This window comes from Pygocentrus nattereri, chromosome 3 (genome assembly GCF_015220715.1).
Source record: "Pygocentrus nattereri isolate fPygNat1 chromosome 3, fPygNat1.pri, whole genome shotgun sequence".
Classification (NCBI taxonomy): domain Eukaryota; kingdom Metazoa; phylum Chordata; class Actinopteri; order Characiformes; family Serrasalmidae; genus Pygocentrus; species Pygocentrus nattereri.
Window position 1 is genome coordinate 39,832,112 of NC_051213.1, and position 128,792 is coordinate 39,960,903.

General features: G+C 40.1%; 2 protein-coding genes across 6 annotated transcripts; one reads left to right on the forward strand and one right to left on the reverse strand.

The window, feature by feature from the left end:
* The first annotated feature begins 20,513 nt into the window (after positions 1 to 20,513).
* uba5 (ubiquitin-like modifier activating enzyme 5) lies at positions 20,514 to 28,483 on the forward strand. 2 transcript variants are annotated; one of them, XM_017683405.2, is made up of 12 exons: positions 20,514 to 20,790; positions 20,945 to 20,990; positions 21,073 to 21,162; positions 21,617 to 21,726; positions 21,918 to 22,004; positions 22,288 to 22,372; positions 24,000 to 24,104; positions 24,654 to 24,781; positions 26,699 to 26,834; positions 27,030 to 27,108; positions 27,596 to 27,702; positions 28,124 to 28,483. In XM_017683405.2, the coding sequence occupies exons 1-12, from the start codon at positions 20,639 to 20,641 to the stop codon at positions 28,199 to 28,201; spliced, it is 1,203 nt and encodes a 400-aa protein (XP_017538894.1). In that variant the 5' UTR covers positions 20,514 to 20,638; the 3' UTR covers positions 28,202 to 28,483. The 2 variants fall into 2 exon arrangements, with proteins under 2 accessions (XP_017538894.1, XP_017538895.1); XM_017683406.2 differs by having other exon boundaries at positions 20,694 to 20,790; positions 21,073 to 21,157.
* Positions 28,484 to 33,976: 5,493 nt separating this feature from the next.
* Positions 33,977 to 120,528, reverse strand: nphp3 (nephronophthisis 3). 4 transcript variants are annotated; one of them, XM_017683399.2, is made up of 28 exons: positions 120,146 to 120,528; positions 117,898 to 118,281; positions 102,915 to 103,040; positions 101,188 to 101,338; positions 91,164 to 91,316; positions 90,638 to 90,771; positions 87,368 to 87,528; positions 86,483 to 86,660; positions 85,366 to 85,440; positions 82,691 to 82,846; positions 79,851 to 79,954; positions 75,438 to 75,552; positions 65,603 to 65,746; positions 63,955 to 64,052; positions 62,679 to 62,781; positions 61,467 to 61,549; positions 61,013 to 61,151; positions 59,917 to 60,081; positions 56,241 to 56,335; positions 55,058 to 55,180; positions 53,058 to 53,247; positions 47,927 to 48,168; positions 47,763 to 47,838; positions 46,705 to 46,832; positions 41,749 to 41,989; positions 38,838 to 38,963; positions 37,476 to 37,591; positions 33,977 to 37,354 (listed from the first exon to the last, which is right to left on the reverse strand). In XM_017683399.2, the coding sequence occupies exons 2-28, from the start codon at positions 118,219 to 118,221 to the stop codon at positions 37,186 to 37,188; spliced, it is 3,915 nt and encodes a 1,304-aa protein (XP_017538888.1). In that variant the 5' UTR covers positions 118,222 to 118,281; positions 120,146 to 120,528; the 3' UTR covers positions 33,977 to 37,185. The 4 variants fall into 4 exon arrangements, with proteins under 4 accessions (XP_017538888.1, XP_037392924.1, XP_037392922.1 ...); XM_037537027.1 differs by lacking the exon at positions 91,164 to 91,316; XM_037537025.1 differs by lacking the exon at positions 85,366 to 85,440.
* Positions 120,529 to 128,792: the final 8,264 nt, after the last annotated feature.

The window sequence follows — 128,792 nt, forward strand, 5'->3', positions numbered from 1 at the left end:
GAAAAGCCAGTGTATCTCCCAATGCACAGACAGAGATAACCTGCCAGCCCTTTCATACAGTACACACAGTCTTAAAATATACAGTAAATAACATTTCACATGAACATTTTAAACTTTTAGACTCTAACCACCTCCGATTTTTACCTCTGGAACCAGAGTTGCTGAAAAAGTGTGTAGTCACTGCTTAGTTAATCAAGCAATCCAGTACTTCTGCTCATCCTTAATCATAATCTTCACACTCAAGTTTTATATAAACTAGACATTTTTATTATCATGTAAAACTGTCATAGGTTCAAAGAACAGAAAGAGTGCAGTTGTTTACCCTCAGAGTAAGTTTTATGTGTTGTTTGGACTGGACTACTCTTGCCTGATTGGTTTAACACAATGAGCAGAATATATATTACAGCATTAGGTAATCAAGAAACAAGAAAAGAAACAAAAAAAGGAAAAGTTTCAGGAAAACCAGTTCCAGAGAAATAACCATAAGGATGGTTATTCAAACTACATGCATGCAATCTCATCGCAATTTGTTGAAATGTATGATTTTAAGTAAGTCACGTGAATTGTGTGGATTTAAGGAGTTTAAGAAACAAGAGGAGGGAAAGGGGGCCTGCTGTCAAGAGATTTCTGAAGAATTTTTGAAGGCCCATTTCACCCTTAAATATAGGTATAGTTGTGACATTTACAGTTTGTGTTCACTCTTCTATTTATAGGTGTAAGTTTACACGTTAATCCATGGCAATCAGGCCAAAACGGTAAAGAGTCTTCCGATGACCCCTTACAATGTTACACTTTAACAATACAGGTACCAACAGACAAACAAGAGAGAAACCGTTACTTCTGTGATGAAGCTTTATTCTAGACTGTTAGAAATAAAGGTTCTTTCCTTGCAGGAACATTTTACAACACGTTACAACAGTGGTTTTAAGGTCCAACTGTGAACCTTTAATAAGTTTCTCCTAAGTAAAAAGTACATATTTGTACCTTTTCATAACCTAATTTTTAAAACAGGACAAGAAAAGGCCTGAATACAAGACAGAGTGTGTAGAGTTAATACTACTACTAGAAAATATAATTTAGATGGATTATGGTACAGTGATGTTCCACAACTAAAGGTAGTGGGATGTACCTTTGACAAGAGGGGTACTGCCCTAGTCACCATTTCATACCTTTTTTCTAAGGGTGTATTAAGGAACAGAATAATAAAGCAAGCAATTCTTGCCTTCGTTCGACCTTCAAACTCATCAAGTTTTGTACTGCAGCTACAAAGCTAATGGATGAAATGGAATCTTAAAACCCACCAATCAGCTTTGAGCATGCCTATTTCATCACACACCTATTACAAACTACACCAAATTTTTAGGTGGAGTCAAATATACTTGCTTTTATGGTTTCTAACACAGCCCAACATGCTGTTGCCTATCAAACCAAACATGTTTGATAGGCAAGTAAGGGATCTGTGTGCAAATTTGACTTTTTGACAAGCTTTAATCAAGAGATGTTCTACTAAGGCACTTCCCTAGATAAAAGGTGAAGGGATGCAATGATGACCAAAGTATGTGGATACACCTCATAATTATTGTGTTCAGCCGCACCCTTTGCTAACAGGTGTATAAAATCAAACATAGCCATGTAATCTCGATAGACAAGTCTTGGCAGTAAAGGAGGAGGAAAAATGGCCCAGGGATGATCCTCATGGTTTGGCCCTAGCCCCCCAGTTCTTATGGATTTGATGTGGAATTTCCCCATGCCAAACCCATCAAACCTCATCATGTCTTTATGGTTTGATGGGCTCTGTGTGGCAGAATTCCAGTAGCCTGCACTTTGCACTAATAATGCCCATAGTTTGGAATAGAATGTCCCACAAGCTCATAAGGTGTGATAGCACGTACTTTTGGCCATATAGTATCTCTCCTTATGCTGATACAATTTTTAATATATCATATTGCTACTTTAATATTTATTATTACTGTAAAAATGACTTAATGATTTAAATTTGGCACCTGGAGTAGCATTTAAGTAATTTAAGTTATTTTTACCATTTTATACAGTATCTCACAAAAGTGAGTACACTTCTGCAAATATTTAATTTCATGGGACAACACTATAGAAATGAAACTTAGATATAATAAAGTAGTCAGTGTACAGCTTGTATAGCAATATTGTATAGCAGATGTACTGTCTGGAAATAACTTGACACACAGCCATTAATGTGTAAATAGCTGGCAACACAAGTGAATACACCTCACAGTTGTACACCTCCAAATTGTGCCCAATTGTGTCGTTGTCCCTCCCTGATGTCATGTGACTCTTTAGAGTTACAAGGTTCCAGGTGTGAACGGGGAGCAGTACTGTTTAATTTGGTGTTTTGGGTACAATTCGCTCACACTGGCCACTGGATAGTCAACATGGCTCCACAAGGCGAAGAACTCTCTGAAGATGTGAGAAATAGAATTGCTGCTCTCCACAAAGATGGCCTAGCCCATAAGAAGATAGCTAACACCCTGAAACTGAGCTATAGCATGGTAGCATGGGAGGAGTGGAAGAGGACCTGTGCAGCTCTGGTGAATTACATGCCCAAGAGGGTTAAGGCAGTGCTAGGCAATAATGGTGGTCACACAGAATATTGACACTTTGAGCACAATTTGGACATGTTCACTCACTGTGAGGTGTACTTGTGTTGCCAGCTATTTACACATTAATGGCTGTGTGTTGAGTTATTTTCAGAGGACAGTAAATATATATATTGCTATACAAGCTGTACCCTGACTACTTTAAGTTATATCCAAGTTTCATTTCTATAGTGTTGTCCCATCCATCCATTTTCTAAGCCGCTTCTCCGTCAGGGTCACGGGGGGTGCTGGAGCCTATCCCAGCAGTCTTTGGGCGAAAGGCAGGATACACCCTGGACAGGTCGCCGGTCCATCGCAGGGCAGACAGACAGACACAAACAGCCACTCACACCTAGGGGCAATTTAGCACATCCAATTGGCCTGACTGCATGTCTTTGGACTGTGGGAGGAAACCGACGCAGACACAGGGAGAACATGCAAACTCCACACAGAGAAGACCCTGGTCGCCTGGCCGGGGAATCAAACCCAGGCCCTCCTTGCTGTGAGGCGACAGCACTACCCACCACGCCACCGTGTTGTCCCATGAAGGGTGTAGTGACTTTTGTGAGATACTGTATATGCCGTATTGAGGCCCAATGCACCTATAAGAGCCCTTTTGGCATTCAGGAGATAAGTGAAAGTAACTCAGAAATTGTCAAAAGCTCTCCATATGTTAGGATTACTGGTCAGGGGCCGTAAACAAAGACATTTTTGTAAAATGTAAATGTTGCAGTAAAACAGTTTTAATGACCAAAAAGTAATACCACCAATTTGTTTCACATTAATGAATATAAATAGCACACGGCTCAAAGAAAATAGAGACTGACACGTGCACAGCAACAATCCCTCTACAAAGCAGCAGTCAATAACACAAGCATTTACAAATGCTAGACAACATGAAAATGATTTAAGAAGATGGAAATAAATAAGTGATGCCATTTCCTACTACATCATGAAGAATATGGCTCCCACAGCTACAGTGGAATACAGTGGTTTTAAACACCTGGTTATAACCCTTGGCAGAAGATGCACTGTGCCATTGCGGAAATATTTTTTCCAAACTGTGGTGCCCAACATGCATAAAACATGCTATAAAAAGGTAGCTGCTGAACTGAAATCCATTCAGAACTTCCAGCCACATCTGATCTCTGGTTAAGTAGGACAATAATAATTGAGCCTTACTTTGCACTACATTTCTACTTTTCACAAGGCACTGATTATTTAAAATAATACCCCGATTTCAGAAAGTTAGAATGCTGTACAAAATATCAATACATATAAATAAAAACAGAATGCAAAGATTAGCTCATAGACCCATATATTGCTCACAATATAACATAGAACAAACATATCAGATGTTTGAAGTGAGACATTTTACCATTTCATGAAAAAACATTAACCCATTCAGAACTTGATGGCAGCAATGCATCTCAAAAAGTTGGGACAGGGCCATGTCTACGATTGTGTATCATACCATCTTCTTTTAACAACAGTCTGCAAACATCTGGGAAATGAGAAGACCAATTGCTGGATTTTTGGGAGAGGAATGTTGTCCAATTCTTGTCTGATGTATGATTCTAGCTGCACAACAGTCTTCTTTACCAGATTTTTTGTTTCATGGCGTGCCAAACATTTTCTATTGGTGAAAGGTCTGGACTGCAGACAGACCAGTTCAGCAGCTGAACTCTTCTCCAAAGCCATGTTGTCTGGAAGGGAGCATATTTTGTTCTACAACCTCTACATACTGTTAAGCATTGATTATGCCTTTCCAGATGTGTAAGGTGGCCACACCATAGGCATTATTGTAACCCCATACCATCAGAGATGCAGATGATATTATGTACTTTAGATCGTGGGATATCCAAAGTCTTCATAAATTTATGTTGAACATTTTTCTGAAATTGTTCCACAATTTGTTGCAGTTTTTTGCAGATCGGTACCTCTGCCCATCTTAGCTTCTGAGAAACTCTGCCTCTCTGAAATGCTCTTTTTATACCCAGTCAAGCTAGTTGCAAATTGCACCTCCAGCTGTTTTTATTAGTAACACTTCCCAGCCTTTTGTTGCCCTGTCCGAATTTTTTTAGATGCGTTGCTGCCATCAAATTTTAAATGAGTTAATGTCTTTCATGAAATGGTGAAATGTCTCACTTTCAACATCTGAAATATATTCTTTGTTCTATTGTGAATAAAACATGGGCCTATAAGATTTGAAAATCATTGCATTCTGTTTCATTTACCTTTATTTACATTTGGGGTTGTATTTATTTACAATCATTCATTTTGTATGTGCAAATTATTTATTTCCTACTCTCTTAGGGAACTTGCTTTTTGCATTAACACAAAAATTTGACCCTTTTCATAAAATGTTGTTTCATAAAATGTTTCATAAAATTTCAATTGTCTGAAATATTCAACAAATAACCATAAATAGTTCATCCATCTCTGTGCATTTTCTTCAATTAGTTTAAAATTACAAAAATGTACACTTTTTCGTTAGAAAAAATATCTGAGGGAAACTCTGAGGGAAAAAAAACAAGAAATAGTTAATTCAGAGAGCAATAAAATGTGAATGTGAATGTAACATTTAAAATGTAAAATGTTATCTCCCAATTATTCAAAAGTGAGATTTGGAATTCCGCAGGGGTCTATTTTAGGACCATTATTATTTACACTATACATGTTACCGTTAGGCACAGTTATAAGTAACCATGGCGTAAACTTTCATTGTTATGCAGACGATACTCAACTGTACATATCAGCCTGATGACAAATACAGGTTAAAGAAAATGGAGGACTGTGTAAAAGACGTGAAAGGCTGGATGTCACGCAACTTCCTCCTATTAAACAGTGACAAAACAGAGGTTCTCCTTCTGGGTCCAAAATTAGCAAGAAGTAAATTACCATATTTAATCTTAAATCTCGCCAACTTTCCAGCCACACCTGGCTCAGCAGCAAAAAATCTTGGCATTATAATAGATTCAGATTCATCATTCGATCAACACATAGGCAGCATCACTAGGACAGCTTTTCTACATCTTCGCAACATTGCCAAGACAAGAAATGCCCTATCCCTGCGTGATGCAGAAACACTAGTACATGCTTTTATTACTTCTAGGCTAGACTACTGTAATGCACTACTGTCAGGATGCACGAGCAGGAAAACTCCAACTAGTCCAAAACGCCGCAGCCAGGGTCCTCACTAAAACTAGAAAATTTGAGCATATTAGTCCAGTGCTATCATCACTTCATTGGCTGCCTATTAAATTCCGTATTGATTATAAAATCCTTTTATTGACTTATAAAGCCCTACATGGTCTTCTTCCCAAGTACTTACAAGACCTTGTTTCTCATTATGAGCCATCACGACCACTCAGATCACAGAGTGCTGGCTTATTAATAGTCCCCAGAATTCAGAAGGTTTCAGCTGGGGGAATAGCTTTTTCTTATAAAGCCCCCAAACTCTGGAATGATCTTCCAGAAAATGTTCGGGACTCAGACACAGTCTCAATCTTTAAGACTAGGCTGAAAACTCACTTGTTCAGTTTAGCTTTTGGTAGGTAATGTTCCCCCCTAGATAAAGGCAGCAGATCCAGGGGTCCATGGACACAGGGAATTATAGTAAACTGAGACACTGGTGCTGTCGTCCCGCTGCTCGCACGCAGTCACTCAAGTTGTGGACGGTGGAGCACAGGGATGCCAACTGTTTCAGAGTGCTGCTGTGTCTGTGTGTCCTTCTGGTTCTCTCCTTTTAGCTAAGCTGTCATAGTCAGATCTGCTGGAGTCATTAGCCACACTCTGTAAATCTTTACATCCCCTGTTTATGTACAAACGGATAGAATAAAACTAATTCCATCTACCTGCTTTCTTTCCGAGTATACAATCACCCATATGTCCGGCTGGACACTGAAGGACGACCGACTGCCGAGCCCTCCTGCTACCCACTTCAGACCAGCTACCCACGCCCCAGCTGCCACCACCTGCCTGGACCTGCCCACCCTACACTGATGTTCATAGACTGCTAGATATTCCTAATATCAATATTACTGCTATTAATATTAGTAGTATAATCACTTGTAGGTAGTTTGACCAGAGGAGGATAGGTCCTGGTGAGCCTGGTTCCTCCCAAGGTTTCTTCCTCAGTTCTGAGGGAGTTTTTCCTTGCCACTGTTGCCCCTGGCTTGCCCACCGTTTTTGTTGGGGTTGTTTTTGTGTGTGTGTCTGGTTAGTCAAGTGGCCTATTTGAAGTTTAAGTGCCTTGCACTGATAGTCCTGCTGGCCTTCCTGCGTTTCAGCTGTTCAGCTGTGAATACTTTCTCTCTCTGCTGTGTTTTCTTGGAGTTCTGGACAGGGTAGAAGGGCGCGCTCATACATATTACATCACGTAGCGGCCCAATGTACACCCTAGGTAAGGGGTGGGCGCCAACCCGTGTATTTCAGTTTTGTGTTGGGGAAGACTAGTGTAAAAAAAATTTTTTTTTTAAAAAACTGTAAAAAATTACAGTTTTTTTTGTTTTTTCACTAGGTGAGGAATTGACTCAACGAGCTAGGGTAGGTTTTTTTTTGTCCGTTTGTTTTATTTCTTTCCTTTGTAACCATATGTTACTGGCCCCTTTTTCCCTAGGCTCACCCATGGGGTCATAACACCCCCTCGACTCCATAGAAGACATATGCTAGCTCAAGGGTCGGCAACCTGTATCTCTTTTACTGGCCGGTTGCAGTTCCACATCAGACTTAGATTTCTAGGTAAAAATAAAATAATCCTCCTTTGCAGTAAAATAAAGCTCTGCTGATCGTTCAAACACAGTTTTAACAATAAATGACATAGCCTATAACTGCTAGTTCAACGAGCTAATAACTAATGAAAAGGAAAAGAGAAAGATTTAAGATGAACATTGATAGTTTGGAGACAAATAGACTTATTTGCTTTTATGAGCACTCCAGTTGGTTTCCTGATACATTTAATCTGCAAGGAGAAACTGTCAAACACTAAAAAAATGTTTGTTTGAATTTTCCCATTACACCCTAAATGGTGCACCAGTTACATTCTGGTTTCAGGCATAATTTAGTCATCATCATCATCATCATCATCATCGTTGTTCACCGCTTAATCCAGATAGGGTCGCGGTAGCAGTTGGGAGCGCACAGAATCCCAGATAACCCTGTCCCCTGCAACTTCCTCCAGCTCATTCCCAGGGACCCCAAGCCGCTCCCAGGCCAACTTGGAGATGTAAATCCTCCAGCGGGTCTTAGGACGACCCCGTAGGCCATGCCTGGTACACCCCCACTGGGAGGCGTCCAGTGGGCATCTGAATCAGATGCCCAAACCACCTCAGCTGGCTCCTCTCAATGCAGAGGAGTAGTGGCTCTACTCCGAGCTCCTCCCGGATGGCCGAGCTCCTCACCCCATCAAGTCACAGTGTGTAGCCCGCCACACTGCGAAGAAAGCTCATTTCCGCCACTTGTAGTTGCGATCTCATTCTTTCAGTCATTACCCACAGCTCATGACCATAGGTGAGGGTCGGGATGTAGACCGACCAATAAACAGAGAGCTTTGCCTTATGGCTTAGCTCCCTCTTCACCACTGCAGTCCAGTACAGTGACCGCATTACTGCTGCCGCCTGTCCCAGCCTGTGGCCGATCTCATGATCCCTCTTCCCATCACTCGTGAACAAGACCCCGAGATACTTAAACTCCTCCACCTATAAAGTGAAACAGGAAAATTCAAACGAGAAGCTGACTTCAGCCTTGTAAAATGTAGAACATTGAGAGACATTTTACAAACAAACTGTCCGTCTTCTTCTTTCGGCTGCTCCCTTTAGGGGTTGCCACAGCAGATCATCTGCCTCCATCTTGCCCTATCCATTGCCTCCTCTACTTTTACACCAACCATCTCCATGTCCACCTTCATTACATCCATAAACCTTCTCTGAGGTCTACCTCTTCTCCTTCTGCCCCGGAGCTCCATCTCCAACATTCTTTGACCAATATATCCACTATTCCTCCTCAACACATGTCCAAACCATCTCAACCTGGCCTCTCTGGCTTTATCTCAAAACTGCACCACTTCACTGTCCCTCTGATCTGCCCATTTCTAATCTTGTCCATCCTTGTCACTCCCAACTCAGCATCTTCATCTCCGCCACCTCCAGCTCAGCCTCCTGTCTTTTAGACAAAGTCACAGTCTCCAAACCATGCATCATAGCAGGACGCACTACTGTCTTGTCTTCCCTTTCACTCTCGCTGCTATCCTTCTGTCACACATCAGTCCTGACACCCGTCTCCACCCACTCCATCCTGCCTGCACCCTCTTCTTCACCTCTTTTCTGCACTGTCCATTGCTCTAGATGGTTGACCCAAGATATTTGAAGTCATCCACCTTTACGACCTCTACTCCTTGCATCTTCACCTTTCCACCTGCCTCCCTCTCATTCACACACATGTATTCCGTCTTGTCTCTACTGACCTCTCCTCTCCAGTGCAAACCTCCACCTCTCCAGATTCTCTTCCACCTGCTCTCTACTCTCACCACAGCCTACAATGTCATCTGCAAATATCATGGTCCATGGAGCCTCCTGCCTGACCTCATCTGTCAACCTGTCCATCACCATTGCAAACAAGAAGGGGCTCAAAGCTGATCCCTGATGTAACCCTACCTTCACCTGCACACCACTGTCGCACTATCCTCATACATGTCCTGCACCACCCTAACATACTTTTCAGCTACACCTGACTTACTCATACAGTACCACAGTTCCTGTCTTGGCACCCTATCATATGCCTTCTCTAGATCCACAAGACACAATGTAGCTCCTTTTGACCTTCTCTGTACTTCTCTACCAACACTCTCAATGCAAAAATTGCATCTGTGGTACTCTTTCCAGGCATGAAACCAAACTGCTGCTCACTGATCTGAACCTCTCGCCTTAGCCTTGCTTCAACAACTCTTTCCCATACCCTTCATGGTGTGGCTCATCAACTTTATACCTCTGTAGTTACTGCAGCTCTGCACATCACGCTTGTTCTTAAAAATGGGGACCAGTACACTGCCAGTACACTCATCAGGCATCCTCTCACTCTCCAGGATTTTGTTAAACAACCTGGTTAAAAAGTCCACAGCCTTCTCTCCTAAACATCTCCATACAGGTATGCCACAGGTATGCCATCTGGACCAACTGCCTTTCCATTCTTCATCCTTTTTAAAGCTGCCCTCACTTCCACCTTACTAATTCTCTGCACTTCCTGATCACTATCTCTCCCCCCATTGTCCTCCTCTCTCTTTCGTTTTCCTCATTCATTAGTTCTTCAAAGTACTCCTTCCATGAAGTGGTAGATGGTACTCAACACTCGCCGTTCACTCACTAGTACATTTCCCTCTCTATCCTTTATCAGCTTAACCTGCTGATAAAGCTCTATCCAGCTCTATCTCTCTGTTTAGCCAAACGATACAAGTCCTTTACTCCTTCTTTACTGTCCAGCCTCTCATACAGCTCATCATAGGCCTGAGCCTTTGCCTTTGCCACCATTCTTTTTGCTTTGCGACTAGGTTCACAGTACTCCTGCCTACTTCCTTCATCTCGCTGGTTATCACACTTTTTCTTAGCTGCTTTCTTCTTCTGAATACTCTCCTGGACTTGCTCATTCCACCACTAACTTTCCTTGTCTTCTTTCCTCTGACCAGATGAAACACCCAACACATTCTTGCCAGTTTCTCTCACCACCTTAGCTGTAGTTTCCCAGTCCTCAGGTAGCTCCACACTGCCCAAAATGCATGTTGCAATTTTTCCCTGAACTGCCTGCAACCATCCTCCTCCTTCAGCTTTCACCATCTAATCTTTGGCTCTGTCTTCAGTCTCTTCCTCTTCTTTATTTCTATTCTCATTGTACAGACAACCACCCTATGCTGCCTTGCTACACTTTCCCCTGGTACCACTTTACAATCTCCAAACTCCTTTAGGTGGCATCTCCTGCTAAGGATGTAATCCACTTGTGTGCACCTCCCTCCACTCTTGTATGTCACCCTGTGTTCTTCCCTCTTCCGAAAATATGTGTTCACCACAGCCATTTCCATTCTCTTTGCAAAATCTACAACCATCTGACCTTCCGCATTTCTGTCTTTCACACCATACATACCCAGCACCTCTTCATCCCCTCTGTCCCTTCACCAATATGTCCATTGAAGTCTGCACCAATCACCAATCTCTCCTCTCTAGGGACACCATCTACCACTTCATCCATCTTACTCCAAAATTCCTCTTTCTCCTCTAACTGACAACCAACCTGTGGTGCATATGAACTGACCACATTCAAAATTACACCGTCAACCTCCAACTTCAGGCTCATGATCCTGTCTGACACATGATCCTTTACATCCAGAACACTTTTCACAAGCTGTTCCTTTAGGATTATCCCTACTCCATTTCTCTTCCTCTCTACACCATGATAGAACAGTTTGAATCCACCTCCAATGTACCTGGCCTTGCTTCCTTTCCATCTGGTCTCCTGGACACACAGAAAGGACACACCTTCCTTCTCTCCATCATGTCTGCAAGCTCTCTGCCTTTACCAGTCATTGTCCCTATGTTCAGAGTCCCTACTCTAACCTCCACACTCCTGCCTTTCCTTCTCTCTCGCTGCCTTCTAACCCGCCTTCCTCCTCTCCTCTTTGATGGTCTTCGACCTACAGTAGTCCAATTTCCACCGGCACCCTGCTGGTCAACAACACCGGAGGCGGTCGTTGTTAACCCGGGCCTTGACCGATCCGGTATGGCAATCATATTTGTGATCCGCATGATAGTTTTGGCACAAGTTTTACGCCGGATGCCCTTCCTGACGCAACCCTCACCATTTATCCGGGCTTGGGACCGGCACCAGAAGTACACCAAATACACCCCTAATGGCTGGTTTACAAACAAATTGTTCTACTGTTGTGGAAAAGTTTCCAGCTGGTGATACAAGGAAAGTTGAGCTAAAGCCTGAAGCAGAGCAAAGTAAGTCTGCGTATTCTTTGTTTTATATTTTTACTACACTAGGACACAACCAAGATGGCGCCACGTACGGCTGCCCTGGCGTTCGGGTGCTCTTTGTTTTGTTTGTTTTTGTGCGTTATTCGTGTGTCTTCGTGCTCCTACAGCCGCGAGGAGCTACTAAACATCAGAACAACAACCCCCACAGACATTTCACCAGTTTTTCTAGTGCCTGCTGCATTATTAGTGCACTTTTTAAACAAAAAAGTGAGACATCGCCGAAGAGGGAAGCGAGCTGGTGCACTCGTGCGCCTTCGCACACGCCCCTACCTGGGATTTTCCTCTCCAACGTCCGCTCACTCTCCAATAAAATGGACGAGATAGCGCTGCTGATGAGAAGAAACAGCGACTTTTCCTCCTCTAGTGTGTTGTGCTTCACCGAGACGTGGTTGAACACACAGACCCCGGACTGTGCGCTCCATCTTGAGGGATTCCAGCTCCTCCGTGTGGACAGACAACGGGAACTTGCCGGAGGTAAAACGAAAGGTGGAGGAGTCTGTTTCTACATCAACAACGCCTGGTGCTCCGATGTGACAGTGATTTCCCAACACTGCTCTCCTTCTCTGGAATACATTTTCATTAACTGTAAGCCGTTCTACGCCCCACGTGAGTTTTCTTCATTTATTCTGGCCGCTATTTACATTCCACCGAGCGCCGATGTGCACGAAGCTGAGCGTGCTCTGGCGGACCAGATTATGGACGTGGAGCGGTCTTTACCGGACTCCCTTGTTATAATCCTCGGAGATTTTAACAAATCAAAACTTAATCATGAACTACCGAGATACAAACAGTTTGTCACATGCCCGACCAGGGAGGGGAACACGTTGGATCACTGTTACACTACAGTGAGTGGTGCTTACCGTGCTGTGCCCCGTGCAGCTTTAGGACTCTCAGATCATGTCATGGTTCACCTGATCCCTGCGTACAGACAGAGACTAAAGCTCTCTAAACCTGTTGTGAGGACATATAAAAAGTGGACCAGTGAAGCTGTGGAGGAGCTACGCACGTGTTTGGACACCACAGACTGGGACATGTTCAAGGATTCTACAGTCAGTTTAGATGAATACACAGATACCGTGATGTCATATATACATTTCTGTGAAGACAGCATCATCCCATCACGCTCCAGAATCACTTTCAATAATGATAAACCCTGGTTCACTCCAAAACTCAGACAGCTTCGCCAGCAGAAAGAGGTTGCTTTCAGAGAGGGAGACAGAGTCAGCTACAGAGGTGCAAAGTATGAATTTAGCAGGGAGGTGTTAAAGGCTAAATCCAAGTACAATGCTCGTCTGAAGCAGCGGTTCTATGCTAACGACTCTGCCACTGTATGGAGGGGGCTGAAAGAGATCACCAACTATAGGCCCAGAGCACCTCATTGTTCAGAAGATTTCAAACTGGCTAACGACCTTAACGACTTCTATTCACGTTTTGAAGTCATGGACTCACACCACCCATCCTCCACCCCCCACACCACAATACACTCAACCACTTTGGATTGCCCATCTGCCCCCTCTGCCCTCTCAGTCCAGGAGGAGGATGTGAACAGGCTGTTTAAGAGGCTAAATCCACACAAGGCCTCGGGCCCTGACTCTGTGTCCTCTGCCACCTTGAGACACTGTGCTGATGAGCTGGCCCCAGTCTTCACGGGAATCTTCAACTCTTCCCTGGAGTCATGCCATGTCCCAGCCTGTTTCAAGTCCTCCATCATCGTCCCTGTCCCCAAGAAACCACGCGCCACAGGACTTAATGACTACAGGCCTGTGGCCCTGACGGATCCTGTATGTGGACTTCAGCTCTGCATTCAATACTATCCTTCCCACTCTGCTCCAGGACAAGCTCTCTCTGCTCCATGTGCCCGACTCCACCTGCAGGTGGATCACAGACTTCCTCACAGACCGCAGTCAGCGAGTACGGCTGGGGAAGATTGTCTCGGACACGCGGACTTTAAGCACAGGATCTCCTCAGGGCTGTGTACTTTCCCCCCTGCTCTTCTCCCTGTACACCAACTGCTGCACCTCCATCCATGACTCTGTCAAACTGATTAAGTTTGCGGACGACACCACCCTCATTGGACTCATCTCAGACGGTGATGAGTCTGCCTACAGGAAGGAGGTGGACCGGCTGGTGACCTGGTGCAGCAACAGCAACTTGGTGCTCAATGCCCAGAAGACAGTGGAGATGACTGTGGACTTCAGGAAAGCCACAAGCCCCCTGCCCCCCCTTATCCTTACCGACACCCCCATCATCACTGTGGACTGTTACCGGTTCCTTGGCACCACCATCACCCAGGACCTCAAGTGGGACCTGAACATCAGCTCCCTCATCAAGAAGGCTCAGCAGAGGATGTACTTTCTGCGGCAGCTGAGGAAAACCAAACTGCCGGCCCAGCTGATGGTACAGTTCTACACGGCCATCATCGAGTCCATCCTCAGCTCCTCCATCACAGTGTGGTATACTGGGGCCACTGCCAGGGACAGACAAAGGCTGCAGCGCATTGTGCGCTCCGCTGAGAAGGTGATAGGCTGCAGCCTCCCATCTCTCCAAGACCTGTACATCTCCAGGACTGTGGGGAGAGCGGATCGTATTATAACAGACCCTTCTCACCCCGCACACAGACTATTTGATCCACTCCCCTCGGGCAGGAGGCTTCGGACCATTCGGACCAGAACCTCCCGCCACAGGAACAGTTTCTTCCCTCTCTGCCATTGGACTCAAGAACAATATATAATCACGTCACTTACCACTTTACTTGAATTGCACTACTCCACCTGCACTGTTGTATATAGTACTGTTGTACATGCCTTTTGTATTTTTATTTTTATTCATTCTATCTATATAGTTGCATAGAGTATTTATTTATGTGGACTTAATTTTGCATGCCTAGTACTACTTGTTTTTATGTTGCACCTTCATGCCGAAGCAAATTCCTAGTCTGTGAATCCTGTTCATTGACAATGGCAGTAAAACTTCGTCTGATTCTGATTCTGATTAGCATGTACTGAGACACATGTACAGTCAAAATGGTAAAACGGACTCAAAATGTTGTGGCTCCCAAAGTGGTTTGATTTTTTGCTGAAAGGACCAAATTAACCAACATTTGGCTTGCCGATACTTACACTAGCATGTTGCGTTCCGTCAACATTATGTTATGTAATATTTGAAAATTTTGAAAATTTTTTGATTTGTGAATCGATGCAGAATCGTGCACATCCGCATTGCGGTGCATCTAAAAGTCTTCATTTGCCCCGTCTCCTATTACCCACTAAAAATATTTGGCATATTATGAACTGAAAAATACGACAAAGGATGCCATGAGTTAAGCAAGAACAAGAAAATAATATCCCTTTCAAAACTATAGTAATTGCAGTTCCCAAAAGCTTACAGAGTGTTTTTAAAAGAAGTGGTGATGGAAGCACAGCGGTAAACATGCATCAAATTCAAAATGGGCACTTTCAAAAAACAATAAAATTTGTCAATTTCAACATTTCATATGTTGTCTTTGCAGTATTTTAATTTAAATGTTTCCAAAAATGTCCCAACTTTTTTGGAAATGGGGTTGTACCAGTATGCCTCATAGCTTTTCAGGTTGTTTATAATACTTTCATATGTGATTTGCCATTTCTTTATGTCATCCTCCCATCCTAGTAGAATAATGTAAAACAAAATAACTTTATCTGAACATTGTGCTCAAACACTTTTGTTGTTAGCGAGCCTACGATTTAGTGCATCTGTTTACGGATTGCTAAAAAGTTTTGCACATATTTTGCACAGGGCATGATGGGGCTTAGGATTATTGAGAATTAGTGCGTATGTAGACACCCTATTCAAGTTTTATGATTATTGGTAAATGGTAAGCCAATAAAAAGCTTGGTAATTGGCAAATGGCAGGTTTTGCATATTACGTAAATACTCAAAGAACAGGCAGAGAAGGCGGAGACAATAAATGCAAAAAAATTATATCTAAAAACTCTGATTTAGGAGTAAAAAGGCCAAATGGCCTCACACTCAACTACAGTGCCCCCTTAGGCTGACTGAGCTCATGCCACATGACTGAGTAGCAAAAGGGATTAATACCTGCTGACCAAGTTACATGTCTGTATTTCTTAAAAATCTGATCTGGGCAATTCATTTTAGTTCAGAATGAGAATAATAAGTAAAATCCTTACATGTCCAAGCATGTCGTGCATATATACTAATAACAACAAATAATAATATCAAGCTACAAGCTACAGTAACAGCAAATGAAAGCTAAAATAACAGTAGCCTACAAAAGCTTGATTTTTTTTAATGGAAAAAAGTGTAAGAACAAGGCTATTTACAGAAACATTACAGCAATGATTAATTGTAGTTAAATCATACAAAATTTATTATTTTCCCTATGAGTAGGAAACACTAACATCAGCTGGCAGCATTTGAACTGAGAAAAGCTAACCTAATGAAATGTAGTGTAAATAATTGAAAATAATTTGAGCCGCAAATTATGGATAGTGCTCTTACTTGGATTTGACTGCAGTAACACTTTAGTCTGCTTCAGTCGTGGGCTGGAGGTTAGGGATCTGGCCCTGTGACCGGAAGGTTGCTGGTTCGATCCCCAGGGCCGACATTCCATGACTGAGGTGTCCTTGAGCAAGACACCTAACCCCCGACTGCCCACCGCTCTGGGCAGTGTGTGTGTGTTCACTAGTGTGTATGTGGTGTTTCATTTCATGGATGGGTTAAATGCGGAGGTGGAATTTCCCCGGTTGTGGGATCAAAAAAGTATCACTTGATGTCTTAAAATATTCTCTGTCCGGTGTTTGGAGTATTCTGCTCTGGTGAAAAGATCTTCCAAATGTGCATCCAACTCAGTTTTCTGTACCTGGCCTAGTTTTCTTCTGTAAACTAGAAGAGTAAAAAGAAATCTGTTAAAACATATGCATCTGCCTGTGTTGCTAATGACTGTGAAAAATTGTTGCTCTTCACTGAAACAAGCACTGGTGGAAATGATTCTAGGCCTGTCACAATTACTACAAATTGGACTGATCACAATTGTCTGACATTATTGTTATTATTGGGGACTATCACAATTATTTAAACTGACTGCAATGCTTTTCTACAGCTGTTAGATTTCGGTCATATTATGCTGCAACAAGCAAAATGTGAATTGGGTGTATTGGGTGGGGGCAAAAAAAAGCAGGGGGCAAAAAAAGCAGTAAATGAGATACAACAATGGACTTCTCAAAACAAAAAAGTTCCAACTTCTAACCAGATGCTCTAACACGTTTAGAGGGCAACAATGAAGAGCATTTGTTTATGTAGCTAATTCTAACATTTTTAGCATGTAAACTAGCAGAATAAGTAGAGTTATTATTTTGCTTATATTAACGCTCAGAAAAAAAATAATGTAGCTTTTCTTAACTATAAAAAAGAATTATGTGCAATGTAATTTGTGTGATTGTGAGTAAATGAGTATAATTTTGAGTATAATTTTGAAAAGACAATCCATTAGCTACTAAGTAAACATGTCTAGGAAGCAAGATGGCAAATCTTGCATCTTTTGGCCATCTTCCTGTAGCACATCTTTGGCTCCAATTAGGAATCCATCTAGTGCATTTAGAATCAGACACTGGTCACCTGTTAAACCATTAGGATCATTTACATTGTGACATCAACCCATTAAAAAGACAAAATACATTACAAAACCATCAGGAACCAACAGAAATACTTTCTATGGGTTTTGCCAGCAGGGATGGCAGAGCATTTTGCCAGGAAATGCACTTCAACATACTTGGAACTGATGTGTATTACCTATATAAATGTTATGTTAACAGGTACTCGTATATACACGTGTGTGTGTGTGTGTGTGTGTGTGTGTGTGTGTGTGTGTGTATAAATACTGTATTGCTTCAATAGCATTTACACCATCCATTTTAGCACATATAATGCAGTCTCTAAAAATACAATTGCAATTCAAGTTACTCAAAGCCACTTTTACACAAGACAGTTATTCAAAGCCATTTTTAAAACATGATTCCTCTAATTCCACCTGGTTCACTCCCTAAGTTTATTGGCTCCTCCTTAAAGGGGATGTTACTGTTACATCATTTCCCCAGCTGATGAGGTAGTCTTAGCCATAGGTGCTCAGCTCACTGAAACAAAGGGGCTACATAAAGTAATTCTTAATATCAATATCAGTCTGAATATATATGTCTGAATTTGAGGCCTGGCAGAGACCTTAAAAACGTGTAAATGTGTTTTTTGGTCATATTATTACAACTAAATTTTATGTGTTAGTGTTCAAAATTTTATTACTGTGTTAAGTATTAAGTTAAGTGATACTTTTTTGATCCCACAACTGGGGAAATTCCACCTCTGCATTTAACCCATCCGTGAAGTGAAACACCACATACACACTAGTGAACACACACACTAGGGGGCAGTGAGCACACACTTGCCGTGGGCAGCCCTATCCTGTGTCTGCACAAACGGTTAGAAACTGACTCCATGAGGATGGTATGAGGGCCTGGCGTCCACAGATGGGGGATTTGCTCACCGCCCTGGGTTCCTCCTAATGCAGGACAATGCTAGACCTCATGTGGCTGGAGTGTGTCAGCAGTTCCTGCAAGATGAAGGCATTGAAGCTATGGACTGGCCGGCCCGTTCCCCAGACCTGAATCCGATTGAGCACATTTGGGACATCATGTCTCGCTCCATCCACCAACGCCACGTTGCACCACAGACTGTCCAGGAGTTGGCGGATGCTTTAGTCCAGGTCTGGGAGGAGATCCCTCAGGAGACCATCTGCCACCTCATCAGGAGCATGCCCAGGCATTGTAGGGAGGTCATACAGGCACGTGGAGGCCACACACAATACTGAGCCTCACTTTGATTTGTTTTAAGGACATTACATCAAAGTTGGATCAGCCTGTAGTGTGTTTTTCCATTTTAATTTTGTGTGTGACTCCAAATCCAGGCCGCCATTGGTTAATAAATTTGATTTCCATTGATTTTTGTGTGATTTTGTTGTCAGCACATTCAACTTTGTACAGAACAAAGTATTCAATATTTCATTCATTCAGATCTAGGATGTGTTATTTGAGTGTTCCCTTTATTTTTTTGAGCAGTGTAGTTTTGGGCAGCAGGACGCTAGCAGTACCACTTCACCACTAAATGAGACTGAGCGCTGACTGATTGGCGAGCAGAGCAGCTCATTGACTGTTTGTGCTCAATGCCATCATTGATGTACCTGATGCCCCCTGTTAAATTTTAATAACTCTTTAAGGTATCCACTGATATAAGATGTACTTTTTGTGGCCTGTACCCAGAAACTCTGATCTATTTTGGCTTTGTGATCAAACTCGAAGACTAGTAAACTAGAATAGTAAAATATTTATAACTTTAACTATGAATAAATTCTATTATAATTTTCATTTTATTTGGACAATGTTTTATTTGGGTTTACAAATTACCAAAATAATTTTAAAAATTTATATTTCTTATGTAATTTACTTATTTTACTGGAAAAGTATTATATTTATTAATTTAAGGTGCAAAAGTGTACACCCCTTTTTTCTCATTATAATAAAGATGTAAAATACTATATGAAAACCATAATTTTCCTGGAATCTGAAAGTTATGAAGTTATGAAATCTGGAACTTGTGCTCTGATTTTGGCGTATTATGTGAATAGTCCTTCTTATAATTATATTATATTTTTGTGCCTTTGAATTAAATGATTGATTCATTTTCTCATTTACTGATTCATTATTTTTATGTTTATTTCTCCTCTCTCTCCCTTGGCTGTACCTTGTTTCTCCAAGTAAAATAAAATAAATTATATTAAAAAATCTTCAATAACTTGAGCTCAGAAGTTCTTAAAAATATAACTGGAGTGTGAAAATGTTACTTATTCATTATTTTTATGTTTATTTCTCATCTCTCTCCCTTGGCTGTGCCTTGTTTCTCAAAAAAAAAAAAAAGTCGAGTTCAAAAGTTCTTAAAAATATAACTGCAGTATGAAAATGTTTTGTGTTGTTCTGTGTTCAGGAAATTAATGTATTATTTTATATTAAAAAATACTATGAACAATTGCCCTGCGATGGACTGGCGATCTGTCCAGGGTGTATCCTGCCCTCTGCCCGATGACTGCTGGGATAGGCTCAGAGATACCAATCTCCCAGGGTCGGCGTGAGAACCATAAATATATATTAAACGTATGTATACATTTATATTTACGGTCAGAAATATTTCAGAGATCCACAAACGGGATTGAACACGTGCTGCGTGATGTATTGTATATGTTGTTTTGTATTTGTTTGTGGATTTCGTTTTTTCTTTTCTGAATCAAATACTCGTTTTATTTTTGTGGATCTTGTGTTGTTTATTTTTTAAAATATGAAACAAACATCACCCCGTATAAAACGATTGTATTTGTGCTGTAGATATCGCAATTACCATATAGACTCTCCTATTTCTTTCCTATCACCAAATAAATCATAGTGGGTAAGTTTCACTGCAATTAACCATTTCACATCCGACCACCGTCAGGGTCGCGGGGTGGGGGTGCTGGAGCCTATCCCAGCAGTCCCACAAGCGGCTTAGAAAATGGATGGATGGACATCAGACCACTCTGAACGACTTTTTATATCTGTTATAAGCCGTTTACATATTTTTCTTATTACTATTTTAATTATTGGCTTTGGATTAAATATATCATAACATAATTCTTGTAAATATCTAAGGTCTTCATACTTAATTATTTTATGTGTGCTATGTAATCTAATAGTAAACCATTACATTTGATTTTTAAGATAAAAAATATGGCTGAAGAAGATCCGTTTAGTTAATGCTAAAGGTACAAACAACCGAGATCGTGGTTTCTACTCGGACAAATTACTGTGCAACACTATGTGCTATCTTATTGCAGATTGGTAGACGTGTACATTCAGTCCAGAAAAAAATCTGTTTGCCATTCAGCTTATATTGCTGTCATTTTCAGTGGAGTATCAGCTTTCGGCAGCAATGGCCACAGCTGAAGAACTAAAACGTCGTGTTCGTGAGTTAGAAAACGAGCTTATAAAGTGCAAGCAAAGACGAAGCAGCGAGGAGCAAGTGCATGCAAGAGCGAAGATTGAAAAAATGAGCGCTGAGGTGGTGGACTCAAACCCATACAGGTAGGACTATTTTAAACACGAAACCTTACTTTCACGATAATCAGCCAGGGACAGGTTGTCATTTTTTTCTTTGTTGTCTCATATGGTGACGCTACATGATAAATTTGCTAGCTTGCTGATTTATGTGCTGTTTAACGTTAAATTTACTTTGCAGTCGACTGATGGCTTTGAAGCGAATGGGCATAGTGGACAATTATGAGGTGTGTTTGTAATTTCATTGTATATAAACGTAGGTGAAACGTTGAAAGCGTGAGGGTCACTGTGTTTTGTGTCCGACTGTAGAAAATCCGATCTTTTGCCGTGGCTGTGGTGGGAGTGGGAGGAGTGGGCAGCGTTACTGCAGAAATGCTCACAAGGTGTGGCATTGGTAAGGTAATGTAGCTTTTTTCTATCCACTTCATTCTGTGCACGCCGTTCTACTGTGGGAGGTATTGGACTTTCCTCAATTCCGTCTACCTCACTATCGTAACATTGGACACTTATCTGTACCATTACGTTTAATCGCCAGTCAAAAGTCCTTAAAACATCAGATCTGTTAGTATTTAATTTGTCTTTTTGCTTATGTGCACTCTACTGCCCCTTTTAACTTTTTCATTCTTCCAGTCAGACACAAGTTACAGTTGTGTCTTCCCAGCAAAAAGCAGTTTCCAGTGTCACTGACGTTAAATATGAGTCATTATGTTATACTCCTGTTTTTTTCACTTGGTTTAATTTGGCTTTCTCCTTCATAGAGTCCTGCTCAATAATGAGGCTTGGCTGTACTCTGCAGTTTTGACTGGATTTGCCCTCTTTCTTTTCTGCTGTGTCTGTGATTTATCTTCTGTAGTTACTGCTGTTCGACTATGACAAAGTGGAGCTGGCTAACATGAACCGCCTCTTCTTCCAGCCACACCAGGCAGGACTTAGCAAAGTGGAAGCAGCAGAAAATACTCTGAGGTGAACGAGATGCACAACAACCACACACACTGTTAAATCTGTTTGTTTAAAACAAGATAATTTTTGTGTCCTTTTACATTTAATAATTGTCATAATTATTTAATATGTTTAATATATTTGACTGGCTTGGAGAAAATTCTGTTTTACACAAAATTTTGCTAATCACCTGACTACTCAGATTTAACCTGCAGGAACATCAATCCAGATGTTGTATTTGAGACTCACAATTACAACATCACCACCATGGACAGCTTCACACATTTCATGGACCGCATCAGGTGTGTTCCTTTATAAGTATCTGTGTAAGTGGTTACCAACCCTCCTTCTTGAGATCTACTTTGCTGCAGAGTTTAGTCCGAGCCTAATACAAGCCACCTCTTCCTTACCCAACATTAATGCATGTGACCCAGCCAATCAAGGACTTCTTAAGATGTTAATTGGCTGGAGCAATTGTGACAGATTCTGGTGGGAACAACACTTTGCAGGAAGGTTGATCTTGGTGACTACTGATCTTTTTCTTTCTTCCCTATGTTCACATTTGCCCTTCATTTGTGATTTCAGTAATGGTGGACTGGAGGAAGGAAAGCCTGTGGACTTGGTGTTAAGTTGTGTTGACAATTTCGAGGCACGAATGGCAATTAATACAGTGGGTATTTTATCATAATACACTACACTGTTGTAATGCATGTAACACTGACAGTTAACATATTGGCACTTTAAGCTCAGTTCTGGTCTGTTTACAGTAGAGATACACACAAGCAACTAAGTCCAAATTTTTGATGAACGCAACCATGTGGAGTGTTTGATCCAGTTTCACATTAACAGCCTTTTTGACTCTATGCCCGATCATGTTTTTGAATCTTGAGTTATATTTGTTATAATGGTAGATGACAGCAAACTGGATGTTCCATATCTTGCAGTGTAGCAATGATGAAAAATTCTGCCACCATCAGCAACAGCAGCCAGCGAACATTCTTTCAGGTGGAATAAGCTGCATGTTGATTTTTCTGGAAACCTAGATACTGAGTGCTCACAGCTGAAGTCCAAGGCCCAATCCCATTTCACCCCTTGCCCCTAACACTTAGCCCTCTGTTTTGCACATTCATGTCTAGGGGTAGGGTTGTCCCGATTGTTGTCGAGATGAAGGGGTAGGGTGAAGTGTTAGGGCTATTTGGCCCTTCAAACTGAGATTTTTCAGAGGCCACACTACAAACAGAGGGTTACAAGAAAATTCACCAGAATGCCCTGTGAATCATTGGCATGATGACTGCACAAGCAACCAAAGAGACACATAAATGTAAGTATTTCTTTGTTACAAAGCCATTGTAATAGCGTTTTATGGCATTCCTTCATAATACAACATAAAAATCGCTAGTAATATGCTGATGTCTTGGTCGCTACCTGGCGAATTTTCCTGTTCCACCTTAAATGGTGCAGCAGTTACACTCTGGTAACTGAGGTTGCCTCACCATTTAAGATGGAATAGGAAATCAATTATGAAGTTCAGCTTCATATCACAGAAGAATCTTTGGTGGTGATAATAAATAATTGCCCCCCTCTTTGAAGGCATGTGATGCCATATAATGTATTTAAGCAGTGAGGAGCTGAACTTTCCCTTCTTCTGCTGTCACTGCAGACTGGCAGGGTCACCTACAGAGCAGCGCTAGTAGCTGTTAATGAAGTGATGTCGTTTTTTTGTTTGTGCTGGTTGTATTCGGTGACTCGTTTGATTGATTGATGCGTAAAACTGAAGTTGTGAGTGAATTGCGAGCACCCATGCTTTCCAGTCTCCTTTGGATAAATGGCAAATGTCAGTGTGATATATACCATTTGTTGTTATAGTATGGAGCTGCAGCAGGAAAACACATCCTGATTATTTTTCCAGGTTATTTTAAATATGTTTCACCTGTCCTGTCATGTGACACACAAGTGAGATCACCACAGCTGGAGGTGGCATATTGGAAATGGCCAGAAAACCTTGTCTCGTCTGTTTATGTAAAAGTTGCTGAAGAAAACTTGATGATGTATCCAGTTCTTGAAGATTTCAACCACTATGCCCTCAGTTTCAAGGGGTAGGGTTACACTCGAAAACAAGGGGTAGGGGTAAAAATAAAAAATGGGGTTGGGCCCAAATGTATGACACAACGTGAACTTTAGATGTACTGGAAAATGAAATACTACATGGTACCTTCACTTCCCCGAGAAGCTATTTATTTATTTATTTATTTATTTATGTATGTATGTCTGTGTGTGTGTTTTATTCTGTGTCCTAGGCGTGTAATGAACTGGGTCAGGTCTGGATGGAATCTGGAGTCAGTGAAAATGCTGTGTCTGGACATATACAACTCATCATTCCAGGGGAAACGGCTTGCTTTGCTGTATGTTCACCTCACACCTAAAGCAGATGTTCAAGTACTCTGCGTATTTTAGCATTTTGGCTCACCTGTCTCACATAATATTCTTGAAAAGTAGTTGAATCAAATGTATCAACAGAATGTAAAGCTTCCAGGAGTGGCCCAATTAACTGTCATTGGTGTGTAATTACAAACTCGATATTTTTTTTTAGATACCATTTAAGTCAGGTTTACCTTCCTTACCTGTAATAATTCATTGTCCTCTAAAGAATATCTTGTGTTTCAGATATTCTCAATAATAAAAATATTAAACGTAATCAGTTAATCTACATTTAAAAAAAACTACAAAAACATTTTGTCATCATAATTGAACAAGGGCAATTGCCATTTTTCAAGTTGTGTAGAAAAACAAAGCAGGAAAATCCTAAAATGGGCAGTTTCAGGGTTGAGGAACCTGTGCTTTAAGGAAACCACCGTGTTATGACCCGACTGTGGAAGGGAGTAATTAATTTATGATCTGCCCACTGCTGGTGAGATTAACAGTTTGCACATTCAGCCCTTTTTCTGTCGTAGTGTGCCCCTCCCCTTGTAGTAGCAGCCAGCATTGATGAGAAAACTCTCAAGAAGGATGGAGTTTGTGCAGCCAGTCTACCCACTACCATGGGTGTCGTTGCTGGGATCCTCGTGCAAAATGTCTTGAAGTAAGAGCCAGTCTCAACTCTGACAGTTCAAGTGAACAGTTGGTCGCGTCCAAATGAATAATATGGCCAGAACCTGAAGGGCAATTTATGTGAAATCACACAAGGTCTCCCAATTGACTATTAGATTTGCATAATAATGTCAGGAAATATTGCCATTGCCATTTACACAGGCTGTAAATCTTTGGCCTGTATCTTCATCACTTTCTAAGATGTAGAAGTCTTAATAGGTTGTAGTCTTCATGCTTGCTTAAAATAATGCTGAAAATGTACAGTTATTTCTTTTCAACTAGTGATTAATAGAGTGTTCAGAAATTATTATTTGAATATGCTTTTATCTACCAAAACAGAAGATATAGATATGCATATTTGTCATTTTATGGCATGCAGAAAATCTGGGGGAAAATTATGTGCATTGGAGCAAATTTGGCCCTCTAAATCTCCACAATGAAGCACATCAGATGTCTCAAACATTGGAGTTTATTACTCATACTACAGTACATTTTATGACTTTAAGGTTTCTGATTTATGAATCCTATTACTTATTTTTACCCCTACCCCTTGTTTCTGAGTGTAACCCTCCCCCTTGAAACTGAGTTACTTTTACAGAAACAGACGGCAGAGGAGGTTAAAGTTCAGCTTCTCACTGCTTAATATTTAGGGCATCATATGCCTTCAAAGGGGGGCATGACAATTATTTATTCCCACCAAGAATTCTTCAGTGATATGAAGCTGAACGTAGCTTTTTAATCGCCAGCTTCATGATCGATTTCCCGTTCCACCTGGTGAGGCAACCTCAGGTACCAGAACGTAACTGCTGCACCATTTAAGGTAGAATGGGAAATTTCGACCGAGACATGAGCGTATTACTAGTGATTTTTATGCGTGTTATGAAGGAAATGGCCATAGAACGTTATTACAATGGTTCACTTATAATACAATGGCTTTTTAACCGAGAAATACCTACATTTATGTGTCTCTTTGGTCGCGTGTGCAGCCATCATGCCGATGATTTGCATAGCATTCTGGGAATTTTCTCATAACACTCCGTTTCAAGTGTCTCTGAAAAATCTCCATTTGAAGGGCCTAATAGCACTAACACTTCACCCTACCCCTCCATCTCAACAACAATCGGAACAACCCTAACCATAGACGTGAACACGTGTTAAACTTGGTGCAGATCTCCATACATGGGTCAGATATCAGTTTTTCTTAGTCATTCCATTTAAACTGCATTTTGGCATTCTAGTTAATAATATTTAAATATTAAATTTATGCTATAAAATTTATTTGTGCCATCAGGTCATAAAATTAATTAAAATCAATCAAATTAATGGACTCCTGAGTTTCCTCATTTTTATGGATTTTATGGAAACAAGTGTAAGCCATCAAATCCTGCAACAAAAAAGCAAATGGTCATTATCTATTAAATATATTGCTAAAATATCACTTTAAAAAATGGTGTCAGTATTATGGTATACCATATAGCACTATGCTAAATGTTTGGCATGGGAAGTTCATTTTATGTCACGGATAGATCATGGAATTCTGCTGTTAAAAAAAAAAAATCCTGCATGGCAGGCCATGAAGCTGGTCAGCAAATAAAAATATGATAGTCACTGCATAAAATATCTTCCCAGCTCAAGAAACCCCTGTTCACCTCATTGTGAACCTCTGCTTTCAGCGCTAAGCAACATTTCACACCTTGATGTTTCACTATTTATAAACTTCTCAACGCTTTAGTGGAAAATTTGTTCCTTTTCTTCACCCCAATTGCTGGCTCATTGAATTAGAACAGGATAAGCCACAAGAGAGTTAACTGTGGGCTCCAAAAACTTCCTTTGTCTTTAGTGTTTTGTTTCTGTGGTAAGGGCTTTTTTGAACAAGGAGTTATTTTAATGTACTAATTGAATATTGTAGGTATCTACTTGGATTTGGATCGGTCAGCTATTACCTAGGCTACAATGCCATGCAGGACTTCTTCCCTACCATGGCCATGAAAGCTAACCCACAGTGTGATGACCAACACTGCAGGAGGCAACAGGAAGAGTACAAGGTTGCATCTCACTTGTTCTGTCTTTTTAAAATTATTAGCATGATTGTATTAAGTAACATATTGACAAAACATAAAGTAGCAAAACATGAAAATGTAGTTAGGGATATTTTAGCATGTCTGCCCTCTTCCATTATAATATAAAATGTTAACATGTTTCTAACCAAGTTGCAATGCCAATGTTGTTCTTTCAAACAGTCAAAAGTAACAGAGCACCCAAAACAGGAAGCGGTGGAGGAGGAAGTAGTAGTAGTAGTACACGAAGAGAATGAATGGGGTGAGTATGTCAGTCTGGCACACTTTTTTTGCCAACATGTTCCTGTCTGCTTTTTACTTGGTATTTGACCCTTTAGCTGGGTTTGTGGTCAGAACAAACAGGCATGGTTTTGCCATTTGTTAAGCTCATGTAATGAGAACAAAAAATAGGCAGCTGTAGTGATGGTTAAGGTAATTTTTAAAAAAATAAATAATCAGGTCATAGTTTTGACTGCCCCTATGCTAAACACTTAAATTGCTTCAAAACAATTCTGACAACACCATTGCATACAGGTTGTTTCTATTTTAGACTGTTGGACCTGAAGGAAGAAACTTTTAAAACATAAGACTTTCAAGGCGTTTTTGTTTATTTTAAAGGAAAAAAAATGCTTTGTGTAATGGAGACAAATAAATGTTATTACATACAAAATGTGGCCTACAGAAGAAACAAATATTATTACTGTATAAATGCGGTTTTTGTCTAACCTGCTCCTGCTGTACTCTGATAGGCATAGAAGTGGTGTCTGAGGTGACTGAGGCAGAGCTTCAGGCTGCATCAGGACCAGAACCAGATTTACCAGAGGGTATAACCGTAGCATACACCATACCTGAGAAGGTACACGACAACATTAAATTGCTTTAACCAGGGTTGCCTGGTTTGTTTTAATGTGAGACTCTGAATTTTGGGTTTTTTCTTAAACACCTCCTGCACGCTCAGAACACCCGATAGTCATCAAACAGAAGTAATTGTGTATTTAAAAAAAATTCTTTTTTGTTATACATTACTTAAAGACATGGTTATGATTTTTTGAGTTGTTTTGATTTCTCTGATAAGCAGTTTAGGCTCACCCATGTTGTAAAAACTAGAAGCAGGGATTTAAATTAATATTTGACCTGTAGGTGAAAATACATGCATAATTGAATGCATAATTCACTCCAGTAAGTTGGCAACCATGCTGTAGCCTAAAGCCACATTAAAAAAAAAAAGAATATATAACATTAATATATTCTGTTCACTTCCTTTTTAATTCCACCAGGAAGAGACCTCAGGACAGACAGTAGAGGAGACTGACCAGAGTCTAGAGGACCTGATGGCTCAGATGAGGAAGATGTAGAGGACAAATCTACCTTTACTCTGGGCTTCTATACACACATACATAATTATATTATAATATGTATTATTAGGGTCTATACAATACATGAACATCGTTTCTTGGATAGATGAGTTTCCTTACCATCATAAGGAATAAATGTAAAAAAAAAAACAAACATCCGGTCTCACACATTTCTACTGAAACTAACAGCAAGCACTAAATTTCAAATTTTTATTTTGTTTTGAACTGGAGTCTGGCTTGGTGTTCTTAATATTAAAACACTGTAAATGAATGTGTATTAATGAGACGTTTCATTGTTTTCTCTTTAGTCAGGATACTCTATAATCGTGACTGTATATAAGGCAAATTATCACCAAGGACTTGCATGGATTTGTTTTTTCACCACATCTTATAAACTGAGTATCAGCACTGTTTGCAACTGTATTTGCAGAAAGATCTCTGAATACTTTGCTGTTCATTCATGTTAAATAAGGTATTTACTGCTCAAGATACACTCAGGTCTTTTTTCTCATATATACATATTTAATATTCATTTGTTAATACTTGCACATGCCTGTACATGCCTGATATTTTATTTGTACCTTTATTTGCAACATGTATTTTATTAGCTGGGCTTTACCTTTATAAGTTCTGTAGAGCAACACTTTCTTTCAGTGTCAGGAAGGCCGTTAAGTGAGGTTCTAAAGATTGATGTACACCATAAGCTACTTCTGGGTAATTGTGTTACAACTTGTGGGTGCGCTCTCTCTCTCGCTCTCTCTCGCTCTCTCTCTCTCTCTCTCGCTCTCTCTCTCTCTCGCTCTCTCGCTCTCTCTCGCTCTCACTCTCTCTCTCTCTCTATCTATATATATATATATATATATATGTGTGTGTGTGTGTGTGTGTGTGTGTGTGTGTGTGTGTGTGTGTGTGTGTGTGTGTAAATAACACACACAGCTCAAAAAAATAAAGGGAACACTTAAACAACACAATATAACTCCAAGTAAATCAAACTGTCCATTTAGAAACACTGATTGTTTCACATACTGTTGTGCAAATGGAATAGACAACAGGTGGAAATTATTGGCAATTGGCAAGACACACTCAATAAAGGAGTAACCACTCCTTTATTGAGTGTGTATAAGGTGGGGACCACAGACCACTTCTCAGTACCTATGCTTTCTGGCTGATGTTTTGGTCACTTTTGAATGTTGGTGGTGCTTTCACACTCGTAGCATGAGACGGACTCTACAACCCACACAAGTGGCTCAGTGCAGCTCGTTCAGGATGATACATCAATGCGAGCTGTGGCAAGAAGGTTTGCTGTATCTGTCAGCGTGGTGTCCAGAAGCTGGAGGCGCTACCAGCAGACGTGGAGGAGGCCGTAGGAGGGCAACAACCCAGCAGCAGGACCGCTAGCTCCGCCTTTGTGCAAGGAGGAACAGGAGGAGCACTGTCAGAGCCCTGCAAAATGACCTCCAGCAGGCCACAAATGTGCATGTGTCTGCACAAATGGTTAGAAACCAACTCCGTGAGGATGGTATGAGGGCCCGGCGTCCACAGATGGGGGTTGTGCTCACAGCCCAACACCATGCAGGACGCTTGGCATTTGCCTGAGAACACCAGGATTGGCAAATTCGCCACTGGTGCCCTGTGCTCTTCACAGATGAAAGCAGGTTCACACTGAGCACGTGACAAGAGTCTGGAGACGCCGTGGAGAGCGATCTGCTGCCTGCAACATCTTTCAGCATGACCAGTTTGGCAGTGGGTCAGTAATGGTGTGGGGTGGCCGCACAGCCCTCCATGTGCTCGCCAGAGGTAGCCTGACTGCCATCAGGTACCGAGATGAGATCCTCAGACCCCTTGTGAGACCATATGCTGGTGCGGTTGGCCCTGGATTCCTCCTAATGCAGGACAATGCTAGACCTCATGTGGCTGGAGTGTGTGAGCAGCATTGAACCTGTGTGACTAGTCCGCCCGTTCCCCAGACCTGAATCCGATTGAGCACATCTGGGACATCATGTCTTGCTCCATCCACTTGGATGCTTTAGTCCAGGTCTGGGAGGAGATCCCTCAGGAGACCATCCGCCACCTCATCAGGATCATGCCCAGGCGTTGTAGGGAGGTCATACAGGAACGTGGAGGCCACACACAATACTGAGCCTCATTTTGACTTGTTTTAAGGACATTACATCAAAGTTGGATCAGCCTGTAGGGTGTTTTTCCATTTTAATTTTGTGTGTGACTCCAAAACCAATCCAAATGCTTCTTTACCATAAAAGCCCTTCATACGCTTCTGTGCCCCTTTCAAATTTTCTCTTGCCAATTCAGACACTGAAGTCAACAGTTCTTTTAAACAAAATATAAAGTGCAAAAGATTGCCCTTGCCTTCTGTCCCAGAAGTTTCTCTTTGGCCATCTTGAGGGACCCTCTGACTTCATACCCAAACACCAACTTGAATGTAGTAAAACCTGTCATTCACTGAATCTCTTACAGCAAACATAAGAAAAGGCATGGCACAATCCCAAACTACAGGAGAATAAATACAATATGCCACAGACTTCAAAGTCTGAAGATACCTTTCTATCGATCCCTGTGACTGTGGATGATACAATCTGAGTAATGCCAAGTTCATGTATCGCTTGTTGAAACTCTCCAGATTTAAATTAGTATGATCTGCTCTATATGATTGAAGTTCCTTAGGCAAAATAAACCAGAAAAAAAACTGGAGCAAAGCATCAACAGCTGTTCAAGCTTTAATGTTAGGCAATGGGACAGCTTCAGGAAAACGAGTTGTAATATCCATTTATTGTAAGCAAGAATTAATTTTCCTTCTTAGTTTTAGGAAGTGGTCCAACACAATCAAACAATAGTGGGGCCAATGGAATTTTCTGATTGAGCTTTTGGCTTTCCAAGCGTAACAAGATGGACAAGAAGCCACAACATCTTTATGTATGTAAAAAAACATAAGAATCTTGGCTTGGGTTTGAGCACTTTAGCTTGCTCTAATTATAACTTTACTAATGCTACTGCTTCTTCTCTGTCCTTTTGGATTAATGCTAATTCCCTCTTTTCTTACCAAATCTCTTTCTTTTCGACTCTCCTCCTCCTGCAACTCTTCTTTACAGAGATTTTGTGGCAGAACAGATTCTGCCTCCATATCTGGAACTTCAAGGCAAAGTAACACAAAAGTAACAAAAACTCCTCTGGGTCAAATTCAGCCATTATTACTCTGCTAACCAAATATCTAAGACAGTAATACACTTCGCAAACGCAATATCTTACAATAGGTTGCATCAAAACCAATAGCTCAAAGACCAATCAATGTATTGTGGAAAGCTGCTAGCTAATCACAAATTCACCCTTTTAAATGACACAGCCTGGAAAAGGATGGCATGCCCACTCCAGGTAAAGGGAAAGGACTTGCCCCAGGTGGAGGAGTTTAAGAGATCTTATTCACAAGTGCTGAAGAGGGGTCGTGAGATCGGCCACAGTTTGGGACAAGCAGCAGCAGTAATGCGGTCACTGTACGGTATGATGTATGATGTATGTTGATGCTGTAGTGGTTAAGAGGGACTGAGCCATAAGGCAAAGCTCTCTGTATACGGGTTGGTCTACATCCTGACCCTCACCTATGGTCATGAGCTGTGTGTAATGACCGAAAGAATGAGGTGGCACATACATGTGACAGAAATGAGCTTTCTACGCAGGGTGCCAGGGTGCCACTCTACTTGACAGGGAGCTTGGTTAGCAGATTAGAGCCGCTACTCCTCTGCACTGAGAGGACCCCATTGAGGTGGTTCAGTCATCTGATCCGGATGCCCCCTGGACGCCTCCTGGTGGGGGTGTCCCAGACATGGATTATATCTCCAAGTTGGCCTGGGAGCGGCTTGGAGCGGGTCCCCAGGAATGAGCTGGAGGAAGTTGCGGGGGACAGAGTCATCTGCTTCTCTGCTCTCCCGACTGTTACTGCAACCCAATCTGGACTAAGCAGTTAATGACGATGATGATGCCACCATTTAATGCCACCATTTCCACAAAACCAGGCCTTAGACTTAGAGACGGGCTGCAGGTGAGTTGGCCTTTAGTGGGGGTTTGCAACTAGATCTAGCCACATACTCTTACTTAGGCTTGTGTTTCATGCTAAGCTGCAACATGGAGGGACACACACAGTGTGTCTTTGTTACAGTCAGGACTAGAATACTAGACAACTTGGCATTTCTTTTGGCTTTAGTGGTTATTGAGCTCATAACATGTTGGGGGGGCTCATCCGAGATCCTGAGTGTGTTAGTAATTTGTTAGCATTGTCAGACATCCCAACTTGCAAAAATTAATTTCAGGGAGACACTTCTCCCAACATGTAGTGCTGGTCGACCAGCTCACAAAAAGGGAAACAAGAGCGCGAGAGAGAGAGAGAGAGAGACACCACTGTGAGTCCACCATTCTTCATTCCAAAAAACCCACCGTTTCCTGCCTTTGTTCTCCCCTGCCCGGCTGATCCCCATCACAATTAATAAAAGCATACATAAGATGTTTGGCGCCCCCGTGAGGTGTCAACATGAAAGTTAGTATCTACCCCTAGCTTTAACTTATCCTCACAAGTTCCTAGACACTTGACAAGCAATATAAGTAATAAGCACATAAGTTTCTGACAGAATGAACTATTCCGACTAGGTATGTTCATTAAAATTTTCCAAAACATCTCAAACATTGTGATGCAGTCATGATTGGATATAAAGGAGCAACAAGCATAGGCCAAGTCCTTTATAAGCAAGCATGGCAAAAATGCATCAGTAAAAACATCCAACAATTTAAAAATGTTTCTCATGCACGGATTCCAGGTTATGTCACCTCTACTTCATCAAAAGATTCAGGAAATCCAGAGAAATCTATGTCAGGAAAGGGCAAGACCAACCCCTGAATGCCCCTGACCTTCAAGCCCTCAGATGATACTGTAATTAAAAATTGACATTCTTCTGTGAAAGATATCACCGCATGGGCTGAGGAACACTTTGACAACCCATTGTAAGGAAACACTGATCCCCTGCAGTTCATGGAGAAAGTGGGAGTAGAGGATGCCATGCTATACTTTCTGCATCGGGCCCATTCTTATGTGGACAAGGGTGGTTGCACTGAAAGAGTAATGTTCTTTGATTTTGACAGAAGAGAAGAGGGAAGAGGAGAGATGAGGACTGAATCCAAATCTCATGTTAAATCATAGGTTTTATCTTATGCACATTTGGACACCTTACTTATATTGCACTTTCTGTAGCCACTATTGCGCATTTTGCACATCTGGACACTACACGCTAGACACTTTTTTCTGCACATATTTATTCAGTACTGTCATTATATGCAATTACCTGTACATATCTGCCCATATTTATTCAGTATTGTCATTATATGCCGTTACCTGTGCCTCCTTGTACAATCATTATTGCACTGCCACTTTCATCTCAGGTATTATTCCAGATTTTCCTATTTTTCTATTTGTATACATGCCTGTAGATAGGATTTTTTAATATTTATTCTTCCTGTTATATTGTTTACACCTTTATTACTGTCCTATGTTGTGTGACTGCTACTGGCTGCTAAATTTCCTTCAGGATCAATAACGTATCTATCTATCTATCTATCTATGTAGTCTTTAGCTTTATTGGAAAGTGTTGCAGGCATCAATTTCAGAATATTCAGAACATATATTGTCAAAACAATTAATTTGATAAGGTACAACATGTAAGGTAAAACATTAGATATCTTGTCTTTGTACTGTTTGCTTTCAAATACTGGTCAAAGTAGATTTATAAATAAATGCTTTCTGTTTTTATTTGTGTTTTACCTACTGCATTTTCAAATTGGCACTGTGGTTAAAGTATGTTTTAAGGTAGGTTTTCCATAACTGAAACAACAAAATATACAAAATGCAACACAGTTGTAAAATTAATGTGAATAACAGGTTAGTGTTTTGTTCATGACCACAACAAACAACTATGGCACTATTCTAAAAGATGGAGATGTTATGTTAAACATAACATGGCAAAAACATAACACACAAAAAAAAACACAACATAAATAAAAACTACACACTGGTAGGTAGTTAAATTTCATAGAATGTGTTCATTATAGGGGACTTCACAGCGGTGGTGATAGGAACCAGATGTCTTGAGAGTTTAATGCCCTTTAAAGATACCAAGGTATTTTATGAAATGGTTATGAAAATTTACCTGATCCTAGAGACATTATTATTATTTCAAGAGAAACGTTTTGTAAAATGTATTTATTTAAATGTATTCATGGTGAAGAGGTACAAGAAGGGTGTTGTGAGGCAAAATAGTACTCAAGGAAAATGTATGTTCTCAGATTCAGCACTATTTCACTATTATCATCATTGGATATACAACTCAGAAGACACATGTAAGTGTCTTTTTTAACTTTAGTAAATAAACTTTGTTTATTTAGTTTTGTAAACATCACAACCTGGTTCATAGAGAAACGTTTTGTAAAATGTACTCACAATGTTCTGTGCATATGCACCATTTTCTAATAGCACAGCCTGAATGGCTTTGTTTACATCTCAGAAAGTTGAATTAAGGTAATTTTGTGAAAAAAATGGTAGACCACTGTGAACCTAGCAATGATACTGATGTGTGTACAAACAGCAAGACAGCACCACTACGCTGTTATTTTTTATCAAATAATTAACTAATGTTTAATCATGGCTTAGATAAATCCCAAAAAATGATAACTAAAAAGAAAAATATATATATATTCACTGTGTATCACTATCATACAGGGCTATTTGGAGGACTGAAGTTGAGAAAAACACTGAAAATGATGATGCTAACTTCTAATTTTGCTAGTAGGAATATGAGATTTTACATTATGTTAACAGCAAGCACACTGACTTTGGACAAAGCTTGTAACAGACCTTCATGTTTTTTTACTTTCCAGTCTTAAAGTGAATCATTTAGTAAATATTTCAACTTCTGCCAGGTCAAGCTCAGATTTTTCACCAATTAATTTTACAGAAGCAAATCTTAACTTAGAAATCTTATCTTACGGTATCTTAACTTTCAAAATCTGGTATGTTTAATGTCTTTTACTTTATAAAGACTAAGTTTGTGACTGCAAACATTTTTACATGGGTTGGTTCTTAGAGGAAGTCATTCACCTGCACTCTCTGTTTGTCAACTAATTTGGAGTGACAAGTCTTTTAAACATAGTAGTCATGTCCACTCCATGAGCCGTGCTTCAAACATGAAGGAGTGATTTGTACTGAGCGTAGTACTGCCAGAGATGACTGTGTTGACATGTCCACCCTTGTGAGCAATGTTTGTCATATTTATCAATGTAACACATTCTCAGGGTCCTGATATATATATATATATATATATATATATAATTATAAAACAGACGGTTCTGGTCCTAACATCTGATTGGTTGAGCCGCATTGTAAGCCGCTGTAAAATCCAAGTCTAAAAAGGTAACTTGAATGCTTTAAATATTCATGTTTCAGACAGAAGTTGTATCAAACCCACGCTGAATCCCAAACGGCTCCATACTACCTACAGAGTATGTTAGCTATAAAAGTTTGTAAAGTCTAGCCTCTACAGCTAAACAGTGCATCATTTGTCAAGTTAGGATGTGGCCCAAATGACTATTACTTGGCTGAGGATCCAGGATTCAAACTCCTATGTAGTGCACTACGTATTAAGCAGATTCAGCCCCAGTACAAGGAGAGGGAGGCCAATGGATTGGAGCTATATAAGACTTGCAGTGGTTATTTAGTGTCTTATAACGTGAAATTTTTTGCATTAAACAGTGCGTTGTTATTATATGTTCATTGTTATATGACAAAAAAGTTAAAAAGTTGACTGCATTATACAGCAGTGAACTACCAAACATTATACTCCTCAATCAGCAGTCCACGGTATCATGATACCATGGTACCACGATACCACATTCTAAAGGAACTACATTTCTTGGTAGAATACTTGTTTATGTCGATTATTTTAAATAACTTTTTTATAGATATTCCAACTAGGATTTGTATTACTGAAAAGTAGAAGTGTTTAGGAACCACAACAACTCAGCCAAGAAGTGGCAGACCACGTAAAATTACAAAGCAGGGTCACTAAGGGTTCAGCACATAATGCATAAATTTCCTCAACATTATGCTAAGTAAATAATTAAATAATAAATAGAGTTTCAATCCTCCTCTGGCATAACATCAGCACAAAAACTGTGCCAGAAGCTTCATGAGCTTTAGGGGTTTTCATGGCTGAACAGCTGCATGCAAGCCTTACATCACTAAGCACAATGCCAAGCATCAAATGAAGTGCATGTTCAGAATCAGTAGACCAATAGAAAGTGCAGGTGAATGACCTCTTTTACGACCCACCCAAAAGGCACAAAAGACTCCACAGAATACCGTCCCATGTCTAAGCACCACACTACCGTGTTATTGTCAAGGCTACGCTTAAAAATATTTAACCACGCAAATACTGCCTGATCTGCAAGCAGTTATGTGGTCAGAAAAAGATCTTAAAATATTTGTTCAAATCTGACAGGACCCAAGTACTCGTATCGAGTTAGACAAGTACAGATGTCATTTTTAATATATCTCTTGGGTTCAAATTTCACATTTGGGTTCTCACAGCCCACTCCCACAGACCACACTTACATTTTTTTCCTTACTTTGTGTTCCCTCCTTTCATATTTTGGGCTCATTTCAGGTTTGGACTCTCTGGCTGTATTTGGGTTTGGAGTAACCCAAATACAGTAACTCTAGTCTGAATCTGACCAATGATAAATGGTGTAGAGGATGACTAACAAAATGTGCATGACAAGAGATTGACTACTTTTTATATAAGCTTCAAGGAAGATGGTATATTCTATATGGTAGAATTTCACGCAGATTAATGAACAAACCAAGGTTGGTTTTTCTTGATCACTGCAACTCAGTGGTCACCTGGACTGTACAAAGCAGTTTTATGTACCAGAGATCATCTAGAGGTGTGAGGTAGGAGTGCGGGGCTTCGTAGGCTGAAGGTGTCACCACTGGACGAGAGACGGGAGAGGGCTTTCCCACAAACTAGAGATGGCTCTGCCTCCTTTATTTCCATGGCTCGTTTGTACAGCTCAGCAGCCTTCTCAAAATCCCCTTCCTCATAACTTCAGGAGAGGCACATGAAGTGAAGAAAGACAGAGAGAAAGAAAACTAGATTGAGCAACTACTCATTAATGCTCACTTTTACTGAAGGTAATTAGTAAGATCAGACGAGATGAGGCAAACCTGAGTACTGCGAGATTTTTGAGTGTCTCTCCTACTCGAGGGTGCAGTCGGCCAAGGCTGTCTTCATATACTCTGAGAGCTCGCTCATATAATGGTAAAGCCTCGCTGTGCTTCTTCTGCAATATACAGTAATACAAAAGAAACATGAACACACAGACATCAGGTTAACATTAAAATGTTAATTTCAGTGTTTCTCAACCTAATCTGCTTCATCTCTACCACATTACCACAATCATTTCAATGTATTTCCTTGTACCCATAACTTGATAACAGAAACCACTGGACAGCTGTTACCCAATAACATGATAACAGAAGCCACTGGCCAGTTGCTAAATTTTGTGAGTAAACATTTGAAATCCATAACTTCAGAATTATTGGCATTCTTCATGAAAACGAGCTGAACAAACTACACATGTTGCAATAAGTGTTACTTGGGCTTACAAAAATGGGTAAGCTGCATATTTTTTATTTTCATCCTGTGTTTTGGAACAAAAAAGTTTTCTTCATTAATATTTAGCATCTCCTGGCAAGAACAGCAGCACTGTGCCACTTTCTGTAAAACTTACTAAGGTTGGAGAACACTTGCTGAGGGATCTCATCTATGCAGAACATTTCATGTTTCTTAATATTCTTGAGTCTTCACTTGCACTGCCCTCTTTTATACACACCACGGTTTTTCAGTTAGGTTCAAATCTGGAGAGGGCCACTGCAAAACTTTCTGTTTTGGGTTAATATTTTAATGATGGCCAAGTACCCTTGGCCAAGTTCCAGCCTTCTGGCAGAGACAAATTTTGGGCTAAAACTTGATATTAAATGGAATTCACTGTGGGATTTATTATGCTGATTTTCACAAAAGCCCCTAAGACCATTAGTAGCAAAACATCCCCAAATGCATCAATGATCCTGCACCCAATATGATCAGGTTCTTTTCACTGGTTGCAGTTTTTTTTTTTGTCAAATGTGATTGTCATTGTTTTTTTGTCAAGAACCACAGTTTTTTTTCTATGGAAACACAATTGCATTTGTAATTCCAACAACATTTTGCAAAGTTTTTTTTCTACGTTCCCGTATTTTGTGGATTCAGAGACTTCACTTGTGGGATTGTTACAAAAGGTTTCTGCTCTTGAAATTTCAAAAGCTTAACCTTTCACTGTACTGTGCAGAAAATATCATCTTTGGGTTCCTCTTTGCTTCTCTTACCTCCTTGTATGATTCCCTGGCAATTTTTTTTGCAATTTTGTCCCATTTTTCGAGTCTTTATGCTCCTAGTGATTGTGCATATAAATACTAATGAACTAAAGAATCTTTATTTTTCATGAGTGTGAACAGAGAAATGTTGGCTGATGTTGTTTCATGTCTTACCAGCTGGCAGTACAGCACAGCTAGGTTAACCAGCGCTGTAGCCACACTGGGGTGTTTGGGCCCAAAGCTCTTCTCTCTGATCTCTAGAGCCAGCTCATATAGAGGTACTGCCTTCTCCAGCTTCCCCTACAAAACACACAAACAAAATACTATATTTATATATATATATATCCTTATGAAGGACAAAACAGTAAACACACAAACCCACGCACACATAAGTTATACTGCACTGAAATAACAGAAACATGCAGTGTCACAAGAAAAATACTGCATCTCCCCCTTATTTAATATTTCTGATGCAGAGTAATAAACAAAAAAGAAAAAAAAAGATATCAGGTAATCTAGGTTTCACAAATCCACCAATAGAGGGAGCTACAACACAATTATAACATTTTCTCAGCCACTCTGAAGGAGTATGCTACATTTGGTCTCAAATGGAAAGTAGAATGCTAAATCTTGTGTCAATTATGAAAAAAAATGTCTTCCTATGTCTCTTGATATGAAAAAAAAAGTTTCAAACGACATCCAATTTAACACATATTCACGATGGTGAAGGACTTCGTATGGTGCGAGCGGAACCACCTGCAGCTCAATGTGACAAAGGAACTGGTGGTGGACCTGAGGAGGGACAAGGCACCCTTGACCCCTGTGTCCATCAGGGGGGTCAGTTTGGACACTGTGGAGGATTACAAATATCTGGGTGTGTATATTGACAATAAACTGGATTGGGCTAAGAACACTGACAGGAAGGGCCAAGATCGTCTCTATTTTCTGAGGTGCCTGAGGTCTTTCAACATCTGCCGGACTGTGCCCAGGATCTTCTATGAGTCTGTGGTGCCGTGTCGGAGAGGCGGACGCTGTCTAAGCTGCAGGCCATTATGAACAATGGCTCCCCCCACTATACGACACAATGATGAGACACAGGAGCACATTCATTGCAAGACTCATTGTACCGAAATGCACCACAGAGCACCATAGGAAGTCATTCTTACCTGTGGCCATCAAACTCTAAACTGTTCATATGTGAAATAATAATAATTGTGTGCAAAAACTCAATAATTGGTACAATAATTTGAACTGCTTTATACTAGATGATTCATATTTATTATTACAGTCACCACCACTGTACTATATTCATAAGTACTTAAATATTTTGTACTTATTGCAGTTTTCCTCTTTATCTTTGTTGTAAATTATTAAAGTGTTTATTCTTTTACATAAATGGTTGCAACCGCAATTTCCCTCTGGGATCAATAAAGGATTCTGATTCTGATTACCAAAAGATCACTCACCCATCCAAATAATTGAATGCAATCAAATGTGTTCCAATCACTTTCATGGCCACATGTGTATAAAACTAAGCACCTAGGCATGCAGACTACTTCTAGGAACATTTGCGAGTCGCTCTCAGGAGCTCAGTGAATTCCAGCATGGTACTGTGATAGGATGCCACATGTGCAAGAAATCCAGTCATGAAAATTCCTCACTACTAAATATTCCACAGTCAACTGTCAGTGGTATTATAACAAAGTGGAAGGGATTGGGAACGACAGCAACTCAGCCACAAAGTGCTGGCCATGTAAAATGACAGAGTAGGGTATATGCTGAGGCACATAGTGCGCAGAGGTCGCCAACTTTTCACAAACTCAATCGCTTTGGTGGAGGGGGATGATGATGTGGGGTTGTTTTTCAGGTGTTGGGCTCATCCCCTTAGTTCCAGTAAAAGGAACTCTTAATTTCATTCTCCCAACTTTGTGGGAACAGTTTGGGGATGGTCCCTTCCTGTTCCAACATGACTGTGCACCAGTGCACAAAACAAGGTCCATAAAGACATGGATGACCAAGTTTGGTGTGGAAGAACTTGACTGGCCTGCACAAAGTCCTGACCTCAACCCAACAGAACACCTTTGAGATGAATTAGAGCAGAGACTGCGAGCCACGTCTATATGACATTTTCTAAGTGCACAGTTTTCTTTTCATTTACTAAGTATAATATTTTACTTTTTATTTCCCCCCAATATCTTAAATGTAACAAATAATTAGTAAGGGTGCATTAAAATGTGCAGTGTACTCACTCACTCTCACTCAAAAGTGAGAGTACTCACTTAGAAAATCAATAACACATAAATACTTATAATAAACTCAAAGTGTGCCAGGAAACACTCCCCACATTTCTATCAGCCTAGACTGCTGACACAAGTAGGTTGAGTCCATGTATTCGTGTTGTGCTATTGGCACAAAATTCTAACCCTACTATCTGTGTGCAAAAATTGAGATTCATCAGACTAGGCTGTTCTTCCAGTCTTCAACTGTTAAATTTTAGTGAGCAGCCTCAGCTCTCTGTTCTCAGATGCCAGAAGTGAAACTGCTGTTATTAGCCTCAAGGTTTGACATGTTGTGTAAATTGTACACAATTGTACAGAATGGTTATCTGCATTAACATAGCCTTTCTGTCAGCTTGAACCAGTCTAGCTATTCTCTGTTGACCTCTCAACAAGGTGTTTCTATCCACCTGCTGATGTTTTTTTCTGTGCTGACCATTCTGAGTAAACTCTAGATATTAGTGTGAAGTGTGAAAATCCCAGGGGATCAGTAGTTTTAGAAATACTGAAACCAGCCCATCTGGTACCAAAAGTCAGGCCACAGGTAAGAGCACATTTTTTTTCTATTCTGATGGTTGACATTACCTGAAGCTGCTGGCCCATATCTGCTTGACTTTATTGACTTAAAATTGTGTGAATGAATAGGTGTACAGGTGTTCCTCATAAAGTGCTTGGTGAGTGTCTAACTATAACTAGTTAGATCATCTTTGACCAAAGTGATCTCTTATTGGCCATATGAAAAAACATATGAAAAAACACTTCTGCTGTAACACGATTTTGTTGTAAAAGAGAACATCACTACGTCTTACCCTGCGTTTGTAGAGCATAGCAAGATGTTTGAGGGTGTAGGCCAGTGAGGGGTGGTCAGGAGCAAGTGCTCGTTTGCGGATGTCCAGCGCTCTTTCATACAGCTTCTCAGCACTCTCGTAATCTCTCCTCTCGCAGTGCAGGGCGGCCAGGTTGTTCAGAGACTGAGCACAGTCTGGGTGATCTGTGCCCAGCACACGTTGCCGCATCTCCAGAGAGCGCATCAAAAACACCTTTGCTGCACTGAACAATCCGCAAACCACAACATAACATAGTCACACTATAATATAATTCAGGTATTCAAGCTTGCAGTTACATGGTTTAATTTGACAAAGCAATGGTTTAGCCACAATGACATTCACAAAACTTCCCCTTTAGCCCAAATTCAGTCAATTAACCATCTCATAATTGGTGCCTGGAGGTTGCTTCTTCAGTTTTGTACTGGAGCAACAAGGGTAATGTGGGGTTGGATGACATATTTATGACACATTCACATAATTTCTTTAGCTAAACAAATGAGACAATTCCATGGAAAGTCTGTGCATGCACTATTATGAGACTATTACTACTAGACTCAAAATGTATGTCTGGGTTTGAGTCCCAGAAACTGACTGGAAAGTTACTCCAAAGTCTGAGGGCTCTACCCCCTGATGTCAACCAATCAACATTTATTAGGACATGTTAATGATTTACAATGTAGCCAAATCCATACAGAAATCAGGGATTGAAGAAATAGGAGTGGAATAAAAGGCTGTAAAATCGTAAAAGTGTATTGTCCCAGTTCAGTTATAACTCTTGCCACCGAAGGCTAATCCAATCACTGCAACAAGTCTGAAAAATTGCATTATATACACTGAGTATTTTTGTGATGTTCAATGGTATATGGCCAGCAAAAGCTTCTGACAAAAAGCCATCATGTCATACAATATACAGTGTATAACAATATACAGTGTAAAACACTTTTAGAGACTTCAAGATATGGGTTGAAATATGGGGTGAAATAGGCTTCCAGAATCTGAAGGAATTTGAAGTTGATGTCTCCTGTCTCGGTCTCTGCTCCTCTTTCTTTGCCTACCCTGTTTCCTGTGCCTATTCCGTCCTCTGTTCCTCGTGCCCCGAGTCCTGTCCCTGCTCTTTTCACCCCGGCTCCTGTCCCTGTTTAGTTCTGTCCCTGGTTTTGGTCCCTTGTGTCTGTGTCTGGTTTTTTTTTTTTTTTTGGTGCGCTTCGTTCTGCGTGCCTTGGAATGGTGGTGGTGGGGGGTACTGTCATGATTGGCCCCTCCCAGCCCTCCATGTGCTTTTGTTTTGTTTTGGTCTTGTCCATTTCTTTGTTTTGATTTTTTCCCTGTCCTGCCCCCTTGTTTCTTGACTCCACCCTTGATTGTTCTCACCTGTGTTGTCCACCTGTGTATTGTTAACCCTCGTTGTTTCCCCGCATTTAAGCCCTGTGTTTTCCCCTGTCAGTTTGCTGGTCTTTGTATTGTTTGGATTGTGCTGTTTGGTTATCCTATTTTATTCTCTGGTGGTGTATTGTTTTGTTTGGTATTATTTATTCCGGCCTCCATTGAGTTTTCAGTCTGTGTTTCCTTACATTAGGTCTGGCCCCCGATATCACCGTGTTGGCTCTTTAACCCTGGACTGTCTTGACCCTGAATATGGATTTGCCCAGAATAAATCTCGCTTTTCTTCGCATATGCGTCCGCCTCATCATCACCCCCTGGGGTTACACCAACCGTCTGCTAGCTGCCTTGAGATGCTACATAGGTTCCAGCTTATTGAGACCGTGTCTGTGCCCCGAATAAAACAAAACTTCAAAAATCCTTGAAAAGTTTGTTCTACTACTTTGATCAATTTTTTACCAGTTAAACTTGTTTGCAGTGACAGCACCTTTGGTCTAAAGCTAGGGCTGCTTAAGATAAAATCTCATACATGAAAGGCCATTGTTGTAAATGAAATTATTACTGATTATTATTTTGATGCTTTGTGCCTCACAGAAACGTGGATTAGAGCTGATGAATACTCTAAATGAAGCCACCCCTACAGGCTACAATTACATGCACATAGCTCTTGACTAAGTGTCAGAGTATAACAACCATTTTGTCGCGATTGGCCCCTCCCAGTCTTCCATGTGATTTTCTTTACCTCTGGTCTTGTCCATGTCCTTCCTTGTTTTGATTCTTCCCTGTTCTGCACCCTTGTTTCTAGATTGCGCCCTTGATTGTTTTCACCTGTGTCTTGTTAACCCTCATTGTTCTTGTATTTAAGCCCTGTGTTTTCCTTTGTTAGTTGCTGGTCTTGCTTGTATGGTGTTGTTTCTTTGGCCTCTGTTGTGTGTCTAGTCTGTGTTCCTTTTCGTAATGTCTGTCCCTCAATCTCTCTGTGTTGGCTCTTTGACCCTGGACTTAAGTATGTTTCACTGAAAATATAAAGGGGCCCACTCATTACTGCAGCCACATTCTTGACTTAATTTTGACCTTTGGTGTTAAACATGGATCATTTCGCCATTCTCCCCCAGAGCACAGCAGTCTCGGATCATTATCTAATGTCATATGAAATTCACTTTAGTCGTAATGTACATTTATGCAATGTGTTAAGTGGACTATAACTTCCTTCACAGCTGGTAGCTTTATCAGAAACCTCCTACAATTATTAGCTGTCCATCTAATCTTACCGAATTAGACATTATGATCAGTGCTTGGAGGATAGTTTTCATTCTACTCCTTTAAAAAGAAAAAAAAAAAAAACGCTTGCAGATGTCAGACAACTAGAGCAAAAATGGCGCCTGACTAAACTAAAAGTATTCCAGTCTGCCTGGAAGGAGAGCCTAACAGTTTGAGGACGGCCCCTTCCTGTTCCAACATGACTGTGCAGCAGCGCACAAAAGATATAAACATAAAGACATGGATGAGCGAGTTTGGTGTGGAAGAACTTGACTGGCCTGCACACGGTCCCTGACCTCAACCCGACAGAACATGTTGGGGATGAATTAGAGCGGAGAGTGCGAGCCAGGCCTTCTTGTCCAACATCAGTGTCTCACCTCACAAATGGTCAAGAATTCCCATAAACACACTCCTAAACCTTGTGGAAAGCCTTCCCAGAGGAGTTGAAGCTGTTATAGCTATAAAGGGTAGGCTGACATCATATTAAACCCTATGGATTAAGAATGGGACGTCACTCAAGCTCATATACATGTGAAGGCAGATGAGCAAATACTTTTGGCAATATAGTGTATGTAGGGCAGATGGTCGGTTTAGTCAATCTGTCCGCTATTTGGCCATGGCCCTGGTTTTTTAGCGACTGACTGACCTACGCTGATCTAAAAGGCTATATGCTAGGCTACAACAAATGAAAGCAGAACCAAAGTCAAACTACTGTCCAAACTCAAAAGACCAGGCTTGCCCTCAAAAGTAGACCAACTGTCCACAAAGCACACTTTTTCATGAACACCACCTGGAGAACTGTAGCCAGTGTAGCCAGCCACATTGAACAGGAATCCTATGACTGCGAGCATATTGCATTCAAAGTGAACAAAGTCAAAACTTGTTGAAAGACATGTCTTGCAAACATATATGTTAATTATCTATTATTGTCATCATATCTTCATCAAAATATATCGTTTAATGTTTAATTCATCAACATTAAATTGTAAGTTGCTCTGGATAAGAGCTCTGCCAAATGCTGCAAATGTAATTTTGCATTTTAGAGATAAACATTGAGCTGTTGCTCTGATAAACTGTTGTAACTTGAATTGTTAAAATGTCTTACCACAGCACATATTTAATATTTTGATAGCCTGATGGATAAATTTTGGCCATAAAGGGATGCACTTAGTCAGCAACAATATGACACTAAAATAGAAAACATTCTCCACACCATTACATCACCGACCTGTTGAGACAAGGCAGGTTGGGTCCATAGATTCAGGGTGCTTATACCAATTTTTGATCCTACCATCTACATATCACAGTAGAAACTGAAATTCATTACACCAGACAATGTTCAGTAAGCCTGTGCACACTGTAGCCTCAGATTCTGATACTTGAATGCCTGGAGTAGAAACAAAAAAAAATTGGATACTGTTGCATATAAAAACGCACAAAAGTGTAACTTAGGCGTGCTATTTGCACAATGCTATATTAAATAAATGCAAGCTGTAATAAGGGCAAAGCATGGACACACTAAATGCAGAAACAACAGATTTTGATATGGTTATTAAGGCATTGTCTGTCTAATTGACTGCTTTTTGCTGCTGCTGAAAAAAAAATGTAATTACTTTTTTGACTGGTATCTGAATAAATGAAAATAAATATGCTCTCTTTGGCACTCCACCACAAATCAAGTTGTTCTCGAAGATGTGCATGTGATGGAAGTGGAAGCAGGTTTAGAATGTGTGGTATAAATGTAGCTAAAGTAGGCTTGTACCTCTAGTGCTTTACACAACAATCATGTCTCTGTTGACATTTGAGGCAAAAGGAAAGTAGTGTACATGTTAGTGCAACCATTTTTATTTTTTGGCCAAACCATTGCTTTAATAAAAACAAGAGGCTACATAATGAATGTGAACTCGGCTACATAATCAATGTGAACTGTGAGGATAGGTCAGGCTCAAGCTATGAGCCACATCTGGATGCCCTTGGAGTACAACAGAATGTCAGATACGTGTCATTTTATGAAATCTGCTACATTTTACATGTACAGTACTGTGCAGAAGTCAGCATCCTGCAGATTGCTGATTTTGAAAAAATGAATAAATTGTATTTAATTGCTGTTTTTACTGGCATCTGAAAATAGAAAATTAATGTGCTCTCGGACACCACAAACCGGTTGTTCTGGAAAATGTACATTCACGATGGAAGTGGAAGCAGGTTTAGAATATGAAACAGGTTTAGGAAGGGAATACCCTCCCAAACTGGTGTCTGTGTAGGGAAGCAGTAAGTGAATAAGAGGCAAATACTGACTCAATGTTGTTTTGGAGGTAGTAGAGCACTCCCAGCTCATTGAGGGTTTTGGCACAATCAGCTGAGTCTTTCCCAAGAGTCAGCTCTTCCAACTGCAGTGCCCGGCGACGCAGCAGTGTGAAACCATACTGTAAAAATACACACATACAAAGAATTGCAAAGAATAAAATACAAATACTTAGAATTCTCTTTAACTAAAACAGGAATCACAAACTCATACAAGTAAAATCCTAATAACTGTAGTAATTTTAAGTATTTTTACTGTTCAACACTGGAACAGCTGATGCAATTAAAAACTTGGCACTCCATTTTTAACTGTTACGAATCTTTATGTAGTTTTGTGTAATGTGATGTTTTGTGTTGCATTTTTGGGCCTGAAAAACAACATTTTATTCCAATATATATGTTATATATTGTTGCTGTCCAAAGAAAACCATGCATCTCCATAATTTAAAGAAACCAACTCTCCTTGATTGTGTGTGAAAATTTCATGATGATTAGACAAATAGAATTACTTTATAATCACTTGGAATAAAATCCTTTTTACATTAACTCATATTAAAAGCTAATGCCATTTTTGCCCTCTCTGTAAATTGACTATTTTGGAGATACTGTATTTGTTTTCCTTTGAACAGCGACAATATATATAACTATATAACTATATAATCCATGCAGGGCATTTGCATTATTTTCAAACACTGAAATGGACAGGACGGTGAATAACACTAGGGCTTCAACGTTTAGTCCACAAAGTTGGCCACATGTATGGCCACACACCAAAGCACAAGTTTAATTCTGACTATCTGGTGCTATGATGAAACCAGTGCAGATGATAAAAAATGTCTGAGAAAGTAAACCTGAGTGACCAGTGTTGGAGTGACAGAAAGACAAAATCAAACCTGACAAACAAGTCACCGCAGACTTGTTTCCAGCTGCTAAAATGACACCCATTTAGAGGATATCTGAGAGCTTTTTTGGACAAGAGATTATAATTAAAGGTTCAAAAACAACATAATGATGCTTCTGTAATTCAAATAAACTTGCTCTTCTTTTCTCACCATGTGCCCTTTTTGCCGAGCCATTTTCTGTCTGATCTTGATGGACCTCTTCTGCAACTTCTCAGCTTGTTCATACCTAAGAATTAAAACCTAAGTTAAATCAATCATTTGTATCTTGAAACTTTCCGTTTTAAACTGAGCAAAGTTCTAAGCAGCAAACGTACTTGTTTTGTTTCTGGTAAAGGAGGGAGAGTGAGTCTAGTTCTCGTGCTACACTGCAGTGCTCAGCACCATAAGCATTCTCACTGATCTCCAGAGCCTGTTTGTACAGCTGCTCAGCATTACCAAACTTCCTCCACTGAATGTACACCCCAGCCAGCTGGTGTAAAGACTGAGCCACACTGGGGTGGTCCGGGTCTAGAGCTGTCTCACGGATCTCTAGAGAGCGCTGCAAGGGGGCTACGGCCTGGAGAAATTCACACAAACATACACATAGAACCAAAGCTAAACAAACAAAAGGCTGATCATAGTGTAATATCCAAGTGTAGTACCTTTATCCAAGAAGTCTTATATAAAGGTTTGAGCATGCTCAGTCAAATGATTTGTTTTTTTTTTATTTTATAAGTAAAAATAAGTTTAAAATTCTTTACATGAAACACACTTAAATGTGGCATTTATCTTTAAAATGTGCTGCACATGTTTTATTAGCTGAGTTTAATATTTAAAAAAATGTGCCATAACTTTTGTATAGGCCATGTTTTTTTTCCCTTCATATGTAAAATTTTGCAAATAAACAGTAATTGGACATTAAAATGTGCAGAAGTATCTTCTCTGTAGAAGATGTGTTAACTTATTTTCACTTACAAAATCAACAAAACAAAACAAATAAATGACCAGGGACACCTAAACCTTTGAAAAATGACTTTAAATAAACAAAGCATAAATTAACTTGAAACTCCTTTTGAAGTCAGATCAAAAGACTATGTAACTATAGTGTGTAGTTTCTGGTCCAGTGTTGTGGACATTTTAAATGTCTTGAGTTGAATATTGGGCAATTCAAGTGTATGTGCAGCCTTATTGGCTTTCTTTCATTTTTACCTCCAACTGCCTTTCTAGTCTTATTCTATCATTTTATTAGTTAATTACAATTTTTTTAATGTATATAGTACTATGCAAAATTCAGATACCTCCCTTCATTTATGTAATTTCCAGTCAAAAATTATGATTTTTTAAGGAGATATTTAAGGAGAGAGATAAGACATACACTATATAGACAAAAGCATTGGGAAACACTTCTTAATCATTGAATTCAGGTGTTTCGTTCAGTCCCATTGTGTATAAAATCAAGCACTTAGCCATGCAGTCTGCCTTTACAAACTTGTGAAAGAATGAGTTATTCTAAAGAGCTCAATGAACTCATAGTGTAATAGGCACATAGTGCATAAAAGTCACACCACTGCTCTGCTGCCTCAATTACTGTAGTTCCAAAACCTCTTCTGGCATTAACATCAGCACTAAAACTATGATGGGGGCTTCATGGCATGGGTTTCCATGGATGAGTAGCTGCATGCAAGTGTTACATCACAAAACACAATGCCAAGAGTGGCGTAAAACACTGGACTGGAGCAGCGGAAATAAATGTGTGAAGTGGCAGCTCACGCTTCTCTATCTGCCAGTCTGATGGATGAGTCCGGCTTTGCCAGATGCCAGGAGAATGTTACCTGCCTGACTACATTGTTCCAAGGGTAAAGTTTAGTGAACGCTATTGGGTTGTTTGTCCTCTCCATGGATCACCACCTTATCGTGGAGGAGGGGTTTGTGTGCTTGAAGGATCCTAGGAGCTATGTTGTCTGGAGCAAAAGCTCCTGGTAGGGTACCCAGAGTACCCATGGCAAACTGGTGACAGATCAGACAAAGTGTGATCCAAAATTCCCCCTATGAAAATAATTAGAAAACAGGACTTGAGTACCCTGTCCGGAACAGGGTTACCGGGGCCCCACCCTGGCCCCAGGCTTGGGGGAGGGGCTCGCCAGCGAGCGTCTGGTGGTCGGGCATTCACTCATGGTGTCCAGCTGGGCCCTGCCCGAAGGGGTTACATGAGTCCCCCCTCCCATCAACCCACCAACAATGGGAAGGGCAGTAGTAGGGGTTCGGTGCTTTGTGGATCGGGCAGTTCTGATCCTCGGTTGCTGAAACTGGCTTTTGGAACTTGGAATGTTACCTCACTGGCGGGGAAGGAGCCTGAGTTGGTGCGCGAGGTTGAAAGATATAGTCAGGCTCACCTTAACACACAGCTTGGGCTCTGGGTCCAATCTCCTTGAGAGGGGATGGACTTTATTCTTTTCTGGGGTTTCCCATGGTGAGAGGCGATGGGCAGGTGTGGGCTCTCTCATAGCCCCTCGACTCGGCACCTGTATGTTGGGATTTTCTCCAGTGGACGAGAGGGTAGCTTCCCTACGCCTTCGGGTTGGGGAACGGTCCTGACTGCTGTCTGTGCTTATGCACCGAACAGCAGTTCAGAGTACCCAGCCTTCTTAGAGTACTTGGGAAGAACACTTGAAAGTGCTCCTCCTGGAGACTCTATTGTCCTACTGGGGGACTTCAACGCTCACGTGGGCAATGACAGTGTGACCTGGAGGGGTGTGATTGAGAGGAATGGCCTGTCTGATCTGAACCCGAGTGGTGTTCAGTTTTTGGACTTCTGTGCAAACCACAGTTTGTCCATCACGAACACCATGTTTGAACACAAGGATGTCCATAAGTGCACATGGCACCAGGACACCTTAGGCCGCAGTTCGATGATTGACTTTGTAGTCGTGTCGTCGGACTTGCGGCCATGTGTTTTGGACACTCGGGTAAAGAGAGGAGCTGAGCTGTCAACTGATCACCACCTGGTGGTGAGTTGGATCAGGTGGTGGGGGAAGATGCCGGTCAGACCGGGAAAACCCAAACGTATAGTGAGGATTTGCTGGGAATGTCTGGCAGAAGAACCTGTCAGATTGATCTTCAACTCACACCTCTGTCAGAACTTTGACCAAATGACTTTTGCCGAAGTCATTAAGGTAGTTAAGAAGCCCCTTGGCGGCAAGGCTCCAGGGGTGGATGAGATCCGTCCCGTGTTCCTCAAGGCTTTGGATGTTGTGGGGCTGTCTTGGCTGACACGCCTTTTCAACATTGCGTGGACATCGGGGGCGGTGCCACTGGATTGGCAGACTGGGGTGGTGGTGCCTCTTTTTAAAAAAACGGACCGAAGGGTGTGTTCCAACTACAAGGGAATCACACTCCTCAGCCTCCCTGGTAAGGTCTATACAGGGGTACTGGAGAAGAGAGTCCGGCTGATAGTCGAACCTCGGATTCAGGAGGAGCAGTGCAGTTCCGCCCTGGTCGTGGAACACTGGACCAACTCTTCACCCTCTCGAGGATCCTAGAGGGCTCATGGGAGTTTGCCCAACTCCCACATATGCTTTGTGGACCTGGAGAAGGCATTCGACTGTGTTCCCCAGGGTATTCTGTGGGAGGTGCTTCTGGAGTACGGGGTACATGGCTCTTTGCTACGAGCCATTCAGGCCCTGCACAAAGCAGGAGTTTGGTTCGCATAGCCGGCAGTAAGTCAACTCGTTCCCAGTGAGAGTTGGACTCCGTCAGGGCTGCCTGTTCAGAATTCAGAGTTCAGAATTTCTAGGTGCAGTCAGGGGACGGAGGGTGTCCGGTTTGGTGACCTCAAGGTCACATCACTGCTGTTTGCAGATGATGTGGTCCTATTGGGGACATCAGGTCGTGAACTTCAGCTTTCGCTGGATCGGTTTGCAGCCGAGTGTGAAGCAGCCGGGATGAGAATCAGTACCTCTAAATCCAAGACCATGGTTCTCAGGCGGAAAAGGGTGGAGAGCCCTCTCTGGGTCGGGGATAAGCTCTTGCCTCAAGTGGAGTTTAAGTATCTCGGGGTCTTGTTCACGTGTGATGGTACAAGGGAGCGGGAGATTGACAGGCGGATTGGTGCTGGCTCAGCAGTGATGCGGGCTCTTTACCGGTCTGTTGTGGTAAAGAAAGAGCTGAGCCACAAGGCAAAGCTCTCGATTTACCGGTCGATATACTTCCCACCCTCACCTATGGTCATGAGCTTTGGGTAATGACCGAAAGAATAAGATCGCGAATACAAGCAGCCGAAATTAGTTTCCTCTGCAGGGTGTCTGGACTCTCCCTTAGAGATGGGGTGAGAAGTTCGGTCATCTGGGAGGGACTAGAGCCGCTGCTTCTTTACGTCGAGAGGAGCCAGTTGAGGTTCGGGCATCTGGTTAGGATGCCTCCTGGACGCCTCCCTCGTGAGGTGTCACAGGCAAATCCACCAGGGAGGAGACCCCGGGGGATGACCCAGTACACGATGGTGTGACTATATTGCCCAGCTGGCCTGGGAGCGCCTCGGAATCCCCCCCGGAGAGCTAGTGGAAGTGGCTGGGGAAAGGGAGGTCTGGGCCTCATTGCTTAGGATGCTGCCCCCGTAATGCCTATGGATTTAGAATGGGATCATCAAAGCTTATGTGTGTTTACTCAACATAAAATATTTTTGTCCATATAGTGCAGATAATCCATTTGCACAAAAACAGAGTTCAGTTTTTTTAGATACATACAGAGAAAACAGGAATCAAAACAGGAATAAAACATAACTGCTACACTTAGTAGACCACACAAACTCACTTTCATATATACAATGCTTAAAGAGAGAGGAGAAAAATCAAGCTTTACTCTTGTTTCAGATCTGAAAAAATCCACAGATGTTTCTGTTCTTCCTTCCACTGTGAGAAGACATTTTAACATTATGGATCTAATAGGATGTCAACTGTCCAGATGTTATCATTGCGAAAAGTAAACAGAAAAGAAGCAGAAAGGAATAAATTAGAAGAACATTTGCAAATCAAACAAAGAAGCTGCTGACATTCTCAGAACAAAGCGCTGACAACCCCAGAACCCAGACTCCAGGATCATGCAATGTGTTGAGGATTACTTGGATAGTGATAAACAGAAAATGCAACCAATGCCTTTTGGAAGTGTGGAAAAATACCTCTGCAGAATTATTTGAAAAACAGAAAGCAAGTCTCCTAAAAAAAATTTAAATGTACCATTCAGAGTGCACACACTAATACTGAAAAAATAGTATTTTAGTGTCATATTTAGTTGTTAGCGCTTCTGCATAATTTGTTGTATGCTTTTGCCTCTGATCCAAAGAAAAAAAGAATAACTTGTACTATCTGGCAGATTTGACTGAAAATTAAATAAATGAGGGATGATGTGAACTTCTGCAAAGTACTGCATATTTTTAATACTTAATAACACAGATTTAAGAAAATATGTATGTACCTGACTCAGCAGCCCAAGATCCTTTAGAAATCTTCCTAGGGTCTCATACAGGTTGGCAAGTTTGCTCATGCTCGCTTCACTCTCACAGCCACGCTCAAATTCCTTCAGAGCGTCAAAATATTCTGCTGCCATGGACACCTTATCCTTCCCAACAAATTGCCAGTATGCCAGCAGCTCTGAGAAATGTCCCCTGAGAACATACATCAGTCAATTAGCTTCATGTTCACCAAAGTGTCTTCCTTGGCATGGAAAGTAGACTTTACCTAAGTAAAGATTTGACTTTTTTCTTTTCCAAACTACTGTAAAAAGCACATACTGAAAAATTTTGGAACCAAAGGTGGTTTAAACAGCTGAAAGATTTAAGTGTTTTACGCTACGTTTTATGCGTATTTATGGCCTATTATACTATCTACTTACACTGCACTACCACTGCACTTCCTCTGAGGTGCAGCTTGTTTTTTTTTGGAATCAGTGCTCTCAGAAGAGAATCCTAGGAACCACTAGGAAAAATGCATGGCTCCAGATGACACTGGAAAAGTATGGGAGGCAAATCCAGCCAAAAAAGAAATTAAAATGTAAATGCAGACCTCATTTTCCCATTTCTTTTTCCAAATACCTTCATGAACTGCAGAATAATAAAAAATCATCATTATGTCTCTGATCTGGTGTAACTAACTGAATATCAGACCAAATGCCATCTGACCAAATGGCCTAAAAAAGTTTTTTTAAAAGTATATGTACAATAAAACTGTAATACTAAATTACAAAAACAATACAATAAACATTATACTTTTTTACTGTACAGATACTATTTTTCTGAGTCAGATGTTCACAGACACATGATCAGGGACATGACAATGTTTTTCCTCGAGACTCAAAGTCGTTTAGTCCAAGGAATGATGCCGTTTTGGCGCAGAGGGCTGAGAATATCCTAAAATGTACCCCACATCCCCGCCTAGTGTTAATTAACATATATTTGCACGTTGGTCAACTTGAAAATGAAAAAGCAAAGTGTGCAAATGGCGCCTGTGTTTCCATTTGCCTTTTTATTCCAACACTTCAATCACGTCAACACAGAAAACTAAATCCCAGATGTCACTTTGCTGTTGGTATATGCATTTTACATTTTCATTTTGTCAAATATGCAGACTATTTCTATGAAAAAGAATTAACAATGTAAACAAACAATGAATTATCACTCTTCTTGGTAAATAAAATCACACATGTGATAAGTGGATTTCAGAAGAAAAATAGAAGTAAATAAACAGTAACAAAGCAAGATAAAGAGAAGTAAAAGGTCAAATGTCTGCTTTTTCACTTTAGGAAGATTTTTATAGTTTAGAAAAACAATAGTAAGATGAGCATTTGTAAAAATGAGGATATGACCTGAGTTGCTGGCTGAAATAGCAAATGAGTAAATCACCAGCAGGTGGTGCCTGTGTTTGTTTCAATTTTCCTTTTTACTGAAACTTAAAGCATGTCCACACTAAATTGCAGGCTGTCACTTTGCTGTTGATTTATTCATTTTGCATTTTTGTTTTGTCATATATGAAGCCTATTGCTATGAAAAAGAAATAACAATATAAATATTGCTTTTTGATTTCGGTTTTGACATGCATTATGCATTTCATGAAGAAAAAGCAAAGCCAAAGTGAGGCTTGGATTTTCTTTTCTTTATTAGCTTGACTAAGATGAAATGATAAATAGCCATTTTATTTTTTTTTGTCACAAATGACTCATGCAGATGTGAAAAATGAAATTGCAAATGTAGGTATTTCATTTCAATTTCAATTTTGGCAGGATAATTGCACAGATGTTTGGAAAAAAAATGGCAAAAAGAGGTTTGCAGTTATATTTTATTGTTTTAATTTTAATCTTTTTTGGCCAGATTTGCCTCTCATAGAAAAGCAGCAAAAAATATGAAAAAATGAACAGGATGAATACACACATCGATGGATGGGTAAATGGAGATTTACTTTTTAGAGATTTATTTTTGGCACCTTTTGTAAAGATTCTGTGAGACAAACAGGTTGAGCAGGCTGAGCTGTAATTTACTTCTGTTCTCTTGCTGTTGTAGTAACCATGGCAACTCATCTGCAACACGCCATGTCACTCTGTTCTGGCTTTAAAACACACACACACACACACCCACACACATACACACACACCCACACACATCAATTTGACAAGTCAAACTAGAAATTAACATTTTAGGGCATATGATGTATAAACAATTTTTCCTTTTTAAAAATACAAGCATTTGATGTACTATGTAAACACTGTTGAAGTTATCATTCACGCAGTCCATGCAGTTCCTATTTGGACATGAAATGGCAAAAACAGGCCATTTAAAAAATATACCATAGTTTTGATGTCACAAATATACACACCCAGCATTAAACAGCATTTTCACTGTATTGTCATTAGGGTGGTACCCTCAATAGCATTCCCCCACCCCCTTTTAGTTACGAACCATATTCCACTTAATTATATGTTTATATTAAGTATTTTAATTAATTAATTGATTAATGCATTAGTTGATTAATTCCCTTTTCTCTGGGAAAGTGAATGTAGTGTACCTTTAAAATTCTGTAAAAGGACACAATTGTACCCTACAGACCTTGTTTTACCTTTGAGTGTGCATTTACATTGTTTGTACTTTGGGACAAAACTGTACCAATCTGCATGTTGAAGTTATAAATGGTGTGATGATTACTGTAGACAGCTATGGGATTGGAAGTTGTGGACAAAATTATTAAATATTGTACTTTTCCTGTCTGTCATGAAGCCAAATATAAGGATCCATCTGAAATGAGTAGCTGTTAAAACTCTATTGTTCTGTACAATTAAGTTTGGACCAATGACAATGGCAAAGACAGCTCAATACAGAAGAGTCAATCAGAACATGGCTTATTCACATACATCAGTCTTAAAGGCACAGTAATAAGAACATCCTTACTTAATCTAAAGGATGAAGAGAGGTTAGAAATAATGTAATAATAAATTACCACTGTTCTTGGTAAATAAAATTGTAAAAAAGTGGACAAATAGAAATAAATAAGTAGTAAATAATAAAGATAAATAGAAGAAAAAGGTCAAATGTGGACTTTTTAACTTTAGGAAGATGTTTATAGTTTAGAAAAACAACAATAAGATGAGCATTAGTGCAAATGTGGATCTGACCTGAGTTGCTGGCTGAAATAGCAAATGAGTTTCTCTCTGTACAATGCATAATATCTCGCTCCATCAAGAAACTCCTGCATTACAGCTTCACATGCCTGCAGAGAATACAGAGTGAAACACACATGGATAAAAACTAAAAACTCATTCAAAATGAAACCATTACTGCAAATGCAAACGTAGTCCTGACCACAGTGTCCTGTTTCTGGCTTCATCTTTCCTGTCTCCTCCCATGGAGCCCTGCCTTATTATGGTGTGTGTAGTTTTTATCCTCCTTTTCTAGATGGTTTCTATTTTTATCTTTGGTATAAGTTACTCTCATGTTTCAGTCTGTCTTTGTCTAGCATCATTATTTCATATTTTGTTTTTAAGTTTAATAAAACAAATCAACATAAAGACTTTAAACAATGGTATGGTTGAGGCTTCAAGGCAGGATTGATAATGTTTTTTAAGGTTATTTATATATAACATATATAAGAGGTTTGTACATGACTTATGGGCATTTATAGATATTTACAGATTATTTTCAATAAAATTAAAATTTGACCCCCAATGGACCCTCACAGGTACTACTTGGGTTGTGGATCATTCTTAGCACTGCAGTAACACTGATGTGTTGGTGGTGTGTTAGTGTGTGTTGTGCTGATGCGTGTGTACCACTGTAAGTACGCTGGCGCAATATGGCTGCCGATTTACATCAGTTTTCTGTTAGTTTTGAATTGTTTGTGTGTTTGCTTTGATGTCTGCCTGAGAGGTTTGAGAGTACTAAGATACTGGCTGAGAGTGGTTTTTAAACTGTAGCTCGGGGGTTTACTGGAGTTTCTGTTTGTGGGACAAAGCATCTACTAGCACAATACACACTAACACATCACCACCACATCAGTTTTACCACAGTGCCAAGAATGATCCACCAAGAGTACCTGCTCTGTGAGAGTCCATGGGGGTCCAGACCACTGAACAGGGTAAAAGGGGGCTAACAAAGTATGCAGAGAAACAGACTACAGTCTGTAACTGTAAAATTACAAAGTGCACCTATATAGAAAATGGAGCTGATAAAATGAACAATGGGCAGAGAAACAACCAGGTGGTCATAATGTTATGCCTCATCTGTACATTTGGGCTCACCTCCTCTCACAATCAAGTCAAGCCAAAGTTTACTGATATAGCGCTTTTTACAACAGGTGCTGTCACAAAGCAGCTTTACAGAAAAATCTGGGTCCAAGACCCCATGAGCAAGCCAATGGCGACAGTGGCAAGAAAAAAGACCAAGACCAAGAGGATGAAACCTTGAGAGGAACCAGTGTTGGCTCTAAACCAAACTCCTTGTTAGGGTTTGGTCCCTCTTCTACTTAGGAGTTGCATGGGGTAAGAGGCACCGGGTGGGTGTGGGAATACTCATAAGCCCCCCAGCTGGCTGACTGGCCAGTATACAATTAAAGTTTGTCTTGGTAGACAAGAGGGTCGCCTTAATGTGAATTAAAATTCCAAGGAGGAAAATTCTGACTGTTGTGTGTGCTTAGTCATCAAACAACAGTTCAGAGTATTCAGCTTTCTGGAAAGTGATATGTAGAAATGTGCTGAGCGGTCAACCAATCACCATCTGGTGATAGGTTAGTTCAGATTGAAGGGAAGACTAGTGGCCAAACTTAGTAGATCCAAGCGATAAGTGAGGGTGTGCAAAACCTTCATTGTGGAAGCAGCCAGGCATAGTTGTGGCCAAAAGCTGGTTGGAGCCTGTGAGGATGGCAACCCCAAGAACCCACTGGTGGACACCAGAGGTGAGAGAGGCCATCAAGCTGAAGAAGAGGTCTTTAGGGACTAGTTGGCCCAGAGAAGTCCCGACCAACAGGTACTGATGGGCAAAAAAGGCAGCAGCGGCAGTGGCTAAAGCAAAATCCAGAACATGGGAGGAGTTTTTAGAGGCCATGGATAAAGACTTTCGGTTGGTTTCAGGGAGGTTCTGGACAATTGTCCAGCCACTCAGAAGAGGTCAGAGTGGCTTTGCTCAAGATGTACTTAGTGGGGGTAGAGAAACTCTGACTCCATTTCCTATTGAAGAACACTGAGGTAGTTGGCAAGGCACCGGGGGTGGATGAGATTCACCAAGAAGTGCCATCTTTTAGGGGACCAGAGAGCGTGGGCTGGCACAGGCAGCAGCAATAATACGGTCACTGTACTTGCCTGTAGCGGCACAGAGAAAGCTGAGCCATAAGGCAAAGCACTCTGTTTACTGGTCAGTCTACATCCCAACCCTTAACTATGGTCATGAGCTGTGGGTAATGACCAAAAGAATGAGATCGTAGACATAAGCGGCGGAAATGAGCTTTTTTTGCAAGGTGGCAGGCTACACTCTACTTGATAGGATGAGGAGCTTGGTCATCTGGGAGGAGTTATAAGTAAAGACAATACTCCTCTACATTGAGGAGTCAAGTGAGGTGGTTTGGGCATCTGATTAGGATTCCTCCTGGCTGGCTCCCTTTGGAGGTTTCCCAGGCACAGCCTAATGGGACAAGACCCCGGGGATGTCTTAGGTCCTGCTGGAGGATTATATCTTCAAGACCTAGAAGTGGCTCAGCACACCCCAGAATGAGCTGAAGGAAGTTGTGGGGACAGGGTCATCTAGGTTTCTCTGTCTACTGTCTACCCTAGCTGGATCAAGTGGTTTAAGATAATGATGACTCACTGGTTTACCAATTACCAATGCAAGTTTTTTCAGTGTTACATCAGTGCCAAGTTGATGGATATTCACTTTTCAATGCTGGGCTCAATATTAGCCTAATGATTTCAACAAGATGACTTCAGATATCATTTTGCTCAAATAATTGCATTCATTCCATCTATCTCTTTAAGGTATCATTACCAAAACTAAAAACAGTTTTTTGATTTAGTCGTTAGTGATATAGGGTGTGACCTTTTTAAACTGTTCAAAAAACACTTTATACTTAATTATGTGTTAAATTTAGCAGTATATATAGTTTTATTAAAATTTTTATACAATTCTTCTTAAAAATTACAATTTTAATAAGATCTGTAGTCTGTACGCTGTCATTTGTACCCAGAAACCAATGAAGTGAAGAGCATGTTAGCTTACATTCCAAAGCAGCAGGAGAAGATTTGGAAAGCTCTGGATGATTAAAACTGACATTATCTCCTCATATTAAAGCTCTAATACAAAGAGATACCAACAGTCTCAATACTCTAATTCTGTCTACTGTTGAGATATCACAATTTTTTTGACAGGAAAGGACAATAAAAGTGGGTACCCATAAATATATATGTATTGGTGCTGTCAAAAGAAAATCTTGTTTCTCAAAAATGATAACTTTACAAGAAAAGGAATAAACCTATTTCACTTTTAATGTCAGTAGAACCAAGAATCAATTTGGGACATTTGTCTAGGTCCAATCTTTATTAAATGTACACACAATGTAAAGGGCAACAGACACTTTTAAATTATGTCAAAAACTGAAAAATACCAAAAATAGGATATGATGCGTGTCAAAAGAGAGATCCACTGTGGATTAGATTTGAATGTTTTGTGTTGTTTCTCAAACCATTCCCCAACAACGTATGCAGTGTGGCAAGAGTGAGTTATTTTTTTTAACCAATTGCATTGATCAATTAATTGTTTGTTTGTCTTCTCTTGTTTCACACACATAGGTGCAGAAAAGCACAAGACCTGAAGATGCTGGAAACGTATGAGTCCGCAGCCGAAGGTGACAATGAGTAGCCTGCGCAGACTGTGGAGCAGAGAGGAGAGGGCAGGGAAACTCAGCTCTGAAAATATCTCCAATACTTCTGATTCGCTAATGCCATTATGACTGGCACAAACCAGGCACAATAACTGCAAACAAAGGATTACAAATACATTTTATGAATAATAAAACAAACTACAGCACAGAACAAAATAAACGACTAGTGTAGAAAGTAGACAAACATTTTTTTGTGGTTTCTGACACTGCACAATATATTTAGATTTTGTGTTTTTATTTGACAGATTAAAATATTATTTGTTATTTCATTTTAATTCCATTACTATTTATTATACATTATTTTACTTTTCACAACCCTTCAATTCTTTATAATCCTTTTATTAAATTTCTTTAAATTTTAGTTTGCCTTACTTATCCTTTTATGGTAAAATTTCACTACTACTATCTTGGTTTTATTAATTTTCTTGTTTCTCTTCTTAATGAATTCTTAATTTTTTGCTTAAATCTTTCTTTTTGATTATGTTGATTTTAATGTTAATTTATTCATGATATGAATGTATTATATGATTCTTTTTATAAAACACTGGCTGTTTGAGTGACAGTGCAGTATATGAGTTTCTATTGCACAAAGTAAGCTATGTATTGCATGTTAGAAAGGTAGTTATTTACTGTATCAGCTGTATAAAGCGAAGGTCTTTAATCTGAATGTATTAGTATATGAATGAGCATTTGTTCATAACAGAGTGCACATAAAATCAGACCCCTTTTAGGCTGGTAAAGTATTACCCTCAAATTAAATGCATTTCTATTAGCTTTGGTGAGGGCAAATGTCAGAAATCACAATCATAAGCATGTCTATTTGATATTTATATTAATGCCATTAACCAGCACATACCAAGCACAATACCTGCAGAGGAACTACACATACACATATTTTATTAATAATAAAAGAAACTGTAACATATCCAATGTAAATAAAACATACCCTATATGACATATGCTTAAATGTAAAGCAAAGTGACTGCACACCAGCATATATTACTGCTGTTTAGATAAGCTCACCTCTTTCATGGCGTTCCTTTCTCTGTCTGTGTTAAGTGCATCTAGTGCTACCTTGAAGCAGAGTCTGTATAAAGCAACTGTATCCTGGCATGACAGACAGTGATGTAGGGTCTTCTCCAATGACAAGGAGGATCTAGAGCTAAGAAAGACTAGATCTAGATGAAGACTGCATTGTTTACTTCAGATGGGTTTTTTATTTTGTTGTTTTAGATTTTTTAGACATGTTTTAGTATGTAAATAGAATACACAGTTGAACAGTTTGAATGACCAACTTGCATAACAAATCAAGTAAAGAGGTCTTAATTATGCAGACAACAAAGTAATGCTATGAATGAACTACCCTTATAGAGATGCATTCCCCACCTTTTAAGATTATTTTATCCAACACATGGCACAACAAATCAAGGCTAAATGAGTTAAGAACATATACATATAAACTCTGTATTGGACTTACTGTGTGAGGAGTCTGGCCAGCAGTGAGACGTAGAGTGCATTGCAGGTGGAAGCAGAGCGACAGTGTCTTTCCAGCTTCTTCTCCTGTATCAGAGTGGTGCATGTTTCACAGTAACATTTACACACCTGAAAGTACAACACTAAGGTAATGGTTCAGTCAATTTCTGAACTTTGAATGTTTCAGAAGTTTGTTTCTTTAGTTTTGCCCTGGAGCTACAAGGCTAACTAGAAGTGGAAACCACATGTGCAAGATGTACTTAAATTATCCTTACACTCTGCACCCCTGGTCAAATTGCATGTGTTTTTCAAGTACAACCCCCATTCCAAATAAGTTGGGATGCTGTGTAACACTTCCCAGACGTTTACAGACTGTTTTTAAAAAAGAGGGGATGCTACACAATGGTAGACATGGCCCTGCCCAAACGTTTTTGAGATGCATTGTTGCCATCAAGTTCCAAATGAAGTTTTTTTTATAAAATGTTAAGATGTTTCATTTTCAACATGTGTTTTATGCTCTATTGTGAATAAAATGTTGGTCTATGAGACCATTGCATTCTTATTTACATTTTTATTTGTATTTATTTACATTTACACAGTGTCCCAACTTTTTTATGAATTGAGGTTGTAAAAAGAAATATCCTCTACAATGACATATCCTTTACAATGAATACACTTGTGTACATTTTAATGCACAATTACTGTTTATTTGCTGAATTTAGCATACTGGAAAAAATAAAACATAAAATGTTGCTTGTTTAATCAATTATTATCATCATCATTATTATTATTATTATTATTATTATTATTATAATATTATATTATTATATATTACAATATGTTAAACAATAGCAAATAAACATACAATTTGAACTAAAATCTGCAGAGAAATGTCTGGGTGTTCCTTGTAGAGGATGTGTTAACTTATTTTCACAATTCAACAAAACGTCATTTGATGTTGTTTTTAAACTTCTGCACACAACTGTATGCTGCACTGTACCAAAAACCAAATAAATTGGTTTAATTTTTTTTACATGAAGCTTTAACATAAAGCTCTTAATCATGATGGCTAAAAGAAGTCCTGAAAAATTGTCTTATTTAGCTCTCACATTAAAAAAATTAATATTCAATTAAATTGGATTTAGAAGAAGATTTTTGGATGTACCATCGCTGCAACACAAATTAACTCTGGTAAAACATACACACACACACACACCTGGTCTTTTGTGAGCTTGGTATCAGTGTTCACACATGCAGTGTTAATGACACTTCTCACTTCTCTGGGGTTGAGTGGGTCCAAATGCAATGTGGGCCACAGCCTAGAGAAAGAAGGAAAGAATGGCCTTATTTAAAATTCTTTAAGTCTTGTTTTAAATCATTTTCTGTGCTTTTCCTCTTAAAGTATTTACACGTTTCGGTGCTCACAAACCAGTAAACTCTACATTGACAAGGCAAAAAAAAAAAAAAAAAAACTATGAAGAACATGAAAAAACATCAAAAAGATGTCTTCTGCTTCTCACAAAACTGCAGCACTGCCCGTTTTGGAATGCAGAAGAAAGAGTTTCTCCATTTCATTCAGGAGCTTGAACTTTTAATTTCTCCGTTTCATTCAGGAGCTCTTTTGCACCCAGCTGGGATCTCGTTAACTCAGTGTGCAGCTCCACACATGTCAAAGCACAAAACACATGGGCAAAATGTCTTTTTTGCACATTCTAATCCTTTTGACTTCAGCTAAAAATTCCAGCTGATCCATTATTTTGGTTGCTGCCTTGTCATAGACCGAAACGTGACTGGTCCAACGATGCATGTTGCTGGTAAAAGTTCTCAAAAATTAAATAGCAGGCAAATAACAATGTTGTATTTTCTGCATCAAAAAACCCATTTGGTATGCAAGATATCTTCAGTTATGCACGCCAATTAACTTACTGTTGGCCTTAAAGATCACACAAATAAATTGCACTTGGTGGGTAAAGTCCTTTACTAGCTATTAGAAGAACTGTAATGTAGTATACTAAACCATGTTATCATTAGTGTATAATCACCTGTAACTACTAATCATTGGGTTTTCAGTGTTATAGAATGAGCCCTTCATATCTACACAGTAGTCCAGAACAGATAAACCAAACACTGACTCATTTTCACTTTGAAGCAGAATCTTAAATTTGGTGGCACTTTAGCACCAATTTTGACAGATTGAGGATCATGCTTATTACTTAGCACAAGAAAAACAAGGGGCGGTGAATCCTTGCCATCAAAGAAGTGAAAACATGTAGAAAAAAAAAACAAAATCAGAACAGGCAATAACAAGAAATCTGATGGTAACCATGAGTTCTACTACACACTTGGAAAGGGAGTGGTAAGAGTGGTGTATTTGGTTGGATGCAACCTGCAACCTCCCTGCTAGAGGCTACTAAATCCTACACACTCCTTTAATAAATCTAGCCCACTGTCTTTGGAACGTCTGCAGGGTGCAATTTTTGAATGTGCATTACCTCCAAGCCTGTGGGCATGTCTCCACATTGACAGACACCAGTACTCTGACATTAGCTGGAAGAGGATCAATCAGCCACTTCATATGCCGCTCTGCATTCTGGGAAACAATTTTTGATTTTTTTGATTTTTTATTTTTTTAGATATATAATATCTCACAAAAGTGAGTACACCTTTCACATTTCTGCAAAAAAAGTAATTAAGTACAACTCCATTTCCAAAAAAAGTTGGGATGCTGTGCAAAATGTACATAAAAAATGCAGTGATGTGCAAACCCTACATTTCAGTGAAAACATTACAAAGACAACATATCAAATGTTAAAACTCAGAAATTATATAGTTTTTTGGAAAATATATGCCCATTTTGAATTTCATGCCAACAATACATTTTTAAAAAGTTGGGACAGGGGCAACAAAAGGCTGGTAAAGTTGTGTAATTGCTAAAATTGGTAAAAAAAAAAAAAAACAACAACTGGAGGTTGACAACAGATTGATAACATGATTTGGTTCAAAAACAGCATCCCAGAGAGGCTGAGTCTTTCAGAAGTATAGATGGGGAGGGGTTCACCACTTTGTCAAAGACAGAGTAAAAAAGAGTAAAATAGCAAAAATAACATCTACTGTAAATAATATCATTAAAGATTCAGAGAATCTGGAGAAATCTCTGTATGCAAGGGACAAGGCCAAAAACCAATATTTGCTGGCTATGATCTTCGGGCCCTCAGGTGGCACTACATTAAAGACAGATATGGTGCTGTAGAGGAAATCACTGCCTGGGCTCAGGAACACTTCTAAAAAAGCACTATCTATGAAAATTGTTTGTTCCTGCATCAACAAATGCACGTTAAAACTCTAAAATGCAAAGAAGAAACCACACGTAAACAGGATCCAGAAATGCTGCCACCTTCTCTGGGCCTGAGCTCACTTAAAAAGCACTGAGGTGAACTGGAAAAGTTTTCTGTGGTCTGACAAAGCAAAATTTGAAATTCATTTGAAAATCATGGACACTGCATCCTCTGGGCAAAAGACCTCTCAGTTTGTTATCAGAGCACAGTACTAAAGTCAGTATTCATAATGGTACAGGGGAGCATTAAAGCACCTGGTATGGGTGACGTGCACATCTGTTAAGGCACTATTAATGCTGAATAATATATACAGATTTTGACAATGTGTTGCCATCCAGAAAATGTTTTAGGGAAGGCTTTGTTTATAAGGTCTACAAGGTGCTTCACGGCCCACTGTTGGTCTGCAGCATATAGGTTGAGAACACCTGCAATAGGAATTGCATGATGTAATCACGTCAACATGACCCAGAATCTCAAAGGAATGTTTCCAACTTTCACACCACTATGAATCGAGGCTGTTGTGAGACCAAAGGGAGGCCCTTCCCATTATTAATACTGCGTTCCTAATAAAGAGCTCAGTGATTTTATATATAAAAAATGAATGGTACCACATTATTAAAGTAGAACAGTAGATTAAAGGCAGCAAAAGATGCTTTGATGTTAAAGGGTTAATGGCCTAAACATAACAATGGCTTAACATTATCCTTTAAACTTCAACAAAAAAAAAAAAAACAAGCACGTACTTGCTAATTATAATGAGAAAAATAATCTCTGTTCATTTAAAACAATTTTAAGAGTAACTAACCTGTATTTGGTCAATGGAGTCAATGACAATGATGATGTTGCCATGGTGACGGGCAGACAGTCTCTCCAGCCAGCGTGGGAACTCCTCTAGGATCTTGCAAGGGTCCATAGACAGTCCAGAGATGGACCAGAAATGCTGCAAGAGCTACCGGAAGTAGAAAGTAATTAAATTATATTTACTCTTTATTCTTGTGTGCTGTACTAGAGTATATTTTTCCTGTTTACTTAAGTAATTTTTTAATGATGTAGATAGATAGATAGATTCTACTAGTAGCTACTTCAGTTAACATGGGCATCTTCCCAAATTATTTATCCATGTAAATAACTGTTTTGGAGGATTTCAGCTGTATAAGACTATGATTCTAGTTAAATATAGCTTTTCTCATGAACTTGCAAACTCTGACATGCTCAGATCTTTCACTTTCTATTTATTTAGGCATAATAGCCTAACAGTCAATTGAACAGACTGTGGTGGACTGTGAAGCTCTATTGCTTAAAACAGATATGACCGCAAATGAATAACAAGCCTTTTGAGACATGAAGGCCTCCCTTGAACACAGTTACCGCTATATTATTTAGAACATTGTTTGGTCTGAATGAAAAAAAAAAACAAAACAAAACCAAAAAAAAAAAACAGTAAAGCTACAATGTCTGGACAATCACTTACTTAAAAATGCATTTGCAAAAATACATTTACTCCTCAATGTCAACTTACAGATCAGAGACCTTTGTCAGTTAATCACAGAAATGTGAGGTGTTAGTTTGAGTTGTTCAATTTAAAATACATTTCTGATTCTCTATGGCGTAATAACCAGGATCCTTTCTGCGTGGAGTTGTTCTCCCGGTGTCTGCATGGGTGTCCTCCAACAGTCCAAAGACATGAAGTCAGGTTGACTGGAGACGCTAAATTGCCCCTAGGTGTGAGTGTTTCTGAATCTATATGTCTATATGTCTGCCTTATGATGGACTGGCGACCTGTTCAGGGTGTATCCTGCCACCCAATGTGTGTTAGGATAGGCTCCAGCTCCCACTGTGACTCAGGGGGATAAGGGGCTTAGAAAATGTGTGTGTGTCTGTGTGTGTCTGTGTGTGTGTGTGTGTGTGTGTGTGTGTGTGCGCGCGTGTGTGTGTGTGAAGTAATTAGTATAATTAATGAAGAAATACATTGAAGCAAAGAAAATCAAAGCTGGCTAATTTTCATGGGAAAATTGTTCTACAGTTTTAAGACTGTGAATGTCATGTTTACTATTGGCAGATCTTGACACCTATGAATATAAGCTAATGTTCAAGAAGATAATGACTAGAAGGACACAAAAACACATCTTTCTGTGTACTGTTTAAGGAACAGGGTTTGTATTTACCTACATAAATTTCATAGCTAGATGGTTTCTTATTTTATCTATAGACCTGCCAACCTTGGGAAAATCAAACAAAAACCAAAACACTTTGTTTAGCACATGGTCACTTCCCCACTCACCACCATATCACAAACTCTACAACTCGACCAGTCAGTGTCATCCTCATCTGTAATGCTTATTAACTGTAACTGTAAGGTACACACTCTCAAATTAGAAGAGAGATGTTTTCATGGTGAGCCACAACTGACCCATGGCAACACTGCATTTTTTCAGACAATTTATTGGTAGGAAGCAATAAAAACAAAGCACCACTTTAACAAGTTCCTAACTTTCAATTATTGTGATTATTGAGTAGTATAACAGAAAATGAATACGCACTCTGTTTGTCATTCTGTAAAAAATGTTTCAAATTCTGTTAAAATCAGATAACTGCTTATGTATTTGTAGCTCTTTAAGTCAGAATAAGCCAGGTCATATCAATTTGTTCAAACATTGTTGCCACACTCTGGTTAACAGACTGTTCTCAGAGCAATTTTAAACTGATTCAACAAAAACTCAAGGAGTAGTAAAAAAAAAAAAAAACATCACCACTTATATTTTAAACAACTGCAGAATAACTACTTTTATTTGCAAAATTGTCAGGCTTGGTGAAAGAAATTCTGAATATTGCAAATATTGCAAAGCCTGTGAATGTATGCATGTTTAAAGCTGTAATTTGCACTTGATGCTGACTTTACCTCTGATGGCTAGACAATATATTGCCATTCTTGATTCTGTGGCCAAGATTTAAGTCAAGCATCCATACTTCTTGTGCAATTTGGGAACATGCATATATATATAGTAGTTGCAATATTTCATATGATACTGATGAGTGAAGTTTGAAACCATTATCTTTACTTCAAAGAAAGAAATAAGGACATTTAAGTAAATTTGTATTAGAAGCATTGCTGTGGCCCATGGAGACACATTTCATCAACATGCTGCGTGCTTCCTCAGGCAATTGTTTTGTACAACATTTCCAAATTTGACTATAATTAGAGTAAGACTAGAGTTTGCTTATGTGGACACATCATAATATTTTGTGATCAGTGGCCAATGCTAAGCCCTCCAAACAACTTGAAAACTTATTGGCCGATGGTGGCTATACCCATCCAAGAATTGAGCTGTACTTAACAGTTCACCTATGAAGCGGACCATTGTTACAGCATACAAAGTTTCAGCTCAACTGGCCAAGCAGTTGTTCAGAAACAGATTTTGTGGACTTCTGCAAAATCATATGAGGTATAGGCCTGTTCTGAGAAATTATCAGAGGGATCCCGATCTGTAGATATTTAAGCAAATTCAGCTCCACCCACAAGGGCTTAACTCATGTGGCAGCCATACCGCTTACAAATTTCTTAATGAGTCTTGACCAGGAGACTCTCATGAACATTTTGAAACCAATATTGCTTAGATGTTTTGAAAAATCTCAGACCAGTATAAAAAATTATTTTTTACATATTATAATAATGATACAAAAATTCAGATGATGAAAGAATTATGCTATGTCTTATAGTTCAGGAGACAAATAAGATGAATAAGAAGATAAGGAAGAAAAAGAAGAAGAATCCAAGCAATTCCAAGAGTGTTCAGCGCACCAATGGTGCTCGGACTCTAAATACAGTATTGTGATTCTTAAACTCACGTTTGAGAATCTGTGGCAAATGAACTATATAACTTATATAAAGCATTACTTTGCCAACTTGGATGCCTAGTGAACAAGCAAGCTAGCTTGCAAATTGCATAATGTTAGGCTAATGTTCTTCATCATCATCATCATTGTCGTTAACCGCTTAATCCAGATAGGGTCGCGGTAACAGTTGGGAGAGCAGATCACCCTGTCCCACGCAACCTCCAGCTCAATCCCAGGGACCCCATGCCACTTCCAGGCCAACTTGGAGATGTAATCACTCCAGCGGGTCCTAGGACAACCAAGGGGTCTTATCCTGGTAGGCCGTGCCTGGTACTCCCCCACCGAGGGACGTCCAGGGGGCATCCGGATCAGATGCCCAGACCACTTCAGCTCCTCTCAATGTAGAGTAGTAGCGGCTCTACTCCGAGCTCCTCCTTCGCCAGGGGTCTCAAGCTCGCGGCCCGCGGGCCAACTGCGGCCCTCGGGACGATAGTTTGTGGCCCCGCCGTAATATGAAAGTTTAATGTTAGCGCGGCCCGCGAGTTTGATATGATTGGCACTTTTCAGTGTTGTGTGCGGAGCTGAACGAACCTATCAATCACGGTGGGATATATTCAGGGTGCGATTTGCCGGTGGGGATGGTGGGGACTTTCCCCCCCTCTGGTTTACATGTCCCACCCTCTGCTGAATTATTTTTATCCTCCTATGATCTGTGCATCAGCGCTTGTATAGCCGGGTCAGCGTCTCAGCTCCATGGACAGCGCTGCGTGCGTGTATTCAGACAGGAACAGGGAAACCGCTGAGGTGTGTTGCTGTGGGCGTGTCTGTACCTGCTGAATGTAACCACTGTGAAACAACCAGGAAACTTTTTATTTCTCTGATTAATAACAGCTTTATCGAGGCCGGCGCTCTCTCTCTCTGTTGTTACTCTATGTCTCTCTACCAGCGCGCTCTCTCTCTCTCTCTCTCAAATAAAACTTTCGGCCCGAATTCAATTTTCCCTCTATTGATGTAAACAACGTGAAGTGAGGAGAGAGAGACGGGCGGCGGCTCCTTCCCGACCCAGGGCTTCTCTCTCCCTCCGATCCGCCGGAATAGAGAAGCACCGTCTCGGTGTTCCGAGTTCCTCAAAATAGGATCTATATCATGAATTAAAATTGTATTTTTAAAATTGTATTTTATTTAAAAACTATATTTTTTGTTTTTTAAGTTCACGTTCTAACTTAAACTGTGGTGTTTTTCACAAATTTAACAATTTTTTTTAAAAAAAGAACTGTTAATACAGACATTTGAATCTGAATAATAATAATTACATTTCTCTAGTCAGCAACTATATGTGGTTTCTTCAGTGTTCTATATCTGCTGTATTATTATTATTAGTAGTAGTAGTAGTAGTAGTAGTAGTATCATTATTATTTTTATTTTATTTATTTATTACTGATTGATTTTATTATTTTTTTTATGAATTGTTAATTTATTTATTTTTTCATCTTATTTTGTGTTAAAAAATAAAAATAAAGACATTTGATAACATTGGAATGTTTTTGTAAGAGATTTTCTTGTGGAAAACCTGATGCGGCCCAGCCTCACCCAGACTCTACCTCCAGCGGCCCCCGGGTAAATTCAGTTTGAGACCCCTGCCCTTCGCCTTATGGCTCAGCTCCCTCTTCACCACTACAGTCTGGTACAGTGACCGCATTGCTGCTGCTGCCTGTCCCAGCCTGTGGCCGATCTCACAATCCCTCTTTCCATCACTCATGAACAAGACCCTGAGATACTTAAACTCCTCTACCTGGGCCAAGTCCTTTACCCTTACCTGGAGTGGGCATGCCATCCTTTTCCGGGCTAAGATCATAGACTCAGACTTGGAGGTGCTGATCCGCATACCAACCACTTCACACTCAGCTGCAAATCGCTCCAGTGAGCGCTGGAGCCATTCATGTGATCCAGCCAAAAGAACAATATCGTCTGCAAATAATAGAGACGCCACCCTCCAGCCTCCACACATAATCCTCTCCTGACTCCGGCTATGCCTTGACACCCTGTCCATGAATATCACGAACAGGAGTGGAGACAGGGCACAACCCTGGCAGGTCCAACGTTAACACTGAAAGGGCCCGACTTAATGCCAAGTATATGAACACTGCCCTTATGCTGGGAGTAAAGAGATTGAATGGCCTGGAGTAGTAGCCCTGGCACCCCATACTGCCGGAGGACCTCCCACAAGTTATCTCGGTTGTAAGCCTTCTCCAAATCCACAAAACACATGTAGACTGGGTTGGCAAATTCCCATGCCCCCTCAACAATCCATGAAAGGGTAAAAAGCTGGTCCATTGTTCCACGACTGGGACGGAATCTGCATTGTTCCTCCTCAATCTGAGGTTCAACTATCGGTCAAAGTCTCCTTTCCAGCACCTTGGCATACACTTTCCCTGGGAGGCTGAGCAGTGTGATACCCTGATAGTTAGCACACACCCGCCGGTCCCTTTTCTTAAAAAATAGGGACTACCACCCCAGTCTGCCAGTCAGAGAGTACTGTTCCTGAGGTCCATGCAATACTGCAGAGGCATCAGCCATGACAGCCCCACAATATCCAGAGCCTTAAGCATCTCCGGACGAATCTCATCCAACCCTGATGCCTTTCCACTGAAGAGCTTGCCAGCTACCTCAGTGACCTCCACAAGGGAAATGGAGCTAGACATGCCAGAAGGCTTCGGCCCTGATGTTCAGCTTGATGACATCCCTCACCAGTGGTGTCCACCACGGGGCTCTTGGGTTACCGCCCTGAGAGGCTCCGAAAAGTTTTGGCCACAGCTACGCCCAGCAGCTTCCATAATGGAGTTTTTGAACAGGGTCCATTTAGACTTCATGTCCCCTACTTCCCCAGGACATGAGAAAAGCTCTCCCAGAGGTGGGAGTTAAAATCACTCTGAACAGGGGCCTCCGACAGTCGTCCCAGCACACCCTCACTATTCACTTGGGCCTACCGGGTCTGACCATCTGTCTTCTCAGCCATCTGATCCAATTAATCACAAGATAGGGATCAGTTGACAGCTCAGCACCTCTCTTCACCCAAGTGTCCAGAACATATGGTCCAAAGTCAGATGAAACGACAACAAAGTCGATCATTGACCCCTGACCCAAGGAGCTCTGGTACCATGTACACTTGAACATCCTTGTGCTCGAACTTGGTGTTCTTTATGGACAATCCATGCCTAACACAAGTCCATTAACAATTCACCATGCGGGTTTAGATTGGGCAAGCTGCTCTTCCCAATCACGCCTCTCCAGGTCTCCCAGTCATTGCCAACATGAGCACTGAAGTCTTCCAGTAAGACTATGGAGTCTGTAGATGGGACCCTTTCCAGAACCCCCCTCCCCACTCACTTCAAGAAGGCCGAATCCTCCGACCTGTTGTTTGGTGCATAAGCACATACAACAGTCAGATTTTTCCTCTCTGCAATTTTAATCTGCATTGAGGTGACCGTCTTGTCCACCAGGACAAACTGCATAGCCACCACCAGCTGGGGACTCATGAGTGTCCCCACACCAGCTCAGTGTCCCTCACCCTGTGCAACCCCTGAGTAGGATAGGGACCAAACCCTATCCAGGAGTTTGGTTCCAGAGCCGACACTGTGGGTGGAAGTGAGCCCAACTATATCTAGTTGGTACCTCTCAACCCTGCACACAAGCTCCGTCTCCTTCCCCCCAGTGAGGTTACATTCCACATACCAAGTGCCAGTTTCTGCTGCAGGCCACCAAGGGTCCCCCTGCAAACTCCCACTGCCTATATGGCACCACACCGCTCCCCCATGCTGGAACTTGCAGGTGGTGGGCCCACCTGGTCTCCCCACATTGCCTCATCAGGCTGAGCTTGGCCAGGTAATGTGGGCTGCCCAGCCACCAGGTGCTCGCCGAGGGACACTAGCCCCAGGCCTGGCTCCAGGGGTAGGTCCTGGACTACACAAGCCCTTCCACTACAACAAGGCCCCGATCCAAGAAGGGTAGGCAAATGTTAATAGCATTAAATATTTCCCAAGGTTTGCAGGTCTGCGTTATCTCTATTCACAACCTTCAACATCCACTCCAGCCTCTCACTTTTGGATTTGAGTATGGCACATGCACAACTGAACTCAGAGGCATCACCAGCTTTTAGTGTAGTTTATAGTGACAAATCATATCAGTGCACTTTGATGTCAAAATGCCTACCTGCTATACAAAATGTGTAAAGGTTGGCAGGTCTGAAAGACGTTTAGAATCCCTGACAAGATATACAGAGTTTGGTACCATTAAAGTAAATCTTGTTTTGTTCGCCTTAAAAAAAAGGCAGGGTTTGACTGAGTCAAAATAACAAATATATAACTCAACTTATAATGTAACATTTAGTGACAGCCACTCCAATAATATTCAGAAATAGACTTTAAATTTAAGCATTTACTAAAGGATAGACACAATAAAACTGCAACATACAAAGTGTGTGAAGTGAATGTGCACCATTGTGTTCACTGTATTATATCAATGTAAATCTAATAAGCACCTGCCTATAAGACATTATTATAGTAGTGGTAGTCAGAATAACACAATGTAAATATTTAAACATTAAACATTGTTGTATTATATGCTCAACTGCAACCACCATGTACAATATATATTATACAGGGAGATTCACACATAAGTGCTGCCAGTATTGCTACAGAGCTTGAAGAAGTGGGAGGTCAGCCTGTCAGTGCTCAGACCATACACTGCAATGCATCAACTCCGTCTACCTGGCCGTTGTCCCAGAAGGAAGCCTCTTCTGAAGCTGACACACAAGACAGCCCACAAACAGTCTGCTAAAGACAAGTAGTCCAAGAACATGGATTACTGGAACCATGTCCTGTGGTCTGATGAGACAAAGATAAACTTGTTTGGCTCAGATGGTGTCCAGCGCCCTGGTGAGGAGTACCAAGACAACTGTTTCTTGCCTACAGTCAAGCATGGTGGTGGTAGCATCATGGTCTGAAGCTGCATGAATGCTGTTGGCACTGGGGAGCTGCGGTTTATTATAATGCATAATACATATTATAATATACATAATACATTCTATTCACAACTCTCTCTTGACTCATATATCCATTTAACAGATGGTGGTTTTGTGTTTCTTGGTTGTTGTGTTTGTTGGTTGTTGAAGCCAAATATGGAGGGGGGGAACAAAAAAAAATGTCAGAGGGAAATCTGACGAAGAGAACGAAAAGATAAAGATGAGGGGCAGGAGGAATGCATGGAATACGAAGGGCCTAGGTTGAATGCTAATACCCAAATGCCGCCTACAATGCAAGAAAGCATGATCACAATTCATTCAGAAAAACAATCTTTGTGAGTGGATTTGATGCAGGACCTGACAGACTTCAGGCAGGGCTTCAGTCAGACATAAATAAGGAGTTTAGCACCTTCAAAGAAGACAAGCAAGAAAATTAATGACGCCGCTGTGAAACTGCAAACAACCACTTCTTGTGTTGAAGAAGCAGAAGCCCATGCAGACCCCGGCCTCCATCTCCGTGGCTGATGCGTGCAGGGCCTTCTAGCACATTGACATCTGCAAGGTGCCTGGACTAGATGGCATACCTGCACGTGCTCTCAAAGTTTGTTCACATTAGCTGGCAGAGTGTTTACAGACATTTTTAACCTCTCTCTCTCCCTCTCAGTTGTTCCTGCATGCTTCAAACTGGCCACCATTGGGCCAGTTCCAAAGTCAGCCAGAGTAAATAAAAAGCTGGTCACAGACTTTATCTGCTCCTCACTACCTGCCACTATACACTTTATCTGCTCCTCACTACCTGCCACCGGAGCTCCTCAGGCCTGTGTACTCAGCCCTCTCTTATATTTGAGGCCTACAAAGAGGAGAGGTCAGCTTCCTGACATGCTGGTGCCAGAACAACCTCTCTCAATGTCAACAAGACCATGGAGCTCATAGTGGAAGCAAGAGAAAGTGCACACCCCCATCACCATCAACAGAACCACTGTAGAGAGGGTCAGTAGCTTCAAGTTCAAGTTCTCAGGAATCACATGTCAGAAGAACTGACATGGACCGACCACACCACATGGGTGGGGAAGAAAGCACAACAGCGGCTCTTCTACCTCAGGCGGCTAAGAGGTTTTGGCATGAACATCCGCATCCTCAGAAAATTTTACACATGTACTGTGGAGAGCATTTTAACAGGCTCCATTCTCCAAACTGGCATATTGAGCATAGATGCGACTGGGACATGCAGTCTTAGTAAAAGAAATGTTCTTGAGAAGGGCCCTATTTGGGAAAGTACACCTTCAAAAGGACGTCTTTAGCAAACCTCGACAGTGAAGAGCCAGTGTGAAGGGCAGGGTTTTATCCCAACCCAAGTAGGAGCGCACATGATCAATTGTTCAAAGACATAGCATTAACAAAGTAGAATCAGATGAGCTTCTCATCATTTGGAATTAAAACCTGCATCCACACCAGCCTTTTACAGATAAGATTGGACATGACTGATTTTGGGTTATGTAATTCATGTACATGCTGATGGCTGGTCCCACCGATTAATACAACATTGCAAAGTCTATGCAAACATAACAGTCAAAGATGATGGCATAAATAATACAGAATGAAACAGTTGATATGGGTGGTCATAGGTGTGTGCATATTGAGTATTTTACAACAGCTTCAAAAGTGGCTTGGCATATCAGATTTTGGAACTGGGACTAGCCGTTTAAGATAGAATGGTGTTATTTCCATAAAACAATATCAGTAAGTTTTTACAACTGTAGTGCAATGTGATGTGTAAATGTCAGACCTTCACAGTGAGGCGTTTGATGATGAGGACGGGCTCTGCGCTGGTGGAGAGAGGGCGGCCCACAAAGTGATAGAGGATCAGAGTGTTGGGGGAGTGCTTCTGTTGTAGCTCTATCCTACAACACATTCATAGAAAAAGTTGTAACATAAACCATACGAACTCAAAAGTTGATCAACATGTAAATAAGGTCACACATATTAAAGACTATATATATATATATATATATATATATATATATATATATATATATATATATATGTATACAGTGGTGTGAAAAAGTGTTTGCCCCCTTCCTCATTTCCTGTTTTTTCATTTCCTGTTTGTCACACTTAAGTGTTTCGGAACATTAAAAACCAATTTAAACAATAGTCAAGGACAACACAAGTAAACACAAAATGCAATTTGTAAATGAAAGTGTTTATTATTAAAGGAGAAAAAAAATCCAAACCATCATGGCCCTGTGTGAAAAAGTGATTGCCCCAATCGTTAAAACATACTATAACTGTGGTTTTTAACACCTGAGTTCAATTTCTCTAGCCACACCCAGGCCTGATTATTGCCACACCTGTTCTCAATCAAGACATCACTTAAATAGGAGCTGCCTGACACAGTAAAGTCCACCAAAAGATCCTTAAAAGCTACACATCATGCCAAGATCCAAAGAAATTCAGGAACAATTGAGAAAGAAAGTAATTGAGATCTATCAGTCTGGAAAGGGTTATAAAGCCATTTCCAAAGATTTGGGAATCCAGCGAACCACAGTGAGAGCCATTATCCACAAATGGCGAAGACATGGAACAGTGGTGAACCTTCCCAGGAGTGGCCGGCCGCCCAAAATTACCCCAAGAGCGCAGCGACAACTCATCCAAGAGGTCACAAAAGACCCCACAACAACGTCCAAAGAACTGCAGGCCTCACTTGCCTCAGTTAAGGTCAGCGTTCATGCCTCCACCATCAGAAAAAGACTGGGCAAAAATGGCCTGCATGGCAGAGTTCCAAGAAGAAAACCACTGCTGAGCAAAAAGAACATTAAAGCTCGTCTCAATTTTTCCAAAACACATCTTGATGATCCCCAACACTTTTGGGACAACATTCTGTGGACCGATGAGACAAAAGTGGAACTCTTTGGAAGGTGTGTGTCCCATTACATCTGGCATAAAAGGAACACTGCATTTCAGAAAAAGAACATTATACCAACAGTAAAATATGGTGGTGGTAGTGTGATGGTTTAGGGCTGTTTTGCTGCGTCAGGACCTGGAAGACTTGCTGTGATAAATGGAACTATGAATTCTGCTGTCTACCAAAAGATCCTGAAGGAGAATGTCCGACCATCTGTTCGTGAACTCAAGCTGAAACGAACTTGGGTTCTGCAGCAGGACAATGATCCTAAACACACCAGCAAGTCCACCACTGAATGGCTGAAGAAAAACAAAATGAAGACTTTGGAGTGGCCTAGCCAAAGTCCTGACCTGAATCCTATTGAGATGTTGTGGTATGACCTTAAAAAGGCCGTTCATGCTCGAAAACCCTCATATGTAACTGAATTAGAACAATTCTGCAAAGATGAGTGGGCCAAAATTCCTCCAGAACGCTGTAAAAGACTCATTGCAAGTTATCGCAAACGCTTGGTTGCAGTTGTTGCTGCTAAGGGTGGCCCAACCAGTTATTAGGTTTAGGGGGCAATCACTTTTTCACACAGGGCCATGATGGTTTAGATTTTTTTTCTCCTTTAATAATAAACACCTTCATTTACAAATTGCATTTTGTGTTTACTTGTGTTGTCCTTGACTATTGTTTAAATTGGTTTTTAATGTTCCGAAACACTTAAGTGTGACAAACATGCAAAAAAACAGGAAATGAGGAAGGGGGCAAACACTTTTTCACACCACTGTATATATATACACACTGCTCAAAAAAATAAAGGGAACACAACCGCAGGACCGCTACCTCTGCCTTTATGCAAGGAGTAACAGGAGGAGCACTGCCAGAGCCCTGCAAAATGACCTCAAGCAGGCCACAAATGTGCATGTGTCTGCACAAACGGTTAGAAACCAACTCCATGAGGATGGTATGAGGGCCCGACGTCCACAGATGGGGGTTGTGCTCACAGCCCAACACCATGCAGGACGCTTGGCATTTGCCAGAGAACACCAGGATTGGCAAATTCGCCACAGGCGCCCTGTGCTCTTCACAGATGAAAGCAGGTTCACACTGAGCACATGTGACAGACATGACAGAGTCTGGAGACGCTGTGGAGAGCGATCTGCTGCTTGCAACATCCTTCAGCATAACCGGTTTGGCAGTGGGTCAGTAATGGTGGGGAGTGGCATTTCTTTGGAGGGCCGCACAGCCCTCCATGTGCTCGCCAGAGGTAGCCTGACTGCCATGACAACGCCATGTTGCACCACAGACTGTCCAGGAGTTGGCGGATGCTTTAGTCCAGGTCTGGGAGGAGATCCCTCAGGAGACCATCCGCCACCTCATCAGGAGCATGCCCAGGTGTTGTAGGGAGGTCATACAGGCACGTGGAGGCCACACACAATACTGAGCCTCATTTTGACTTGTTTTAAGGACATTACATCAAAGTTGGATCAGCATGTAGTGTGTTTTTCCACTTTAATTTTAAATAATTTAAGTATTCAATGAGAATATTTCATTCATTCAGATCTAGGTTGTGTTATTTGAGTGTTCCCTTTATTTTTTTGAGCAGTGTGTATGTATATATATATATATATATATATATATATATATATATATATATATATATATATATATATATACATATATATATATATACATACACAAACCGGATTCAAAAAAAGTTGGGACACTAAACAAATTGTGAATAAAAACTGAATGCAATGATGTGGAGATGGCAAATGTCAAGATTTTATTCGTAATAGAACATAGATGAAAGATCAAAAGTTTAATCTGAGTAAAGGTAACATTTTAAAGGAAAAATATGTTGAATCAAAATTTCACTATTTTTCACTCAATAAAATAGCAAAGACTTTTAAGTTATCATCATCAACCGTGCATCAAAAGATTCAGAGAATCTGGAACAATCGCTGTGCGTAAGGGTCAAGGCCGTAAAACTCTACTGGATGCTCGTGATCTCCGGGCCCTTAAACGTCACTGCACCTCAAACAGGAATGCCACTGTCAAGGAAATAACAGAATGGGCTCAGGAATACTTCCAGAAAGCATTGTCAGTGAACACAATCCACCGTGCCATCCGCCATTGCCAGCTGAAACTCTACAGTGCAAAGAGGAAGCCATTTCTAAGCAAGCTCCACAAGCTCAGACGTTTGCACTGGGCCAGAGGTCATTTAAAATGGAGTGTGGCAAAATGGAAGACTGTTCTGTGGTCAGATGAGTCACGATTTGAAGTTCTTTATGGAACACTGGGACGCCATGTCATCCGGACCAGAGAGGACAAGGATAACCCAAGTTGTTATCAACGCTCCGTTCAGAATCCTGCATCACTGATGGTATGGGGTTGCATGAATGCTTGTGGCATGGGCAGCTTGCATGACTGGAAAGGCACCATTAATGCAGAGAACTATGTTCAGGTTCTAGAACAACATATGCTCCCATCTAGATGTCATCTCTTTCAGGGAAGACCCTGCATTTTTCAACAAGATAATGCCAGACCACATTCTGCAGCAATCACAACATCATGGCTACGTAGGAGAAGGATCCGGATACTGAAATGGCCAGCCTGCAGTCCAGATCTTTCACCCATAGAGAACATTTGGCGCATCATAAAGAGGAAGGTGCGACAAAGAAGGCCCAAGATGATTGAACAGTTAGAGGCCTGTATTAGACTTGAATGGGAGAGCATTCCTATTTCTAAACTTGAGAAACTGGTCTCCTCTGTCCCCAGATGTCTGTTGAGTGTTGTAAGAAGAAGGGTGGATGCCACACAGTGGTGAAAATGGCCTTGTCCCAACTTTTTTGGGAATTGTTGACGCCATGAAATTTTGAAACAACATATTTTTCCCTTAAATTGATACATTCTCTCAGTTTAAACCTTTGATCTGTGATTCGTGTTTTCTTCTGAATAAAATATTGACATTTGCCATCTCCACATCATTGCATTCAGTTTTTATTCACAATTTGTTTAGTGTCCCAACATTTTTGGAATCCGGTTTGTATATATATATATATATATATATATATATATATATATATATATATATATATATATATATATATACACACACACACACACACAATTTGTAAAAGCTTTATGCCCAAACTTGTATACAAATGCAAACACAAAACCAATGCAACCCAGGCCTGATAAATACAATATGTTGGGAATTTAACACCAAAATTTAATACCTCTAATAGTGAAAAATAAGAAGTTTTTATGACCTTAGATTTTTGGGAACTCAGACGTTACAGATACCATTTAGCAAGCAGGAGAGATTTGCCTGAGCCTGGCCCTCCAGACACCAGCAGTGGAGGAGTAGGCGGTGGAGCAGCAACCATATCATTCAGTCCGTCAATGTACTATATAAAGGGAGAGGGAGAGGGAGAGGAAGAGAGAGAGAGAGAGAGAGAGAGAGAGAGAGAGAGAGAGAGAGAGAGAGAGAGAGATATAATTTAATATTTTTCAGCCTTTCTGATGTATACTATATACACTGCTCAAAAAAATAAAGGGAACACTTAAACAACTCAATATAACTCTAAGTAAATCAAACTTCTGTGAAATCAAACTGTCCACTTAGGAAGCATCACTGATTGACAATCAATTTCACTGCTGTTGTGCAAATGGAATAGACAACAGGTGGAAATTATTGGCAATTAGCAAGACACACTCAATAAAGGAGTGGTTCTGCAGGTGGGGACCACAGACCACTTCTCAGTACCTATGCTTTCTGGCTGATGTTTTGGTCACTTTTGAATTGTGGTGGTGCTTTCACACTCGTGGTAGCATGAGACGGACTCTACAACCCACACAAGTGGCTCAGGTAGTGCAGCTCATCCAGGATGGCACATCAATGCGAGCTGTGGCAAGAAGGTTTGCTGTGTCTGTCAGCGTAGTGTCCAGAGGCTGGAGGCGCTACCAGGAGACAGGCCAGTACACCAGGATACATGGAGGAGGCCGTAGGAGGGCGACAACCCAGCAGCAGGACCACTACCTCCACCTTTGTGCAAGGAGGAACAGGAGGAGCACTGCCAGAGCCCTGCAAAATGACCTCCAGCAGGCCACAAATGTGCATGTGTCTGCACAAACGGTTAGAAACCAACTCCATGAGGATGGTATGAGGGCCAGTCGTCAGATGGGGGTTGTGCTCACAGCCCAACACCGTGCAAGACGCTTGGCATTTGCCAGAGAAATTCACCACTGGCGCCCTGTGCTCTTCACAGATGAAAGCAGGTTCACACTGAGACGTGACAGAGTCTGGAGACGCCGTGGAGAGCGATCTGCTGCCTGCAACATCCTTCAGCATGACTGGTTTGGCAGTGGGTCAGTAATGGTGTGGGGTGGCATTTCTTTGGAGGTACCGAGATGCCATTAGGTACCGAGATGAGATCCTCAGACCCCTTGTGAAACCATATGCTGGTGCAGTTGGCCCTGGGTTCCTCCTGATGCAGGACAATGCTAGACCTCATGTGGCTGGAGTGTGTTAGCAGTTCCTGCAAGATGAAGGCATTGAAGCTATGGACTGGCCCGCCCGTTCTCCAGACCTGAATCCGATTGAGCACATCTGGGACATCATGTCTCGCTCTATCCACCAACGCCACGTTGCACCACAGACTGTCCAGGAGTTGGCGGATGCTTTAGTCCAGGTCTGGGAGGAGATCCATCTGCCACCTCATCAGGAGCATGCCCAGGCATTGTAGGGAGGTCATACAGGCACGTGGAGGCCACACACAATACTGAGCCTCACTTTGATTTGTTTTAAGGACATTACATCAAAGTTGGATCAGCCTGTAGAGTGTTTTTCCACTTTAATTTTGTGTGTGACTCCAAATCCAGGCCTCCATTGGTTAATAAATTTGATTTCCATTGATGATTTTTGTGTGATTTTGTTGTCAGCACATTCAACTTTGTACAGAACAAAGTATTCAATGAGAATATTTCATTCATTCAAATCTAGGATGTGTTATTTGAGTGTTCCCTTTATTTTTTTGAGCAGTGTATATATCTGTCTTATCTCAACGATTAAGACTGTAATTTCAATTTACTAATAATTTTAAAGTACTGATTTAATTATTTTAGTAAATAATTTAAGTACTAATTACTTAGATTATGTGCTAAAATAATTTTAAAAATACTTATGGACTACAGAAACCACTGAGGGATTGCTGAATCCCATGAATAAATGCTTGCAATGTGTGAAAGTAAAATTTTAGGATGCGATTAACATGAGAGATGTTTACTAAAGAGCTGTTCTTAAAGTCACATTATTTCCCCACTTACACAAAATCTCAGCCTAGTAACAAGTGATTTTCTGCCTAGCAATACTTCAGTTTCAGTGTAGCACACTGTTTACCACAATGCATAAACAATGCATTAAACACAACACACAACAATGCATGAAATGAGCTCTAAAGTTCTAAAATATATGCACGTTGTACAATAAATCACTTTTGAATTACACTGGTCCATAATTAATATTTAGGAAAAAGGTGGCAAAATGGTTGATTATAATTAGTCTGGTTATATGTAGTTAGCATTAGCTAACTTATGCTCACAGCACTTCATGTAACTGCTTTCAGAGCAATACCTTATATCATCATTGTTGTGGTTGAGACAACTTGAAATTACTTGTTGCCCCTTGCACTGAATGTAAATTTTAAGATGGATGGATCAAAAGGAATGGAAAAAAAATATTCTATATTCACACTAGAATGTTGCTGTTTTTCAGAACAAGCATGTATTTTATTTGGCATTCAAAATACCTAGTAAACAGTAACTATAAACAATAATGATTTTTGATTTAGCATCATATATGGGTTGCATTTTTCAGGGAGAAAAGGTTTCTTGTTTGATGAAATTGAAGTGACTATATTCTATATTTCCAAGTGTCCACAATAAATGTTACCATGCCTGTTTGATACTGTGGTATAGCAAATACCAGCATGTGTAACATACATTATATATCTAACTTGACCAGTACCATCAAAAATTATACTCATATACAAAAAGGCACCAAATCAGGTTAAAGTTCAAGGGGAGTTATTGTGGAGTCAGAATAAGAGCATGAGAATGAAGTAAGAATAGGTGACAAGAAGAACCTTCTGGAAGCTGTGGTTGGCTGCAGTGCTGCAGATATTCTGATAAGCTTCAATCTGCTCCTGTTCATCATGCAGATCCCACAGAACATCTCCAGAGTACACATCTTCTCTCTCCTCTACCACTCCACTGTCGTCCATCTCTAAACCCAACAACTCCTATTCACAGAGAGTAAGAGAGAGAGACAGACAGAGGATGAGGGCCATCATTATACACTTGCCTCAAATCACACAAAACCACAAATAAATCACCTATGTGAATGCAGGTTTTCACTCTAATCAACCAGACGTATGCCCAGTTCTACTTGTTTAATCAGTTAGCCTCCTTCCTTCAAGACTTGATCGTGATGAGGTGAGCTCCTGCTTGGTTAGCATGAAAACCTGTAGCCACAACAGCCATTTGTGGATAAGACTGGTTGCACCTGCTGCATAACATATTGTTATCTATAAAGAGGGACAAAAGTACAGACATAAAACAACCTTCAAGGTGTCTGTTCCTGTTTTTAGATAAGCAATATACATCTGTCTATTTTTGTAGATAACTGTGTCATGTAGCAAAAGAAACCACATAATCAAGTCCATTTGAGACTACTTAGCTCATCAGTTTGATCTTCATCAGATCTACCCCAGTGCAAGACATCCCAGTTCATCAACACAGCAGCTGGACTCACTGCATTCTTTCACCTCCAACATGTGTTTTTCAATACATATCTACATATCATATGTACATATCTATAATACATATATATCCATATATATGAAAAATTCCAATCTGGATTCAGGCCACACCACAGCACTGAGACAGCTCTAGTTAAGATAACTAATGATCTTCTTCTTGTCTCTGATCAAGGCTACGTATCCCTGTTAGTGCTACTTGACCTCAGCGCTGGTTTCGATACAATAGACCACAATATTCTCCTAGAAAGAAAACTCTTCTTGTTAAAACTCTTTTCTGGAATTCTGTGAAGCTGCTTTGTAACAACATCCGTTGTAAAAAACGCTATACAAATAAATTTGATTTGATTTGATATCCCACAGATCAAGAAGACCCAACAACCATCACAGGAACTGCAACAATAGTACTCTCCCCCACAAACATCACATTTTCAGACCAGGGTGCCAGGTGGCCTCTGAAATTGCCAATCTGCAGTTCAGAAGGCAGAGACTCACATAGACTTAGATCACCTATGAAAATGCAACACTTCAACAACTCTATTATCTGTGTTTAACTTTGCCCATTCTCTGCTACAGATTGGAGACTAGTGAGTGGCATTTCACTCCACTATCATTCTCTTTCCCATCAATGGAATGGTGACTTCAACCTTCCATCAGACAAGCTGCAGTCATCCTGCTGCCCTCCACCACCCTTTGACCTCATCTTTAACCAATCTCCTTTAACACACAGAGCAGGCCCCAGAGCAAGATCAAGAGCAAGTAATCTCCCTCCACTTATCATCACTCCCTCTTTGCTCTTTCTGTCCACATCATATCTTCCTTACTCACCCATCACTCCCCCCAAATCAGGCTTCTTGTTGTAGCTCTAAATTCTCTGAATTGTTTTTATTCTTTTATCCACAGACAACTTCCTACAGCTACTGTCATCCTGCAATCCAACCATCTGCCCAATAGAATCCAATCCCACACTGCTCCAGGCAATCTCCCTGGACCTGCTTCCCTTCATCACTTCCATCATAAATGGCTCCTTGTCATCAGGTCATGTTCCATCTGCATTCAAGACTGGCAGGGTGGTACCCATCCTGAAGAAGCAGATGCTTGACTGCTCTGATGTCAGCATCTACTGACCATCTACTGACTTATCTGCTTTGACCTCTCTGCAGCCCTTAAAAATGGTCAAGTTGAAGATTCTTCTGTCCCACAAGGATCCTTTCTTTTCTCTTACACTCCCTCTCTTGGTGATGTAATTTATTGTCATGGCTTCTCGTACCATGCTAGACAGATGACACCCAACTAATCCTTTCCTTCCTACCTTCTGACACTCGGCTTTCCAGGTGCATGTCAGCACATCTGGCTAACGTGTCTTGGGTGGTAGCACACAATTCTAGTAAGACGAAGCTGCTGTTCACCCCTGGAACTACAGGTCCTCACCATGATCTTGCCATCTGCTTCATTGGCCATTTCATCTAAAGATGCAAGAAGCCTTGGTGTGACTCTGGATGATGAGATTGATCCAGAATGCAGCAGCATTCCTGTAGCTGTCCACATCAGATTTAAAACCCTGATACTAATGACAATGGTCAAAACTCAGTCTTTATGCCCAAGCCTTTTGAATTTCATGTGCAACCTGGCTTGACCCACCATCCTACCAATTTCCACTTCCGAAAAGCAGCACCTCTCGTTGTCTTCAAATGCAGAGCAAAACCCAACTCTTTTTAAAACACTGAAGTGAACAATGATCTAGGACTTATTGAAATGTATTGTATAGCACTTACGCCATGACTTAATTCTTATTTTGTGTCTGTCTTTCTAGGTTTCAGCACTGACCTTTCTGGCAGTGTCTTAGCTCAAGGGTACCTTGGATCTATTTGTATTAGCGATAATGTATTCTCTAAGTGGTCAACAAAGTACTTTAGCAAGTTGGTCTGGATAAGGGTGTCTACTGAACCTCATAAATGACAATGTAAACATGCTTCAATGTGTCCAAGAGAAAATGCCTGAACCTGTTTAATAATCTTCTCTAGCTGAGTGTAAATAAGTGCTGCTCCATCCTCTGCAGAGCCTGCATGGTCCACCACCTGTACATAAAAAATGACCATACTGAATTTTTAGTATAAAACATATTAGTTTTATTACACAACATAGACAGAATTTCTCAGACAATTATTTTTAATATTGACAAAGAACAAGAGGTAACATTTCACTTGAACTCGCTTCAAAACACTGACATAACTGTGCAATTACATGTTATGAAAGATTTTGTAATATGACTTTGTTTCATGTTACTATTTACATATAATTGTCATGAAAGATGCCCTAATGTTTGACATCATGAATTATAATAATAATAATAATAATAATAATAATAATGATAATAATAATAACTATCATAACAAAAATGAGCAAAAACAAGATATATATTAGATTTCTAGGAATATGTGGAAAATTGCATTATCAAAGTAGAAAAGAGCATTTTCAAAAGAAGAATTGTTAAACTAAACTTTTTTTTGCCAATGAATCTTGCATCAGCACCATTATGGTAACTGAGTTAGCTGCTGGCCACACTGTAAACTTTTTTCAGGGTTGTAACTTTAAAAAGTTAGAGTCAAGGCTGCCTAAAAATTATTAGCTACTTGAACTTCAAATAATGAGTTGATAGGGCACAAACCACAAATTCTTGTTCCATTAACTTACTATTTGAAATTCAAAAGTCCAAGCACTAACTTCTTTAACTTCAGCGTTTACAGTGCAACACTGAAGTAGTCAGCAAGTAACATGACAGTAACATGACTTATAATAACGGACATAATTGACATGATGACTCATTACAGCATATGACATATTTATGGCATTGTTATATCATGTAGCAGGTCTCAAGTAAAATGTTACCAAAATGGTTTCACTGGTAAGGTAAAATGCTATCCAGAGCAGAAGACATTTATTTTTAAAACGTATGACAACAGTAACCTGTTGAGATGTATTTTCTCTATTTTCATCAATTGTTTTAACAATTCTTCCTTTATTGTTCCTGTAATCCAAAAAAATCCCTTTTCTATTAAAATCTAAACCTTGCAAAAACCTATTTGACCTTTCACGCATGCAAATGGTAGTGTACCCTACCTTAACTTTTGCAGTCTTGTCTGCATTGTTGACTCTTTCAAGTAGTTCTCTGGTAGCTGGGCTGAGACTGGATGCTCCACCACACTCCCCTTTCCTGTCTCCCATCTTCAGATACACGAGCAGAGGACGAGAGTCTGGACACTTAACAAATGCCTCTTCGACATCTTCCACTACAAAGCTACACAGCCACAGAAAGACAAATCAAAGCTTGCAGATAAGAAGTGCATTTTGTATTGTTTTAATTTGTTGTTTTACTGAAGATTTTATTCATGCTTTTAATAAATATACTAAATATAAAAAGATCATTTAAAAAATAAAAAAAGTTGGAAAAAAAGTTTTGGACAAAAAAATAACTGCCTAGGGTTGTTGCATGGCTGCTGAGTGAACAGACATTCAAATAAGGACTTTGTTGTTAATCACTCAGGCCATCAAATTCAAAGTTTTTTTGTTATATTTTGCACTTGGGCACTGTTGTTTGTACATGTTTTCATCATTTCAAAACTTGTTGCTATAGATATTTATTATAAATTTATTTATAAAAAATGTAATTCCTGTCTACTGTTTTGCTAGATCCTGCTTATCGAGCAGGACATTGTGTTTTTTAAGTAGCATCTAACAAGGCAAAGTTCAGAGAGCACCATGCCCTCTCTTGTTAGTTGACATGAACAGTGATTATAACTCTCTTGTCTAATGTCCCTCATAGAAACCACAAATTAATTCTACATAACTCATTTTTTTATTATTTAATTTAAGATTTTTAAAATGTATTTAATTTTATATATATATTTTTTCATTTCTTTCTGCCTTTTTAAACTTTCTGTCAAAATATTTCAATGCATCCATGGCGTGCATGTTTGGATCAGTAGATTTGTATGTAGGACTGACCTGGACAATGAGGACTTGAGTAGCAGCACACACACAGAGCTCCTCTCAATCTCCATCTTGCGTTCTTCAGTGTACAGAGCGGCCTTCTCCTCAGGAAAACACACATTTAGGTAGAAATGACCCAAACCCTCGCAAAACCTCTTCAAGCCAGAGGAATGAGTCTGAGAGACACACATTATGAATACCCAGCATTATGGTGTGCAATATCACAATACTTTTTGTTGGAAAAGACAAAATACATCAGCAAAGCGTAAAAGAGTTTGATATAGTATGAAAACATTGTTACAGTTTCAAAACATTTATCTGATCTCAAATGTTTTTGATTTCAATAAAAAAATGGCAGTGGAATTTGTTCATTTGCTACTGATCCTCTCAAAAGAGTTGGTGCTCTCAAGACATGACACTCTATGCACTACAATCTAATATTAAATGTTAGTCTTAGAATGCCATTGTGGACATTGAGTAAATAAAAAATAGAAATTAACACAGTAAAGAATAGTAAGAAGAATGTGTATCAGTAAAGTTATTGATTATGCTGGCTAAAAGAATAGTGTTAGCTCAGATTTGGCTCCTAAATTCTATGAACAGCACATCAGGGATAATTTAATTAAGAATTGATTAGATAATGCTAACTGTAAATACTCAGCTTCCTTAAGGAGAGCTTTCACCTACCAATAGTTACACCATCAGTTGTTACTGGAGTACAAAAAACAAACAAACAAACAAACCAAAAAACATCTGAGCCACAATTGATGGCAAAAGTTGCCAAGACTGAACTATTATATAAAAGAGTTGGATCTAGTATGTAAAACACAAAGTTTCAAAACATGCTATTTATTTGTCAGTCCATACACAGAAAGTAAGCTGTAAAAATAGCCCCTGGTGAATACACTTTATGAGATGTCATGAAAAGTAGCATAAACCTGCCTATTCAGCCAAGAGCAGTATGGCCTTTAATGCTGATGTCATAAAGAGTGCTTCAGTCTGGATTGTTTTTTGAAAGAGAGCTGCCAAGCCCTGCAGACTAGAGGCTATTTATCAGTCTAAAATGGACAGGGCAAAAACAGCCTGTTGTAATTCTAAGGGATAAAGACAGGTTGGAAAATGGTCATGTAACAATGAATTAGGACTGGTTTTGGAAAATAAACATACACAAACATCATAAGTTGACCTTAGGGGAAACAATAAAATACAAAAAGACATGTAGAATATGTCCTCTAGCGAGAACACACAGTCTCACTGTCACGAAGCATCACTCTTACAAAGCATTAAAAACTACTGCTGTGCAAAATAGTACCAGTGGCAATTTTAGCGAAGGAGCCCAATTGGGGCACTAAATTAGATGTGAGTTATATATGAATAATGTAATTTGACTTTGTAAGTAATAATAATTTTGTCACTGCATTCACCACTGCATCCTCCTGACACCTGATATGTGTTATGGTCAAGTAATATGAGCACTACATTTAAAGACACTAGCTCAAAAATAAATAGAAAAGAGATGTCTTGGCTTGCTTGCCAACAGAAAATTACCAAGCCTGACCTAGGTAATGAAAACACAATTTCTCGGTGGTGAGTGCAACCTGCATCAAGCTGGCCCCACCATCTGATCAGAAATGGAATAAAAATACCACTATTCATTTGCTCACTTTTTATGAATAGTTCATTTTATGCCTCAAAACCCTTAAATAAAAATGAAAAGTTGGTATCACTTTATCCACTGAAGATCTTAAAAAGTTAAACAAAAATACACACCTTGTTACCAATATTCCTCTCTTTCCATGATAAAGAAAAGACATCATTACACTCCTATAAATGTCTGTGAATCTTATTAAAATGTATGTGATGTGCAGAAATTGGTCTACAGATGTTCAGTGCTTTCTGCAGCCATATCTTCTATGCTTCGTAAAGGCTAAACACATCCATGATCAGTTAACAAAACAATGCATTTGAGAAGATCTGTGGGATTCATTCAACAAATTATTCTCCAAGTTTTTCCCTGAATCTGTTCTTGAGAAAGGAAAAGTCAACGTCAGATTCACGACATGTTCTTAAACTGCAGAATTGTTCGTCTCTTGAGTGTGTGTAGACCCCAATTTAGAAAATATTGGTGAATGTCAGAATTTTCATGAAAACTGTGGAAATGCATTTTAAGAAGAAATTTCTTAAGAATGGTTGGTGAATGAGACCCAAGGTTCAATTAATATTGATCAGCATTTTTATTTCTTTTAAATGCTTTCAAAATAAGCATGTTTACAGTTATTTTGGCATAAGGCACATAAATGCCCAAATATACAGGACTACACAGTCAAATTCTACATTATTTGGAACTTAAATGTTTGTATTTTATTCCTTCTGTTTTGTGTGTGTATATTTGTTCATCATAGCTTGTTTTCATGTGCTTTTCTGAGTTATTAAGCCTCCGCCTATTCTTGAGCATTAGGTAAAAAAAAAAAAAATCAGTTGCATTTTTAAAAACATTTTTACAGGTGATAGCTTAAATTTTTGTGGTTGCAAAAGCAAAACAGTTCCTTGTGCATTATTCTCAGCATGATACTTATAATTAACAACCTTACTAGCTAATTAAAATAAATAAATTGTTATGACCATTTTATTTCAAGGTTGTTAAAATGTTAAAATGCCTTAGCTAAGGGAACCTTTAACAAAAAGGTAAGACATTTTATTAATTGAATGTAGTTTAGATATTTAATTTGTTAAACAACAAAAATAGATTTTAAGTTAGACAGCTGAATCAATCTGGTTGTAGTGACTGTAGTCTTTTATTCCAGCTGCACAAATCTGTTTATGCCACTTATTGCAACCTTATAAGCAAGCACAAAACAACCCCATGGCGTATTCATTCACAAAAACACACTGCACAAACTTTATGCTTTGCAGGACTGTTCCAAGATGACACCATGCTTTAAAAAATCTGCTGCGTAAAGTTGTTTTTATTTTATGCCATTATCAGTAAACATATTATTAAACTGATTATTGTCCGACTCATGTAGAACTAGAGTTCTTCTATTCTATCTGATTACTCAAGAGCATGTAAACACACTGAAGTAATTACTGACAAAATCAGATTTTTTGCAGTTATCAGATTGACCATTAATAGTGTGTGGGATGTAACTGTTTTCAGAGGGATTGCCCTATTTTTCGTTCTAAATAGGCTGGTCATGAGAAAGCAGGCCAGGAAGAGGCCTCCAGTGCAGCAGTTGTTCAGGTCAACCCACAAGTACCTGCAAATTATGTGTGTTTGTGATGTACCTGTACAAAGGCATGTAGTTCTGCCCTGGTCTCTTGGGTGTAGATGAGGTAACAGCGGACTGTATTACTCCATAAAACCTGAGACACATGAGGAGACACCTGCAGCAGGCTGGCCACAGCTGCATCCCAATCATCTAAAATGCAAGAAATGTAAAGAAATGTAAATATTATCTTCATGCCAAAGATTATGCTGCAGTGCATTTAACATGATTTTGTTTTGTTTTGTTAACCACAATGGTGTTTTTTTTTCCTGTTCAGCGTGCATGGTGTTACAAACTTGGTGTGGTATAATAAGATTAAAATTCACAGAAACTGGCTTGGATTGCACTGCAATATTAAATAAACTCAAATCAATATATGCACTTCATCAGTGGGATTTGGCTTGATACCAATACAACTGTTGCACTCAATATCGGCTGCTTTAGACATTTGGCCCTAGCCATATACAGCTGCAAGAAACCACAAACACCCCAAACTACACAATAGGTTTTATATCTCCAAGTTTAGCTACACAGAGCATTCTTACCTCTACTGACATTGGCAAAGGGCCCCTCTACATCTATGAGACTATGGGCAAACTCTGGTCCTCTGTGAGCCTGCTGCAGCTGCATCATACTCCCCAAAGAGGGCTCACTACCCAACACACCTCCACTCCAATATTCACACTGAGTCCCTGCAGCTAAAAACAAAGAAATGCAAAAGAACAGGGGTGTTAAAGTGGACTCTCCCCAAACCTATCACCAGACCAAGCATTGGACACTTTTTGAACCATTAAACAGCTCATGGATTTTCTTAAAAGCCTCAATGTTAAAGTGGCTGTTATGGGATGGTATCTTTGGGGAGGAGCATATCCCAAAACAACTAATGGGAAGAAGAATTAACAAACAAAACAAAAACAACAACAAAAAAAAATACAAAAGGCCATCCTATCTCCTTGTTTTAAAATAAGGATAAAAGGCAATAGAAAACAAAATGCACTTGCACCCTGCTTTACCCAGAAATGTCAAAGGGTTAACAGCCCTGAACATCCCCAGGTAGTGTAGTGTGTTTTATTTATTTATTTATTTATTTATTTTTGCAGCAATGATCCACAGCTTTAGATTTTAAATGTAATGCTATATCTGTTTCATAGGTTTTGTAAATGTGTTTTATAAAGGTTTTTATAAATGTGTCTGCAATGACGTGTAACCTCTGTATTGTGTATGTGATACAATGTCTGCTTTATATAGCAGCAAGGTGTCAGCAGTGACATACAACCTTTGGGTTTTGGATCTACTTTGGAGCTCAGCCACTGCTGATTTTGTCTGGGGTGTGTGTGTTCTTTGTTTGCTATGAGTTTGTGGTAGGTTAGGTGTTAGGTTAGGTGTCTATGTAAGATGCTTTTGATATCATTTGGACAACGTTTGTCACAGACTTCAGATTAAATTCTCAAATCTGTTCTTTTTATATTTCTAAGAAAGAGCTTATGGTAGCTGTTTTTTAGATAATGGTCGAGGAGCCAAGTCCTGCTGGCAGACCAAAGACAGATGTTACTGGTGTTGCCTGAGGTATGTCTGCTCTTCTTCCTCAGGTAGAGGCCTGTTGCAGAGGGGTTTATGACTGTGTAACAAATAGGTTTTTGACAGTGTAGCAACTGAGCATGCAATGCAGTTGTTTGTGCAATTGTGTACTGGGATTTAGATTCAGATTCAGAATACTTTATTGATCCCAGAGGGAAATTGCAGTTATTACAGTTGCAACCGTTTATGTAAAAGAATAAACACTGCAATATGTACATGTCTAAATTCTTACGAAGTGAAAGTGGCAGTGGCTATGATAATAAATATGAAAAATATTGTATAGAGCAGTTCAAATTATTGCACCTCTGAGTTATTGCACACATAATAAAACAAATGAATTACATTATTATTATTATTATTATTATTATTACACATATGAACAGTACAATTTGGTACTGAGTATTGCACAGATGAACCATAGTATCAGTTATAGAGTTTGATGGCCACAGGCAGTCGTGGGCTGGAGGTCTGGGAACTGGCCCTGTTACCGGAAGGTTGCCGGTTCAATTCCCCAGTGCCGATAGTACATGACTGAGGTGTCCTTGAGCAAGACACCTAACCCCCAATTGCTCCCCGGGTACAGTGGATAGGGCTGCCCACCACTCTGGGCAAGTGTGCTCACTGCCCCCCAGTGTGTGTATATTCACTAGTGTGTATGTGGTGTTCCACTTCATGGATGGGTTAAATGCGGAGATGGGATTTCCCCGTTGGTGGGATTAAAAAGTATCACTTAATTTTCAGAGCTTGAACTGTAGTTCTCTCAGCTGTAAGACACTTTAGATAAACACATCTACCAAATTAATAAATATAGATGTAAACGTAAAGATTCTCTGCCTCATTTTATAGCTTCTCTGCCTTATTTGTGCAGTGGTCCTTCCACAGAAACTTAATTGTCAACAAACTGTTGCTAATGACAGTAACTAAGTAAATGTAATTTGTTACTGTACTTAAGTAGTTTTTTGTGTATCTGTACTTTACTTAAGTATTTCCAATTTGGGCAACTTTTTACTTGCACTCCACTACATTTCAAAGTCAAATATCTTACTTTTTACTCCACTAAACTTTGAGAAATCTGTTGTTCCTTTTGATTTTGTGTGTATAAAAACATAACATGTCAAACAAAAAAACAAAAGAAGTGCAAAGCAAGTTTTATAGCAAATTAGTTTCGGTTAGTTTATGTTTATGAACAGAGACCTACCGATCAATATAGTAAAGGAAAACTTATTTGTGCACCTGTGTTTAAAGCAAGTTTTTATTCAACTTGTAACAAATTTACAAAGTAATCTTAAACTGAAACTTTGCTTGTTCGTAAAATTGATTTCAGAGCCACTAGTTCTACCTGATGGAAACTGTTTGCCTTCAGTGTTTTGAGCTTATGATCATTTTAATAGACATCAGCGTCACTAATTAATGACATTCTATTAAAAGACTGGTTTACCAAGAGAGACACTAGAGTATTTTCACCTAAATGAGTTCATGAAGCGAGTCTTGTTACAAAAATGTTAACAAGAGATTAGAGCCATAATTAATATTTTAGTACTTTTACTTTCGATACTTAAGTATATTTGAAGGCAAATACTTTTGTACTTTAACTCAAGTACATGATTTGTGTACTTCGTCCACCTCTGGTATTCACTAGTGTGTATGTGGTGTTTCACTTCATGGATGGGTTAAATGCGGAGGTGGAATTTCCCCGTTTGTAGGATTAAAAAAGTATGACTTAAGAATGACCTCCTGTGGCGCTGTGTGGTGCATTTCGGTAGAATGAGTCTTGCACTGAATGTGCTCCTATTTCTCATCACTGTGTCGTAGAGTGGGTGGGAGTCATTGTCCATAATGGCCTGCAACTTGGACAGTATTCTCAATCCAACACTGCCATCAGCAAGTCCAGGTCTACACCCACATCACCACCATCATTTCAGTCTTATGACTATACATGTCAGTTTCTTCATTTACTATTCTGGGAGCTTGATCATTCCTATTTTAAACTGTTACAAGTTTTTTTGTGTTGGATTTTGAAGTATTAGTGTTCCACCCTGACCTTGTCACTAGTTTTGTGCTTGTATGTGTGTTGCTCTCCTCATTTGCTCTCAGGAATGTTAATTTAATTTAGTGTTGCTGAATCATGCTCATCTGTGAAATTTCAGATATGCAAGTCAAAGATTTAGATTTATGGTCCCAGTATGTCTGCAAAAATTAAGAATTAAAAACTTTTTTTGATTAGAATAATTTAATTTGATTGGTATAACTGAACCCAGGAGGAGAAGCAACTTAGGCGATGTGTGTGTGTTTGTGTGTGTCCCATCTTCTCCAGTGGCTTTTCATGGATTAATTTTAGCCAGGGCATTAGCTACTAAGTATGGAGAAAATGGCTGGAGTGAGAAGAGACCATGCGTTTTAGAAACAGTAGAGTTGAGATCAGTTTTATTCAATAGGTTTGTGCTATTTCTATCAAAGATGTGTCCAGCTGCAGCAAAGTGTGAGTTAAAAGCTTGACATATTTCCTTCTGGGCAGAAATCAGCCGATCGTCAACTAAGACGCTGGTTGGAAAAGGAGTGGAATTATTTTTAAGGGAATTTACTATTTTACAGAAGTTTTGAGGTTTTCTAGTGCTGGTGATTAAGCTGAGGTAGTATTCTGATTTAGCTTTTCTAACAGCAGAGGTACATTTATTTCTCAACAGTCTAAAGGTAAGCCAATGGTCTCTCTCCCATGAGCGTCTAGCAGTTGACCAAGCTTTATTTCTGGCCTTAAACAATGAGGAAACTTCACCCGTAAACCTGACCTGTCTCTTAATCTTGACTTTTTGAATGGGGCATGTTTGTCTACCACTGTTAGGAAAGTTTTACTAAAATGGTTTAGTGCCCCATCAATAGCTCAGATTTCTAGTGTAAGGTGGATTTCACTCATTGCTAAGTCAGAAATGAAAGCTTGCTCATTAAAATTATTAAAATTTCTTCTAACCACCAACTGAGAGCCTGTTTTGTTTGTACAACTGTTTCTAATGCATCCGATGGGACAATGATTACTTATGCCAAGTTCAAAAACTCCTGAGGCAGTAATTTTGTCAGCTTTATTGGACAGTATTAGCTCTATCAGGGTTGACTTGGTGGTTTCTTTCAGATTTGGGTGAGTTGATTCATTGATTAACTGTGTTAGGGTAAGATTTCCATATATTTCCCTTAAGTGATCGGATGCATTAGAATGCCAGTTGAGGTTAAAATCACCTAGGACCAGAAATTCAGAAGCACTAAATTTGGATAAAAGATCAGCTAATTCCTCAACTGCAGAGTGTGGGGCAGAGGGAGGCCTGTATATCCCAATTAAAACAAAAGAGTTGTTTTCTCCAAGTGAAACCCCGAGGGCTAATAACATTTTTCTTTAGATACTGCACATAAAACCGTAATTTGTAAATTTACTCTGGTATAAATAGCAACTCCCCCTCCCCTTGTAATTCTGTCTTTTCTATGGAGGATAAAATTATTTAAAGCTACAACTTCTTCATTTGTACAATGTCTAAGCCAGGTCTCTGTTAAAATTATTATATCAGGATCAGACTGTGCAGCCAGGATTTTAAGATGATCCATTCTATCTTTTTCTAGTAGGCTTCTAATATTCAGATGGATTATACCTGACTCTTTTCTTTTTTTAAAACTTTCAAGATTATTCATTGGGTTATCAGTGCAGTTTTCTTGGGGGTTTATATTAATTATCACGATTAATAAAAACATTAAGATTATGTGGATTATTGGCATTTCTTGTAAAAATGCTGGTCCTAGGTCTTCTACTACTAATGACTACTGAGTGAGTCTGGGAGGGAGCTTGGCCGTATGGTCTTCTGGAGGCGGGGATGTCCCTCAGAGCTAAGCCATGCTTCTGCAGGCCATGCGCGGCCCGCTGCAGGTGGAGCGGGGGTGAAGTTGATGGCTGGAGAGCTCACTCTGATGGTTTTTGTTGGAGTGGCGTCATCCAGCTCTTCCAGTATGGAGAACCTGTTGTTTAGACAGATCTTCCAAGTTATTGGCTGGCGGGCTGAGCGCCTACCACCACACGAACCTCCACCTGCAACGGACCATGGCCTGGCGCGACATGGAGCAGTACACCTTTGCGGTCTTGGGCTTAGCTCCGAGCCGAGGCCAATGCTCCTCATCCCCCGCAGCCGAAGCAGCCACTCGAGGTAGACTGCCATCTAACTCTGCACTGATCGCCTGAGATGTTGCCATCATGGAGTCAAGGAAATCCTCATCTTTAATCTGGTGGAGCACAGAGATTCCCCTCAAGTTCCAAGACCTTCTGGCTCAGCCACAGACAGCTACTACAACCAGCTGGAGAGCTGAGTGGGGCCATGTCTTTAAACAGTCCAGTAGGTTAAAATAAATAACTAAAATTAAAATAACTAAAATTAGAATAACTAAGATTAAAATAAATATGATGTAATTAAAAGTCAGTAGGCTAGTCAGCCTTGTGTTTGGCTAAACTAGCTAACGTGCTCTCTCTCGGTCGCTCGCTCTGACGGTAACCATTGTTTTTGAATTACTGGCAGGAGTGTTTCCTGTTTTTTTTGCTCAATCTTGCTAGTCCCTTGCTAGCTGTTGCATATTACTCGCAATCAATTGCAACCACTGACATTAGGAAGTAATTTTTTTTCTCAAGACACCACTCCTCTTCCATTCACATGTCCAACAGGTTTGCCCCACTCAGTGAGACATCCTCTGAGATGCCTATGGAAAAATCTCTAGCTATAGGTGATTCTATTTTACAGCAAGTAAAATTAGCTTCTCCTTTAGGGTTGCAAGGAGCAGTTAGCTGTATATCGGGAGCCAGGGCACCAGACATGAGAGGGAACCTAAAGCTGCTAGCTAGCCATAGATATTTGAGGATAGTCATTCATGTAGGTACTAATGACTTTCCTCTGCAGCAGTCAGATATAACTAAAGGTGACAATGTCAGTGTGTAAATTAGCTCAGACAATATCCAATGCCGTAATATGCTCTGAGCCGATGTTGCACTCAGTAGTGCCCGAAAAACAATGTGGGCTTTGTAGATAATTGGTCTACTTTTGAGGGCAAGCCTAGTCTTTTGAGTCTGGATGGTATCCACCCCTCACGGGAGGGTGCTGCTCTCATTTGATGTAGCATAGCTCGTAGTCTCTCTCAGTATAGGACAGTCAGTCGCTGACAAACCAGGGCCAAGGCCAGGCATCAAACAAATAGACTAAACCGACCGTCTGCTAGCTGCCTTGAGATGCCACATAAGCTCCACTCAATTGAGACTGTGTCTGTTCCCTGAATAAAATAAATTATTTAAAAATCTTGAAAGGTTTGTTACACTAATTTGATCGATATCAGAACTGTTAAACCGGTTTGCAGTGACAGCACTTTTGGTCTAAAGCTAGGACTGCTTAACATAAGACCTTACCTAAGGTGGTCGTTGTAAATGAAATTATTACTGGTTATGATTTTGATGCTCTGTGTCTCACAGAAATGTGGATTAGACCTGATGAATGCTTAGCTCTAAATGAAGCCATCCCCAGTTTATGGTTATGCACATAGCCATGATATACAAGTGGCTGGGGTAGAGGTATTGCAAACATTCACTTAAAAAAAAAAAACTGTACAGGTGAACCAGAAACCAGAAAAAAATGTTCTTCCTTCAAGCTCTTAATATAAATGGTTGAGGAAAAATCCACCTTGATGAACAATAAGATCCACTTAGTAAGACATTCCTATATGAGACTCAAAATATGAAAGGGGCCCACTCATTACTGCAGTGACACTCTTGACTTAATTTTGATCTTAGGTGTAAGCAAACATCATTTAGCCATTCCTCCCCAGAGCACAGCAGTCTCAGATCATTATCTAATCTCATATGAAATTCGCTTCACTCGTAAATTTATCGGCATGCTATAGTTTTAAAAAAACTAGAACATCCTCCACAGCTAGTAGCTAGTTCATCCATCCATCCATCCATCCATTTTCTAAGCCGCTTCTCCGTCAGGGTCGCGGGGGGTTACTGGAGCCTATCCCAGCAGTCTTTGGGCGAAAGGCAGGATACACCATGGACAGGTCGCCAGTCCATCGCAGGCTAGTTCATCCTACTCTAGATAATGTTGCTCCATTAAAAAGTAAAATAATAGGGCAGAAAAAGCTTGTCCCATGGTACAATGACCATACTCAAGCTTTAAAACAGTCTGTCAGACAACTAGAATGAAAATGTCACCTGACTAAACTAGAAGTATTCCAGTCCACCTAAAGGGATAGCGTAATAGACTATACAATTGCACTCACTATGGCAACCTCTCTCTCCTCTCTGATTGAAAACAATAAGAATAATCCTAGATTATTATTTTGCACAATTAAAACAGCTACTGAATCTAGATGCCATCAGCCTACAGCAGCAATGATTTTATGCATTTCTTCAGTAATAAAATTGAAACAGGCAAAATTCAAAATGCACAGTTAACCTCTACAAACCTGATTCCTTTACAAAGTCAATCCAGAGCTTGAGTATACTGTAACTATTGGAGAGAAGGTGGAATCGTTTACCTTAATTCAACAAACTGAGCTAATTAAAATGCCTTCCTTCTCAAAATCTTCTATTTGCATATTAGATGCAATCCCTCCAAGTTTACTAAAATAAATTTTGCCCAAAATATCTAAGCCTACTTTGTCAATAATAAACTCCTCTCTTAACCTTGGCTATATTTCAAAAACTCTTAAACTAGCAGTAATTAGACCTATGATTAAAAAACCTAATTTCAGTCTGGTTTTAGGCCTTCATAGTACAGAGACAGCACTAGTTAAAATTGTAAACAATCTCTTATTATTCTCTGACCAAGGAAATGTATTTTCACTAGTTCACCTTGATTTTAATGTGCCATTTGATATGACAGACCACTCTATCTTACTAGACTAGAAAATCTTGTAGGGAGTAGCAAGAATAGATTAGATCTTATCTGACTGATCACTATCAGTTTGTAAATCTAAACGGTGAATTATCTGTTCTTCCAAAAGTAAAAAATGGTGTTCCACAAGGCTTTGTTTCAGGACCTCCATTATTCACCTTATATATGCTACTACTGGGTACCATGATCAGTAAACATAGTGTCAATTTCCACGCTGATGACACACAATTATAAATATCAACCAAACCAAATTATAAACTTCAATTTAATAACATTGAGAAGTGTGTTAAACACTGGATGTCGAGTAATGTTCTTCTACTCAACTCAGAAAAAACAGGTTCTTCTTGGTCCAAAAGCTGCTAGAAACAAGCTATCTTAACACTTAAACTTAATAGTTTCTCGGTTGCATCAGGTACATACATCTGTAAAAAACCTTGGTATCGCAATAGATCCCAATCTGCCCTTCGATGCACATATAACAAATATTACTAGGATAGCTTTCCTGCACCTCTGCAATATGGCCAATTAAAGAAATGCTTGGTCTCTACAGGCTGCAGAAAAGCTAGTTCATTTATTTATTACCTCAGATTACTATAATGCCCTGCTGTCTGGATGTTCCAGTAAAAGTCTTAACAAGTTTCAGTTCAGTGTGTGTTCACTAGTGTGTATGTGGTGTTTCACTTCATGGATGGGTTAAATGCGGAGGTGGAATTTCCCCGGTTGTGGGATCAAAAAAGTATCACTTAACTTAACTTAAGAAGTGCAGAACACTGCAGTCAGTCCTCACAAGAACCACAAATCAGCCCAGTTTTATCAAACCTACATTGGCTGCCTGCTAAATTCATGACATATAAAACTCTAAATGGCCTCACTACTCAATTACTGAGTGAATTTAAGTCTTATTTTGAACCATCAAGCCTACTTAGATTACAAGGTGTTGGCTTAGTACTAGTATTAGTACCAAAAATTTATAAAGTTCTTCTCAAACAAGGCCCCCAGCTTTGGAATAATCTTGCAGTCAGTGTTTGGGACTAAGTCTAGGCTAAAAACCTACTTGTTTAGTCCAGCTTTTGGTAATTAGATTTTCCTATTAGATAAAAGATGCAGATCTAGGGGATCATGTACATCGAGTATTGTAGTAAGCTGTTGTCCCGCTGCTTGACATCTCAGGGAGCCCTCAAAAAAATTCACTGCTGCAGTCAGTGGAATTTTCAGTGACAGATTTTTCTGTTACAGTTCCACTGAAAATAATGGAACATCCAATTTACCGCGAAGAGCAAAAGAGTCATGTATGGAAATACTTTGCATTTGAGGCAGACCACTATTGTGTGCCACTGATCATTTCAGACATTAAGAGTAAACACTTCCTACTTTGCAAAGTCCTTCAAAGACAGATATCCAGATATATTCAAATAATTCAAGGTGAGTTTCAATTCATATTAATATTATATTAAAAACATACACTTTAAAATTATTTTTGTTTAAAACAGCTGGCATTGCTTTGTAGTCATCTATGTTCCATACAATGTTTGCAAAGGCTAAGAGCCAAACAGTAAAGTACTGTAGGCTAAGCTAATGAAACCGTAGCTCATAGTAGCAAGCTACCATTATTACCGTGTAGTCTGTTTCATCCGTCATCAAAATAGACTGTTAGCATTTTAAAAAACTATTTCTGGACTAATGGTCTGTCACCATGTCAGTAAATTTAAATTACTGCTTGCACTCTAAGTATGTAGAGGTGTGTGTTGCATTGAATGAGCAGCTGTTTTCATTGAATTATACCTGATAACTGAAATCTCAGAAATGTCCTTTCACAGTATTAGCCAGAGGAGGATGTTGACGAGGAGAATCAGGAGTAAATAATGTAATGTTCATTATAATAATTTTAATGTTCAAATTTCTTTAATAAAAGAGCGTAAATGGGATTTAAAGTTTTGTTTTTACCGTGCTATAAATTGAGTACCAAGCACTATGGAATGTGACTGCTATTGGTATCGATAGCAGAGGCGATCCCTAACCTCCAGCCCACAACTGCTCAACTGACTGTTGTGATCTGCGAGGCCATGTGTTGTGGTTCTGTTCTTACTTGTGATGCTTGTGCGGTTGTCATCAGAGTCTGAGTCAGCTGGGTCATAGAGCTGGATCCCCTGAGCCTGTAGCTGCTGCAGTTTGGACTCCAGATCGCGCCTTGCCCGCAGCAAATCTTGAATCTCCTTCTCTTTGGTCTCTCGGAAGATCTGCATATCCAGTGAAAGATGATTAAGTGATTGAGTAAAGATGAAAGTCTAAACTAAAATATGTTTGTGGGCAATGTGGACAGCTGCCTTCTAGCCTTCATTACCTTGGAACAGCTTGTCTTACAGAAAGATACACAGCAGGTTTTGATATCAAAATATCAGGAAGGAATAAATCACAATTAAAATTACATCATCCTTCTGGCCTCATTTCTCACAAGAACTCCCATTTCCCATAACTCCTTGGGAGATCATGTGACTGAAGTTCCTTGTTCAACCAGTCAGCACTTTAAGTCTCCTGAGTACTGATTCTCTATAGCTGTGTTCTAGGCCATATGACCTGTTTTGTTTAGTTTATAAGCCCAGGCTTTAGTTTAATGATATGGTGAGATAATGTTTCTCCTGCAGAACCACTGAGTGTTTCCAGTGTTTTTCAGTTGCCCTTGGTTTACTGGACTTTCTTCTGGGTCTTTTATTGTTGTATTTTGTCTCTACCCTACTGGTGACTGCTCTGTTTTGCCTTCTTACTAGTTTGTATTTGACCCATGCCTGTACCACGATGATTCTTGCCCATTCCTTTTGTATTAAAGCCTCTTCTTCTCTTTTCTGCTAGCATCTGACTGGGTCTGTCATGTTACAGTTTACAAATATTCTAGTTTAACAGTTTTTGAAAAGGTACTTCAGCTGACAACTATTTTCAAAGTTTGTATAAGCAAAAATTTAACAAAAACAATAAAAAAAACAAATAGAAGCTGCTAAGTAAATTTAAGATTTCTTGAAATGGCAAAATTGTAGGGGTGTAACGATTCTCCAAGTTTTGTTTTGTTTTATTTTTTGGGTGATGGTGAATAAGAAAAACAGGGAAAAATCTGTGTTTTATTTAATCACTAACAATTTTGTCTTCTGGAACTATGACACAAGACTGGATGTTTGTACCATGGTTTCGGTCTCTGAATCGTTACACCTACAAAATTCTTAAAGATATCACAATTTAAAAAAAGGGCCTATGAGTAGCCTTGGATCTCTAGGAAATAACAACTATAATAAAAATAACTTCTAGGGAAAATAACAACATGGCATGTGTGACTATATCATGTAAATACATTGTAACTGTAAGTTACCAAAATGTAAAAACAACTGTGAAAAAATACTTTAGCTTTGAAAAAGCTTTCAGGCACCAATATAATACTAAAATTCTAAGTTGATACTACTTTTGTCCCTTTTAAGGACTACTTTGTTTTTTATTTTTATTTTTAAGTCTTATCAAACACACACTATTACAAACAACATAAAATATGCAAAAACCCTAGCCCTTTCCAGTTAAACAAAAAAAACTTTTTGTTACAAAATCAGACGCCCCCCCCAACTAATTCGCTAGTGTTCTAGTGTTGGTCAAATGCTATCTTGAATCACTGCCACCTCCTCTTACACAAAGAAAGTGCAATCTTTTAAAGGTTGTGGGAGGCACACTTCACAGAGAAGGTAAAAAGATCAATTAAATTTCAATGCCACAAAATGTACGCTTCCCGTTTCTGGAAAAATGCAAGCTGATCTGACTAGCACTGACAGAGCTTCATACCTTAAATTGACGTTTTACTTTGTCTCTGTCATGTTCAAATGTGGCTGCTCTCTCCATGGCCTGGTACTTTGCCTCCAAAGCACTCTCCTTCTCCCTGAGAATCTTCTGGTAGGTCTTCTGCAAAGCCTGAAGACCAGCGAAGCAGAGAGTTGTCAAGACAATTAGATCACAACTACACTCAACAGACACACTGTTAAACATCAAGCCAGTTGTTCTATGACTTAAGGAAACTCACCAAAATCTTCATACTTGTACATATATATATATATATATATATATATATATATATATATATATATATATATATATATATATATATATATCTGTTGTTGGAAGAAAAAAACCTTGAATCTCAATTTTCTTTATTTTCATTTTTTTTTATTTTTTATTGCTTTTACAACAACTACAAAATACTGCCTTAAAAGCGTGAATCAATATGCAAATAAAATAACATGAAAGAAAGAATAAATAAATAAAAATTTAAAAAATCAAATAACATAAAAAGGGGCCTCAAGAGGGGGGGGGATTACCCAAGTCCTCTGTGGGAAGCTGCGGGAGGGACCTGAAAAAAGGCGATGAAAGGCGACCAGCACCTATAAGGGTTGTCCACTGAACCCCTCAAAATAAACTTCATTTTCTTGAGGCGCAAAAAGAAAGCAACATCTCTCAGCCAGAGGGAATGAGAGGGAGGATAGCGAGACTTCCAGCTGATAAGAATTCTTTACCTTGCCAATAACAGAGCAAAAACTATAGATTCCAATTCTCGGAAATTCAACTGGGTAGTGACCAATGTAAATACTATCAGGGAATCAGGTGTTTATTAAAAACTGTTGAAAGAGTAGAGTACACAAAGTCCCAGAATCTTTGTGACAAGACCAAAACATATAAGAGAGGATCGCCGGGTCCTCATTGCAGCGAGGACAGGTTGGCTTAACCTCAGGATAAATTTGTGCTAATTTAGCATTGCATAGATGAGCTACATGAATAACTTTCAGTTGCGTTATGTTCAGCATTGCACAAGAGGATGAAGAGTTACTTATAAATCTAGAGTCCAGGGTTGCAGGCTTAAATAAATGATTTTTGCATATTGGACTTGAAACAGACGCCTTGGTAAAATGAAACATTCTATGAAACTGGGTCCAGATCTTCACTAAACACAACTAACGGATTGGAGGAGAAATGAGAGGGGAATATGGGAAGAGAGGAATAAACCAAGGTGCGAATAGAAGAGGAGTGACAGAAAAGGGATGCCATGATACACCATGCAGCTTCTCGGTTTGTAAACCAAAATGCCATTTTTGTATGTTGGCTGCAAAGTAGTAATACATAAAATTAGTGAGGGCCAAGCCACCAGAAGAACGGAGACACTGAAGAATTCCTTTCCTGATCCGGGGGACATGACCACCCCAAATAAACCCAGTGACAGCCTTATCTATAGAAACAAAAAAGCATTTGGGGAGAAAAATAGGAAGACATTTAAATGAAAATAAATTTAGGAAGGACATTCATCTTAATGCACTGTACCCTACCTGCTAGAGAGAGGGGAAGGCTACTTCACCTCTGGAGGTCACTGCACATTTTAGTAAGCAGAGGGAAGAAATTAGCATCCTGAATAAGTGAAATTTTTTGAGTGATATTAACACCTAGATATTTAAATCCGTCAGGTACCAGCCTAAAGGGGATTTCTATTTGTATAATTGTACAGGCAGCAGCATTAATTGGGTAAAACTATATCAAGAGATCGTCCGCCTAGAGGGAAACTCTTTTCAATTCCATACCTCGTGATTCCTTGTACACCAGGAGCAGTTTTAAGAGCAATTGAAAGAGGTTATATGGCAATAGCAAAAAGTAAGGGTGATAAAGGACATATGGTGCTAAAGGTCCCTGGCGCATACCTCTAATAATAATAATAATAATAATAAATTTAATTTAAAAGCTCCTTTCTCGACACTCAAGGACACTGTACAAAATGTAGGGTTTATATATATATATATATATATATATATATATATATATATATATATATATATATATAAAAAACATCAACAAAGAGAGTAGGCTATTTTGAACAGGTGAGTTTTAAGACTGGATTTGAAAAGAGGAAAAGAGTCAATGTTACGGATGTCAGGTGGGAGGGAGTTCCAGAGTTTGGGAGCAGAGCGGCTGAAAGCTCTGCTCCCCATGGTACTCAGACGACCAGAAGGTACAGAGAGATGAATGGAAGAGGAGGATCTGAGCGAGCGGGTAGAAGTTGTGATATGGAGAAGATTTGACAGATAAGGGGGGCAAGGTTATGTATGGCCTTAAATGTGTGGAGGAGAATTTTGTATTCGATCCTATATTTAACCAGAAGCCAGTGGAGCTGTTGAAGGACAGGTGTAATGTGATGTAACAAGACTATGAACTAGAATAGATGCAGTATGGGGGTGAGGGAAGGGCGTAGACGATTGATGTTACGCAGATGGAAATACACAGACCGGGTTACATTACTAATGTAAGAGCCTAAAGATAAACAGTTATCTAAGATGACACCCAAGCTCTTAACCCGAGGTGAGGGGGAGACTAATGTACTGTCAATTTGGATAGAGAAAATATCCACTTTGATAATGTGGATTTGGAACCACAAAGCAAAATTTCAGTTTCATCACTGTTAAGTTTTAGGAAATTAGAGGTGAACCAGGATTTTATTTCAGATAAACAGTTGGAAAGGGAAGAGGGCAGGAACAAAGTACTTAGTTTACTAGATAGATAGAGCTGGGTGTCATCTGCATAGCAGTGGAAATGGATGTCGAAAGAGCGAAAAATATTGCCAAGGGGCAGAAGGTAAATGATGAAAAGTAGGGGCCCCAGGACAGAACCCTGGGGTACACCAGAAGAAACAGGGGAAGACTGAGACCTGAAAGATTTGAGTTGAATGAACTGAGTGCAGCCCGAGAGATAGGAATGAAACCAGTCGAGTGCGATATGATTAATGCCAATGGAAGATAGTCTGTTAAGGAGGATAGTATGAGAAATAGTGTTGAAGGCTGCGCTCAGATCATGAAGAATGAGAAGGTCATTAGTGATCTTAAGAAGAGCAGTTTCTGTGCTATGGAGGGGCGAAAACCAGACTGGAATTGTTCATAGAGACAATTTTGGGATAGGTAGGAATGAATTTGAGTAGCAATAACTTCAAGTTTCAAGTATTTTGGAAATGAAAGGGAGGTTAGAAAGCGGGTAAAGGTTATTAAAGTTGTTGGGGTCTGAGCCAGGTTTTTTCAGAATAGGAGTGATAGCAGCCGTTTGAAGGGTGTAGGAACAATTCCACTAGTGAGTGAGGAATGAATAATGGCAGTTATGAGGGGGAGCAGAGAGGAAAGACCATATTTAACTAAGACTGTAGGGAAAGGATGAAGCTGACGTGTAGAAGGTTTTGATTTGCTAATGAGATCAGAAATGACAGATGCATCTGGAAGCTGAAAACAGGAGAGAGACTGACTATGTGAAAGAGGTAGAGAGAAGGAGAGAGGCTGTGGATCAGGACAGATGTTCTGGTGGATTTTATAAATTTTCTCACTAAAAAACGACATTAAAGCATTATAAGTATCAGTTGAGTAAAAGTGGGAAGGTAGGAAGGATTTGGGTTGGAAGAGTTTGTTGACTAGAGAGAACAGTGTTTTGGTGTTGCCTTCCCTAGAGTTAATTAGACCAGAGTAATAGGAGAATTTAGTTTGAACAATTACATCCTTATACTGCAATATGTGTGTTTTGTGCATTTTGTGGATGGTAAGACCAGATTTTCTATAGAGTCGCTCGAGCTGACGAGCTTTAGCTTTCATTAGCCGTAGTTTAGGGGTATACCAGGGGGCAGAATGAGTGAAGGAAACAGAGCGAGTTTTCACAGGAGCAACAGAGTTGAGAATATAGGTTAAACTATTGTCATAGTGGTCAACAAGTTCATCAAGCTGTCCAGGTTCAGAATATTGTCCAGGCTGGAGGTGAGGACATCCTTATCAATGTCTTTGATGTTCCTAAATGAGATGAGACGAGCTAATGGTGCAGTATAGAGCAGCTTAATCCAGGAAATCAATGTATTTCCAAACCTAAATTTATTAAGAACTAAAAATAAATAGTCCCATTCTATATGGTCGAAGGCCTTCTCTGCATCTAGCAAAACAACAGCTTCTGGAATTTGCAAATTACCAGATGTATATAATATATTTAAAAGTTGCGAATGTTAGAAAATAAATGCCTCCCTTTAATAAAGCCTGTTTGGTCCTCTAATATAATAGATGGGAGGACAATTTCAATGAGTTTGGCCAGAATCTTAGCTACGATTTTGTGCTCGTTACAAAGCAAACTGATGGGACAATATGAGCTGCAAAAAGTGGGATCTTTATCCTTTTTAACAATAAGTGAGATATTAGCCTGCGTCAAGGAAGGGGGCAAGGAACCCCTTTCCAGGGACTCGTTAAATACCTCCAGCAAAAGAGGTGACGGTTGTCAAATTTCTTAAAAATCTATTCCAAACCCATCTGGGATTTACCATTACTTAAGGATCTAATAGCCTCAGAGATTTCCCCTAAGGTAAATGGGCAATCTAACTCTTCAGCCAGTATAGGGTCAAGCACCAGGAGTACTAGTTTGTCTATAAATGAATGCATAGCAATAGTGCTAGTCAGACCGTATATAATGAAGAGTAGTCATTTTTAAAAATCTTGCTGATGTCTTTAGAATGAGCCAATAAATTTCCATGAGTGTCCCTAATTTGGTGTATTAGTCTGGATGCAGCCTGTCTCCTTAACTGACAGGCTAGTAGTCACGCACTTTTATCACCATATTCATTAAAAAAAACTTGAGAATGTAAAATAAAGGCTTCAGCATATTTTGTGTAAAGCAAATTGAATTCTGCTTGTAGGTCAAGCCGCTTTTTAATTAATTCTGGAGTGGGACAGGAAGAAATCTGATTGTCTAAAGATAATATTGAACTAGAAAGCTCTGCCAACTTTTTCTTGTTGGTGTTCTTAATATACGACGAGTAGGGGATAATTTCACTACAAATAACAACGACTCCCACAGCACTGATTTTGAAACAGAATCAGTTTTGTTAGTGTGTAAGAAAAAACTAATGGAATCTGAGATCATTGTACAGAAATTCTCCTCTGAGAGTAGTGTTGGATTAAAACGCCATTGAGAGCGATCTCTCTGATGACTGAAGGTAAGATCCAACTGCAGTGGTGCATGGTCTGAAATAACTATCAGCAAGTACTCAACTTGGGTGTCAAACTGCATGAAAAAAAAATAGTCAATTCGAGAAAAGGAAGAATGTACTTGAGAGTAAAAGAGAAAGATCTCTACTGAGGGTGAAGTCCATGCCATGGGTTGACAGACATTTTTATCAATAAAGCAGAACAACGATGATGCCATTTTTGACGTTACTGTTGACGTCCGTTTTGATTGATTTAGTGTGGGGTTCATAACACTATTAATGTCAGAATTAATTTATGTGAAGTTAGATCAGGAATGATGGACAGCAACCTATCCATAAAATTAACATCATCCCAAACAAAACAAAACAGTTGAAACAGTGAGCCCACTACAATAATATATCTACTATATTGGTCAGATATGATATTGGAAGGTGTAAAAATGTATTCTTTTATTAATCAATATTGCTACTCCCCCAGATCTACTGTTATAGTTAGAGTGAAATACTTGGCTAACCCAGGGCTTACAGAGTTTGGTATGCTCAAATCTGGAGAGGTGGGTTTGGAGAAATATTATATCCGCATTCAGGGATCTAATATGACTAAAAACCTTTATAGCTTTAATTTAAGATTACAGACCCTTGATATTCCAGGAAATAAATCTAACCGGATTACTTAAATTGGAATTCATTGTTTAAATGAGAAGAAGAGACAGATAGATGATGTGGTAGAAAGCATATGTGTATAATGTAGACAAAAGCCCGAAAGCATAGCGACCTTGAGAAGAAAGAGAAAATGACACTGGGGAGGGAACACACACAGACAAACACTGTCCCAATGAGGGAACTACAGCCCTCCAAACAATCAAACCCACTTTGAATGTACTTCCAGACTAGCCTAAAACACATTAAGCACATGTACTTATTAAATGCGCCATCACCCACAGAAGAATCTGTATGTGTACAATCAAACTGAAAATAACGGTAATTGAAAAAATTAAAGAAATGTACCTTCATCCTATCTTCACTGCAGCTTGTGCGTTGAGAGAACTTTTATCACAGCCAAGTGTAAGTGAACTCTTACTGGTTAACAGAACATGAAATCTGGAAACAAAACTACGTCACTGGTACTAACAGCATAAAGTTACTTTACCCCACAAGACATAAGACATAATAGTAGCTCAGCGATTATAGTGATGTTTCAGAAAAGCCTGGGCTTTTCCGGAGTTTCAAAAAACTTGAAACTATCTTTGAAAACAACACGTAGTCGGGCGGGGTAGAGCATACTGAATCGGATCTCTTCTTTGTATATCGTTGCTTTCACCGCATGAAAGGTGGCCTGTCACCGAGAAAGGTCTGCGCTATAGTCCTGGAAAAATCTGATGTTGTGACTCACACCATCCCTGCTCCTCCGAAGGACGTGTTCCTTGTCCTGAAATGAGTGAAAGAGCATAACAGCAGCTCCTGCTTACTTTCGTGTTTTTCATACTTTTTGTATTTTCATCCTCTCTCTGTTAGTACGCAAGTTCACTGTGTGTCTAGCGAGTTGTTTTCTGCACTATGGACTCCAAACTACTGGAGTTTGCTCTGGTCCTCGCTCTACTATTTTTCTTTGTTTTCGACCGCGTCCGGAGACCGCGTGCAGAGCCACGACTCTATTGTTTACAACCAGGGTCAGCTGTTGGCGCTGCGCCACACGGTGGTGCTGCCGGACAAAAGACCCGACATCCCCCACGAGCTGAGGAGGAAGAGACGCGGGTGTCGTGCCGGAGCTCTACGTCGGGCTAAGAGAAGACGTTACAGACCTGTTCTCCCCTCCGTCATTATGGAGAATGTGAGATCTCTCCCCAACAAGATGGACGAGCTGCATAACACACTGCATAACAGACTATGTGAACTTCTGCGTGGAGAACACTGTACCCACCAAGACTGTACAGTGTTTCCCTACCAGCAAGCCATGGATTAACCCTGACATAAAGGCTCTTCTGAAGGAGAAAAAGAGGGCCTTAAGATTAGGGGACAAGGAGGAGCTGAAAGCTGTGCAGAAGGAGCTGAGGAGGAAGATCAGGAAGGGGAAAGATAGCTATAGGAGGAAAATGGAGGAACAGCTACAGCAGAATAATGTCAGCAGAGTCTGGAAAGGCCTTAAAGCAATCTCCGGCCACAAGAAGCCCGACTCTCAGGTGGTAGTGGACCAAAAGTGGGTGAATGATCTCAATCTGTTTTTCAATAGGTTTGATCACTCACCTGCCCCTCCCACTACAGGGACATCTCTCTTGAAACCCTCCTGTCTGGTACTTCCAGCATGCTGCTCTACCCTCTCTCTCACACCCACAACTTTCAGCTCACACCCACCCCCCACTCGTTCTTCTGCTGGTTGCCATAACCCTCAGTTCACACATTCCAACACTCAGCACCACTTCACAAGCCTGAAGCTGGGGAGAGTACCACAACTGTGGAACACATCTTGTGCGGTGCCACTGCCGAAAACGCAGCACCCAGTGGACCTCAGCAGCTATCGGCCTGATAGCTCTGACATCACACCTGATGAAGACACTGAAGAGGCTTTTCCTTAGACAACTCCGCCCTATGGTGAGCTCATCTATAGACCCACTTCAGTTTGCCTACCAGCCTGGCATTGGGGTGGATGATGCCATCATCCACCTGCTGCATGGAGCTCTTTCTCACCTGGAGAAGCCTGGGTGGACTGTGAGAATCATTTTTTTAAATTTCTCCAGTGCTTTCAACACCATACAGCCTGGGCTCCTGAAGGACAAGCTGGAACAGGCAGGGGTGGACGATCACATAACGCACTGGATCCTGAACTACCTCACCAACCGTCCACAGTATGTGAGGACATGGGACTGTGTGTCCGACATGGTAGTCTGTAACACAGGGGCCCAGCAGGGAACAGTGTTAGCACCATTCCTCTTCACCCTGTACACTGCAGACTTCATGTACAACTCACCAAACTGCCACCTACAGAAGTTCTCTGATGACTCAGCGATCATCGGCCGCATCACAAATGAGGACGATGGAGAGTCCAGAGAACTGATTCAGGACTTTGTGGACTGGTGTCTGCGGAATCACCTACAGATCAATGCGGGCAAGACTAAAGAACTGGTGGTGGATTTCCCCAGGGGCACACATCCCCCTCCAGCAGTGAACATCCAGGGAACAGACACTGAAAGAATGCACTCTTATAGGTACCTGGGTGTGCACCTTAACTATAAACTGGACTGGTCAGACAACACTGCTGCACTTGGATATAAAGGACAGAGCAGACTCAGGAGCTCTCAGAGCAGACTCAGGAGCTGCTCAGGAGACTGAGGTCGTTTGGAGTGCAGGGGCCACTCATGAGGATCTTTTCTGACACAGTGGTGGCATCAGTCATCTTCTATGGAGTGGTCTGCTGGGGTGGCAGCATCTCCACAGGAAGAAACTGGACAAACTGATCAGGACCTGGGAACTCCTCTAGACCCAGTGCAGGCGGTGGGAGAAAGGAGGATGCTAAACAAGCAAGCATCCATGCTGGAGAACGACTCCCACCACATGCATGAGACTCTGGTAGCACTGGGCAGTTCCTTCAGTGACTAGCTCCTTCACCCCAAGTGTGTGAAGGAGTGCAATCGCAGGTCCTTCCTTCCTGCTGCTGTGAGACTGTTCAACTAGCACTGCTCCCAGTAGACCATACACACTTATATTATAAACACTTATATTCAGAATGTAAATATTTTTCATTGTGCAATATGTTCATAAGTGCAATACAGATCCTATGCAATTTTTTTAAATTCTTATTCTTATGTTGTTGTAAATAGTCTAGAGATTTAACTTTAATTTTTATTATTTATAATGTTTATACTGTTTCCTGTTATTATTACTGAGTTCCTTACTTCTGTTACTCTGCTGCTGTAATATTGTGAATTTCCCCGCTGTGGGACTATCTTACCTTATCTTATAACGAAGGGCCTCGACTTGTTAAGAGTCTGTGCCGCCTGCCACAGCTGATCGGGCAAGCCGGTGTGCTCTTTCTAGAATAGGCTGAGCCGAATGCTTCCAGCAGCGGTATTGTCATGAGGTTTGTTGGATTGGCGCCCTCCATCTTCTCCGGGATTCCAATAGCTCTCAAATTGGAGTGATGGGAGTGGTTCTCCATGTCATCTAGCTTGTCAAGTAGTTTTCCGTAGTGAGTGATCTGCATTGATTTTCCAGTTGAGCAATGATATTGCTATGACCTGATGTAGAGGCTTCCAGTGCCTTGATGCTCCCCAAGTGAGATTTGAGCATTTGCTTAATTGAGTCCAGAGTGTCAGCAATGGGCTGTAGAGCACTGGAGAGAGTCACAGTATTCTCTAAAAGCAAAGAACTTTTCAAGTTTTGACAAGAACCAAGGTGGAGCATCAGTCGATTCAGCCATGATGTTAGCTGCCGGTGAGCTAGGCCTCTCTAAGGGCACCACTGTGTTGTGGGAGGGGCTGTCCACTGCATGGGCCCGAGAGCCGGTTGAGTCCTTAACATGTCGCCCCAAGTTAGCTCCCGCATTTAGCGATTGCTCCAAAGTTGATTGTGAGTGAGCCATGGTGGGTGCAATTTTAAGTAGGCTTCTCTCTCTTAAATTGCGCAACATCAGACTAATCCTGGTCCAGATAAGAAGGGCGTCAGGGAGTTTTCAACAAGGTAATAAATCTGTTGTCGCAAAAGTACCAAGTATATTAGGGTGTAGCTACAGCAGTGGTGCCAACACACATCTATTCGGAGCGCATTCCTAACCGGAAGTCCTTGAATCTCCATTTTTGTTGTTTTTCAGTTTTTGGAAAATAGTTGTTACCCCTTATATTGTTTGCAGATTTCATGGTGAATGGACCAAAAGAAACAGCACAAATAACTTTGAAAAATGTCTGGCTATATTCACTTGGCAACACAAGTGAGTACACCTCACAGTGAACATGTACTCAAAAGTGTCAATATTTTGTGTGACTACCATTATTATGTAGCACTGTCTTAACCCTCTTGGGCACGGAATTCACCAGAGCTGCCCAGGTTGCTACTGGAATCCTCTTCCACGCCTCTATGATGACACCTTGCGCTCCTCCTCCTTTCACTAAAGGATGCCATACAGGTCCTCAATTGGATTAAGGTCTGGAGACATACTTGGCCAGTCCATCACCTTTACCTCAGCAAGGCAGTTGTCATCTTGGAGGTGGGTTTGGGGTCATTGTTGTGTTGGAAAACTGCCATGCGGCGTAGTTTCTGAAGGGAGGGGATCACGCTCTGCTTCAGAATGTCACAGTACATGTTGGAAATCATGTTTCCCTCAATGAACCGCAGCTCCCCAGTACCGCCAGCACTCATGCAGCTCCAGACCATGATGCTACCACCACAGTTGTCTTGGTACTCACCAGGACGCCACCACACATGCTGGACACCATCTGAGCCAAACAAGTTTATCTTGGTCTTGTCAGACCACAGGACATGGTTCCAGTAATCCATATTCTTGTACTGCTTGTCTTCAGCAAACTGCTTTCTTGTGCATCAGCTTCAAAAGAGGCTTCCTTCTGGGACGACAGCCATGCAGACAGTTTGATGCATTGCGCAGTGTATGGTCTGAGCACTGACAGGCTGACCTCCCAATTTTTCAAGCTCTACAGTAATGGTGGCAGCACTCATGCATCTATTTTCTGAAGCCAATCTCTGGATATGACTCAAAGTCTTTGGCCAACCCTGGCGAGGCCTGCTCCAAGTGGAACCTGTCCTGGAAAACCGCTGTATGGCCTTGGTCACCATGCTATAGCTCAGTTTCAGGGTGTTAGCAATCTTCTTATAGCCTAGGCCATCTTTGTAGAGAGCAACAATTCTATTTCTCACATCCTCATCCTTTGCCATGTGGTGCCATGTTGAATGTCCAGTGGCCAGTATGAGAGAATTATACCCAAAACACCAAATTTAACAGCCCTCTATCGAGTCACATCACACCAGGGAACGACAATAACACAATTGTGCACAATTTGTGTTGTCAGCTATTTAGACATTAATGGCTGTGTGTTGAGTCATTTTCAGAAGACATGTTTCATTTCTATAGTGCTGTCCCATGAAAAGATATAATAAAATATTTGCAGAAATGTGAGGGGTGTACTCACTTTTGTGAGATACTGTACATTGCATCATAAACATTGTTTAAAATTACATAAAACATTATGTGGCTGTGACCAAGGTCAACGCAATATTAAAAAGGAGAACGATAGTAACAAGTTGAAAAGATTGTTGAGTTGGTCTTTGTAGCAAATATAGTTTGGCACCCATAGCAAATTACATCTTGTTTTTTTGAAAAGAAAAATAAATACAAAACAGCAATCTATTTAATTAACACTTATCTTGTTTGAAACACTATATCATCAAAAGTACTTACTCATCTGCCTTCACACTCATATGAACTTTAGTGACAACCCATTCCTAATCTTCTTTCTTCTCTTCTTTAATTCTCTCTGTGCCAGGAGGCACACAAGGCTTGAACATCGCTCCTCCACTTGGTTCGGTCTGCAGCTCCGCAACGTGCTGAATTCCACGTGTTCCAGCCTGCTCTGTTCCTCTCCGCCTCCACCATTCTCCGCCAAGTTGTTTTTGGGCGGCCCCTTTTCCTTCTTCCTTCTGGTGTCCACTCGAGGGCAACAGCACAGTCATCATTCCTGTCCCTTCTCAACACATGCCCAATCTAGTTCCATCTCCTTCTTCTAACCTCCTCGCTGATCTTCTCCACTCCTGCCATCTCTAGCACCTTTCTGTTGGATACATGCTGCTGCCATCTGATTCTGAGTATCCTTCTCAAACACTTGATCTTGAAGATGTCCAATTTCTCTTCCTCTCCCTTGGTCAACTTCCAGGCTTCACACCCGTAAAGTAGTATTGATAGCACCAGACTCTTAAAAAGGGATGCTTTTGTTTTCCTGCTGATGTTTCCGGCTTGCCAGATGTTTGATAGCCGCTTCATCTGTGCGCTGGCCAAGGCTATTCTTTTCTTGACGTCTGCTGTGCCTCCTCCATCCTTGGTGACATTTGCACCTAGATAAGCGAGGCTTTCTACTTCTTCCCCTTCTTGTCTGCCACTGTTCAGCTTGTCATCACTCCTACTGTTGACTTTCATGACTTTGGCTGCGTTGTCCTCCAGTTTTGTCGTTTTGCTTTGTAGATGCTTCATGGTTGAGGAGAGAAGGGCGAGATCGTCTGCAAAATCGAGGTCCTCCAGCATACTCATGAAGATCCATCTTATCCCAGTTCTCTCACCCTCCACCGTTTTCCGCATCACCCAGTCTACTACGAGGAGGAACAAAAATCCTGACACACAGAATCCCTGCTTCACTCTGGTGATGACTGGGAACCAGACATTTTTCCATTCCTTAGGTCCTTCACTGCTTCAGTGCTTCCACCTGTATATCCATTTCTTCTATCTCCTCCTCTTCCTCCTGTGATGGTTCCTCTGGCGTGTCTCTGTTGAGAATTTCCTGAAAGTGCTCCTTCCATCTCCTCAATCTGGCTTCTTGGCTCTTCAGCAACTCTCCGTTCTTATCCTTAACTGTGACTGTTGGTCTGCTTCCTTGCTTTGTCAGCTGCATCACAATGTTGTGCATTTCTTTCTGCCTTCCATTCTCCGCTGCATTCTGTGCTCTCTCTGCTTTCTCTGCCATCCATCTTCTCTTATCCTCCCTCACACTCTTCTTTACTTCTCTGTCCTTCTCTCTGTACTCTTCTTTCATTCTACTTTGCATTCTCTGTGAGCATGTACTGTTAATCCTGTTCTTGATGTTTCTCCTCTCCTCAATAAGTTTCCAGCGGTTATGACTTATCCATGGCTTGTTCTTCCCTTTTCTAAAGCCGAGTATTTCTTCTGCTGACTTAACATACGCATTCTTCTGTTGTTCCCACACCTCCTCTATATGTTCACTCCCCGTCTTGGTCTCTTCCAGCTTGCTCTTTACTGCCTCACAGTACCTCTTCCTTGTTTCTTCGTTTTGTAGACGTTCAACGTCTAATCTCGGCCTGACCTTCTTGTTGTTCCTGTGTGAGTTGAGGCGCAGCCTAATACGAGTCCTCACCAGATGGTGGTCCCTGTTGGCATCAGCCCCTCTCTGTGCTCACGAGTCTTGTACCGATGACCTCCACTGCCCACTGATCAGTAGATGGTCGATTTGGTCCTTTACTTTTCCATCTGTCCTTGCAAAGGACTTTGTCGGACGCTGAGCTTCCCGTAGGCTTTCACTCATCGTCGTCATAGTGCCTAACGTCACCCCCCAGGTCTTGATTCAAGGTGATGTTTGTCGTTTCTGTAATTTGTTGGTTTTTATGGGAGGAGGTAGCTGGCCTCTTGCCCAACCCCCAAGCTTGGAGGGCCAGTGGTTTTCTGTCAGGGTTTTCCTTCCCTTAGATGGACTGCCCTCCCAGGCTAACGAGTTCCATCTACCCAAAGCAACTGGTTTTAAGGCACCAGTGATTCGCCTTCGCCCCTTCTCCTATTAGTATAAGCAATTCCGCTGCGAGCAGGCCAGGAGTTGGACATTGGTTGTCAGAGGCTTTATAAGACACACGTCATGTGGGGGTATTTTGTAGGGAGTGGGAGCTTATCCCTGTGACAACGTTGGAACATTCCTAATCTATATATATTTCTTGGTCTGCTGAAGCATTAAGAATTCCTTTCACTGGAACTAATGGGCCAAGCCCAACTCCTGAAACACAACACCACATCATAACCCCCCTTTCACCAAGCCTTACATTTGGCACAATGCAGTCAGACATGTAACGTTCTCCTGGCAACTGCCAAACCCAGACTCATCCATTGGATTGCCAAATGGAGAAGCATGATTAGTCACTCCAGAGAACCGGTCTCCACTGCTCTACAGTCCAGTGGCAGCGCTTTACACCACTGCATTCAACGCTTGGATGCAGCTGCTCGGCCATGGAAACCCATTCCATGAAGCTCTCTACGCTGTTCTTAAGCTAATCTGAAGGCCTCATGAAGTTTGGAGGTCTATAGCAATTCATTCTGCAGAAAGTTGGTGACCTCTGCGCACTATACACCTCAGCATCCGCTGACCCCGCTCTGTCATTTTACGTGGCCTACCACTTCGTGGCTGAGTTGCTGTCATTCCCAATCAGTTTCACTTTGTCACTAATACCATTGACAGTTGACTGTGAAATATTTAGTAGCAAGGAAATTTCACAACTGGACTTGTTGCACAGGCATCCTATCACAGTACCATGCTGGAATGCACTGAGCACTTATATACCTGTGGCCATGGAAGTGATTGGAACACCTGAATTCAATTATTTGGATGGGTGAGTGAATACTTTGGCAATATAGTCTATGATACATTATCAATCTTTATTACAAGCTAAGCTTAGATAAACTGGGTAGTTTACAGTAGGTACGAGTAGGGTGTCATCAGGGGGTGATAACATTGTTTAACTGATTTGCATACTGTGGCATGTCATGGTACTTCGGTACCAAGACATGTCATCTGCAGCTATAGCATAGTTGATACAGAGGGGTGCTGCAGAGGTGGAACTGACCACAATAAAAACGACATTTTTACAGTTTAGAAAGATGTGTTCACATTTTAAGCAAGGCTGGTATATTTTATTTTTACAGAACAGTGCATTTCAGCCGTTGGAAAAAAGGTCTTAGGGTGTAGTTACACTTCAAGACACAAACTGCCTGAAAATGACTGAGTGGGGTTACACAGTTTATAGGTTACTACATAAATAACATGATGGTCCACTTGGTCAGAATTTACTCTAACATGTACTTACCTGTAGCTCAGCACGCAGCCTCTTGTTTTCATCGTCCAGCTTGGCCTCCTTCTTCTGCATGGAGGCGATCTCATTATTCTTGCTTACACGGAAGATCTCATAGTCCTTCCTGAGACGTTCATACTCCGCTGCATATTCCAGCTCCACGGAGCCAGTGGACTTGAAGCTGGCTCCAATTCCGCGCGGCGCACGCCGAAATGAGCTGCGCAGGAGCCGTGCCTTAGGCTTCACCTCAACAGGGATCTCGCACGCCTCACCACCCTCGGCACCATAGCCATCCTCAATCAAATCTCCAGGGCTCACAAGCGAGGAGGCCGTGCCCATAGTGGATTGAGCAAGCCCTCGCTACTAGACACCAGCCTGGCTAAAGGAGCACTGATGATCCTGCGGATGTGATATAAAAACACTTATGACAATGTAATAGCACACTTTGCAAAAAGTATATGAACACCCCTTCTAATTAGTCTTAGTTATCTCAGTCACACCCATTGCCAACAGATGCATAAACTCATTCATTCATGCAAGCAACAGAGAAACACTGGCTGGAGAATGGGTCAGAATGAAAAGATTAGTTTATGTGAAAGAACTTCATTGGCCTGCAAAGAGCCTTACATTAACTAGTGCTCGACTTCACCAATGATCTTGTGTGAATAAGAATAAGTAAATAACCACTCTCTTTAGAGACAGGTGATACAGCCTGATTTTCCAGTTAATGGAATCTATTTATCTAACTTCATATTTTCATTGTTTAAACACAAAATTGTTCAATATGTCATTTTAATAACTCTACATTACTACATTGTGTTGATTAACCTACTTTTTATTAGCATATTTCTCTACAATGCCTATGTTAGTAACACTGAAGTAAAGTTACAGTAATGGTATGCTGCTTTTTTTTTTAACACTGTCAACTAATTAAGGCTAATATAACTAACCAGGATAATAAGGCAGAAACAAGGCCAGTATTACGATACCACTACTAATCCTGTTACTTTAAGTCTTCTTGAGTAAATCACATTTGTGATTATCAGGCATCTTCGTTATTACTGTTATCCATTACAACTAACTAGAAAGATCTCAAATTAAAGATTTAAGATAACTACTAACAATTTGAGTATATCGAAGTGAATATGTTGATAAACAGATTACTAAAGAATTCAGAAAGCCAAAGTAATTTTTTATTAGTATTATTCTTGATGCTACAGGGAACACTAAACAATTTTAGGAGAACATTAAAATGTTAGTTGGCGTTATGCACAGTGGATCATCAAAACGATTACAGTTGAAACTGAATGGTAGTACAAGATCCAGTATAAATGGCTGAAGCTTTTAACAGACACTTTATCAACTATGTTGCTAAGACTGCATGAGTTTTGCTGCTACAGATGATCGAGTACTTATCGATAAATCCAAAACCCTGTTTAGTTCAAGTAATATTGTAGAGAATGATGTACTAGGATAATTAATTTACTTAATAACACTAAGGCCAAATATTGTTATGGTATGGACTCTGCATCGCTTAAATCTTTAAAGGAGTCCCTGGCCAATCTCTTTCTCTCTCTCTCTCTCTCTCTCTCTCTCTCTAATATTTATATAGCAGCTTTTTAGGAGTGATATAGGTTAACAGGGCAGATTTCAGAAACAGATTTAGAGAAATAAAATCAATGATTAAGAAAAATATTATTTTAAAAACATATTTGTATTCAGTAATGGTTAGCACCATGAAAGTAGAAATGGTTTCAATACAGAAATTATTTTTTCAAAAAAACCTTCCTCACTGCAAAATAAAGTTGAAAACTGAAATGGTTTGCAGCATATGTTCTCTGCTATCACATGTATCACATACGACTAAATTGTAAATTTTAAATCAAATCGGTTATTCAGTCTCTTAAGCAGCCCAAAATCAAGCTTTTAGAGCTGTTTTATATATCAGAAATGTTAACTTCTATCCACCCTCAGACTGAGTCATGAGGTGCTTCTTCACTGCCTCCAAACGTTGCACTACCCAAACAAGAACCGCTAGATTAGTTAGTAAAGATACGAGACAAAAGTGGACTGACTGAATTCTTTGTTTGGTTTTCAGATTAAGAACAGTAGTTAGCTTAACTAACTAGCTAACTCTGAATGCTTAGTTAGCTTTAGTTGCTTCTTTATTAGAATTAGAAATACTTTATTCACAAATAAGTTCTAGTTAGCTGGCTAACCTAGCGTACCTAGGTTAACTACAGAAACACCACCTAAATCTTACCGTTAGCGTGGCTCTTCCAAAGCTCTGAATTAAGGTCGTTGGATCGGTTTACATTAAAATACGTTATCAGTAACTAGTACAGCGCAAATCCGAATAACAGCAAAGTTGGTAACGTTTAACCGCATACGGATTTTTACACGTTACCCAATCCTAAACCCTGAATACCGTTAGCAGCTTCCTGACGTTAACTACGACTGTGGACGAAACTAACTACTTCAAATAAACACCCCTATTAAAAATAAGAGACGACATAGCTCTTATCTCATAGCGCTGTTTGTGTCCAGTTTTGGAATTTGTATCAGATCTACATTTAGAAAGCATTCGGAGGTAAACAAACGCCAAAGTCTTCCACATTTCCCCCATCACCCGGGCAACCGCCTCCCACTACGGCTCCCCTATGAGGACAAACTTCTTTCGGCCTGGAAACCGAAAATTCACTCTTTTCAGCGAACTGGCTCCAAAAAGGCTGCATGTGCGTGGGATTTTCGTTAGGCTTAAATGTGAATTTCACTGATTTCTAAAACACTCTAGTCATTAAGATGTAGCCATTCTAGAGAAATGACCAAGTCAGAATTTTTCACAACAGTGGTGATAGGAACCAGTCTTCTGAAGCATTTAGTGTTTCTGATATAGAAGCATATCAGTATCAAAATTAAAATGCAGTCTGTAAAACTGTTTTTATATCGCTGCTGTCGGAACAAAACCTTGTATCTCCAAAATGGCGACTTTACAGGAGAAGGGAAAAATCATACATTACTTTTAATGCAAGTCAGAGGAACCAGAATTTTGACCATTTATTTCAGTCCATCCTTCATTAAATATACATAAGATATAAAGGCCAATATGTTTTTTTAAATTATGTCAAAAACTCACATATCAACTGAAAATCAACAAAAATGCCGATACAAGGTTTTGTTCTGATAACAGTGATATGTTTGCATTTAAATTTCCCTGTAATATATGCAATGGTGGGCTCAAAATGAAAATTCATGTAGAATACTGCATTTTTAATTTGCAATAGCATCTTTATTTAAATTAAAATGTATATCCAGAAATGCATATTTATGCTGTATGTGATTTACGCAATAATTGTGTCAAAATGATCATTAAAATGTAATTCATCATTAAAGGCCTTTTTAATCTATAATAATGCATTTAAATTGCATTTTCAAAGACAGGAATTAGGCAAGTAGCACCCTACTATTTGTAGCTAATGTTAACTACAATTTTTTTGTAGCTAATAGCAGTAACCACTACAGTTTTATGAAATGTAGCTAGTAGCTGTAGCACCTAAAATTTTTTGTGTAGTTATAGCGATAATTTTTGCTACAATTTTGTTATACATACTTCAGGCAATTGGCGAAAATTTTGAATCACAGAACGCAGTCATTAACCAGGCTGATGGTGATTGTGAAATCCTAACTGAGCGACAGGTTGAGCACACGGGCAGGTGCTGATCACCCGTTACTAGTAGGATTAGCTCAGGGGGCAGCAACTGAAATGTTAAGAACCTTTCTGTCCTTTCAACAAAAATCAAATCACATCAGGAGCCACATTTTATGTCCGTTCTACCATCTTGGTTGTAAATAAGTCTTGTTTTTATCCTAGTACAGGATAAAATTATAAATGAAAACACAGACTTACTTTGCTCTGCTTTAACCTTTAGCTCAGCCACTTCTCCCGCACCTCAGGAAACCTTTCCATGAGTTTCTTGTAAAATGTCTCTCAACGTTAGACTTTTTATGAAGCTGAAGCTTCTCAGTCACCAGCTGCTTGTTCAAATTATCCCGCTCCACCTTAAATGGTGCCTGAGGTGCCAGATTGTACTGCGGCGCCATTTAAGGTGGAACGGGAGAATTTGATCGAGAAACAGGAGAATGAGAAACTGACTTCTGCCTTGCGAGCTGTTGCAGATTAAGCGTATCAGGAAATCAGCTGAGTGATTATAAATGCAAATAAGTCCACTCATCCCCAAATTGTCCATGTTCATCTTAAATCTTTTTGCCATTTCATTATCTGCAGTGCTGTGTGACCAACCGTTTGCCTGTCAGTCTTCAGCATGAAACGTTAGTGAATGAGCAGTCATACATTAACTCCAACGTTTAAGACCATTTATTGCAAAAACTGTGTTAGAACTGCCATCGTTAATGCTAGCTAATGCCACATTACCAAACAAGGCCCCAATCTGCTGTTTTTATCATCTGGCTGACATGACCCTGTCACACATACACATAAACATGTCATACAAGCCATATTTGTAATATTAATTTAAAAAAAAAAGGAAAGCAGAACATTAGAGACCCCCAAGCTGATTTCAGTTAAGTTATAACACTGTACCAACACAGTATACTGGCTGTTGCCAACTCAACAACATGACAACAAGGTGGTTGTGTGATTTACACAAATAAATATATCTACCACATTTTTAGCCTATGGTCGGCTAACATGTAATTTAACCAGCTGGTTAAAACAGAGACCTCAGCCATATGTTCGATTAAACATTCTTTGTGGGTCATGTAGAAAGACAAAGTAATCATTACAAAGTTATATATTGTTCTGTCTCACTCAATTTTCTAAAGAAAGATTGGCCACAATGTTTTTAGAAAAAGTCTTTACCACTAAGCCTATTTTGGCCCCACCCTAATGTGATGATTGACAGGTTTGGAAGACCATGACAATGAAAATGCAATCTGGTCAATCTGGCATATATGGAAGCAGCTCACTGCCCTCTTTGACACTGACTTGTCAGTTATGTCGAGGTGTGCTTTCCCATCACTTCGCCCCTGGCTTGCTCACCTGGGAGTTTTTACATTCATGTTAAAACTTTGTCTTTTGTGGAATTTTGTGAAGCTGCTTTGTGACAACATCAGTTGTAAAAAGCGCTATATAAATATATTTTACTTGACTTGACTAGAGAAGCATATCTGCCAACTGGAAAACCACGACCACCCGACTCAAACAGTCATAGGCAGCCAAGTCATCTTGTGAGGGAGAAGCTTCTCCTTGCTATGCTGATAACACTCAACTAATGCTTTTTTCCCACCTTCTGACACACAGGTTTCCAGTCGCATCTCAGCATAATAATAATAATAATAATAATAATAATAAATGACAATTGTGTAGTGCTTTTCAAGGACCCAAAGATGCTTACAGATTACAATTAGTTGCACAAGAAACAGCACAGATGATGATCTAACATGAGCTATAATAATTTAGGATAGGGGAAGACTGTACACAAGACAGAACAGATGGGTTTTAAGATTGGATTTAAATGAGGACAGAGAATTAGACTGCTGATTATCAGAATTGAGAGAGTTCCAGAGGCATGAAGCTTCTCTTGAAAATGCACCAAAGCTATGGGGTTTAGAGGAGGGAATGGTAAGCAGACCAGCAGTAAAGATCTTGAACTGAATACTATATTTTATGGGAAGCCAATGGAGTTTTGGAGAACTGGTGTAATGTGGTGATGTGACTGGGAGGAGACGAGCAGCAGCGTTTTGAACTGTCTGGAGTTTACGAAGTGAAGAAAAGCTGATGCCAGCAAGAAGAGAAAGGCAATTATTTTAATGGCTAGATATGAAAGTATGAATGAGAGTTTCAGCAGCTGACTGGGAGAGATGCTCAGATTTTAGTTATATTGTGTAAGTGAAAGAAAGAGATTTCAATGAGAATGAGTACAGCCTTACCACTGTTTAGCATTGGAGAGTTATGTTTCATCTGGTTCCTGATTTCTGAGAGGCACAATTCCAAATTGCCAAGTGGGGGGTTAGTGGGTGAATTTGTCCAAAGATAAATCTGAAGGTTATCTGCATTAGCAAAGAATGTCAAGGTTAAATATCAAATAATCTTGCCAAGAGGGAGCATGTAAATAATCAGGAGGAACGATGCCCAGAGAGAACTGTTTACAATCTGTTAGATAGGAAGTGAACCAGTCAAGAACAGAGCCAACAATACCCAGCTCACTCAGTCTAGAGAGGAACATGGAATGGTTAACTGTGTCAAATGCAGCGCTTAAAACGAGTGGCACAAGAATGCCAATGGCACTAGCATCAGCTGTCACCAGGAGGTCATTAACAACCTTGAGGAGAGCTGTTTCAGGACTATGACATGGCCAAAAACCAGACCGTAAGGGATCTAGAAGATTATTAATTTCCAAGTAATCTTTGAGCTGCAGTGCAACAGCATGCTCAAGGACTTTCAACAAGAATGGAAGATTTGAAATAGGACGAAAGTTATTAAAGTTAGATTGATCAAGGCCAGGTTTTTTAAGGACTGGAGTAACTGCAACAATTTTGTACACCGAGGGAACATGGCCAGAAGATAATGACCAGTTAATGGTAGAAGTGAGATGGGGGACCAGTGCAGACATACAGTATCTCACAAAAGTGAGTACACCGCTCACATTTCTTTTTTTTTTGTCAAAGGTCTTTTTATTATTTTGAATGAGTTATTACATTAAAGAAATAAAATAAAATAAAATAACCCCAAACCCTCCCACTCCCTACTGCACCTATAAATTCTCTTTTAAAAATAAATGCATATATGAACAAATACAAAATGGTAAAAGGTGGCTGTAACAGTCCAAAAAGAGAAAAAAAAAAAGAAGAAAAAAAAAGTAGCAGTAATAACAAACAGTGGTACAATCTTATGCATCAATATCCACAGAGTCCATTTGTTCCACATATGTAATGACAGGCTGCCAGATAGCATAAAATTTTGAACTATCCCCTCTTATTGTGCAGCGGATTTTTTTGAGATTCAAGAAAAACATTAAATCCCTAATCCAGTGGTTAAAAGTAGGCGGGTGTGTGTCTTTCCATTTGAGCAATATCAATCGTCTTGCTAACAAGGTTGTGAAAGCTATCACGGTTTTTGTTGGTTTGCCTATACAAATATCTTGAGATATCACCCCAAATATAGCCCCGAATGGTGAAGGTGGAATAAAAGCTTCTAAAACATTTGAAAGGAAGGAAAATATTGAATGCCAAAATGTCATTAGTTTAGAACAAGACCAATACATATGTGAAAGGGTGGCTATATCCGTTTTACATTTTTCACACATAGGGTCAATATCTGGTATGAATTTTTTCAGCTTTACTTAAGACCAATGTAAACGATGAACAACCTTGAACTGCATCACAGTGTGTCTCAAACATATTGATGAGGAGTGAATTCTATTCAAAGCGTCCTCCCATATTTTTTCAGATATTTGTATGTCTAACTCCTCTTCCCATTGTTGTTTCAGTGAAAGTAGAGATCCAGATTCTTCTGAATTAATTAAAGCATATATTGTACCAATTCTTGGTGAGTTTGCAGATTCTAAAATGATATCTAGAAGATTTTTTGATGGCAAGGTGGGGAATTCAGGGTAATGTGATTAAATAAAACTACGAAGTTGTAAATACCTAAAAAAATGTGAATGTGGGATATTCCCAATTCTGCTCAGCTGTTCAAATTAGCAATGAAAAGATCGTTTATTCTATGAAAGCCCATGTCCCTCCATTTAATGAAAGCTGTATCAGTTACAGAGGGAGTAAACATATTATTACCAATTATAGGTGCTAAACTGGAGGGATTTTTAAGTGAGAATGTATTTCTAAACTGTATCCAGATTTTTATGGAATCTTTCACAATCGGATTAGATGTATAGTTGGATAGTGGCTCAGGCATCGGGATAATTGAGCAAATCAATGCCTGCAGTGAGACAGGACTACATGAATTCCTTTCCAATTGCACCCACTTAGGATCACTCTGTTCATTTGTGGTACTAATCCAATATAATAGAATCCATGCATTACAGGCCCAATAGTAATACAAAAAATTTGGCAAAGATAAACCCCCTTGTGTTCGATGTTTTTGTAGAATACTCAAGCGTGCTCTGGGTCGTTTATTGTGCCAGATGAACTCGACAACCAACTTATTGATATGTCTAAAAAAAGATTTTGTTAAAAATATTGGAATATTTTGAAATAAAAATAAAAATTTTGGTGCCACGTTCATTTTGATTATATTTACCCTACCTCCCAAGGATAAAGGGAGTAGGTTCCACCGTTCAAAATCTTGTTTCATACTAGTTATGAGGGGGGAAAATTGGCATTATAGAGATCTCTAAACTTATGTGTCACCCATATTCCTAAATATTTAAACTTATTAGTGTTTATTTTAAATGGGAACTGATTTAGTATGGCTGCCTTATTTACATTACTTATGGGCATGAGTTCACTCTTTTCAAAATTTATTTTATATCCTGATATTTTACTGAAACTATTTAATGCATTAAGTAATTCTGGTAAACTAGACATTGGATCAGATATATATAAAAGCATATCGTCCGCGTATAAAGAAACCTTATGCTCTAAACCTCCTCTATGTATCCCCTTAATCATATCCTCGCTGCGTAGTAATATAGCTAACGGTTCTATGACCAGTGAGAAGAGGAGGGGCGAGAGGGGACATCCTTGTCTAGTACCTCGCTCTAACTTAAAAAAGGAGGATAAGGTGTTATTTGTACGAATTGCTGCCAGAGGTGATGCATAAAGAACCTCAATCCATCTGATAAATTTTTGACTAAAACCAAATTTTTTCATTGTGTAAAGGAGATAGTCCCACTCCACCCGATCGAATGCTTTCTCAGCGTCTAATAATAATAATATTTCTGTATCTCCTGGTGGGGTGGGACTATAAAGAATATCAAATAACCTGCGTGTATTAAAAAATAATTGTCTATGTTTAATAAATCCAGTTTGATCATCTGATATTACAGAAGGCAAGATTTTTTCTAATCTTTGAGCAAGAATCGTGGCTAATAACTTACAATCTACATTAAGAAGCGAAATTGGACGATAAGAACTACATTCCACAGGATTTTTATCTCTCTTAAGAATTAGCGATATTACCGCCTGACGCATAGTAAGAGGCAACGAGCCAGAGTTATATGATTCTTCATATACAGACAGCAAAAGCGGAGCCAGCTCCCCAGCAAACGTCCTAAAAAATTCGCTGGGGAATCCATCAGGACCTGGACTCTTCCCATTCTGCAAAGATTTTACTGCTGCCAAGAACTCCTCCTTAGTCAGTGGCTCATCAAGCTGATTTGAAGCTACCGCATCAATCATAGGTGTATTAATTTTATCAAAAAACAATTTCAACAAGGGCTCGTCTCCAGGTGATTCAGAAGCATATAATTTTAAATAAAACTTGAAAAAACAATTATTAATCTGTGAATGATCTGTATGTATCTTACCTTGTTCGTCCTTTATTTCGGCAATAGTTTGATTTGCTATTTTTTGACGTAGCTGCTGAGCGAGGCTCCTCCCTGTCTGCTCACCATGCTCATATGTCCTACAACGTAATTTATTGATCATATTTTCAGCATGTTTTGTGGAAAGAAGATTATATTCTGTTTGTGTCAACAATCTCCTTTTATACACTTCAGGGGATGGACATCGGGCCATTATAGCATCTAGTTTCAAAATCTCTTTCGTTAATTCCTCCAGGCGTCTCATTTGATTTTTCCTTACAAAAGATGTGTACGATATTATTTGTCCTCTTAAGTATGCCTTCATTGCTTCCCAAATCAATGAAGGAGACATTCCTGGAGTTGTATTATGTCGTAAGAAAAAATTAATTTCAATTGAAATAAATTTCACAAAATCCTTGTCTGCCAGTAGTAGTGGATTTAGCCGCCAGGGACGGTACTCATTGTGAGTTGTGGGTATTTTTAGATCCATCACCATTGGGGCATGGTCTGATATCACTATGGCCTGATATTCACAACCAGTAACTAGGTGTAAAAGATGCTTGTCTAGAAAAAAATAATCTATTTGGGAGTATGTTTTATGAACCTGTGAGAAGAAGGAGTAACTCCTGGAAGTTGGATTGTGGAAACGCCATATGTCAATAATTTTATAAGTGTCCAAAAAGGTTTTGATTGCCCGAGCAGACTTTGAAAGGGAAAAAGGTGAGGATGGACTACGGTCTAAAGATGAAAAGTTGCAGTTCATGTCTCCTCCCATGATAAGATGATGTGTGTCCATATTAGGCAATCGGGTAAAAAGAGCTGTAAAGAAAGAACTATCATCCCAATTTGGTGCGTACACATTAAGAAGTATCACTGGAGTATTATATAATCTACCTGTTACTAATATATACCTGCCTGTTGGGTCAGCCTCCACATTTGACATAACAAATGGGACTGATTTACTAATAAGTATTGCAGCTCCCCTTGACTTAGAATTAATTGCGGAGAGAACTAGTGATACAGGCAGCTCCGCTGAGTACTTCAGGAAAATAATAGTAATAACAATAAAGTGGCCTATAGATCAAATAAACTTATTATGCAAAGCACTCTGTTATGAGCAAGTCCAACATTAGTCCACTCGTTTTTTTACTTCAGTGAAATTTGTAGCGTCCGAGTAGTCAGTTCCACAACGTGTGCCTTTGCCTTTGGTTACTCACCAATGGAGTGTCAAGTTTCAGCCGTGGCTAGCTATCTACCTGGTCTGTGTCATGTTGGCCCTGACATACGCCTTTGCCTCCGCTGGGTCTTGGAACTCTTTCTCAGTCCCATTATGTGTAATGCGGAGCCTAGCTGGGTAAAACATGCCGAAACGCGTACCTTTCTGCCCACGGAGGATGTTCTTAACTT

Coding starts and splice junctions, on each gene's coding strand:
- uba5 (XM_017683405.2), top strand. CDS start 20,639: ATGGCCACAGCTGAAGAACTAAAACGTCGTGTTCGTGAGTTAGAAAAC. Junction 22,005..22,287: donor CATTTCATGGACCGCATCAG/GTGTGTTCCTTT, acceptor TTGTGATTTCAG/TAATGGTGGACTGGAGGAAG. Junction 24,782..26,698: donor CTCGTGCAAAATGTCTTGAA/GTAAGAGCCAGT, acceptor TGAATATTGTAG/GTATCTACTTGGATTTGGAT.
- nphp3 (XM_017683399.2), bottom strand. CDS start 118,221: ATGGGCACGGCCTCCTCGCTTGTGAGCCCTGGAGATTTGATTGAGGAT. Junction 87,529..90,637: donor AACTACATGCCTTTGTACAG/GTACATCACAAA, acceptor TGTGTCTCTCAG/ACTCATTCCTCTGGCTTGAA. Junction 60,082..61,012: donor AAAGGAACGCCATGAAAGAG/GTGAGCTTATCT, acceptor CTTTGTTTGCAG/TTATTGTGCCTGGTTTGTGC.